The 144179-nt window shown below is 43.0% G+C and overlaps 2 protein-coding genes across 5 annotated transcripts; both read right to left on the bottom strand.

Moving 5' to 3' along the window:
* Positions 1-13635: 13635 nt before the first annotated feature.
* Positions 13636-15817, bottom strand: LOC147608190 (histone H2AX-like). Its single transcript, XM_086789029.1, has 3 exons — positions 15679-15817; positions 14944-15146; positions 13636-14159 (listed from the first exon to the last, which is right to left on the bottom strand). The coding sequence occupies exons 2-3, from the start codon at positions 15130-15132 to the stop codon at positions 13938-13940; spliced, it is 411 nt and encodes a 136-aa protein (XP_086645155.1). The 5' UTR covers positions 15133-15146; positions 15679-15817; the 3' UTR covers positions 13636-13937.
* Positions 15818-36289: 20472 nt separating this feature from the next.
* LOC147608189 (Regulator of chromosome condensation (RCC1) family protein) lies at positions 36290-122521 on the bottom strand. 4 transcript variants are annotated; one of them, XR_015264465.1, is made up of 8 exons: positions 121840-122521; positions 94405-94604; positions 94220-94267; positions 73044-73116; positions 72685-72856; positions 37178-37609; positions 36857-37085; positions 36290-36772 (listed from the first exon to the last, which is right to left on the bottom strand). XR_015264465.1 is itself a non-coding variant. In XM_086789349.1 (8 exons), exons 1-8 carry the CDS (start codon positions 122063-122065, stop codon positions 36736-36738), a joined length of 1380 nt encoding a protein of 459 aa, XP_086645475.1. In that variant the 5' UTR covers positions 122066-122521; the 3' UTR covers positions 36290-36735. The 4 variants fall into 4 exon arrangements, 2 of the variants coding, with proteins under 2 accessions (XP_086645475.1, XP_086645476.1); XR_015264466.1 differs by having other exon boundaries at positions 36862-37085; XM_086789349.1 differs by having other exon boundaries at positions 36857-37048.
* Between the last annotated feature and the right edge of the window lie 21658 nt (positions 122522-144179).

Here is a 144179-nt window from a genome sequence, read left to right as displayed (position 1 = left end):
TGTCACATAATACCTGCAGCCTCCCATCATAGACATGGTCTTCGTAGGACCCCATACATCTGAATGCACAACATCTAGTGCATTTCTGCTCACATTTCTGTTACGTGGAAATACATACTTTGTTTGCTTTCCAAATTGGCATGCTTCACGTATTCTCTGCATACCTTCAACTTTAAATTTTGGCAGCCCTGTCACAATTCTTTTAGTCTACATAGACTTCATTCTCTGCACATTCACATGTCCAATTCTTTTATGCCAAATGTCTGTGTCTGCAACAATTCCCGAACCATTTGCAAACATTGCAGCACTCACTTCAGGCATGTTTACATTCAATGTAAACATTCTGCCCACTCTGTTGCCTTTTGCAACCAACCCGCACTTGTCTTTAAAGTCTTCAACATAACAACCATCAGGACTAAACTAAGCTTGCAAACCCTGCTCAATCATCTGGCCAACTGAAACCATATTCTTTGTTATGTTCAGAACATGAAGCACATCTGCAAGGTACTTCACTTTGCCATCCTGCATAGATAATGGCACATCTCCAACATGTGCAATTGGATGAGCAGTGTTATCCCATGTTTTCACAAAACCTGGTCTTTCAAGGTTCTTCATCTCCTTGAACCACTCCCCATGACTTGTCATGTGGTTTGAAGCACCTGAATCAACATACCATGCATCATCTTTATGTGCTGCTTCAACATTTTCAGACATGGCATTAACGACATGCTGCAAGCCTGCTTCTTATAACAATCTGCCTGCACATGTCCAGGCTTACCACAATAAAAGCATCCACGTGTATCATTATACTGCCTTTGCCAATTTCCACGACCTCTTTGACTCCCCTTGCCTCTGAATTGGCCTCTTCCACCACCTGCATGTTGTTGTTATTGTTGTTGTGAATTTTGGGACTGTTGTTGTTGTTGCTGCTGCTCTGCTGACCATAATTTTGATTACCTGTTCAGCCAACTCCTTGACCGCGTCCACGGCCTCCTCTACCTCGTCCTCTTCCTAAACTTATGTAGAAGGCCTATTGCTCTGAAGAACTGTTTTTGTTTTGTGAAGACTGCTGGTCCTCACCCAAGCTCTTCTCTTTTATAATCAACATAGACAACAAATCTGTGAAATTGGGAATGTTTTCCCAAGTCTGAATAGACGTCTTGAATGCCTTGTATTGTGGCCCGAGACCACGTAGACAGAGACTTCCACCTTATCATCATCATCTACTGAAACACCAATAGATGCAAGGGATTCCTTAATACCCTTTATCTTCAATGCATGGTCATTCACAGACATACTCTTTTTCTCCATAGTATGTTCATTCTTCAACTGTATCTTCCGTGCCTTGGTATTTGTTTCATAGAGTTTCACCAAGGTGTCCCACGCCTCCTTGGGAGACTTGGCATCCTGTATGTGCCCAATCATGGTGTCCTATATGTGCCCAATCATGGTGTCCTGTATGTGCCCAATCATGGTGTCCTGTATACTGATAGAGAGAGACAATACATAACTTTTCTGGCTCCTTGGTTCCAATCCTTGAACTCTTTCACATCTGTAAGAGTCGGATTGATGTCCGGTATCTCCGGTGCCTCTTCATGCTCACCTTCTATATAGTCCCAGTAGCCCTTTCCCATCAGAAAATTTGTCAGCCATCAAGCTTCTTAGCAGTAATATGGTTTATGCCATCATTTGACATCTTGCCAGACACACAAATTTACCAGAAACATCACTCTGGTTTGTCCTGCACAAACTGCTGTATTTTCTGCAGCGGTACTGTAGTACACTCAAATGTCACAACCAGTGACCTCAATGTGCATACATACACCTAATGGCAACTGTTGACCTCCTTGCAGCACACACAGTGTTTGCACAGCCAATCTGTCTTCCTGCAGTTCTTAAAATAGAGTTCTGCAAAGAATCGATGACTTACCTGTAGTGCTCGAAATCTCCTGCTTTCTGAAAAACGGAGGTCCTGACGCGCCCGAAACGCATTTTTGGCCCAAAAAAATGTAGTCCAATAGGACAGTATAGATGCCCTATAACTTTACTCCCGCTAAGAACGCTCCTCAATACTAGAGATCGTTTGCCGATGCCTCTCGTAGAGCTCCCGACAAGGATGTAGTCGCCAACACAAATAGGGAAGAGTAGTTGAAGCTCTTACCCTCGTACCACTTCCTGTGCTTCTCTTGCTTGCAGCTCAGTCCTTAGCATGAACCAAGCTCTGATACCATGAAATGATACAGGGAAGAAGAGAGCTTGAGCTCTTGCAAGCACACACACACTCACCAAACCCTAAAAGAGAACACACAAGGTGAGAGGCTGAAAATCTTCTTCTTCTTCACACAACACTAAGCACTCCATATACAAAGATAAGAGTACACACCATATGAAAGGTACTCAACCAAATACATACTAGGGTTCTCTATAGTGTGAACCCAACTAAAATGAGCTGGCGCTATAACTATGCCAGTCTCTAGAATGGCTGTCACACAGCCTGTCATCCCACTGGTCGCATATCACCCATGATCTCACCAACCATGAGTGGTGTAAGTGTGGGGCCTATCCCCCAGGCGGGTCATCAGTGTTCCACCACCTCACTAGATGAGCTCGATATCTCAACAAAGGGGTAGGGATCTCACAGCTGGTATCAGAGCTTTGTTGAAAGCTAATAAGGAGAAATAAATTCTTATAAAAAAATTTGTAATAAAAACTCAAAAAGAGCATTTACATATTGTAATTTTATTTCGTAAGCTTCATTAAGAAAGAATTTTTAATCAAAGAAATTATTTTATAGATGGAAGTTCCATACTTATTTGGTGTTCCCGACCTTACCCAGTCTCACAAGACATTACTGCGTTTGCCTTTGAGCATCTCATATCTTCCGCTACAACTCGAACGAGCCGAGTCAGCAGACTCGCACGCCATTTTGAGGATCTCTATTTCCCAGACCCAGTGGAGAGACGGCAACACAAGTGGTTTGTAGGGCAGTATGTCCACGCCTCTTGTAGCCAGCGTGATGCTGAGCAGAATCTCTCATTGACCATGATTCTGATAAAGCTGAAAGTGATACATGGCGTTATTTTATATCACTCTACGCCTCGAAATTTCAGACTTTCATGCTAAATCTACAGACTCCTTAGTCGCTTTATTCCTAAGAAGAAGATAGTAGCTCCCTTGGCAGTAAGGGAACGTTTATATTAGGGCATGGCTATAGCCCAGTACCGTCGTCTTATGCGTCTCCCGAGGAGATTTTGATTTTTGGAGCCAAGCTGCTCTATGTACATATTGCAACTTTTATATAAATAAAGAAATGTTTTCTGGAGAAAAAATCCATGTTGTATAAGTGATTGTTTATAGACAAACCGATAAAGAAAAATCTGTTTTACCGAACATATGTCATAGATCTCCAATAAGATCATTTATCTTGTTTAAGAAAATGTTTTCCGAACCTCTTAAGTCTTAGGATCTCGTGGACGATATCAAAATAAAAAATTAATAATATATCATTTTTGGCAGAATCATGAGACGAGAAAACCGTGGCAGTTAGCCAAACCCTCTCTCTAAAGATGAAGAGCTTGACCCCGATGTTCGTAAGGCTCTTCACAGAACTCAGCCAGGACCCTTCAAAGGAGAAGGGGAGAACCTGGGCGAGGCTGTGGAGAAATGGGTCAAAGCTATGGAAGAGTTTTTTGATGTCACAGGCTACAATGAGAGAAGCAAAATGGCTCTTGCCAGGCTAAAAATTGTGGAAACAGCCAGGGTGGCATGGATGAACCATTGTGACACCAACCATCTGGATAAAAATACTCAGTCTAGGAACGACCTTAAAACCTATTTGAGGAAGAGCTTTTGTCCCCCGGGTTTTTAGAAACCAAAATGAATGAATTTTTAGAACTAAAACAGGGGAGCAAAACCATCGAAGAGTATCATTATACTCAAATATTCACCACCTCTAGATGAAGAGAAACTCATGGCCAGGTTCATTTGGGGAATGAACAAACCCTTAGACACATTGGTCAAGAATGCCAAGCTAGTGTCCATGGCAGAAGCTGTTAGGATGGCGAAGGACTTTGCCAAAGCCTTCATCGTGAAAGTCCCGCCAAAGCTAGCTCCATCATCCTTCAAAAGATTTCAGACACCGAGAAGTTCTTCCAACCTTCCGCCTCCAAAGAGACACCAAGGTCCCAATTGGAATGTGGAGACGGGAAGCTTCAGGAATGAAGGAAGACCTTTCCCTCGAAGTACTTTCTCAGGAACTCCAGCTCTCTCAAGAATGCAAAGGGAAGAGCTTCAAAGAAAAAAAAATGCTTCCGATGTTAGGGATTTGGGCACTAGCTCTAGGATTGCCCATCTCCTTCTGTGGGCCAAGGAAGCCAGGGTCCCAGAATTCAAAGACAGACTCCTTCATATCAGTCCAATCAGGGTCCCTCGTGCCAAAATTAGGGTAACTCCAGAAGAGTGCCAGCTCAGCCCCTGTAGCCTCAATGTAAAGTAGTCTCCTAACTCCCTCCCAAAATTGGAACAAGCAACGAGAGAGAGTTCCACCTCAGACTGCAGTAGCCAAAGCTATCACTATAGCTGAAGAAGTGGAGGAAGAGAAAGGACAAATCTATGCAGCAATAGAGCATCAGGGGAATAACCGTCAATTCTCAGTCCTCCAGACTCCAGTTTAGTACCAAGGTAAGCAATTCAGGCTTTTGATTGATTCAGGCGCAATACTCATTCTTTTATTTCCCTAGGATGTCTGCATAAATCAAAAATCAGGGAAACCTATGCAAGTGGAATTGGCCAGTGGAAAGATTCTTTTCACAGACCTTGAGACAGCAGACCATATTCAGTTTAGCCTAGATGGGAACGTAACAGAGTGCCAATTCAGAGTCCTGCCCTTGGAAATCTATGATGGAATCCTTGGAATGGATTGGCTCCAAAAGAATCAGGCTGACATTCATTGTCACAAAGGAACCATCTCTTTTCTTCTTGACCTTCACGGGAATATAGTTCAAGGAATAGGAATTTTCAGATCCCCATTGCTACAATTGGTCAAAGCTTCCAAATTATTAAAAGGGCTCAAAAAGAGGCAAGCTGTGTATGTCGTTAAAATGAATCCAGTAGACATAAAATGCAAGGCTAAAGAACCAGAGTGGTTAAGTGAGTATGCAGATGTGTTCCTGAAGAGCTGACTGAGATGCCTCCATCTCGTGAAGTAGATCATGAGATCGAATTAACCCCCAAAGCTCAGCCAGTGGCTCAGAGTGCATAAAAAATGCCAGTCCTTGAAGCCATAGAACTTAAGGAGCAGTTAAGACAATTGTTAGAGCAGGGATTCGTCAGACCCAGTGTCTCACCTTGGGGTGCGCTCGTTCTCTTTCAAAAGAAGAAAGATGGAACGTTAAGACTCTGTATTGACTACAGAGGACTAAATCAATTAACAATTAAGAATAAGTATCCTATTCCTAGGATTGATGAACTTCTGGATCGGTGAAGCGAGACCCAAATGTTCACAAAGATAGATCTCAAATCCGGGTACTACCAGATATGAATCAAGGAGCAAGACATCCCAAAGACAGCATTCAATACTCGCTATGGGCATTATGAGTTCATAATCATGCCGTTTAGATTGACTAATGCCTCAGTGACATTCAATCGTCTTATGCAAGATATTCTTAGAGAATACTTGGATGATTTTGTTCTTGTCTTCTTTGACGATATCTTAGGACACTCAAAGAATGCTGCAGATCATGAAGATCATGTGCGCAAGATCGTGGAAATCTTAAGGAAACACCAACTCTTTGCAAAAAAGAGCAAGTGTTCTTTCTCTGTTGACCAGGTGGAATACTTGGGATTCATAGTGTCAAAGGATGAGATTTCTCCTGACCCCACAAAGATCCAAGCAGTAGAAGAATGGCCATAACCCAAGACAATAAAGGAAGTCAGAGGATTCCTAGGGTTAACCGGATGGTATAGGATCTTTATACCTAGGTATGCTCAGATAGCATCCCCTTTAACTAACCTTCTCAAGAAGAGTATGCATTTTCAATGGACTGCAATGTGTCAGAGTACACATTTTCAATGGACTGCAATGTGTCAGAGTGCCTTTGACAAGCTGAAGACAACCTTAGTAACCAACCCTATCCTTAAATTGCCAGATTTTACCAAACCCTTTGAGGTAGTTACTAATGCCAAAGGGTTTGCCTTAGCCGGTGCTCTTATGCAAGAAGGTCATGCAGTGGCCTATAAATCCAGAAAACTCAAAACACATGAGAGAAATTATGCCGTCCATGACTTGGAGTTACTCTCATTAGTATATGCTCTAAAGTTGTGGAGACATTATCTTTTGGGACAAAGGTTCACCTTGATGATTGACAGATCATCAAAGTCTGAAGTGGATCTTCACCCAAAGGGATCTCAACATGCGTCAAAGGAGATGGATGTAGACCTTGCAGGAATTTCATTTTGAAATTAAGTATCGACCGGGGAAAGAAAATGTGGCTGCAGATGTACTCAGCAGAAAAGTCTCCTTGCTTACAATTACAGTGGTGTCAAATCTATTGATCAGTGAAGCAAAGAAGAAGATCATGCAAGAAAAATTCTTTACCCCTATTACTACCCTTCTGATGCACGAAAGCAAGACTCCTCAAGAAATGAGTCGAGTTCGTGGAGATACAAATTGGATGAAGGATGCATGTATTATAATAATCGGCTATGTATCCCCAATGATGAGGGAATAAAGGGAAGAATTCTGAGAGAAGCCCATGATAGCCTAATATAGCTGGACATCCAGGGTTTATAAAAACCTATATGTCTGTGAAGAAAAGCTTCTTCTAGCCAGGACTCAAAAAGGATGTACTTGATCATGTGCAAAAATGCTTAATGTTCCAAAGAGTCAAGGCAGAGAGAGTCAAGATGCCACAGAAACTGCAGCCTCTAGACATTCCACAGATGAAGTGGGAATGTATCAGTATGGACTTTGTCACTGGCTTACCTTCAGTACAATCAGGTTACAACTCCATTTTTGTGGTAGTTGACAGGCTAGCCAAAGTTGCCCATCTGATTCCAGTGAAAGAAACATACTCTGCAGTAGATGTTGCGAGAGTTTTCCTTAAAGAGATCTTCAGATTGCATGGCTTACCCAGGAGGATAGTAAGTGACAGAGATCCCAAATTCACATCAAAATTCTGGACTATTCTTCGAAGTAGTAGGAACTTTCCTGGATCTCAGCACAGCCTATCACCCCGAAATAGATGGCCACACTAAAAGAGTGAACCAGGTAATTGAAGATATCCTTCGGTCATGCTATGGCAGGGAACCCAAGAAGTGGTTAAGCCAATTGCATCTGGTCGAATTTGCTTACAATGCTTCTTATCATCAAAGCATTGGGATGAGTCCTTTCAAAGCTTTGTATGGACAAGATTGCCTTACACCGTTGACTTGGTCTGACCCATTGATTAGAGTCAAAATGTCTAGACAAATGCTTGATGACATGGAATAGTAGATGCAATCAATCCGTAAAGATCTAAAGGCAACCCAAGATAGGCAAAAGCAGTATGATGATAAAGAGAGATCAGAGAGAGAGTTTGAAGTATTAGATATGGTCTTCATTCAAGTACGACCAAAAAGAAGTTCCTTATCCTTAGGGAAGTACAAGAAGCTCTCTCCCAGATACTGTGGGCCTTATGCTGTTATAAAGAAAGTGGGTGATCTAGCCTACAAACTTCTTCTACCTCCCCATCTGAAGGTACATGATGTATTCCATGTCAATTTGCTTAAGAAATATGTACCCAGCCTGAGTCACGTGCTTGATGATGAACAATTAATCTCTCCAACACTCAAGGCCAGATGGTACTCCAACCTGAGAAAATCCTTAACGTTTGGGAGAAGATTCTCGGGAGGAGAGTCCTCAGAGAATTCTTAGTAAAGTGAAAGTTCTTCCCTCTAGAAGATGCCACCTGGGAGAAAGAAGAAGAGTTGGCGAAGGATTACCCCCACTTTGTGAGATGAGGACATCTCGCGTTTTTCAGGTGGGAGAGGATGTAAGATTCCTCTTCACCCAGAATAATGAATAAGCCTTTACCTCAATACCATGTAATCATTCCATGTTTCTGAATACAAGAAAATATTATTTTTCCTTGTTTTGCCTAGTGAGATAAAAATTTCTAGAGAGTGGTAATTCACTATTGGGATATTTTTAGACTTATAAATTCTACAAATATCAAAAATATGTTTCCCTAAAACAAAAAATCAAAATAAATTTTCCAAGGTGCAATTGGAATTAATTAAAAATGATTTAAAAGACCTTAGCCTAAGCGTCAAAGATCAAAAGATGTAGGGGGAATGTAAGCAGTGTTGTCCACACCAAAGATCAAAAGATGTAGGGGGAATGTAAGCAGTGTTGTCCACACCAATCACAATATCACTTTGGGACCTGCTTTCTGGAAACCTTGGATTGTGTAAAGATGTTAAGGGTTGGATGGATAGTAAATGCCCTTCTCCCCTTGATACCCTCTCAAGTGGTGACTCCTTAGATTTTGAAGAAGAAATAGCCCTGGATGATAACTATGTGCATGAGGTCCCTCTAAAATCAAGTGGGCGAGTACTACAAGGGCGATAACATGAATGCAATCCTCAAGGTAACAATTAAAGGGAAAATAACAACCACAATATTGGATGGTGGGGTAGGTGTTAGCATTGCTAGCAAGAAATCCCAAAAGTATGTGAACAGGGGCGAGAAATGGTGTATTGACTACAATATGGGCTGGACATGTATGTAGATGTGGCTTTGGAAAGGTAGCTAGATTTAGTAACAATTGTGCCAAGTGTCAGTTTTTGGAGAAACTTGCCATCTTGGAGGCGCCATGGACTGCAGATAGGGATACATGTGTTGACATACATGGAACTACACACACACACACACACGCACACACACACACACACACACACACACACACACACACACACACACACACACACACACACACACACAGAGAGAGGAAGAAGAGCTTAGAGTAAGGATCTTAGAGAAGTGTGAGTAGGTGTGGGCTAGGCTAGAGCAGAGAGAATGAGTGTAAGTCAGAGGATCAGGTGAGGGTTGCAAGAGGCAAGCGCATGATCTCTGGTTGAATCTCTGTTAGAACATGCTCAATTGCAGTTTGTGTATGAAGAAGAAGACAGAGAGAATGAGTGAAAGAGAGAGAGAGAGAGAGAGAGAAATTTGTAGGAGATGGATGTAGAATCCAACAAAAAAATTTGAAATTGTGGAGATGAAGATGAAGACTTGGAGAGCTCTACAAGGAGCTACCTATATAGGTTCCCTCTATTTTTAATGGTTTTTTCTTGTTTGAGCCCAGAGTCTCAGTTGTTGTTGATTACTAGTGAAGTGCTAGTGATAATCAATAGTTAATGTTTTTTATGGAGTTAAGGGTGCAGTACCGACACAAGACTGGAAAGTTATGGACAAGAAATTTTCCCCTACTCTTTTTATGTATTGTGTCGACAAAGTTTGAACTATTGGAGAGTTCAATTGAGGACTTGTTTCTCAAGTCTTTGATTTATGTCCAAGCAACCCATTTGAGTCATAGTCTACATGTCTTAGTGTAGTACCCTTGCTTGCATAGTAAACGAGTTTTTGCATGATTGAGAAACCAATGAAATTGGGTTTGCAAAGGGACATAGAGGAGTTGGCTCTAAATTTTAAATATTTTAATGCATCACATGTATGTTTGTGTTATGTTATGGCGAGTTCACATCAAATAAGTTGGTTTGTGAATTTGAATCATAAGATCCTATTGTGTCGATCATATTCCTTAGGTAATTTATGGTCAAGGATCTTTCACAATGTTATGTGGCTAACCTATTGAGCAAACACAGTTTGTGTTTGTTGTTAGTTAGTAACAGACTTCAATATAAAAAGTTATGTGTCATGTGCTCAATACGAACACATTTCAATGAAGTTTTACTTTTCGGGAAGAAGTTTGTTACTTAAGGAGATATTCGTTTGGTCATTGATTTTTTCTTTGATTTCAAAAGATTATCTAAAGATAAATGTTGCACATATAAGCACTTTAAGGTTGAATTCTTTTAGTGTTTATGTTGTGTACAAGCGCTTAAAGGTTGGAAATAATTGAAGCGTTTGATCTTGATTTAGGTGAGTTGGCTCATAATGGAGCACAATTCACATCTATTATTAGGTAACTTGATTTACAAATTTTAACCTCAATGAATGGTCACGGTGCCTCAAACGTAATCTTTTTAGATTTGTTTAAAAGTATGACTCATCAAAAAGTGCCACTTTGGGTCATGAACAAAAACATATTACCAATGTTGATTCGAGACGGTAAAGATAGTTGATTGTAGATAAAAGCGACCTGTCTATCTATAAATAAAAGTCTAAATCCTTGGAAAAGAGGAAAGACTATAAATTCTCATGGTGGTGACATAATAAAGTGATGTCTGCTTCGGCCACATCGTAAAGATATGAGCACTATGTACTTGCAAAAGAAAGTAATAAGACATACTCATTTGTGAAAAGAAAAGTTGATCATATTAAAGAGAGGCACAATTACGAGTGATTAGGCTCATGGATTCCATAATGGTAGACATGGTATAAGGAACCTTATAATTGTTTCTATATATGCATAAAAGTTATCCAGCAAATAAGTTGCTTGAAAAAGGTTTACCAATAAAAAGAAATGTCTATGTGGACATTGTTTCACTTATTAAAGTGTGAACGAAAAAAGAAGTTATTGCCTAGATCCAAATTCAAGGACGTCCACACTTTTAAAAGGCAGGGTCTAGTGTTAATAGCCGGTTACTCAATGTGCTTGGAAACAACTAGGTGGAATGCCTGGTGATGTGTGCTATGCCAATGTACGAGTAATCAAAAGGAGTTGACCAGGCAAGGTTGAGGTTGCCTCATCCAAAAAAATTTCTTGATTGAGTCGATGGTCGAGAAATAAAAGGAATTGGCCAAGGGAGTAAATGGTTACTTTACTCTTCATTGCTTATGGTATGCAAGGTCGGTCAACTAGTACGTAAGGTACTAAAAGAGGCATTAGAACAATCTTATTTGAAAATTGTGTCTCACGGAAAGGAGGTTATCCGTTGTAAGATTGGGTCTAGTTAAGTGTATACAAGTATGCACTAAAAGAAGGTTGATGGTAACCAGTTAAAGCTTCTGAGTGATCATGAACCTCAAAAAGAAAAAAAGAGCAATGAAAAGTTATTAACTGCATTCAAGACTCTGATCAAGGACATATGCAAAGTTGGTGGACATAATCAAATTGGTTTGTCCGCATGTTTAGTATCAACCAAAATAAAGTATTCATCTTAGAAGAAGGTGTTAAAGCCAGCCTCATTGTTCTAAGGGGAACATAACGTTCAACATCGTGTCAGATCTGTATGGTGTGATGACACTTACATAGATAGTAGGTGTTCTTAAAAGACAAAGGTACTCTCTCGTAGAAAAGGAGTTTAAAGGCACATGAACGAGGGAGTAATATTCCTGTACTAAAGGAAGTGTTTCTTTAATTGAAATACTTATAAAAGAGAACTTATTCCAAGTTAAAGACTGTTAATCCAATTCTCGGATGAACAAGTATGAATAAGTCCTTGTACACTTAACAAGTTAAGGCTTGTCGAATTGACTCATGCTTTTGCCTAGGGTGACTGTCACTCTATTAGGATAATCCTTGAAATGATTGAATCCACACTTCTAACATGTGCCTCCGAGATGGACCAAATGTGTTACATTTCCGTTTGTAGCTCCTAGGAGGCTCTTGGATAAGCTCAATCTTATGGTTTGTTGACTCATGGATAACCAAAACCACATACAAGCCATAACCCTTGCAATAAGAGACTCCTCATTGAAGATATAATTTCATGTGTTTGCATACATCATGTGCTTAGACATGAAGATAAGTCAACATTAAAGAGATATTTCACTTTCCAATTCTCATTTACTTTTATCCTTCAAACTCCTAATATCACAATTTCATGTAAGTGTACAACCACTTGCTGATCATCGTCATTTAAAAAAGAGTATGGCTTTGTTATTGTTGATTTCATGTCATAGTTTAACATACATTTTATGTCTTTTGAGATCTAAGTGACAGTTTACTTCGTATCTACCCATTTCCTTGACCTCAAGCCCCTCGCTATTATTTTAGCATCTTCACTTATGACCTCCATGTATAGTGTCCTTTCAAAAAGCCATCATAGAACATTGTGTGTTACTTTTAGCACTTCAAGGGCAACTAGCCACCATATCTTCTTTGACTAAACTTTATGCTTACCATAGGTCATGGCTTCGTTTATAACAATTAAACCAATCCTATCTATTTTATGGGCTTGCACTATCTCCTACTCAAGGGCAAATTTGATCTTGTCTTCAAGCCATACCATAGGCATGCCACCATGTTCAATTTTAAAGAGATTAGAACATCAATTCCTTTATTTTCAAGCAACCCAAACAAGAAACTAAATGCACCTTACATAAAAGAGACTTTATGCACATTTTAGCTTTGATTCTATCAATGTAAATATTTTTAAATCTTTTGTATTCAAGCCAAAAAAGATGGGTGCCCACACATCTACTTCATGCTCAAAGGTATCATGACAGCAATTCCTTTATATGGGTACCTTAAGAAATAAAAAATAAAGCCTCACCACCAACCTTAGTGACAAAAGCACAAAAGTCACATGGTGTGGAGGCCTCACCAACAACAGAGACCAACTTGCTAACTTTCCTACTGCTTCACAACTACTCCAAGCTTCAATGTCCTTGCCTATCCCACCACAACAGAGTTGCACCTCAACACTTAGTGGGGCAACTTCAAGCTTCAACACCCTTGCCAATCCCCTCCATAATGAGCTTGAATACACATTATGTACATCAACCTACTTCTGAGCCTACTATATACCACAATTCTGCATTGACTCTCATAATAGTGCATCTTATCATTGTGAGCACAAGAGCAATGGTTGCTAGGAGCAATGTTCCGCATGCATTACTATATACCACAATTCTGCATTGACTCTCATAATAGTGCATCTTATCATTGTGAGCACAAGAGCAATGGTTGCTAGGAGCAATGTTCCGCATGCATTGCATCGACAAACTTAGTAAACATAAAGCCACAGTTTATGCTTAGAAAATAACCATTTTACTCCAAATGTGACCGGGCAGTGGAAAATCTGACAACTGTAGAGTTTTTAGTCCAATGATTAATGACAGTTGCAGTTCAATAAATTAATTTGAGTTGCCAGAAAAGGTGTCTCTCCTCTGTTAAAAAAACCAATGCCCCTTTCAATACCACCAGAATTAGCATTATCCTTGCTTCATGCTTCGCAACTTTATAGGTACTCTATTTGCACATGCCCTCATAACTTATTTGCACGATGCCCTTGTGACTTTCTTCCTTGGGTTCACTAGCAGCATACGTAAATTCTTGAGAAGGGTATCCGATGTCATCCCGTACAAAACCTACTGTGTGGGATGCAACATATCACTTCCATACAGAGGCAGTCTGCCTTAACACCTGGTGGGCTCTCTTTATATTGACCAGAGTCTTGTGGGCAGTCATGTTCTAATAGGCGGTGAAGATATAGTGGGCAGTCATAATGTGATTAGATATACAAATATACAGAATTATGCCGTTTGATATATAAACCAGGTAAAAGCTCATCATACAGTAGGATGTCAGTTCTGAAATAAGTAGAGGCCCACAAACAGCAATCCATCATGCATATGTAACGTGTAACATAAACGACTGGTGACAGTGCAGCACAATAATTACTGCTTTACCACAGATTCCCTAAAGCTACAGTTTCATCAGAGTTCAAAAAGCATAGCAAAAGGTTGGTAGTGTAAATACATTCAAAGCTTCACAGAAAACAAAACAGAAGGGGCATAATATTTCCTGTTCCGTCTTGCTAGACTCTGCTCAAAACTCCTGAGAGGCACCTCCCGCTTCTCCCTTGCCCTTTGAGGACTTCTTTGGTAGCAGAGTTGCATGAATGTTTGGCAAAACTCCCCCATTTGCAATGACAACACTACCAAGCAATTTACTAAGCTCTTCATCATTTCTAACTGCAAGCTGTATGTGCCGAGGGATAATCCGGTTCTTCTTGTTATCACGTGCAGCATTCCCAGCAAGCTCCAAAACCTGCAGAATAACATCCCCCACAAGAAGGGCATTACACAGCCTATACTAAAATTCAGACATTTGTTTCAATACCTGAACATAGCTAAAACTCAATCAAGATGAGTCACAACCTCAGAGAACGAGGGGCAACAGGATGCAGAACCCTCTACTAATCAGGGATGAAGGCCCTTGAAACATTACACCTTAGGGTCCCTTATGCACAGCTACCAATGACATGTGAACCATACGAGAGTACTACACAGACGCAAGGAATAAGCACGTAGTTACACTACCACACACAAAGTCCCTTTAACTTGCTGTATGCATTGCACTTTGTCAAAACCATTGCTAAGACGTATACTGGGTATAGAGCACACAACAGAGTAAGAGATGGCAATCATGCAAGATGCAGAAAGATTTGAACAAAAGCATACTTTATAACAACACAAATATACAGCCTGAGTGCAGACTCCAGAAAGGCAAGGGTAGATGAAAGAGAGCAACATGATGGTAGAGGCACAGCAACCAGCCAAGCATGGTGCCCGCATGTCCACCGTGGAGCATGGATCAACAAGCATAGTAAAAGTCTATGGACATAATCTTGTCTGAATGGTCTCTGGACATCTGAATGGTACACATAAAAGACATGTATGCAGCAACCTTACACAGGGCGATATGCAAGAGAAACAACCTATACAAGAGACATGAGACAATTGTAAGAAATACATAAGACAATCACACAATTCCTAGATAGTGCAAACGAAGTATCACAAAGCAATTCAAAAAAGGGGTTCAAGAGAATCACCTCGGCAGCAAGGTACTCCATCACAGCAGCCAGGTAGACAGGCGCTCCTGCTCCAACACGCTCAGCATACTTCCCTTTCTTCAAGAACCTTGCGATCCTTCCAACAGGGAATTGAAGGCCAGCCTTCTGGGACCGGGAGACTGACTTGCTGTTCTTCGGCTTGCCTCTTCCACCTCCACCAGCAGCCATGGTGCAGATAATGCCTTCACACCAACATAACGTGAACACATACCTGTCAATACAGTTGCAAAAACAAAACCCTAACAACGCAAAACAAATCAGCAAAAATCCTGTATTGCCAGGCCACCTTACTCTAGCAAAATCCATGAGAAGCCCTGACCTAGCAGAGCATGGCCATGCCATATCATGTTGTGTTACCTAGCATAGCTTTGCCATATCAAGAAAAAACCAAGAAGAAGGCCATGCCAAAAGAAAATCTATAATGCTAGCAGGTAAATCAGAGCGATACGGCCATGGATCGGAAGCTACCACACAGAATCAAAAGAAAGCGAGGCAAAACATCATGTTCAAAACGCAGAAGCGATCGAGATCCTAAGAGACGCCATGGAAACTGAAGTGCCATAATCAGCCCAGAGAGGTCATGAAAACCATGACCAGAGCAACGAAGATCATGAAAACACACCGAAACCCTAACAAACGCCATGAAAAAAACCCCACACACAACCTATCAAAAAACAGAAGAACAAGGAAACAGCGCAGACTGAGCCATGTTACCTGACTGCAGATGACAGAAACCCTAAGGCGCTTCAGACAACAGTGATATATGCGTCTGTTGTCGACAACAGCATTTTATTGAGGTTCGAGATTGCCGCTTTTTTCCAAGAAGCTTATTTTGTCCAAATCAAACATGTCCGGCCGGCAAGTTCAAACTATCCTAGGTGGTGACACAGTGTGAACATATATATATATATATATATATATATATATATATATATATATATATATATATATATACGAGTAGCCTCACCGGTTGAGCTCATATAGATCGATCATCCACGAATTAGAATGTGAATATTTTTTCCTTCTCATATCGGGCCACGCATCTCCCTACCGTCTTCTCATCAATCTCATAATAACAACCTTACCATCCAGTGCCAATGTCCCGCCAACACTTACACTTTGGGACACGAATGATAGGTACCATAACATCGGTGATCGCAACTTGCCTTACATCACCAAATCGTAAACAAACTATGCAGTGTCTTCACTCTAGTGTAGCAAAACTACTAACTCGGTGGGTTCACCCCAAGACGATAGACTGGACGTAGGCACAAATCCACTCCAATTCAATAAGCAATCCACTCTCTCTCTCTCTCTCTCTCTCTCTCTCTCTCTCTCTCTCTCTCTCTCTCTCTCTCTCTCTCTCTCTCTCTCTCTTTGAACTTGAAAATTTTGTAAATGACCAAAACAATAATTAGAATCATGAATGAACATTATACACAAAAACAATACATATAAAAATATGGTACCCAAAAATGTTTTACATACAAAAGTCACCCTAAGCCATATATTGGTACCTTTCATCCAAGCAAAAAAAAAAAAACTTGCCAAATTACCTCTACATTCATCTCGGAGCCAATTGCAAACTCACTCTCTCTCTCTCTCTCTCTCTCTCTCTCTCTCTCTCTCTCTCTCTCTCTCTCTCTCTCTCTCTCTCTCTCTCTCTCTCTCAACTTGAAAATTTTGTAAATGACCAAAACGATAATTAGAATCATGAATGAACATTATACACAAAAACAATACATATGAAATTGTGGTACCCAAAAATGCTTTACATATAAAAGTCACCATAAGCCATATAGTGGTACCTTTCATCAAAGCAAAAAAAACTTGCCAAATTACCTCTACATTCATCTCGAAGCCAATTGCAAGGCCTCCTTGAACACCACATTCGTAGAAGTACTCATGTCAGTTTCAGATACAATGTTCATTTCGCAACAAAATAATAGGAGCATTTTTCTTCGAAACCAATCAATGAGCAGGATAACCACCACCTAGATTTAAGCTATTAAGATATTATGTTGCATACAAGAAGTTAGCCTCACCAGCTCCAAACACAAAATCTGCACTCAAGTATTCCTTGTTCTTTATAGGCATTGCACTTAGAGCAATGTCATTAACCTCAACATTTCGAGGTGCAAGGATAGCACACTCGTTAAAAAAACTTGCATAGTCTCGAGTTCTCAAAAGCTCCATGGACACCCATTTAATGAGTTGTTGCATAGACCCTATTTGAAGAAGCATTCTAGGAGGGATTGACACAACACCTTCTTCTATTTCGCTATGTACAGTCCCATTACCAATGTCTAGTATCCATCGTGCAAATTCGCACTCTGTCAAGTCACTTGTTGTTAGATCTCCGTAGCGCCGCTACGGGTGCTACCACAGGAGGGGACGGCCTCTAGCTCACACCACCTAGCCGCCCACAGAGGAAGAATGAGGATTGCCCCTCATCTCCCATGCTATATAGTGTGTTGCCGTCCACACTAGCCTAGCCGCCCATGACTCCGCATGGCCGTCCTCTCCCACTGAACCCCGGATGGCTACGTCCTCGGCGCTCCGGCCAAGGCGTTGACGCTAAAGCCCCGTCTGGCCATCCGATATGTCGTAGGTCACAGGCATTACAGCCTACGTGACACTTGTGTTATGAAGAACACACATGTTCTACGTAAGCTTTAACACTTTGGTCTCTCTCCAGATTTTAAAAATTCCCTCCAAAAAGCATAACCTTTCCACCAAAGAGCTTGTCATTAGACATTATGTCTTGTAGCGTTCTATCTAATGCTTCGAAGGCATATCGATGTGTCATCGGTGCCTCATCCCAAATTATCAATCTAGCCAATCTCAAGACTTTTGCAAGTTGATTGTTAACCTTTATATTGCAAGTGCTAGTGGCATTTAGGTCTAATGGTATCTTGAATCGAGAGTGAGTTGTATGCCCATTAGCTAACAGCAAGGTAGCTATACCATATGAAGCACATGTAAGAGCAACATGGCCATCTCCACGTACTCGACAAAGCAAGCAACTGTAGAGGAAGGTCTTTCCAATTCCTCTACGACCATTAAGAAAGAATACATCACCAATATTCCTCTCAATTGCATCAAGAATTTGATTAAAGGCAACTCGCTGACAATTGTTGAGAGTCATTTGCATCTGATTGGCCATTTCTGCTTGTTGCATAGGATCAAACATTATCTCTTCTTGCAACAACCCATCCACAACTCTTGCCCTACCTGATCTATCAATCAAAGGCATTCCTTCAAACTCAGAAAACCTTTACCCACTTGTAACAAAGCCTCATTTCTTGCTATAGCTTGACAGACATTAATAATTTGCATTGTACCTTGTAAATCATGGAATATATCCTCTGAAAGATCTAATGAGAATGTTTCCCACATACGCTTGGGAAATGCATGCTCACAAAAGATCAAAATTTTTACAAATAATTGTTCAATTGTCCAACACTTTGATCAAAAATGCGGCCTCTTGCATAAACCACTCTTTATCACTTTCCAATAGACCTCTAGCTATGCAAGCAGCCTTCAAAGTTAGATAAAGTTTACCGTCAACAATACACAAGTCATCAAAAGACTTACAACGTCGATAAATAGTAAGCAAGATACGTAAAAAAATATTGGTCACCAATGGATGGAGAAACATTATACATTCGGCCAATGGTATTACCTACCTTTCTTATAGTCCACTTCTTTGTGCATTTGTTCCAAACCCAATTGCAAGGGAAGTCACTATACATTAGATTATTTGCATCAACATGAAGCTCATTAGTTACAAACCACTCTATAAGAGTAGTTTTCTTATTGTTATCCTCCTCAACTACATCTCACAAGTCCTCATTATCTCGAAACATCACGTTATTTTACAACGGCAAATGAACTTGCAATCTCTGGATATCTAGCTTCTCCTCATGCAAATCATATTCATAGATTCTCTAGCATGCCTTTGATACTGATACATAACATGCATCCAAGTATTTACAAACTTCAAGATAGTCCCTGGTAGACTTTAGCACGTAAATTTTCTTGGTTATTTTGAATCCATACTAATCTTAACTCCTTAATAGCACTATAAGCATCAACAATGTATTGCTCCAATAGTCTTCCTCGTGCAAAAGGCTTGCAATGGTATCATGTCTAATTTATAATCGATATGCATAATATTACCTCTGAGTGACACATTTATGAGTCCTAGTTGTTGCATGAGTGTGCACATCAACATGTGAAAGTGAAGGATCCCATGGAAAAATGGCACCCTCTTCCCCCCCTAATCGGTGACTGTAATGCTCCTTACATCATAAGCTTGAGGACTTGTAAGACTAGATTCCAACTTCAGCCCCTTGACCTTTCATTGGCTAAACATTGCCTTTTCCTTGTCCAATGCCTCTTCAACTACCCCTGTGTCCCTTGGGCTTCCATTGTGCACCATCTAATTCTCTTTTTACTTTAACTTTAAAACTATTAACCATTGTTTAGGTATTTCCTATTTAAAATCGCCTGAACTTTATTTATATACAACCTTTTACATATAAATAATATTTCATAATCTTACCTTTTAGTGTTACATGTCAATCTCATAACATTTCCTTCCCCTTGAAAGAAAAGTTTTCGTCCTCGAAAACAAACTAGGTAACTTCTTTTTGAGAATGCCAACCTTCTCTTAAAGTTTCATCATACTCAATCTTTTAAGTATCGTCAACTATCTCAAAACCTTCAAGCATAATACTTTGGAGAAAGATTAGAACCTTTCCCCCTTTTAAAAGAAACATAGAGTGACATGCGACGGGGATGGGAACGGGGAGATGCTGCCATCCCCAACATTCCCAAGTCTAAAAATGCCCATTAATATCTTGTTTAAAGATTTCTAACTTTTTATTTTAAATCAAGCTTAAACAAGTCTTTGTTAATCCAATTCTAGGATTAACAAGAGCTACCGCCATTATCCAATTCTAGGATTAACAAGAGCTACCGCCATTATCTTACATCAAGGAGTCATGGTAGATACACCAAAGGGTCATACATTCAAGATATAAAGCAATAGTGTCCAAAGCTACAACTTGGACGGGCACCCGTAATGGTGTGACGACAGAGTATTTATGGCGATTCCCACTTCAAGAGCGTGTGGTAGCAAGTTAAGATGAAGTCCTAAGTTATGTACTTCATGGATATATTATGAGAGTAGTCATTGTAATAGCATTAGGCCTTATGAGCCTAAAGCGCCCGGTCGGCCATAGTTTAAGTGAGTGTGAACACTTATGGCCATGTATATAAGTGAATTTCTCTCATAATACAAGGGACTCTCCCATTATGAAATTGAGTCTTGCTCTTGCTAATCCTCTTGCTAATCTCTCGCCCTATTGCATGCTAGTGAGTGTGTGTGAGTGAAGTGAGGTGAGAGGAGGGACGAGGACCCGTAGTGCAACGTGGCAGTGTGGTGACAATGCTCGAGAAACGCGGTGGAATTGCTTCTCAAAGAGTTGTAGAGCTTGGAGACCTCAAGGTTACGAGCTCGGCCATTGGAAAGATCCTTACGACAGTTACGGTTCACCAGGTAAGCTCTTTTTGGATGTGTTTCAAAGGAGGGTTAGGGTAAGCCATGACATTTTTGGCACCGCTGTCGAGGAGCCATCCCTTGGCTTTTTCCATCGTTTTGTCTCTAATCTACGCATAACCCATTGCCCATCATCTCAATTAATGGTTTTCCATGAAAAGATGTGGATTTGATGGTGATTTGTGTGAGATTTGGTGTAGAATAGCTCTTTTTTTAATTTTTGAAAAGAATGTTTTTTACTTAATTTTTGAAAAGAATGTTTTTTACTTAATTTTTAGATTAATTGTGTTTTTATTGTTGTTTTTATGGTTTTTCATGTTCTTAGGGCTTGCACATAGTTTGTATTAGGCTTAGTTTGCATCCATTGCATCAAACAATGCAAGAAAATGCATTTCTTAGTGAATGTTAGCTCTCTTTAGTTTAAACATAGATCTAAGATCATTAATTTTAGTTTAATTGTGTGTTTTTTGTTAAAATTGTTTGGATTAGAGTGTTAGTAAGCATTAGGAGTAGCTTAATCTTTTAAAAAACTTATTAAAGCCACCAAAAAATCCTTAAATTTGACTAATTTCTCTTAATGGACTAGTTTTTGTCATTAAGGGTGATTAATCTTGATCAAGAGGCTAAAAATTTAGAAAATGTGTTAATTGGGGTGGTCTAAATTGATCATATGAGTAGTCAAAATTGGGGTTTTTGAGTGTTTTGAGAGCATCTAGATGCATTAAAACATCTAATCACATCAATTTTTTGATCAATTGGAGAAATTTGACTCTCTTTGCTTAATTTTGCCTTAAAGAGGAGACTATAATTAAGAGTCTAATTAATCCCCTAAATTAGATTAATTTATATAATTGTTGATGCATAAAGGTTAGCATTCCCTTACTATCCACCAATGATGTGCTCAATTGTGTGAATTAATTAGGGATTAATGGTTAATTAAAGTCCTTGATTAGTGTTGTTTTTTGATGAGATGAGCAGCTGGTATGCTGCTAAAAAAGAAGCTATTGAGGCTAATGTGAGTGAAAGTGTGGTTACACAGAATACAAGTCAACAATCACAGCCTTTGAGTGGACCAGGAGAGTCCTTGTCTAGTGGTTCAGTTGTTGATAGACCATGGAGTGGCAGGCTACGCCATAATACCAGTCCTGCAAATGTGATTAGTACATCACATAAAGGAAAAGAGAAAGTGGTTGAGCCCCTTGGTATGCCTGACATTTCTGTAGGGCATTCTCATGTTGATGGAGAATCTAGTGGCTCAGAGATGAGCCTTGATGAGGAGCTTGTTGGGATACCAGCTATGAGAACACCTGGTGTAAAGAAGGCTATGGAAGCCATGAATGCACAGCTACGAAGATCTGGGAGAGTGAAGAATCCTGTGCAGAGGTTTACCTATAATGGTTTTGTGGCACATCACTATGCATACATGGCAAAAGTTGTACAGGTTGTAGAGCCCACATGCATTGATGAGGCTGTTGGAAATGTGTGTTGGGAGAAAGCTATGGATGAGGAGATGGATGCACTATATGGAAATGAGACTTGGGATTTAGTGCAATTGCCTGAAGGCAAGAAAGCCATTGGATGCAAGTGGGTATACAAAGTAAAACATAACAGTGATGGAAGCATAAGCAGGTACAAGGCTAGATTGGTAGCCAAAGGATATGCGCAGACATATGGCATTGATTATGAGGAAACTTTCAGCCCAGTTGCCAAGATGGCAACAGTGAGAGTTGTGATAGCAGTGGCTGCGTCAAAGAAATGGTCTTTACATCAGATGGATGTAAAGAATGCATTCTTGCATGGGGATTTGCAGGAAGAGGTGTATATGTTGCAGCCACCTAGTTATGAGGATGTGAGATACCCCGAAGGATATGCGCAGACATATGGCATTGATTATGAGGAAACTTTCAGCCCAGTTGCCAAGATAGCAACAGTGAGAGCTGTGATAGCAGTGGCTGCGTCAAAGAAATGGTCTCTACATCAGATGGATGTAAAGAATGCATTCTTGCATGGGGATTTGCAGGAAGAGGTGTATATGTTGCAGCCACCTAGTTATGAGGATGTGAGTCACCCCGAGCATGTTTGCAGGTTGAAGAAAGCCTTGTATGGCTAAAACAAGCACCAAGTGCATGGTCTGACGAGATTTCTGAATATCTTATCACTATTGGCTTTCATGTAGCCAAGGCAGATTTCTCGCTGTATGTGAGACACAGTGATAGAGGGGTTGTGCTTGTTGTCATCTATGTAGATGACTTGATCATTACGGGGGACCATGATGCAGAGATCGTTGATGTAAAGATCTTGCTTAGACAGAAATTTGAGATGAAGGATCTGGGGAGCTTAGATATTTCTTGGCCATTGAGGTGATTAGGTCACCACATGGTATTGGATTACTACAGAGATAGGATGGCTTGGACATGTTGTCCAAGTATGGTATGATAGGATGTAAGCCTATCTCAGTGCCATTGGATCAGAATGGCAAGTTGAGTGCAGATTCAAGAGAGATTTTGGAGGATGCTACTATGTATAGGCGCATAGTAGGAAGCTTGATCTAGATGACGATCACCAAGCCAGATTTGAGCTATGCTGTTGGGTTGGTGAGTCAGTTTATGCAGGTTCCTCGATGCAGGTTCCTCGGAAGCCGCATTTGGATGCATTGAGACGCATAATGAGGTATGTGAGGTCTACTTTGCATTGTGGACTATTTTATGAAACTGGGACAGAGATATATGTGTACATGGGTACACAGATGCTGATTGGGCTAGTAGTATCTCAGATAGAAGATCTACTAGTGGCTTCATGTTTTTTTTTTGGAGTACTGTGACTTGGAGCAGCAAGAAGTAGCCTAGGGTTGCTCTATCCAGGACAGAGGCCGAGTACAGAGGTGCTGCTATGGCAGCATGTGAGGTAGCTTGGTTGAGAAAGCTACTTGCAGATTTGGGTCTATCAATGGGATAGACAAGTTGTCATTTTCTGTGATAACATTAGCAGTATATACAGTTGGACAGGAATCCAATTTTTCATGCTCGCACAAAGCATATAGAGGTCCACTACCATTTCAGGAGAGAGAAGGTCTTGGTAGGAGACATTGACCTTGTTTATGTCAGCACATAGGATCAGGTAGCTAACATCTTCACCAAAGCATTGGGTACAGAGAAGCTCCGCAGATTCAGGGCTTCGCTTGTGTACATGAGATGGAGTTGAGCTCGAGGGGGAGTGTTGAGATATCGAGCTCATCTAGTGAGGCGGTGACACTAATGACCCACCTAGGGGATAGGCCCCACACTTACACCACTGGCATGGTTGGTGAGATCATGGGTGATATGCGACCAGTGGGATGACAGGCTGTGTGACAGCCATTCTAGAGACTGGCATAGTTATAGTGCCAGCTCATTTTAGTTGGGTTCACACTATAGAGAACTCTAGTATGTATTTGGTTGAGTACCTTTCATATGGTCTGTACTCTTATCTTTGTATATGGAGTGTTGAGTGTTGTGTGAAGAAGAAGAAGATTTTCAGCCTCTCACCTTGTGTGTTCTCTTTTAGGGTTTGATGAGTGTGTGTGTGCTTGCAAGAGCTCAAGCTCTCTTCTCCCCTGGTGCGGGGCGGGGATCCACACTCGGGGCCTCGCCCGCCGATGTCCGGGACGAGAGGCTAACCCAAGCAGTTCCTCCGAAACCGAGCCCGAAAAAACTTTTCTCATTTAAATGGTTAAATTCCAATTATAGTGGGAATTCCTCTTTCATCATTTAAATTTATCTATGCAAAAAGATAAATTTAACTAAAATCTTTCTTTAATTTTTAAATAAAATATACATTATTTTAGTATTCCAATTTTTCTCTTACTTCATTGGAATACATGGATTTCTATTGTCATGGAAATTTCTCTTTTGTCATAAAAATGAATTACTAGAAATTTCTCTTTTTTCTAATTAAATATTTAAGCATAAACATTAAAATCAAATTTTTCATGGTTATGATGATAAGAATTATTCAATTAATCTAGGATGATTAATCCTAGAATATGGTAGGAAGTCCTCTTTTCATATTATGTACGAAAATGATTTATGTGTTAATTTTTCAAAAATTTTGCCATAGCTCCACTGCTATTACTGATAAATTTTCAATAATTTTGAAAGCATAAAGTTTTAGTAATACAATATGATAGAATAACTATGATTAGGATCAATATCCAATCATGGACTTGATTCCTAAGTTTTTCATAAATTAAGTAGCATAAATGCATTAAAAAGCCACTTCTTTGGTCTCTAATTTGACAAGCATAGAAATTACTTTAAGATTTGAGAATTGCTTCATGAGAAGCATCATTTGAATATAGAATAGGTCATAAGAATGACCACTCTTTGGGGGAGAGAGATATCCTTTAAAAAAACATTTTAATTTAAGCATAAATGTAAAATTTATAAGATTTATCACTAAAATTCCTTAGAGAGTTCCAATTGCATTAAAGAGCCATTCAATTGAATGCTTCTCAAGCTTGAGAGGGGTTGAGAAGTGAGAAACATTTTGAGATTAAGAAAAAACACCATAAACCATACTTTACCTCTTAATTTGCTTGATTCTTTAGTCAATGGAGAGGCCCGCAACCAATCAATTGGTTTAGTATGTTAATGAAGACTCCAAGGAAGGTTGAAGAGAGAGAGAAGCTCCAATCTCTTCAATTTGTATTAGAGGATAATAGAAAATATGCTTATTTTAGCATCGTTTAGTTCACAAATGAGAATACAAAAGAATGAGGGTCTATTTATAGGTGAGGGAGGCCACTAACTGAGTCCAACTAAGTTCTAGAATTTTCTAGCTTTAGTTTGGCTGAATTTGCACAAGATTTGGACCAGTTTGGCTCCCTTTTTTATTTGGTTTGATCCACAAGAGAGGAGAGATAAAAATATCCTATTATTTTTTAGTTTAAAAATCCTCCACACATGTGAAATAGGTGCCTCCTTGAAGGCTCCGCCTTTCCTTACCAAGGTGTCAAAATGAATGATTACTCCAAAATATCTCATTTTTTTAGTAATATTTTATAATTTTTAACTAATAAATCTTGTACTCAGTCAACTCTTCATCTTATGTGGGCATTTACTCATTTTTGGGTATTTTCTTTTATTCATCAGATTTATCTCATCCCAACACTTGGATTAATCTTATTGGTCCTCCATAGGAACCTTAATTGGACCATAATCCAAAATTTTTAGAAAATCTTGACCCTTTCATTCCTCCACCTTTGAAAACACATGTGCATGTTAAAGGTAACCATTTTGATTTCCAACAGATCTACAAGATGGGGATTTGAGATATTGGCATCCCTTGCCAATGTGTCTTATACTCCTTTAACTCCTGATTGCGTCTATAACTCCATGGTGACCTGTCTTTTCATACGGTGAGTAACCATAAGTATCCTCTTCAAGTCTGGTAACCCATTCCTAGGGTTAACAAGATCTACCACCATTATCTTACACCAAGGAGTCAAGGTAGATACACCAAAAGGTCATACATTCAAGATATGAAGCAATGGTGTCCAAATCTATAACTTGGACGGGCGCTCGTAATGGTCCGATGGAATACTTAAGGCGATTCCCACTTCAAGAGCGTGTGGTAGAAAGTTAGGATGAAGTCCCAAGTGATGTACTTCATGGATATATTATGAGAGTAGTCATTGTAATAGAATTAGGCCTCTTATGAGACTAAAGTGCCAAGCCAGCCATAGAGTGTGAACACTTATGGCCATGTAAATAAGTGAATATCTCTCATAATACAAGGATACTCTCTCATTGTGCAATAAAGTCTTGCTCTTGTTGATCTCTCTCTTTAATACATGGTAGTGAGTGTGCGAGTGATGTGAGGTGAGAAGAGGGACAAGTACACGTAGTGCAATGCGGCGGTGTGACAACGCTCGCGGCAGAAGATGCGGTGGAATTGCTTCTCAAGGAGTTTGTAGAGCTTGGAGACCTTAAGGGTTATGAGCTCAGACATTGGAAAGATCCTCACGACAGTTGCGGGTCACTAAGTACTCTTGTTGGATGTGTTTCAAGGAGGGTTAGGGTGAGCCATTAACAACGTCATCTTTTAGTAAGGTTGGTTTTTCTAGGGGATCATATGGGATCACCTGTGTCATAGCCCTGTACAAAAGACCTAGCCTTTGATGAATAGTTCCCCATGTGATAAAGTCATATTCCCAATATTCTAAGCTATCAAAGATGTCCCAAGGGTGATTTGACATTACCTTGCACCACTATGACATACTTTGTCCATGTGGTATGAGTGTGACTAGGCTCAAGATCTATGAGTTGAGGATCTTGGAACATAGGCAGAGATGTAGGAGTGTTTGGTGTTACCACTTGATTGTGCTCCAATCAATCATCCATGACGATGTAGGAGTTTCTGGTGTTACCTCTGGAGTGTACTCCAATCAATCATCTCCATAACAATGTAGTCATCTTCCTACAACTGCTTTTGGAGATATTCTACAACTTTTTCTACCTTTTGTGGTGAAATTGTCTTAACTCACTAATGTATGTTTATGGATGGTGTTACTTTGTAGTTTATGCTTCCTGTTATAATCAACCCAAAGACACTAGGATTTTCAGTAAGATGGATTTTTTCAAAGGAGATCAACTTACAATCTATTGATCAACTCATAATCAACTCGGTAGAAGCAATGTGCTTGATTAAGAAGCACTTTCCAACATCTACTCTCACTATCCAAATGCACTTATTGGTATACCCAGTAGATGAGGTTGCAATAGGAGGTAATATCCACAATTGATGGATGTTCTTTTTTGAAAGATTTATGAAGATCTTAAAGGATTTTGTAAGACAAAGGGAAAAACCTAAAGGGAGCATGGAAGAAGGTTGGCTAGCTCAAGAATCACTGATATATATCTCAAAGTTTCTTAGTTAAATAGATTCATGTCAACCTCAAATTTGGCGCAACAAAGATGATGACCATATAGTTGGAGACGCACCATAAGTAAACGGGATCACTCATAAGATGGAAAAATACTTACAACATAAAATCAATAAATTTTTTGTCTTGAATTCTCCAAAAATGCAAAGTAGATTGATAGGTATAAAGAGGCACATGTGGAAAGAACAAATTCCAGAAGACTTTTTAGGAGAAGATATAGATATCTTCTATACCTGCCCAAGCTTGCGTGTTTCCCCATAGATATCTCTTAGATGACTAGAGAATTCTCTTAGGCAAGCAAGGAATAACGTTGAAAGGATTAGTGAGCAAGAGATGGAGTTTGCAACAAGAGGATGTGACACGCATCAATGGTGAAAGGATTAGTGAGCAAGAGATGGAGTTTGCAAAGAGGATATGAGTGGCATCATATAAGTAAGTTGAAGCACATACATAACCCTATTTAATTATTTTTCTCATATTATTAATAGTTTTTTTTCTTAAATGTTTGAGTATTATGGTCCCATGGTTGTCACTTTCACGTGGAGCATATACATAATAAGAGAAGAACGACCTTTGATTCTAGAGTAATGGTGGCTAACTTTCTCCAAGTAAGTCGAGTGAGTGCTAGTGATACAAATCTTCTCACTTTTAATCTTGATTATTGTAAAATCATACAAGATATCATAAATGTAAAATTTAGGCAATATTGATATACTTGACATTCAATGATTCAAAGTGGTCTACAGAAGTCCAAATGCAATAATATTGACTCGACAAAGTTTTGGACAAACAGTAATGATACATTTGTAGTACCACAACATTGTGAGCAGGATCTTTGAGTACTTTGCATTACTTCGAGACTTGTGAAAGTCTAGAGCCATCTCTACCTACTAGTTACCCATGGGTTACCCATGGGGCATTCTATTTGTGGCAAGTTTTTATTTGAGTGAGTTTGTGAGCTATTTCTATGTGAGTTTTTTTCCCTATTTTAATCTCCCCCACCAATGGGTTTTCTTCATCAAAGGTAAAGCTTTTATGCAAAGCAAAAAATTCACCCACACCTTACACTATATACATAAGACTAACCATAACACACTGTGCCATCACTGTAGCAACATCCAAAGGATGATGATGTACACACCTTTTTTAATATTTACTCTTATGTATGTATGTATCACACACACACGCACGCGCACATGCACAGACTCTCATATGTGCTAACATAAATATATCTACACCCTTGTTAATATATACATGTGTGTGTGTGTGTGTGTGTGTGTACATGTGTGTACGCGTGTGCGTGTGCGTGTGTGTGTATGTATGTATGTATGTATATATGAATATATATATATATATATATATGTATGTATGTATGTATGTATGTATGTATGTATGTATGTATGTATGTATATATATATATATACACATACATACATACATAAATACATATATATTCTCTCTCTCTCTCTCTCTCTCTCTCTCTCTCTCTCTCTCTCCTTACTTTTAGTTCTACCTTCCCACCCTAATTGGTGTTTCCTCTTAGGGAGGTTTCAATGATAACTTGATAAGCTCTATCAGAATTTGATATATTTTCATGCATCTCCCTAAAACCCCTACATTAAAAACATCGATTCTCATTTGTTGATGTGAATTCAATACTTCAACTAAGATAATTTAAATTTAACTTTATTAATGTAATTTGCATATCCCACTAGCTAAAATATATGTTTTAATTTTCTTTACTCGTTAGCTTAATTAGTTACCAACCAAAAGCCATCGATTAACTATATATAACCCACAGTCTACACCTCCACTCACCCTACCTATTAAGTTGCATGAATACATGAGTTTCTACATAAGCTACATATTAAGGTAGAGCTTCTCCACCTCCTTGTACAAGTGAGGATACATTTTAGGGGCGGGGGTGGGGGGGATAGGAAGGCCCCACCATGGGGTCCACATTTCTTTCATCGATAAGACATTCGACGGTCAGATTGTTGCATCTCTAAGATAAAAATGTGTATGGTGTACTTTGGATTTAAACTTGGCACATTCCTAACTCTAGGTGATTGCTTTCGAAGCAGCAAGAATCCTTGAAAACATTGTATACATAGTCCCAAGGCAGTAGCCTAGTGAATAGAGCTTAGATCTCTTATTCAAGAGGTTATAAGTCTAAATCCTCTTTGGAGACACCCTACTAGTGTGTGCTTATGTGCAGGTGGGCACAATAATCAATGTAAAGTTGATGGTAGCATTGACTACTACAAGGCAAGGCTTATAGGAAAGGTTTTTGATCCTGATAAGGGCATAGATTATGATAAGACCTTTTCCCCCACGTCTTATATGACTACAATCTGGTGTATTATTGCATTGACACCACATCACGGATGTAATATACATATCAAGAATGTATTCTTGAATGGTGATTTGCATGAGGAGGTTTATGTATCTCAACCTTGTGGTTTTGTTCAGAAGGGACCGGAATCTAAAGTATGCAAGTTAAGAAAAGCTTTATATGTCCTTTAGACTACCAAAGCACAGTACGAGAAGATAAATGCATACTTGGTTGCAACTGGTTTTTTTGGCAATAGTAGCCTCTACATAAAGAGAAGTAAGAATTGTTTATTAGTCATCATTCTATACGTTGATGACATGCTGCTCATGGGTCCTAATGAGGAGAATATTTAGCCATCAAGGTTGAGTTACATATGTCAGTTGAGATTGTAGATTTGGTCTCGTTGCATATCTATTTGGGCATACATATTATGCAATGTGCTGATGTTACAATCAAAGCACATATAGAACCCGCTTACACGGTTTGCTACACTAGTAGAGGTAAGTGTAAGGCTTAGTCTCCAAGATGAACCATTTAATGCATCACTTTATCATCATGTTGTTGGGTGCCCTATCTATCAATATGAGGCCAAACATTCAGTTTGGGTCTCCCAATTGACCAGGTTTAGGCACAGTCTCAGAGGTAAGCTTTGGCAGGTTTCCAAGCAAGTATTTCCATACTTACAGGGCACTTAGTCCCTTGGGCTATTCTATGCTAAGGGGGGGTGATATTCAGCTGCATGCTTTCAGTAAATTTGGTTGGGTCGGATGTTATGACACATAAGTGCCACTAGTGGCTTTTGTTTTTATCTTGGTGATATATGTATATTATGGCAAACAAGAAGCAGCAGGCAATGGCCACTTCAAGCTATAAAGCTGCCCTACCTTCATCTTCATTAATAGCCACAGTGCATGGGTCATTGCAAGGAACCCAATGTTTGATGCTCAAACAAAAACCACATTGAGGTGGTGCGTTATCATTATCCTAGGGAGGGGCTCATTTAAGGAGATATTAGTCGAGCTTATGTCTCTACACACGACAATCTCACAAATATGTTCATCAAGGCTCTTTCACGAGAGAAGTTAGAAGCTTTTTGCCAAGCTTTGGGCTAATTGCCATTCGAGATCAGCCACATGACATATGTACATGTTCACATCATCACTATAGGGGGAGATTTGTTCTCTAAGCAGGTGTTATTCATGTGAACTACCAAGGAGGTGTGCAATATTTTTCCATGGACAATTGACAAGGATGGTTTGATAAATGAAAAATGATTGATTAGACAGAAGTTAGTCATTTGTTGTTGCAGGTATCTTTATGAGTCTTTGTGTTGAGGTGGAAATGTTGGCATGGCAAGAACAGAATGTGAACCTTCGCATTGGATGCAAAGTGGTCTCATAATGTTCATAATATGAGCCTTTGTAGCACTAGACACAAAGTGGTCGTGCATTGTTTGGGATCTTGGGTACCTTGGATGAGTTTTGCCTGGATCTTTTCCTTTTATGAAAGGACATGGTATTTAGACATCGTACAATCAAGGAGAGCTGCAATGAATGTGACACACCTCACCTATGGTACGTAGAAGATATGCCCGATGGGTAAGCGTGGTGGTGTAGGTGAACACATGGTAGGTTGTGGACCTAGTTGACAGTAGTAAAAACAATTTGACCAATAGCATTGATGCATATATTTATATGTGGGTATCGAAATCATCAGTCATATGCTTTCCTCTGTGTTGGACTTCATAGAGTGTTTCTCTGTAGGCAAAGTGCTAGCCAAGAGTGTACAATAGGTCACGGGGCTAAACTCAATAATATTCAATGTATCAAAGATCCATTGTATTAATTCTTTCTTATATGTAATACAAACAATAGTTTAGGACTCTTGTGTGTTGTGTGTGATTCTATGTGTGATTCTGCTACAATCTTCTTTCTAAATCTTATGTGATTCCATGTCTCGTCTTGTGTGTGATTCCACTACACTCTTCTTTCTATCTCTTGTGTGTCTTGCGTGTGATTTCGCTACACTCTTCTATCTTTGAAAACTTTAGCACATAGGCACAAGTGTTTTTCATAATGGGGTTGTTTTTCATGCATCAATTGTAGGGTAGGATATGTAATAGGCACAAGTGTTTCACATAGTGGGGTTGTTTTTCATGCATCAATTATAGGGTAGGATATGTAAAACGAGCAAATAACGCACTACCACACCAAAATAAACTTTTGGCATTGGTCGAAGGGGTGGTTAGGGAGGGGGCATATACTATCCCTCCTCTCTTTCATAGCCTGAAAAATAGTGATGGCTTCTACTTATTAACCATCAAGCCATAAATGGAAAAGATTCCTGCATTCACGTGCAAATCCATGAATCCATTAGCGTTGGCTTCTAGAATGTGAAGATCATATTCGTCTACTCCCTCCTAGCCTAATGCACGCTAAATGGAAATACTTCATCAATTTCTGTGAATTCCTTAATTATTATGTATTTAAGTGGTTAAGGGCCTAAAACCCCATGTCTAGCCACATGTTCATAAATTGGCAAGCTCCCTAGGTTCCCTGCTTACCACAATATGTAACACTTTCTTCTCGAAAGAAATGTTTACGTCCTTGTAAACAAAAGTAGGAAACCCCTTCTTCAAGTTGCTTACATTTTTTGAAGTTAACTATGCTTTTTCACTTTAATAGATACTCTAAATACTTAGTATGTCAAGTAGACTTTTTATCCCCAATGTGGAGAAGTTGGTGTTTCTATTAATTTAACTATTAATTTAACAAGGGTTTTCTCACCTTCCCTTTGATTATCTTCATCACCTAGTTTTCTTTGTAGTGACTTACAACATCAAATGTAATGTACATCCATCTAGTAGTTTCAATTCACACACAACTTCACCTAATCTTCTAAAAGTATTGGGAGTGGACCACAAAACCTAGGAGATAGCTTCGCACAACTTTCAATTTTTAGAGTTTCAGATTAATCAGGTAGACGTTCTCTCCCCCCTTAAGTAAATTGTACATTTCTTCAATGAGAATTTACATAACTTCTTACTCCATGTTGAGCTTTCTTTTTGCTTTTTTTAAAGCCATCTTAAACATTTGGGTCATAATCTCAAGAAAGTATTTAGCTTCCTAACCATTTCCTTCTCCAACCGTTCTACTAGATGGACCTTTGAGCTGAAACCCATACATCAACCTAAATGGACTAAAACCCTTACATTAACATAAATGGACTTAAGCCTATACTTGAATGTTTGGCACTATTATAAGAAAATTCCAACTTTGGCAAATTCTCTTCTCAATTAGTTTGCTTCTTCTTCAAGTATGCTCTAAAATATCATGAATGACTTCATTGACCCTCTCACTTTGGTTTGATCATCCATCTGAGGATGCTCGGTCATGTAACTTCATATCCAACCTCTCAAAGGCGGTTCTACAGAAATTTAAAAAAGGCAAAATGCTAAAAGTAGGCAATTTGCTGCATTGATTAGAGATGCGAGGTGGCATATGTGAGGGTTTATTAATTTTATTGTAGGATAGTGAGGAAGGAGGGAACATGATTATGTGTGTTGGTAATAGTTGATAGATTGTCACAAAGATGAATGAAAAGACTTCCAAATTAGGGGAGGATATGTTTAGACCACACCTGGTAAATAGGATTAAGATCCATCCTTTCATACAACTTCCATAGGATTAAGATCCATCCTAAATGCTTTTCCTATCGGATCCCTCTTCATAGCTACTTTCCAAGCCTCAGAATCGAGAGCATCGTGCTCACATCCACCCTTTATGAAGTCTATAATTTCATTATGAAATTGAGCAAAACTTAACTCATTTATTATTGAACATAGAGAGAGCTCTCTTATAAAGTGAAACACCTTCCTAAGATGTTCATGCATTGATGCATAGTAGTATCCTTTTTCTTCTCCTTATTGGAATGTGTTTTTCCTTACCTTAAATATTCTATCAGTTATCTCTTACTTCCTCTTGTTTTACCTTACTTAATCTATAAGAACATATAGGTACACTATTAGGAAATGAATCTATACAATGATCTACTTAGAGATAAACCATCACTTAAGAATATCTATTTAAATCGAAAAATTAACTCAAAGAATGCATAATAATTTTTATTTTTTTCTAAAGAACATAAAAATGTGATAAGATGACAAAGAATTACCTCAATATCCTCACATTCCATCATTCATTCCCAACTCAATCAAATAAATAAGCTAAGAGCTTGAAACATCTCAATTGAAGTTGAGACTCTTTTCCATTACGTTAAAAGCTTCTTTGTGGTAAAGGACCTAAGCAATAAACTCATTCCCCCATGTCCATAGTTTCTTTATAATCTAAAATTTCCATCTCTGTACCATTTGTCATCATATTCCATAACTTCTTGCCATTGCCCTTTACCAAAGGATGTTTTGGGCACTTGGACTTTCTACAAAGAATTAAAGCATAATTCATGAAATTATGTACTATACTATCATCAACCATTATCCTTACATTATGATGTCTTATCTTTCCATGTATTTTTTAAGTCAAGAGGCCAACAAGGGGTTGTCACATAGCCGATGAGAAATACCACAAATGTGTGCATGTGTGCTATCCTCACGGTAAACCTCTACCTCCTTGATCCTCAAAGCACCATTAACTAGTACTTCTTGGACAACCGAGTGCACTTATTTAGATAGATATTGTCAACTTTAGATGTTCATATTTCATTTTAGGGCACTTCCAAGCACAATGTTTTGGATTTGAATATCTATGGCAGAGATCTTCCCATGTGAGGTTCTCTTATGTTCTTTCACACTAGTCTTTAACACTATTCTTGTAAAGAAAGAAAGAGCCACTTCCCAAGTTATTAGAAACTAATATATTTCTCTTTTGAGTATATTGTTTTGAAGAAATTCCTATTAGCAAAATTATCACAACACAAGAGAGCTTAGAAGGGGATGAAGCAACATCAATCATAGGGAGCAAAGAAGCACAGATGAATTTTATGATTGAGCAACTACTGAAAATGAAAATAGAAGTTAATAGGTCTATGTGGGTGGAAGCAAAGCCGGTTCACCAATCTTATGCAACCTGAAAAATAGTATGTGCTGCTGCGTATTAACCATAGTAGTTAGAAAACGCGTTTCCTGTAGGGAAGGAAACGTTTCCTTGTAGGAAACACGTTTTTTTCAAGCAAATTTTCAACTTTTTTTTTGCCCCAAATCTAACGTTGAAATCTATGCAACTCTTTTAATAAAGTTTTTTCTAATTTCCTTGTGCCGCTTTCCCTCATCAAGGCTGATTTATTTAGTATTGTTTATGGGCATTGGGCTATGACTGCGGATTCATCATGATTCATGTGACATGAACACTTCAAACTTATAAGTTTTAACCTATGTAGTGTCATGTATGGGGTTTCTTTTTTGTGTGGCATAGAATGATGGATGATTGGATCATGGATCATGGATAGTGGACCATGGTCTTTGAATCATGATCATTTGACATTGATGATAGATGATTATTTGGTTTTTGTTATTTGTGATTCAAAGACTGTAGGCTTCAAATTGATGTTTCCTTATATTCTATGCATTTAGTGTTATTTATACATATTTTATACAGTATATATTTGAAATTTTGTACATGCAAAAACCTGTAGGTAGGAACCTTGTAGGAAACTTTGGGCTGATTTTACAAAACCCGTTTGAAACTTTTAGGAAACCCGTTTCAAACAACCCCCTAACTACTATGTTATTAACCACCCTGCCATGAACGGAAAAAGGCAGGGTTATCAGGATTTAAATTTCACACCCACAACTGCCAGAGTGCGTCTTCTTTAAGGGTTAAGGGCTCCAATACCCACTTCCTATAGGGAAGGGCTCCAATACTCAAAGAAAAGTATGTACAAGTGAGCCTCAATACATTACACTGCAAGTAATTTGCACGTTTTACCGCTACAACCTTTCCAAAGACGCCGCCTTGCAGAATTTGGTATTTTTTCAACTTTAAAGGTACAATCAGTAGTGGTATTTAAATAAGACCAAGTGGAGTATTCCTGACAACCCTAAACAAGTTTTACTTGGGTAACATAATAATTCATTAGTACATGAATGCTTCCTCCTTACAACAATCATTAATTTTAGGATGTATATTCATGTCCCACATGCCCTATCACATAGACATGTAATCAGGCTCAATTTTTTTCACACTGAACCATTAGCCCCCCACTTCCTTGATGGTTGGGTGACTCGTTCACGGACTTGACAAAAAGGCCAAAGGCCATACAAGGTACAGCATCCTGATCAAATAATTGAAAAACCAATTATGCATGTTGAGAAGGGGCAGATTTGCCTAAATAGATAAAGCATAATCTCTTTTGAGAAGATGTTATCATGTGGCATTTCTCAAGTAAGAACTTAGGTATTAACACCTCCCTTCGTATCATCCATGAATAACTCACTTCAAGAGGTGTCCCTTAGTGACTCCAAACACATGGTAGCACGCATCCAATGTGACAAAATACCCAGCCTTTTAAAAAAAGTCCTTGATTATTTACAAATTCATGTTTGTTCGCATGAAGTAGTCAGTGAGCTGGGCATCTCGATAGAACAATTTCCTGAAAGCTAGCTGCAGTCCAGGCTAAACTAAACCTAAAGATTTTGATAAGAAAAAGTTTTTAAAAAGGCCAAAGGTAATTTGGAGTGATCTCCATAAATTGCAATGTGCAAGTGATAAGAATAGGATAATCTAAATTTTAAAATGTATGTGATTTTGTACTTAAACAATAACTGAGCTATGCAATATCACCTTGCTGTCGCTGTCAAGTGGTCACCTTGCTGTTGCTGTCAAGTGGTCACCTCTTGCACCTTGATGGGTGGGGCTTGGTTGCTCGTGGACAGAAAAATCAAGCCTGTCCATAGCCCACCTGTCTGGGTGGCAAGGGCTGTTGCCTAAAGGGTTAGTCATACTCTTCCCCTGCAATAACAGGATAACCCCTGCAGGTTTCCGCAGCACAATTAGCTACTAGTTTCCATAAAACTTCCAATTACTAAGCAAGAATCATAAGAATGACCACCTACCTTACTTGTTCACAAAAGCGTGCGAGTGCATCCGAGTGATTCCTCACTGCAATCTCTTCAATTTTTGGTGCATTTTCAGGAGTAACTGTATCAGCAAGCTTGAGCTCACAAAGCTCCTTCAAGGAACAAGCCTGTGTCAGTACAGCCGAGTGGCCCCCTCCAGCTGCCAGTCTGCGCACTTCCCCTACGCACCTGTTGTGAACATAGTTTGAGTGCTCGGCCTTTGATGCTGTATAAAACATCTTCCAAGATCAAGGTTTGCATGAAAGCCACCTTTTACTGCCGATGGAAGCCGAACCATTACAGTATAGCGGCACTTACCAATCTATTGGGGAAGGGTGCCATGCATATGGAGACTTTCCAGTGGCTGCCTGACCACAACTATTATAACCCCATCCAAGTACACGTCCATCCTTCATTGCAGCTAGAGTGTGACATTGCCCACATGTAACAAGTTGAACCCCTGTTGGGACAAGGAGCACCGGAATGTGGCGTGCAAATATGCTTACATCGTTTGAATAGCAAGAGAATGCATCGGCCTGTGGACCTAGCCCTAATTGTCCGGCCTGCCCTCCCCCCCACATGTAAAGAGCTCCTGATTCTGATACTGCACACGTATGTACACCACCGCATGCGATATCCGTTATTTTCACACCTTCCAAGCCGACCACTCTTCTTGGGAGTACTTCTTTATGAGGAGATTGAAGCGTGCGGTGTCCAAGCTGTCCCATGTGACCTAGACCCCATGTGTACCTGCAAGGGTGAAGGCGATGCCTTTTTCTTCTACTACACTGTAACTAAGATCTTAAGACTAAGTTATATATCATTAGATCATTAAATCATAAAAACCACCTTCAATAATGGCATTTAACAGAAGACAACCATTATGCATGGTGGCATGTAACAAAAAATACAGAAAATGACAGTTACCTACTAAATAGTAGCTAAGAGATATATAAAGCAAAGTACCTAAATCCAGTAAGTCAAGAATACAGGGAAGGACATGACTATAGGCACAAATGTGGACACTAGGGCACTAAAGAGAGTGAGCGATTAGGTGTGCCACCTAGACATGGGCCTACTGCGGTGTCTTTGGCACCCCGCCTCTATCCATGTGCAGCCCAAATTTGAGTGGTCTATTTTGGTTGTAGTGCCATGCCCTATAAAAGGGTGCCTAATCTTTGTAAATATGTTAACAGATGTCAGAATTACTAGAGCATTGTTTTTTCTTTCGCTTGGAAATTGTGAGCTTTTTAAAACTCGGGTGTTAAGCTTTGGGCTGCTTTGGTTATTAAGGCTTTGAGAGCTGGACGGTGGTAATTCTAGACGTGTACTCTTTCTACGCTTATGCGTATAACTTCCTAAATAACGCTAGACTAGGTCTAAGGACCTTTTATTAAATCATATGTACAACGTGCACCTAGCACTTATTACAATATTTTATGTGCACACTACACCACTACACATTTGTCCTAACATTCCCTCCTTAGTGGTTATGTGCACATGATTAGAAAACCCAGCCCGTATCTACAAGATGGGTTTCATCTTTCTTGCGCTCCTCCGACTTATTAGCAACTTCATCTCTATCAAATCCCCACGGATCTCCTCGTAGAACAATCCTGAAACACGACTCGAACAATCCTGAAACACGACTCGAACAATCCTGCAAAACAAAGCCAAACAACGTGAAAGGGGTGCAAGCCTAACTAACCACCCAACCATACAGTCGTGGGCAAAACCCACAAGTCTTGGCTGTCCCCACCAAGCCACGAGTTGAGCTAACTAGCAAGACGCACCGACCAATCTCTACCCCATGACGTTCCATACCGCCAAGGAGCTACCCTCGCGGGCCTCGAGACTGCTGCCGACCTCAATTGCATGAAGCAAGTGCACGTCTGCACTAGATCCAAGCTCTTGACCGTAGAGCTCTCGCAAAGACTTACGAGACTCTTATGAACAATTGACTAACCTTGGCAACCCTTTTATAAGCTCTTGGCCGGTCACCGGCATCCACACTTGGGCGCCTGCCCATCCATACTTGGGTGCCTGCCCGTCAATCTATCCCTAGCCCAACTCGCCAATCAGCCTGCTTAGCTCCAAGATTCCCCAAGCCTTGAAGCTAGTCTTGTGTGCGTGTTGTACACGGTAGATACACTCTGTGCACATGACAAGAGCTCACTCCTGAGCTCAGTAAAAGCCCAGGGTAGTCAATGTCTCCCATGTAGCGTCCTCCTCAACACGATCCTTCCACTTGATCTTGTATTCCGTGACAAGCGTATTCCGTAATCGTCTTTCACGAAATCCAAGAATCTTTTCTGGTTCTGGTGGCACAAATGTCATATCCTCGACATCTATGATTTCTTGAGGAGTAACTAACTAGTATGTTCCACCCAGTACTTCCTTAAGTCTACTGACATGAAATACGGGATAAACTTTCACATGAGAAGGCATATCCAATTCATATGCAACTAAACCAATTCGGCATATAACCCGAAATGGTCTATAGTATCTAGGGGATAATTTCGGAGATTGATCCGTTCGTAAAGTCTCGGAATCTTTAAGAACTCGCAAATACACCATTGTTCCTTTAGAGAACTCTCTAGATGAACGATGTCTATTAGAATAAAATATGTCTCTGTCTTTAACACTTCTAATAGATTCCTTTGCAGCTTGTAACATTTCTTGCATATCTTGCAAAAAAGTACGCATTGCATCATGTTGAAGTCCTGAAAATCCCATGGTAACAGGTGATCTAGGTTGAAATCCGTACATAAGCATAAAAGGACTAAAACCTATACTCGTATGCTTAGTACTGCTATATGCAAATTCTAACATAGGAAGATAATCTTTCCATGAACCTTGACTTTTGGAAACATATGAACGAAGCATGTCCTCCAAAGCCTAATTCACCCTTTCAGTCTGGCCATCAGATTGAGGATGATCTAAGGAACTCAGATTCAAAGTTGTTTCCAACTTCTCAAAAACAAGCCACCAAAAGGCACTTGTAAACTTAGTCCCTATCACTGACTATGTCCTGCGGTAAACCGTACAGTCTAAACAATTGCTCGATAAACTACCTTGCTAATTGCGTAGCTGTAATAGTTTTTCGAGTAAGCACAGTCTAAACAATTGCTCGATAAACTACCTTGCTAATTGCGTAGCTGTAATAGTTTTTCGAGTAAGCAAAAATCTAGCCATTTTTGTCAAGCGGCCCATCACAATCCAAATAGAATCGTGGCCTTGACGTATTCTTGGCAATCCGGTAATAAAATCCATGAAAATACTTTCCCATTTATTCTCTAGGATTTGCAAAGAATGTAACACCCCAGCTTGTCTAAAGCATTCAGCTTTATTTGCTTGGCAAACCTGACACTTCAGGACATAATCTTCTACATACCCTTTCATCTTTGGCCAATAGAAAGTGTGTTTCACTAAAGCTAAAGTCCTGTGTACCCCAGGGTGTCCAACAGAAGGGGCATCGTGACACTCCTTAAGAATCTTGGACTTAATGTCCGAGACCTGTGGTACACAAATTTTGTCATTACAGAACAGTAAACCGTTCCGAATCATCTACTGGCCTCCCGCAGCCTGAATGGTAGGTTGCTCAGTCACTTAGTCATGGTTGTCAAGTACGATACCGTACGGTTCATAAGATACGATACCTTACGGAAAAATACGGTATGATTTAAAAAAATCTTATCGTACAGTCTTTTAAAAAATTACTTACAAACTTTAGTATTTTCAATTTCAAAGAGAAGACAAGTTGTCACATGACTCAAACCAAAATTCCATTAAAACCAAGTTGAAAACATACATAGATATTAGGCTAAAGCCTAAGTCATACAATGCGAGACGCTCTAGGCGCATGTAGCCGTAGTAGTTAGTACAAAAAGTGGTGCACAAAACAAGGAGGCTAGAGAGTTGGGACTAGAATCTAGATGGAGAAGTGATCACTATCAAAATTAGAGCTCTCGCTAGGATCATCTCCATTAGAAGAGTGCCTATCGGAGCCCTTGCAAAAGTCACCCTCACTAAGGATGTTGCCCTCGTCATCAAACTCGGGCTCTCTAAGCTCCTGTGACAAGGCAATCGAAGCATCCTCACTTGCAAGAGCGGAGGAAGAACTACCGGAACCTCATGGTGTGTTTTAAAAGATTACTTATAAACTTAGGTATTTTCAATTTCGAGATATGGAGTATTTTAAAAAGGAGGGAAGTATCATATTACAAAGGAAAGCTCAAACAGCCATAGACAAGCAAAACAAGACCATTGCTCCCAAAAATAATAATTTTTTTGAAAAAATAAATTTCAAGAAATTTTTTTTTCCTCGGAAAAATCCATACGGTATTACATACAGTATCGTAACGTACGGTATTCCGTACGATATGCTGTCGTACGGAGACAGCTATGCACCGAGTCTCGGTTAATCAGTGAGCTCCCGTCCTACATCCTTTGTCAATATGGACCAAAATAACTATCAGTCTTGCAAAGCCCTCTCAATGATTGAAATAAGTAAGTAGAAATCTCGGTGAATAACAAAGCATTCACCTCTCTGATCCGACTAAGCACATCTGCTACACTATTCATGGACCCCTTTCGATAGCGTATTTCAAAATCAAATCTTGCATTAACTCTGCCCATCTAGCTTTTCGTCCTCTCAAATTATCCGCTTCACACATACTTGATTGACTGATGATCAGTCAATACCAATCATCACTCAATACCACAAACTTGGAGCCATATAAATAATGCCTCCAAACCTTAAGAGCGTAAATGACAGCATAAAGCTCCTTCTCAAGGATTGGCCAACGAGATTGAGTGTCGTCCAACTTTCGACTCTCGAAAGCGCAACAGGTCTACCATCTTGGAATAGAGCAGCCCCAATTGCGCAGTCACTCGCGTCCGTCTCAAGAACATAAGGCCGACTAGGACCCTAATGTTCAGGTTTGTGTGTGTGAGTGTGAGTCCAACACCAACAATTGGTGTCAAAGCTGAGGCAGCTGCATCTAAATTTCCGTCGAGAACAAATAGTTTGTCCGTCGCCTGCGACATTCCGTCAACGCAGTCCGTCCGTCGCCTGCGAAATTCCGTCGACAGAACCAATCCGTCTGTCGGTAGTTTTCGTCTAACAACTAGTTCCGTCCGACTCTGCTCCGCCAGGCTTGGCCGCCACAGCCGCCCAAAACCGGCGGCACTAGTGCAGGCAAGACCACCGTCGCCCCTCAACGCCTTCTGGCCGGCGCAGTCCGTCGGCGACCATAGTCCAACACCGGCATCACTACTGCATAAAAACGCCAACGCCGCCGGCTTGACTGCAACCTCCGCCTCCGTCGTCACTGTGCCTCCCACGCCGACGGCTTGACTGCAGCCTACGCCTCCGTCTTCGTTATCTGCTGCTGCTTCTCACCCTGCGCCCCCGCGCCGGCGGCTTGACTGCAGCCTACACCTCCTTCGCCTGTTTGCGGGTAGTGCCCGTACCTGCTCTTCTTGACGTCCGTGTATTGGCTGACTGACGCCTGCGTCCCTTCCGTACTGTCCACGTCTGTACCATCTGGGTACTGTCTTGGCCTACAGGTACTTTTTATCCAGATTTTTATCCACATAAAAAAAAATTTGCAGCCATTTCAAGACAGGTCAGTTTCAAAAAATTCTAGGGGTTTGCCAAAAAATTCCCTTTTCCAGAAAAAATGCAGGTGGTGCCATTCATACTGTTTGGGTTGGAATTTGGGGGTTTTCCAAATTGAGGTCAAAATCAACAAATTGAGTCTCTTTCAGTTTGCAGAAATTTGGGGCTTTTGTGAAAATTGGCCAATTAACTGCACATTGAAGCGAGTGGAGTGCATAAAAATTGGGGCTTTTCAGATTGGAGCATGTAATTGGGCATTACAACTGTGATTTGTCGCATATGTATACACATTGTGTGTAATTGGACAATTTGGTGCAAGTTTACACTTGCTTCAGTTTGTAGACAATCATTTGCACAGGACATTTAGTTTCCTGGCAGTGCACATTGGTGCTTGGTTTGCTTGCAGGTATATTTTATTGACATGGCTCAAAATGCTACAAATGTATTTGGCAGGAGGACAAGTTGGATGGATCTAACTACTCCCTCTGGAGTTTCATGATCCATAATTTGCTGGTAGCCAAAGGACTTTGGGACATCGTGTGTGGTGATGACACACGCCCACTTACCATACAGCCAGCCACGCCTCAAAGGGGAGGTGCTCAAAGAGCTCCTGAAGTAGAACCTGCTCCCACACAAGAGCAGAAGAGATGGGACTCTAGGGATGCACAGGCCATGTCATTGATAGCCCTTTCAGTGAAAAGGACTATTATTCCGCACATTCGTTCTTGCAAGACATCGAAGCTTGCATGGGACACATTGGAAGCAATGTATTAGGTATGCAACGAGGCAAGAGTTGCCTACTTGAAGAGGCAATTGGATCTTCTTTCTATGGATGAGGGTGACTCCATGGCAGATCATCTCACCAAAGTGAAAGATTTGCAGGAACAATTGCTCAACATTGATGAGGTTATCCCAGACAGACAGCTGGTCACCAACACTCTTCATTCTTTACCACCTTCCTACTTGGGCTTTCACACCTCTCTCAACCTCTCTATGAGAAGAGGTGGGTCTACTCTTGCAAGAAGAGCAAACAAGAGCAAACTTATCCAACAACCGTGGTGGAGACAAGGCATTTACAGCCAAGGATAAGGGTAAAGCAAAGAGCTTTAAGCATGGGGGACAACAGTCTAGCAAGGCTGGTCATGGACAGCCCTCTTCTGGTGGTGAAAAGTCTGACAAAGGGGATGCAAACAAGCCCAAAAAGAAGGGCAAATGTCACTACTGCCATAAGCCTGGACACTACATCAGTGAATGTAGGAAGCGGATTGCAAAAGAGAAAAGGAAAGAAGCAGGCAATGCAGTAGCAGACTCTTCTGATGACAAAGCACAGCAATCAACCAATGCAATTCAGGAAGAGTACACTTTTTTGGTCACATGCACTAGTGGCACACCAAGTGCTTCAGACAATGATATGTCTTGCATTGCATCTGACAGACAGGATGTATCATGGTATTTTGATAGTGGTGCTTCGAGCCACATCACTTCATGCAAAGATGTATTTCAGCACTTGGTTTATGCTTCAAATGGCCGCACTGTATCATGTGCAGATCATACCACATATCCAGTAAAGGGAATTGGCAATGTCATACTTATTGCAGCCAATGGTGCCAATATATGTATGAAAAATGTATTTGTATGTTCCGGGGATAAAGAAAAATCTGCTCTCCATCTCAACCATAAACGACCAAGGTTTAAAGGTTGAATTTGAAGATGGAAAGTGTTTGGTAAAAGACCCATCAAAGGGTTATGAAATAGTCACTTCTGGAACACGATACAAAGGCTTGTATAAGCTGGACAGCTATGACAAGCGTACTTATGATGCAAATACAGTGGTTGCCCACACTCATGCTATGCATGATGCAGAGCTATGGCATGCTCGTTTTGGGCATGTAAATTTTTGGACTTTGATGCTTTTGCAGAAGCATCATATGGTTGATAATATGCCGCCTCTTGAGTCTCCACCAAGACATGTATATGAGGGGTGTATTTTGGAAAAGATGCAACGAAAACCATTCCCCAAAGATGGAGCTGTTAGAGCTAAAAGTAAATTACAGCTCATACATAGTGATGTATGTGGTCCAATGCGGGGGGGGCATCTTTACTTCATCACATTCATTGATGACTACTCCAGGTTTGCTTGGGTTTACCCTTTGAAAGCGAAAGCAGAGGTGTTTACATGCTTTTGACACTTTGTAGCAATGGCTGAAAATATGTGGATGTAAAGTCCAAACACTCCGCTCAGATAGAGGTGGAGAATACATGTCAAATGCATTCAAGGATTATATGCTTCAAAAGGGCATCAAACACCAATGTACTGTGCCTTATACACCGCAACAGAATGGTGTAGCTGAAAGGAAAAATAGATCTCTCATGGAGATGGCAAGATGCACGGTGAAAGCACAAAAGTTGCCTCACAATTTTTGGATGGAATCTCTAATGTGTGCAACTCATGTGTTGAACAGGTGTCCAACAAAAGCTTTGAAAACCATAACACCATTTGAGGCTTGGTATAGCCAAAAGCCAACAGTGGATTATATGCGTACATTTGGGTGTTTGGCATATGCACATGTGCCAGAACAACTCCGAACAAAGCTAGATGACAAAGCAATGAAATGCATTTTTGTGGGCTACAGCAATGAGAGCAAAGGATACCATCTTTATAATCCAACAACATTTTTGTCAGTAGAGATATGGTATTTGCTGAAAATTCAGAACAGCCCATGTACAGCTTGTATAAAAGTAATGATACAGGCATACATGACATGTTTGATGGACTATTACCCATTGCAATTAGGGGGGATTCAGATCAGCCAGCCCCTACACAAGAAAATCCTCATGTAGAACATGTGGAACAGCCAACCATTCAGTCCCCCTTCTATGGAAGAAGTGGAAGATCTTGTCAAGGAAGAGCAAACAGCCATATACACAGCCAAGTCAGTGCCAAGATGGTTGCTGAAAACTTAGCAAGAAAGCAAACTTGTAGCTCCACTCACAGGTAGAGCAAGGGCTAGTTCCAGCCATGCATTGAATATACATCATGGGGAGTCTGCACTAGCCATGGGTGGTCTCTTTGATTCAGAAGAGCCTTCTTCTTATGAAGAAGCACATGAGAATGAGCATTGGGTGCAAGCTATGCAAGCTGAAATCTCTTCTATCATGAAGAACAATACTTGGGATCTTGTAGAATTGCCTAAAGGCAAGCATGTCATTGGAACAAAGTGGGTGTACAAAGTCAAAAGGAAGTCTGATGGTACTATTGACAGGTACAAAGCAAGACTTGTGGCTAAAGGCTACTCCCAGAAAAAGGGAATAGATTATGAGGAGACTTTTGCTCCTACTTCGAGAATGACCCCAATAAGATCAGTGATTGCATTGGCTGCACATAAAGGATGGAAAGTGCATCAATTGGACATCAAAACTGCATTCTTAAATGGGGATTTACAGGAGGAAGCATATGTAAATCAGCCCATTGGTTTTGTAGTTCCTGGTGAGGAACATAAAGTATGTAGGTTACACAAAGCATTGTATGGGTTAAAGCAAGCTCCAAGAGCTTGGTATGATAAAATACATGCTCATCTAGCCAGCCAAGGTTATGTGAATAGTCTAGCTGAAAGCACATTGTATGTGAAGAAAACCGGTGCCGATATTCTCATAGTCATCTTGTATGTAGATGACATGCTCATTACAAGTACTAGCAAAGCACAAATTTCAGATTTCAAAGCTGATTTTGATATGTCAAATTTGGGGCCTTTACTCTACTATCTCGGCATACAGTTTATGCATATAGATGATTGCATTGTTATGCAGCAAACTAAGTACATAAAAAGTTTGCTAAAAAGGTTTCACATGGATGAATGTAAGCCCATTTCTACTCCAATAGAACCAGGTGTACGGCTTACTATGCATGATATTGAGGCCGGCATTTACAGCCAGGCAGTGGGATGTCTCATTTACTTGTGTAACACGAGGCCAGACATATCTTTTGGGGTGTCTTTGTTGAGCAAATTCATGCACAGGCTAGGCACAAAGCATTGGCAAGCAGTCAAATGCATTTTTCGTTATCTTCAGGGTACCCTGGATCTTGGTTTGTTCTATCCCAGGGGGGGCAGCTTGCAGCTTTATGCATACAGTGATTCAGATTGGGCTGGTGATTATGATACCAGGCAATCCACTAGTGGGATTTGTTTTTTTCTTGGTAGTTTATGCATATCTTGGTTGAGTAAAAAGCAACCCACTGTTGCCACATCTACTTGTCAGGCTGAGTATAGGACAGTCTTCACAGCTATAGTAGATTGTGTATGGTTGAGGAGATTATTGGCTGATCTTCGTGATATTTACCGCGGAACGGGAACGTTCCGGGAACGTCGGATGCTAGAACGGGAGCGGGAACGGGAACGGGAACGGGAGCGGATCGGGAACGTCGCGAAACGCCACGTCATATGACATGTCAGCATATGACACAAAACAATGTAACTTTTTGTATACGGATAGCCAAATATGCTTCATAATGTTTGCTCCCCCAAGACATGAACATACATTTCTGCAAGCAAAACTTTTTATAAAAAAAATCGGAACGTTTCGGGACGTTCCGAGAACGTGCCTTCGCCCAGAACGGCGTTTCGACGTTCCAGGAAGGCGGAACGACGTTCCGTGGTAACTATGGTGTCAACAAACACTCACCACCATTCTCACTGATAGCCAGAGTGCTACGGCCGTGGCATGAAATCCAGTATTTCATGCACGTACCAAGCACATTGAGATTCATTATCACTATGTCAGAGAGAGGTTACATGCAAGGGAGATCAGTTTGTCTTACTGCCCTACACAGGATAATGTTGCAAATCTATTCACAAAGCCTTTACCTCGAGAAAAGTTTGAAGCTTTCCGCAAAGCTTTGGGCTTACTCTCATACAGAGTGATCTGCTACCTTGTACAGGTTCACACTTCCACTACAGAGGGGGGATTTGTAGGCATATGCTCACTTATGGTAGTGCTATGTGTGAACAAGGCTTAACCAAGGGCACTTTTTTCCATGTGGTTTTTTCCCTTGGATATCAAGTGTGAAAGGACACTCTACATATAATATTTTGTACTTCTATATTATATGGATGTGACACACATGCAAGGGTTGACTTGCATTTTGTGGCTACCACACTTTTGGCTCTCTCTCTCTGTCTCTCTCTCTCTCTCTCTCTCTCTCTCTCATTTCTGTGTGAGCTGCTCCATCCTGCACCTAACCCTAACGTGCAAGTTTGTGTGTGCGAGTGTGTGAGTCAAACACCAACAAAAGTGGCTGGAGCATTCAACCCAAAAGGTAATACGAGAAACTCGTAATGGCCATACCTAGTCCGAAAGACAGTTCTTTCGACGTGCCTTTCATGAATACTATCTGGTGATAGCCAGTACGTAAATCTATCTTTGTGAAATACTTCGCTCCGACTAACCGGTCAATTAGGTCATCTGATCTAGGGAGAGGATAGCGGTTCTTGATTGTCACTTTGTTCAGTCTCTTATAATCTACACACATTCGCCAAGGTTGTCCTTCTTTCTCCCAAGTAACACAAGCGCATCCCAAGGTGATTTACTTGGACGGATCTCGCCCATCCTTAAATAAGCTGCGAGTTGTTTGGCTAACTCATCTTCCTCAGCCTGGTTCGTCCTGTGAGGCGGAATGCTACCAGGTTGAGCACCAGGAATGAGATCAATAAGATGATCCATTGCCCTTTTGGGGGGGGGGGGGGTAAACCCGATGGCAGCTCCTTAGGAAATACATCTTGAAACGAGTCAAGTAACTTCTTTAATTCTTTGCTTTCAAACACACTTAATTCATTAACATCCATAGTAGATATGAGAAATGAAGAAAGTGGAATCAAGACACAATGAAAAGCAATATACAAAGTTATATTTCCAAAATCAATGGTATTTACAAGAGATCCCTGAGAGGGATATCATGTATACAATCACCTAAGATACAATACTAGGTGTTCCTATGTTCAAAAGACAAAGTATGACTAGACCAATCTATCTAGACCTGAAGGGTCTTAAACCACTCAATCCTAATAGCAAGTCTACATGCTCTAAGTACATAACATAGCACTCCATAATATCTTCGTAGTACTAAATCCGCATCAGTAGTTTCTCCATCTTTCGATCCCACACTTGCCGATCCGCATGTAGGCATACCTCGTAGGTATGATCGCTAGGCGTTGTGTCGACACCCATCTTTTACACAAGTTTGTAATTAACAAAGTTGTGTGAGCTTCCGGGGTCCAGAAGAATGTGGATTCTATGGCCATTCACTTCTCCATAAACTCAGAGAAGATCGTGCAAGCCAAAAACTTTAGAGTTGAAAAGACAATCAAAACATGAACTAGGACGAGAAAGTCAATTGACTGAAATACCTGTCAAAGACAACTAGTTGGCTGCCTTCGTCTTGGGCCCTATGTTGGTCTTAGTATCCTTCTTCTTCGGGCACTCGTTACGCATGTGTCCTTTTTCTTCGCAGATGAAATAGCGTCTCTCCTCCTTGAGCTTCAAAGCCTTGAGAAGACAATTTTTCTTTGTTGGTGTCGAAGTAGAATTCTTCGAAGGTTGGTCCGAAGACTTTCCTTCTGTCATGCTAGCCATCGACATGGAGAACTTTCTTTTGTGCTTGTTCCCCTATTCGGTTACGGGTTTGGTTTTGAAAGAGACCATCGTATCATCATAAATACGAGCAGAATGAATGGCCTTGTCCAAAGTTTTGCACTTGTTACTTTTTACCTATATACGGTTCGAGTCGGATAACCCTGCTACAAAGAAACCCAAAAGAGTAGTAGAATCCATCTTCGTCGCTTTCATCTGCGAGTCTCTAAATTCATGGAGGTAGACCTCATAAGTGAGATTCTGCAAGGTCATGGTCAAACTGGCAAACTGAGCAACTATATCATAGTCATCCTCCTTCCTGAGGAATTCTTTCTCTGCAAGGTCATGGTCAAACTGGCAAACTGAGCAACTATATCGTAGTCATCCTCCTTCCTAAGGAATTCTTTCTTCAAGACTTCTTCGAACTGTGCCCAAGTTGTTGCTTTAGGTTTGAGTTCTTTCCACTAGAGCAAAGCTTTGCCCAAGAGGAAACCTACTCCTAATTGAATCTTTTTGTCATCACCATATGGATGAAACTGGAAGTGGACCTGCCACTTATGTAGCCACGTGTCCACAATCTCCTTGGTACCTTACTTTTGCTCACCACCAAACTGCTTCAGAGTAATGTTGGGGCCTAAAGCAAACGCCAAGGTATCCATGCTCGAGAAAGTAGACACGGTAGTGGTCAATAAAGAGATGGAATTTTGCAAAGCCTGCATCTGCGAAATGACTTGTGCCTAACGCTCCATGAAAGAAGCCTCGAAAGTAACTTTAAACTCCTGAAAATCAGATTTAGTTACAAAATCTTCGAAAAGTTAACAATCGACGGCCTCAATAGCCGGCAAGTCTTTAGGTTCGAGAACGGGTTCCATCTCCAATTCTTGGGTCGACATCTTGAAGAAGGAAAGTGAAAAAAAATCTTGGCTGGAAGCAAGAAATAGTGCTAGAGAGCTCGAGAAGATGTGTGGCTAAAAGCCCACTCTAGGGGTATTTTATAAGCCCCCCAAAAGCACTTTGTTTTTAGTATGGCTTTTGTGTTTTTTTTTTTCAAAAAAAACCATGCTAGCTTTTGTAAAAGCCACATATAAGGCTTGTAAAAGCCACACAGGAAAAAAAACACATAAACCACACGTAAAGCTACCTGTTTTTTTTTAAATAAAAAAATCCTCACGGGGTGGCTTTTGTAAAAGCACATATAACCCATGAAAAGCCACACGTTTTTTTTTAACACGCTGTCTTCGATTTGTTTTTTAAACCCCACGCTGCAGGTTCTAAAAAAAAAACGAAAAGCAACGTGCACTTTTAAAAAAACGAGGGCTTAAAAGAACGCTGAAAAGCGGTTGCCGACACTTGCGAATAACAACGAAGGAAAAAAAAACGTCACCCGGTTGTTCGTTGTGCATCCGACTGCTTGTCTGCAAATCGCCGGTAATCTTTCCGCCACTCGATAGGCCTAGCTGCGTGTCCTCATGCACAACCGACCTGCTCTCAATCACTCTCTTTTGCTTGCCGGTTCACACAGCCGACAGGCCGTGTCTTGCTGATTCACAGCAGTCACTTGCTTCTTTCCTTGCCAATAAACAACTCTCTTCATATGCAGTTCAAGTCGACCCTTTGCAAGACCAAAACCCAACACGGGTTTCAACGATGCAAACATAATACAATACGCTGAATTCTAAAAAAACAGCAATCATCTCGAACTCACTTGCACGCTCTTCGAGGCATGCTCTGATACCATTGTCAAATCTCCACGGATCTCCTTGTAGAGCAATCCTAAAACACAACTCGGAACCTGCAAAACAAAGCCAAACAACGTGAAAGGGGTGCAGGCCTAACTCACCACCCAACCATGACAGCCGTAGGCAAAACCCACAAGTCTTGGCTGTCCCCACTGAGCCACGAGCTGAGCTAACTAGCAGGATGCACCGACCAATCTCTACCCCATGACATCCCATACCGCCAAGGAGCTACCCTCGCAGGCCTCGAGACTGCTGCGGCCTCGGCTACATGAAGCAAGTGCACGTCTGCACTAGATCCAAGCTCTTGACCGTAGAGCTCTCGCAAAGACTCGCGAGACTCTATGAACAACTAACCAACCTTGTCCACACTTGGGCGCCCGCCCGTCCATACTTGGGTGCCCGCCTGTCAGTCTATCCCTAGCCCAGCTCACCAATCAACCTGCTTAGCGCCAAGCTTCCCCAAGCCTCGAAGCTAGTCTTGTGTGCATGTTGCACACATTAGATACACTCTGTGGACATGACAATCTCCAACTTCTTTCTTCTCGTTGCCCAGCCACTTCCGACACTCGTTGATATAGTGTCCCGGCTTGTGGCAGTAGTGACATTTCCCTTTCTTCTTTTTGGATGTGCCACCTTGCGAGTTGGAATCCACTTTGCCTATAGAGAGAAAAGCATGTTCTTCCCCTCTTTTGAGCTTGTTCTTCCTTGTTGGCTCCTCTTGAAGAAGTCACCCAACTAACTCATCAAAAGCTAAAGGGCTAGTTCCACCTCTCATAGATAGATTTATGGATGCGTGAAAACTAAGGTAGAAGTCTAGCAGGGAGTTGTAGGTAGTGATTACAAGCTGCCAGTCGTTAATGATTTCATCAATGTTAAGGAGCTGTTATTTGACATCTTTCACCTTTGTCAGGTGATCTGCCATTGAATCTCCCTCATTCATCTTGAGGACATCCAACTCCCACTTCAAGAAAAGGACTATGGCTTCATTACGGGTTCGGTACATGGTTTCAAGGACCTCCCATGCGGCTTCGGATGTCCCGCATGACGGATGTCAAGTGTGATGGATCTTTTTACAGAAAGAGCAATCATTGACATGGCTTGGGCATCACGAGAATCCCACCTTTGTTGGTCTGGACTAGCTGCATGTGGACCAGCTACTGAACCACTTGAGCAATAGCCCTTGCGCTTGTGGAAGGTTCTGCCAAAGAAGGACGAGGTTCATCACTGTTATGTACCTAACACTAACCCTAGAGGTTAGGGACTAATCCAGAAGGGTTAGGAGAGCCCTGGGATTAGGGAAAGCAAGGTTGGGTGGGTTGCTACAGTTCAATATTAATAAATCCAAGGTTATTGGATATTTATGACTTGACTGTTATTTATAACAGCAATAAACACTACATAAGTGAGTCTTGGGGTTATTATTGATTTAGTGTCGTCTAGACCTGCACCAAGAGGTTTGCTCCTGCCATGGATGTGCCGGGTCATGGGTAGTCTTCCCAAGGGCCCCCGTGGGCAAGCTCTGGTGGTATGGGATGCCAGGGCTGACTGGCATGGACCTGTGGGAGTGGAACCTTAGCCCCTCGCTCAGGGGTGGTTCGCAGTTGCGAACCTAGGTGAGCTTGCCTGCACCCCTTCTATTTGGTTTGTACTAATCTTGTTTGGCTTGTGTATTAGGGTTGGTCTATGGGAGGATCTCACACTTGGTATCAGAGTCATCCTAATCGCGGAGGCAAAAGCAAAGCAAGGTTTGCGTGTCTTTGGCATCGGGAAATTGAGTCATGAAGCCTAGGTATTCTTCTTGATGTTGTTTTTATGGTTTAAGCGTTGGTGCTTTTATGGTCTTGTCACGTGCTTCTAAGGGTGAGAGGGAGGCGTGAGGAGAAGGTGTATGCATGCTGATTTTCTGGATATGCAGAGCATGGGCATAAAACCCTCTGGAGGTGATCTCTCTCGACCAAACCCACTTATGTATACTATGCTTTCTCTAGACTATGTAGGCCGGATGTACTGTATGTGCAGCCTATGCCTACAATTGCATACAGCAGGTGTGGGCACGGCCAACAGCATGAGTGTGGGAGCCTTCATAGTCGGGTACAGCAGAAGCGCAGGGCTGTGTGGCTAGTGTGGCTGCATGTGATGTGCAGGTGAGTACCCTCACATCAGTCCCGCCCATATCTGCTTTATCATGCTGCAGATCTCAGGGTTCTGTATGAGGCTGTCTGGAATCCTAGTCCTCGCATGCCTGTCCTGCATCCAGGGGTCCTCTAAGGACAGAATAACTGGAGCATTATCAGAAAACGTGGTACCCGCCAAGATGTCGATCATGCCCCCGCAGCTGCAAGCCCACTCATCCACATAGAACCTGTCAAGTCGAGAGAGGCTGGGGCCAGTGCTCCTCCTATAGGACCACGAGAAGCACAGGCTCTCGGGGCTGCGCCCAAACTCTGGTAGATGCCAAGGGTCCTGTCCCCTGATTGCCAGGAGCAACTCCTCCCATGATGAGTACCCTGCGCCTGCGCCTGTAGCTGTGCCTCCTCCAAGTTTGTTCTCTGCTGACTCGATCGTGTTAAATCTCCACCCATGCACCAAAAGTCAGCCCGAGGAAGGGCCTGACAGAATGTGCTCCAGAAGATGGCTCTACCTGCAGCGGCGTTCGGGGCATAAACATTGAGGAAACCCACGCAATCCCCTCCAATCGTAATGGTAACCCACTGTGCTCGCCCAGAGACCATGACACCTGAGCCGTCACTGCTAGCAAGAGCTACTCACTGACAAAAATACAAACTCTTCCATGTGTCCCCGAGGGGTCAAAAGAGGGAGACCAAAAGGTGTGTCTCCTGCCTAGTAAAATCTTCCCGCAGCAGCTGGTACGCCCCTCGGAAGGATGGTGCTCTTGGAGGAAAAGAATGTTGATGGGTCCCGACTCCCCCAATTGTAGCTCTGTGAAGCTCTCCTCTGAGGACGCCTCACCTCCAAAAGCACCGAGGCCCCCCTAAACTCTGAATGTTCCATGAGGCTATCGGCATATCAATCTCTGTGGGAGGAGGAACTATCGGAATTGCCCTCCACTCAAAGAGTCTTGGGCGTGGGTTTTGATGGGGAATAATCACAATCAATCCTGAGGCAAAGGCGTGCCAAGTGGGCGCGGATCCTGTCCTCCATGTGTCGCCACTCTATTCGAGCGCGAGAGTAGGCATACTCTGAACTCCATCAATCACAATGGAGGTATCTGTAAGAGGGGGGAGGGGTACAATATGAAGGAAGACAAAGAGGAGCACCTCCAGGCTAGAGGACACCACCTCCCCGTCTTGATCTCTATGGCTTGAGCCTCCCAGCTCCATCAGGGGCCAGAGGTGGGTAAGCACGTCGGTCATGGGTAGATCATTAAGATGGTGTGAGAGTGAAACCGGCCTCTGATAGAAACCAGAGTGCGGTAGGAGCAATCACCCGTCCACTTGTAGTCTAGATGAGAAACAAAACACAGATTGGGGCTAGAGTGCCCAAATCTGAAAACACAGCGACACCTGTTGGCCCCAAAGCTTGGCGCCCCTTGCGGTATTTCTTTATTCAATTAAAATAATATGTAGGGCTGAGTACAACACAAAAACCAGCCAAGAGTTTACACCTGTAAGTCCAATCTGACTGCCCACAAATCCTTCTCAGCACAGAGGATCTATACACACAGATCTGTGTCTTCAAGCAACACACTGTGCCTCCCTCTGATCAGCCAAGTTCACAAAGCAGGCCAGCCATGGGCATACATCTGGCATAACTCATAAGCATGATACATCTTCTCAGCTCAACATACATGTGCTGTTCAATCCCTGTCTTAATCTCTTGTCAATCTGCTATACTCCTCCTCTCACAAGGAGCCAGATAACACATACCTGTAGCAGACATCAAGCTATAGAAAGAGAGATGGATGAACAGAGTCAAGGCTTACCAAGTTCAGCTCGTGAAACAACTCTGGAGGAAGCAACAGCACCAATCTGTGCCTGCAGGCACTTGAACCCACAATCCTGCTTCACACATGTGCTTGCACTTGCCTGTATCTTCCTCCTGATGCTCACTCCTATGCTGTCCTTGAAAGTACAGATCTGAAAATCAGCACTGTACTTGATTGTACCGCCTTGGGATGCGTGCCAGGCGTTGTACTTGCAAAAACAGCCTGCTGTCCACTTCTGTACCAGCCTGAATCAGAGTACACAGGCCTGTCCAGCACCTGTCTACACCACCTGCAGCACTTGTACCTTCTGTACCAGGCTGCCCGTACACTGTACGGCAGCCGTACCAGGTGTACCTGCTGAAAAACCAACTGTGCAGCCTGCACAGGCCTTCTGCGCAGCCCAACAGTAGCTGTCCTGTGCGCCGCCAGCAGCAGAGGAGAAAGAGAGAAAGAGAGAGTGTCCAGCACTGGCCGTACAGTGCTGTACGGCTGGTTCCTTCAGAAAAACAGCAGCACCCTGCAGCAAACAGCCGCCTTCTCCTCCTCTTCAGCTTTCCCACGATGGAACTCAAACGCATGAAGGAAGGCTCCACTTTTACTACACGACTCCCCAAAAAGGGAGGAAAGAGAGTGAAGAGAGAGAAAACCTCCTTCCCAAGTTAATCCCTAGGGCCCAACTTAATAAGTTCCCTAGGGCCACTAAGGCCTAGGGGCAACTTTTATAAACATTAAAAGTTAATGTTTTAATGTTCCCCCTTCACACCTAGGGTTGTCCACACATCTTTAAACACTGTCCGGGCACCCCCCATGTGAATCATAAAATATTCTGACCCTGCAACCACCATGCCCACACTTGTCCTGCTCCATTTTCACAGGGCCATGACATACCCCCCTCTTGAAAGATGGCAAGCGTCCTCGATTGCATTCTGGTGATGCATCAAAATATCCAAAGTGAAATATACAATATGGCAAGATCAGCGTCCCAATCTCTCTGAGCCATACACATGTATCATCATTCACTGCAATCCAATGGCATAGTAATAGTCCAAGTTGTATACCACTGTGAACCATACATATCCAGAAAAATCTCCATGTGACTAGTACACATATATCATAGAAGTCCCATAAACAGATGTACTGTCAGCCTCAGTACCTTCGGGTGGGATAAAATCTGCACCAAGCGACCTCTAGATGTCATCTGAGCCTGTCTGTATCAAGGGAGTGGAGGTGCTACCCCCCTCTTGAGCATCAGGTAATGCTCCAGACCCATGCTCTGCTGAACCTGAATGAGCCACAATAAGAGTCGGCTCTAACTCAAAGGCATCGAGATAAAGCTGCAAAACCTGAGGTGAATCTGTTAAGTCACCTTCCTCCATCCACTTCGCATCCATCGGTGAATAGTTCGTGAACTTCACAAGATAGCGACGGGAAACTTTACCTCGTACCTTCCTTTCTTTATGTGCCAGTATCTGCTCTGGAATCAGAACCTCATCAAGTTCCTCAACTTCCGGCTGAGCCTCATCTGATACATCCTCAGGCACATCCCCACGGAAAGGTCTAAGAAGACTCACGTGAAAAGCATTGTGAATCCTCCAGTGATCTGGTAACTTCAAACGATAGGTTACCTCACCAATCTTTTCCAAAACCTGAAAAGGCCCATAATATCGCATGCTCAACTTAGGGAATAAGCGCTCTTTACCCTTCATCTTCTTGAGTCTAGCCTTTTCAAAGCGCAAAAGAACCCAATCACCCAATGCAAACTGTAAATCACGTCTGTGATGACGGTCTGCGGCTTTCTTTTGCTTCTGCTGAGTTTTCTGGAGGGCCAACTTAACTCTCCGATAAGCTTCATCCAAGCTCTCCACATACTGATCAGCCTCAAAGATCTTATCCTTTGTATGCAAAATGGGTGGTACCTTCTTCCCTCCTTCTACAATCTCAAAAGGCGCCTTGCCTGTCGAGCTATGTACAGTGTTGTTATATGCAAACTCCACCAAAGGAAGATACTTTTCCCATTGTTGCTTGTGCTCTGACACATAACACTTGAGAAGATCCAACACTGTAGAGTTAGCCTCTTCTGACTGACCATCTGTCTGTGGATGAAATGACGATGAAAACTTGAGAGTTGTACCCATGTTGTCAAACAACCCTCTCCAAAACAAACTCGTCATCCGTGGATCACGGTCACTAATGATAGACGTAGGCAAGCCATGATACTTGAAGATGTTCGCCATGAACAACTTCACCATATGATCCACTTTAATTGTCTTCCGCACGGGAATGAAATGAGCCTGCTTACTGAACCTGCATATGATAGTCCAGATGCCATCATTTCCCGTTTGTGTCCGTGGAAGATCAAATACAAAATCCATGGCAATGCTCTCCCAAGGTCTATCCGGAATAGGTAAAGGCTGTAATAACCCTGGTGTCTTCTGACGGTCAAACTTTACCTTCTGACATACGATGCATTGCCTCACAAAGGCATCAACATCTCTTCTCAAGGTTGGCCAATAAAAGAAAGTCTCCACTGCTTTGACCGTGGCGTCAATACCTCTATGACCTGCATACGGTGGAGCATGACTTTCAATTATAACCTTGAGTCGCAATGGCCTGGTAACACACAGTCTGCCATGCATCAATAAAAACCCATCTCTGAGAGTGTAATGCTCATGCCGCTGACCCTCAGACATCTGATCATACAACCTTTCAAAGTCCTCATCATGGGCATACTGCTCTTTCATTTCATCAAGCTCATGATGATAAGCAAGTGAAACTGCAGAAACCTGTGGCTTGCGTGACAAAGCATCTGCCACTACATTCTTTTTGCCTTCCACATGCACAATCTGGAAGTGAAACATTGACAAAAAGTTTGCCCAACGCATATGCTTCTCTGAAAGCTTAGTCTGCGTGAGAAAATAACGCAAGGTCTGATGATCTGTCTGCACAGTGAAATCAGCCCCAAGCAAGTAGTGTTTCCAAGTAGAAAGAGCGTGAATTACAGCCAACATCTCTTTCTCATACACCTGTAAATGCTTCTCGGCATCTTGCAAAACTCTACTCTCATAGGCTATCACATGTCCCTCTTGCATGAGAACTGCACCAATGCTACTTCCACATGCATCACACTGGACAACAAAAGCCTTTCGGAGGTCCGGTAACACCAATACTGGGTCCGAAGTAAGCTTTTCTTTGAGCTTTTTGAATGCTGTAATTTCCCGATCAGCCCACCTAAACGGAGTTGCTTTCTTCGTCAAGGCATGAAGAGGCGAAGCAATTTCAGCAAAGTGCCGTATGTAACGCCTGTAATAGGAACACAATCCTAGAAAGCTGCGTACATCATGCACGGTCCTCAAAGCTGGCCAATTAAGTATTGCTTCCACCTTTGCTGGATCCATACGGACTCCATGACCAGACACAATATGCCCCAAGAAATGTATCTCCTGCAAAAAGAACTCACTCTTCTTGCCATTAACAACCAACCTATGGTTTCTGAGTTCTGTCCATCATTCTGTTAAATGTGGCAGGCGCATTCGTTAAACCAAAGGGCATAACCAAGAACTCATACCACCCAAACGTGGTTCAGAATGCTGTCTTATGCACATCCTCGGGTCTAATGCGCATCTGATGATACCCGCTTTTCAAGTCAATGCGACTAAAAACTGTGGAGCCCTGTAAGCGGTCCAAGATGTTATCGATCCTCGGTATGGGGAATCGATTCTTGATGGTATTCTTGTTCAGCGCCCTGTAATCAATACACATGCGCCAAGAACCATCCTTCTTCTGCACTAAGAGCACAGGTGAGCAAAAGGGTGATGAGCTAGGCTGAATCAACCCTTTATTCAATAGCTCCTGCACACCTGACTCATAATCTCTTCCTGTTGGGCTGCACTAACACGATACGGCGGTCTATTCGGTGGAGTACTACCAGGAATCAGATCTATGGCATGATCTTCTGGCCTCTCAGGAGGTAATTCTCCTGGCAATGACTCGGAAAAACAGTCTTGAAACTCACTTAAGAAATCAGCCCTGTCCTTATCTAACATTGACAAATTAGACTTAGACTCATCATCCTGTGCATCCTTTACATAAATCAAGTACGCGGAAAGATGCTTTTTCATTACTGATGAAATCGCCGAAGCGGATACAATAGGAACAGATTCCCCTTTGAGTTTTACATCCAATACATGCTCTTTCCCTCTATGAGTGAGAGTAATTTTCCTATTGTAAGTATCCACCACCGCATGTACCCTGTGGCACCATGGCATCCCCAACAAAACATCACAGCCATCCAAAGGCATGATGAAGAACTCCTCGCTGTCCACATAACCCTGCAAATGAAGCCGAAGCTTCCCAATGATAGGAGTAACGGGTTCTGCATACCCTGGACAAGCCATATTAGCCTCATGTAACGGCCCCATCTCCTCTGCGCGAATCCCCAATCGGCCAGCCAAATCTGGTGAAATGAAGTTGGCTCTAGCACCTGTGTCAAAGAAGATCAAAGCATTCTGATCTCTCACTTTGCCCCATGCCCTGCACAACTCTGTAGCTTCACCACTTAGCTGCTCCCCCACAAGATCAGGAACTAAGCCTGCAGAAGGCTTTGGTTTCTTTGGCTTGGGCTCTCCTTTATTGTCAGGGTCCTTCTTGGACGTTCTCTTGGGACAATTGAATGACATATGTCCCTCTTCAGTACAGTAAAAACACTTTTGAGCATCTCTCAAAGCCTGTCTTTCCTCAGAAGTCCTTTTGGGCATTGGCAGCTTCTTATACTTTGTCTCTGAAGACCCTTTAGCATCACGAGAAGCATGCCCAAATTTTTCAGCTTTCTTGCTCAATTTTTTACTGCCTTTAAACCCAGATGAACCACCTGTGAGTAACGCATTAGCTGTCATAGCATTTTCAATCATCTGTGACATGTTCGTTACTCTCGTCTTTATACAGTAATCTCGTACCTCCTTGGGCAGCCCACAACAATACTTCTCAACCTGCTCAGATAATGGCACGGCACGATAAGAAGTCACTGGGAGTAGAGCTTCCCAAAACTTCTTGTTATAATCCTCCAAACTATCACACTTTGAAGCATCCAGCTTGTGCCATGCTGTCATAACATCCACCTCGAATGTAGATGTGAGCCAAACGGAAGAGAAAACCTGTTTGAATTGGACCCATGTAGTGGGTGCTATGCCCTGCAAAAGAAGAGTAGACCACCACTGCAAAGCATTGCCCTTGAGAAAAGTGGCAGCTTTCCTCACCTTAGAGGACTCTGTATAATTCCCACCAGAAAAAGCAGCATCAAACTGCTGTAAAAAGGTAAGTGCCTTCAATTTATCCTTGGCCCCACTGAAAGTGTCAAACTTCACTGCAGCTCCCCCTTCCTTGTAATCCTTCGCCTTTCCCATAGGCGTTAGATTATCATATGGAAGTGGTTTCGTGAGATTGCTGCCCCCAACATTCATACCCATCATTGGGTCAACATTTCCCATTCCAACACCAGGCATACCATACATCCCAGCCATGTTTCCAAACATTCCATGCTGCATACCTGGCTGCATGCCACCAAACATATTGCCTTGCATCCCAGGTTGCATGCCTGTAAACACATTTCCTTGCATACCGGACTGCATACCACCATACATATTCCCTTGCATGCCAGGCTGAAAATTGGCTCCAAAAGGCCCATACATACCCATGCCTCCCTGAGGATAACCCCCAGTCATGGATTGGAACACCGAGCCACCACCAAAGTACCCTGGATGCATGTTCTGCTGAGGAATAGGTGGCTGTCCATAGAAGGAACTCTGTGGGTTTGCACCAAAAGCATGCTGCATGTTCGGAAACTGGGCAGGAGATGGATCCTGTGGAGTGGTACCACTATGACCATGAGAAAGATTCTTCGAACGAACCTTCTTCTTCTTTTTCTGGGGCTCTGTGCGGGGCTCTGTGCGAGATCTCATAAATTCAGCAAATCTCTCGCTCTGTGTGAGCTGCATAAAAGTATCCATAACACCAGCCAAGCGATCTTTGAACCGAGCATCATCATCCTCTTTACCATGCACATCTTCTGGCTGTGTTACATCCTCATAAGGCTCAACATCTGCAGCCTGTTCTCCTGCAAAAATATCCTCAGATACATCTCTTTCAGGAGAAGACTCTTGCTCTTCTTCTTCTTGATAGAAGTACTCTTCCTCTGTATCAGACATGATTGCTGAATTTTCAGCGATGGCTTTCTCCAAAGCAACCACGAGCTCACCCCCTTCAGAAAGTTGATGATTGGTCCCGGGGACGGAACCTTGAAACCGGCCTCTGATAGAAACCAGAGTGCGGTAGGAGCAATCACCCGTCCACTTGTAGTCTAGATGAGAAACAAAACACAGATTGGGGCTAGAGTGCCCAAATCTGAAAACACAACGACACCTGTTGGCCCCAAAGCTTGGCGCCCCTTGCGGTATTTCTTTATTCAATTAAAATAATATGTAGGGCTGAGTACAACACAAAAACCAGCCAAGAGTTTACACCTGTAAGTCCAATCTGACTGCCCACAAATCCTTCTCAGCACAGAGGATCTATACACACAGATCTGTGTCTTCAAGCAACACACTGTGCCTCCCTCTGATCAGCCAAGTTCACAAAGCAGGCCAGCCATGGGCATACATCTGGCATAACTCATAAGCATGATACATCTTCTCAGCTCAACATACATGTGCTGTTCAATCCCTGTCTTAATCTCTTGTCAATCTGCTATACTCCTCCTCTCACAAGGAGCCAGATAACACATACCTGTAGCAGACATCAAGCTATAGAAAGAGAGATGGATGAACAGAGTCAAGGCTTACCAAGTTCAGCTCGTGAAACAACTCTGGAGGAAGCAACAGCACCAATCTGTGCCTGCAGGCACTTGAACCCACAATCCTGCTTCACACATGTGCTTGCACTTGCCTGTATCTTCCTCCTGATGCTCACTCCTATGCTGTCCTTGAAAGTACAGATCTGAAAATCAGCACTGTACTTGATTGTACCGCCTTGGGATGCGTGCCAGGCGTTGTACTTGCAAAAACAGCCTGCTGTCCACTTCTGTACCAGCATGAATCAGAGTACACAGGCCTGTCCAGCACCTGTCTACACCACCTGCAGCACTTGTACCTTCTGTACCAGGCTGCCCGTACACTGTACGGCAGCCGTACCAGGTGTACCTGCTGAAAAACCAACTGTGCAGCCTGCACAGGCCTTCTGCGCAGCCCAACAGTAGCTGTCCTGTGCGCCGCCAGCAGCAGAGGAGAAAGAGAGAAAGAGAGAGTGTCCAGCACTGGCCGTACAGTGCTGTACGGCTGGTTCCTTCAGAAAAACAGCAGCACCCTGCAGCAAACAGCCGCCTTCTCCTCCTCTTCAGCTTTCCCACGATGGAACTCAAACGCATGAAGGAAGGCTCCACTTTTACTACACGACTCCCCAAAAAGGGAGGAAAGAGAGTGAAGAGAGAGAAAACCTCCTTCCCAAGTTAATCCCTAGGGCCCAACTTAATAAGTTCCCTAGGGCCACTAAGGCCTAGGGGCAACTTTTATAAACATTAAAAGTTAATGTTTTAATGTTCCCCCTTCACACCTAGGGTTGTCCACACATCTTTAAACACTGTCCGGGCACCCCCCATGTGAATCATAAAATATTCTGACCCTGCAACCACCATGCCCACACTTGTCCTGCTCCATTTTCACAGGGCCATGACAGAGAGCTCTACTACCTGCCCCTTGGATGGTGGCAGCCACTGACTCTGAATCCCCCTCCATCCTCGGGCTACACTAAAGGGAAAGGAGAAGATCATCGTGCCACTCTCAGGCATAGACGGTCTAGAATGATGAAACACCACACAGATCCGAATGGGAGCCACTATCTCCTCAAAAATATCAGTTCCTTCCACCGGAATACATCGGAAGAAACTGTAATCCACAGGCAGCACCAAGATCCTGGGGGCCCACTAAGGGACTCTGGCGAGAAAGCGCGGTGATGGTCATCTCTACTGGCTCCGAGAACAGACGAATCAAGTGGCAAATGGAGCTCGCCGGTTGCCTCCGCTCTGGGTCAAGCGTTGTAGAAGGGCCGCGGGAGTGCTCTGGAGAGGCGGAGGGAGGGAGGCTCAAAGGAAAAGGACAGAGCAGGGGGGACTGCTGAGGGAAGAATCGGAGGCGAGGATGGAGGCTGAGGCGGCGGCGGAGGGGGGTGGGGTGGGGAGGCGAAGAAGAGGGAGATGGGAGTGGTTGGGAAGGCCTGAGTACTCCACTCGCTGAATGATGGGGACTCCCCGAAGGCAAGGAATGGATATGGCATGAGGCACTGTCTCCAGCAAGGCAATACAGATGCGAAGGGATGGAATCCCGGCTGCCCGTGCGAGGGACGAAGCGGCAGTTTGGGGGGGGGGGGGGGGGTGTCCATCACTCTCCCAATGGCTCCACCGATCACCGGGAGAAGAGGAAGGTACTCCTTCCTGAGGCTTGGGAAGCAGGCTGTACGGGAAAGCCTAAAACACCAACCAGTGGGTCGGCTGCGAGGTCAAAGCCATGCTGCCATTGTGCAAAGAAGGCCTGGGCCGTACACAATGCAATGGGGCTTAGCTGCATGACTCAATCTGACGCCACTAGCGAATCGAACTCGACCTAGTAGTAGCCACGCCTTAGAGGATGAATGTTTGTGATCTTTGCACGCCCACCAAGGAGGCTAGCCAAGAGAAGATCTCTAAATTGTCCGTGCACAAGGAGGCTACCGACAATCTTGCATACTAGAGTGGAGGCCTGTAAGGATGCAACAGTCGTAGCGAGGAGTTGAAGGTCCGCTTCAGAGAAAGATCAGCTAGTTACGGCGACCTCAGTCGAGAATGACGGAGCGAGTCCTCCTGAGGATGAAGACCAGAAGAGGCCGAGACTTGCCGAATGAAAAATGCCCAAGAACTGAAGAAGCTGCCAGATGAAGACGAAAGGGATGAAGAAGCCAGAGGAAGACAGGGAAAGCAGTGAGGCTACAGAGGAAAGCGAGGAAGGGGGAGGGGGCGAATCGAAAAGCGACGGGGCAGAGGGGGCATTGAGGGGGGTGGGCACAAGTGGAACAAACAACGGGGGAAGAGGGGGGGCGGTGTGGGGGGTGGGCGCTAGCGGACCATGGGAGCGCAAGTGGGACAAAGGGGGGGAGAGGGGGCTGCAGGCCAACAATGGGGGCAAGGGTGCGTAGGAGTGATTGGGCGACGGGGAGGGGGGGCGGGGGCCGCGAAGATGACAAGAAAAAGGGAAAGGAGCGCACTGTCAAATCCCCACGGATCCCCTCGTGATCGATCTTGGTTCGAAACTCGAATCCTGCAAACAAACGAACAAACAAACAAGCAAGGGGGTGCAGGCCTGACTCACCTCCCAACCATGACAGCCGTGGGCGAGCCCACAGTCTTGGTTGTCCCCACCGAGCCACGAGCTGAGCTAACTAGGTTGACGTACCGACCAATCTCCTCCTCGCGACGTCCCATACCGCCACGAAGCTGCCCTCGCGGGCCTCGAGACTGCTGTCGGCCTCGGCTGCACAAAGCAGGTGCACGTCTGCACTAGATCCAGGCTCCAAGACCATAGAGCTCTCACAAACTCGCGAGACTCTCTATATTACAATAACTAACCTTGGCCACCCTTTTATATGCTCTTGGCCGGTCATCGGGCGTCCACACTTGGCCGCCCGCCCGTCCATACTTGGGTGCCCGCCCGTTAGTATATCCCTAACTCAGCTCGTCAATCAGCCTGCCTAGTTCCAAGCTTCCCCAAGCCTCGAAACTAGTCTTGCATGCGTATAGCACACGGTAGATACACACTGTGCACATGGCATACTCCCCTTCCTCTAAGAGCTCACTCCTAAGCTCACTAAAAAGCCAGGGTAATCTCTCTGAAGAGAAGTCAATGTCGACCATGTAGCGTCCTCCTCAACACGATCCTTCTACTTGATCTTGTATTCCGTGATAAGCGTACTTCGCAATCTTCGTTCACGAAATCCAAGAATCTTTTCAGGTTCGTGCGGAACAAATGTCATGTCCTGGACATCTATAATTTCTTGAGGAGTAACTAACTGATCTGCTCCACCCAGTACTTCCTTAAGTCTACTGACATGAAATACAGGATGAACTTTCACATGAGAAGGCAAATCCAATTCATATGCAACTGAACCAATCCGTCGTGAAACACGAAATGGTCCACAGTATCTAGGGGATAATTTCGGTGATCTACCTGTCCGTAAAGTCTCCGAATCTTTCGGAACTCGCAAATACACCATCGTTCCTTCAGAGAACTCTCTAGGTGAACGATGTCTATTAGAATAAAACCTGTCTCGGTCTTGAGCACTTCTAATAGATTCCTTTGCAACTTGTAACATTTCTTGCATATCTTGCAAAAAATTACGTGCTGCATCATGCTGAAGTCCTGAGAATCCTACTGTAACAGGTGATCTTGGTTGAAAACCGTACATAAGCATGAAAGGACTAAACCCTGTACTCGTATGCTTAGTACTGTTATATGCAAATTCTAACATAGGAAGATAATCCTCCCATGAACTCTGTCTTTTGGATATATATGCTCGAAGCATATCTTCCAAAATCTGATTCACTCTTTCAGTCTGGCCATCAGATTGAGGATGATCTGAGGAACTCAAATTCAAAGTTGTTTCCAACTTCTCAAAAACAAGTTTCCAAAAATCACTCGTAAACTTAGAGTCCCTATCACTGACTATGTCCTGCGGTAACCCGTACAGTCTAAACAATTGCTCGATAAACTGCCGAGCTAATTGCGTAGCTGTAATAGTCTTCCGGGTCGGTAAAAATCTAGCCATTTTTGTCAAGCGATCTACCACAATCCAAATAGAATCATGGCCTTGATGTGTTCTTGGCAATCCGGTAATAAAATCCATGGAAATACTTTCCCATTTATTACCTGGGATTTGCAAAGGATGCAACAACCCAGCCTGTCTAAAGCATTCAACTTTATTTGCCTGACAAATCTGACACTTGAGAACATAATCTTCTACATACCCTTTAATCTTCGGCCAGTAAAAAGTGTGTTTCACTAATGATAGCGTTCTATGTACCCCAGGGTGTCCAGCAGAAGGGGCGTCGCACTCCCTCAGAATCTTGGACCTAATGTCCGGGATCTGTGGTACACAAATTTTGTCATTACGGAATAGCAAACCATTCCGAATCATCCACTGGCCTCCTGCAGCCTGAATGGTAGACTGCTCAGTCACCGAGTCTTGGTCAATCAATGAGCTCCCGTCCTGGATCTTCTACCAAAATGGACCAAAATAACTATCAGTCCTGCAAAGCCCTCTCAATGATTGATTGAAATAAGTCAGTAGAAATCTCGGTGAACGACAAAGTATTCACCTCTCTAATCCGACTAAGCGCATCTGCAATATTATTCATGGACCCTTTCCGATAACGGATCTCAAAATCAAAATCTTGCATTAACTCTGCCCACCGAGCTTTCCTGCCTCTCAAATCATCCGCATCACACACATACTTGATTGACTGATGATCAGTCAATACCACAAACTTGGAGCCATATAAATAATGTCTCCAAACCTTGAGAGCATGAATTACAGCATAAAGCTCCTTCTCAAGGGTTGGCCAACGAGATTGAGTGTCGTCTAGCTTTTTACTTTCAAAAGCAACCGGTCTACCATCTTGAAATAAAGCAGCCCCGATAGCATAGTCACTGGCATCAGTTTCAAGAACATAAGGCCGACTAGGATCAGGTAATGCTACGATAGGTGCTTCCTTGACTTTATCTTTCAAAATTCTGAAGGCCATATCCAAATCGTTATTCCAAGTGATAGGCTGATTGGACTTACGTCCACGACCTTTCAATAAGTCGGTCATCGGTAGTGTGAGCTGAGAGTACTCCCGTACAGATTTCCGAAGAAAAAAACCAAAACCGAGAAAAGAACGAAGTTGTTTCACTGTTCGTGGTATAGGCCAGTCCAAAACCTTCTGAACTCGATCATAGTCAATGCTCAATCCATCTCTAGTGATCTTGTGTCCCAAGTAAATGATGTCGGTCATAAAGAACTCACATTTACTTAACTTAGCATATAGTCTTAAAATAGATAAGACAATCGTGAGGTGTCTGACATGATCCTCAAGAGTACGGCTATATATCAAAATATCATCTAGGAACACCACCACAAATTTTCCCAAATGTTCACGAAAAAGATCATTCATCATTTGCTGGAAAGTAGCGGGAGCATTGGTTAACCCAAAAGGTAATACGAGAAACTCGTAATGGCCATACCTAGTTCGAAAGGCGGTTCTTTCAACATGCCTTTCATGAATACGTATCTGGTGATAGCCAGTACGTAAATCTATCTTCGTGAAATATTTCGCTCCTGCTAACCGGTCAATTAGGTCATCTGATCTAGGGAGAGGATAACGATTCTTAATGGTCAACTTGTTCAATCTCTTGTAATCTATACACATTCTCCAAGTATTGTCCTTCTTTCTCCTAAGCAACACAAGTGCACCCCAAGGTGATTTACTTGGACGGATCTGGCCCATCCTCAAATAATCTTCCAGTTGTTTAGCCAACTCATCTTCCTCGGCTTGGCTCATCCTATAAGGTGGAATACTGACAGGATGAGCACCAGGGATCAAGTCAATACGATGATCTACTGCCCGTTCAGGTGGTAAACCCGATGGCAGTTCCTTAGGAAATACATCTTGAAACGAATCAAGTATCTTCTGTAATTCTTTGCTTTCAAACACACTTAATTCATTCACATCCATGGAAGGGATGAGAAAAGAAGAAAGTGGAATCAATATACAATGGAAAGCGGTATACAAAGAAGAATCCATTATATTTCCAAAATCAATTGTATTTACAAGAGGTCCCTGAGAGGGATGAATACAATCACCTAAAATACTATACTTGGTGTCCCTATGCTGAAAAGAAAAAATATGACTAGACCAATCTATCTGGACGTCAAGAGTCTTAAACCACTCAATCCCTAATAACAAGTCTACATTTTCCAGATGCATAACATAGCATTCCAGAGTATCTTTGTAGTCCTGAATCTGGATTGGACGTCAAGAGTCTTAAACCACTCAATCCCTAATAACAAGTCTACATTTTCCAGATGCATAACATAGCATTCCAGAGTATCTTTGTAGTCCTGAATCTGGATTGGAAGCATCTCCACCTTGCGATCCCAAACTTGTCTGCCCGCAGGTAGACGTACCTCATAGGTATGGTCGCTGAGTGTCGTATCAAGACTCAATTTCTGCACAAGTTTGTAGTTAACAAAGTTATGCGAACTGCCAGGGTCTAATAGAATGTGAATTTTATGGCCATTCACTTCTCCATAAACTCGGAGAAGATCATGCATGCCAAAAATTGAACAGACAATCAGAACAAGTACTAGGGCGAGAAAGTTCAGTAATTGACTTACCTGTCAAAGACAACTGGTTAGCTGCCTTTGGCTTGGGTCCTGCGTTTGACTTGGTACCCTTTTGCTTCGGGCACTCATTACGCATGTGTCCTTTTTCTTCACAGATAAAACAACGTCCTTCCTTCTTGAGCTTCAAAGCCCGAAGTTGTCGTTTCTTCTTCGCTGGTGTCGAACTGGAATTCTTCGAAGGTTGGTCTGAAGACTTGCCTTCAGTTGTGTTAGCCATAGATGCGGAGAACTTTCTTTTATGCTTGTTCCCCTGCTCGGTAACGGGTTTCGACTTGGAAGAGACCATCGTATCATCATAGATACGAGCTGAATAAATGGCCTCGTCCAAAGTTTTACATTTGTTATTTTTAACCTGTAATCGGTACGAGTCGGGTAAACCAGCTACGAAAAACCCCAACAGAGTAGTGGGATCCATCTTTGTAGCTTTCATCTGCAAGTCACGAAACTTCTGGAGGTAGACCTCATAAGTGAGGTGCTGCGAGGTCATGGTCAAAGCTGAAAACCGGGCAACATCATAATCATCCTCTTTCTTGAGGAATTCTTTCTTGAAAATGTCTTCAAATTGTGCCCAAGTCGTTGGCTTAGGGTTCAGTTCCTTCCACCAAAGCAAAGCTTTGCCGGACAGGAAACCTGCTGCTAACTGTATCTTCTTTCCATCATCATATGAATGAAACTGAAAGTGAACTTGCCACTTGTGTAGCCACGTGTCCACGATCTCCTTGGTTCGCTGCTTTTGCTCGCCCCCGAACGGTTCCGGAGTAATGTTGGGGCCTAAAGCTGAAGCCAAGGTATCCATATCCGAGAAAGTAGAGAGGGTAGTGGTCAAGAGAGCGATGGAGTTCTGCAAAGCTTGCATCTGGGCTGCGATTTGTGTCTGACGTTCCGTCGAAGAAGCTTCGAGAGCTACTTTGAACTCTTGGAAATCTGTTTTTGACACAAAATCGTCAAAAAGATCGGCATCGGTTCCTTCCGTAGCCGGCAAGCCTTCGCGTTCCACGAGGGGCTCCAACTCTGATTCTTGGGTCGACATCGTGAAGAGGGTACGTGGAGAGAAAATTCGATCTTTGCACAATGAAAGTGCAAGCGAACTTGAGAGCTTGAGAGCTTGAAAACTTGAGAACTTGAGAGATGTGTGGCAAGAAGCCCACTTGAGGGGGTTTATAAAGGTTTCCCAAAAGCCAAAAATCTCGAAAAGCTAGGCTTAGCTTTTGCTTTAGCTTTTGTGTTTTTTTTCTTGAATATATATATATATATATATATATATTCTATTGTCTTAAAAAATAAAAACCTTGGAAACCTTAGAGAGGAGAGGACTTTTAAACCTTTAAAAAAATTTAAACTCCCCTAAAAAAACAAAAAACGAAAGCACTAAAAACGAATGCTTTCCTTGCGTGTTGTTTTTTCCGCTTCCCTCCTGGATTAGTGCCGTCGGCGAGCTGCTGATGTCATCCGTCGCCGTCGCCAACTGCTGCCCCGACGCCTGTGCGACCTGCGCCAGCCTCGCGTAGGCCTTGCCATGAGGCCACGTGGGCCTGGGTTGGCTGCTACGCAGCTTGGCCTGGCGGGCTACGCTGCCTGGCCAGCCTCGGGTGGCTGCGCAAGCCGCCTGGCTGCCTACAGGCCTAGCCCGCCTGCAACGTAGCTGCTCGACTGGCACGTCAACAACTCGGCCAGCAACCCACTCGCCAGCACTTCTTTCGCTCTCTCTCTCATGCGTTCAACGAAAGCAACGTGCTTTTTCTCTCTTTTTTTTCAGTTTTCTCTCCCTGCAGTTCATGCGTATGCACAACAATTCACCTCTTCCTTGCAAAGCAAAAAGACCCTATTACACTACCATCTCCCATCAACATGGGGTTCTTTGATGAAGAAAAAAACACATACCAAATCTGAAAACTGCAGTATGCACAGAAAAAACAGCAAGTTTTTTAATACATATCATTCTTCGACCTCTTCTTCTCTACCTACCGACTTGCTCGTTCACGAGGTATGCTCTGATACCACTGTCAAATCCCCACGGATCCCCTCGTGATCGATCTTGGTTCGAAACTCGAATCCTGCAAACAAACGAACAAACAAACAAGCAAGGGGGTGCAGGCCTGACTCACCTCCCAACCATGACAGCCGTGGGCGAGCCCACAGTCTTGGCTGTCCCCATCGAGCCACGAGCTGAGCTAACTAGGTTGACGTACCGACCAATCTCCTCCTCGCGACGTCCCATACCGCCACGAAGCTGCCCTCGCGGGCCTCGAGACTGCTGTCGGCCTCGGCTGCACAAAGCAGGTGCACGTCTACACTAGATCCAGGCTCCAAGACCATAGAGCTCTCACAAACTCGCGAGACTCTCTATATTACAATAACTAACCTTGGCCACCCTTTTATAGGCTCTTGGCCGGTCATCGGGCATCCACACTTGGCCGCTCGCCCGTCCATACTTGGGCGCCCGCCCGTTAGTATATCCCTAACTCAGCTCGTCAATCAGCCTGCCCAGTTCCAAGCTTCCCCAAGCCTCGAAACTAGTCTTGCATGCGTATAGCACACGATAGATACACACTGTGCACATGACACGCAAGCAACGCAGATCACCGGGAGGGGGCTGGTAGTTCCAAGCTCAACTGTAAAACCGCTCTTCCCTCTTCTTCTGCGCATTCGGAAGAAGCTTTTATATTAGAGCTCTGTGAGGCTCTCCTTAGCTGGTCGAGTGGTGGTGGCAAACGAGGTCCTTCTTGTCACCATGTGGTACATTACTTCTTCTTGGGCCTTCTCCCGAGCATGCATTGGTCAGGTACAACGGTTGATCTAGAACTTCTTGTGGGTCGGCAGTGATGGGAGGCTTGCCCGGGCGAAGGTGGCCTGGACAGTGATCATTCAGCCACGATGCAGAGGGGGCCTAGGCATCATTGACCCCACCATGCAGAGGGGGCCTAGGCATCATTGACCCCACCATTCAGAGCCGCGCCTTGCTGGGCAAGCTGATTGTTAGAAGACTCCTTCCCGGTGGGGAGCCTTGGAAGGACTTCCTCTTGGCCCGGATTTCAGCCCGTACCCCGAGCCTGGGGAGCCCCTGGCCGCATAGCACTAGACGGATCTTCACCAAGATGCAGGCCCGTGGATTTACCCCAACTTTTGAGGACAGATTTGTAGCCAGCTTTGGGATCGCCTGAGGCCAGCCCTTAGGTAGTTAACTCCGGTAGCTTCATAGGAGCGTCTTCGGCAACCCCTGATCTAGAATCCTGAACCGTTTACCCAGTGGCCATATGTTGGGGGGCCAACCTCATGTATCATGGAGAGCATTGAGCATAGGACCTGCTACGTCCCTTGGAGATTGACTTGCACATAGGCATTTGCCCTTGGAGGCTCAGGAGAGAGGATTGGCAGGGATCTGGGGTAGGGACAGACTCAGCCTCTACTTTGACTCTGCTATTCCCCAGGAGTGGTTGACACCTATCCCAGACCCGACCCCCCCACAGTGGCTAGGCGTGTTTACTAGGCATGATATTCTCTTGGCAGTCCATGGCATGGATGAGGAATGCGGTTTGCTCACTTTTTCTATTTGTCCCCATGGCAAATTAGAGAGATCATAGCCCCCTTTGGAGGATTTCAGTGGCTGCACATTACAGAGGGTAAGGGTGATCGGATTTTAGGCATATGAGTGGCACATAGACCCCCCGCCGACCAAGGTGGCCATGGAGAGACTCTCGCGGTAATGGATTTGGGAGAGCCGGCCCCTCACGCACCCAAAAACTCTATATGCTAGGATCTCCAGCATATAGAGTTTCTGGGTGTGTCTATATTTTCTTACCTTGCTATGTCCTATCCGCTGGGGATAGTTGCCTACGGGAGACAAAGTTCACACAAGACTTTGACAAGGAAATCAGAAGGGTAAATTGGATGGGGTTGCTAGGATTGGGAGGGTGAATCTCTCGCATAGTTTTTGTGCTGACTCGTGTGATTCCTTGAGAGGGCTATGTCAGGGTGATGGGCATTTCGTTCGGTATGGCACTAGGTCCAGGCGAGGAGCTCCATTGATTTACACCAAGACTGAAGGATCATTCCACCTGTTAGAATGGAAGGTAGTCAGTACTATTTTTGGGACCGGTTGTTGCTTTGAAAATTTTTGGACAATTCGGGCAATTGTGTAAATAAGTGGCATAAGTAAGGCGTGGACACACATTTGGGTTGAATGAATCCTCTAACCACCTTAGAGGGGCAAGCTAGAGCCCCTTATTGATTGCTTTAAATGGAAAAGTAACAAAAAGATAGCAAGGAGTGGTTCAACACTAATAAAATGGAAATTCAAAGTTTTACCCCGACAAAAAGTCTATTGTAAAAGACAACATATAGAGCACTCAACTTACAAATTATGCATAGCCATGTCTCGATGCATTATGGTATGTTCCATTCACAATGAAATAACAATCCTGAGAATACAACTTACACATCCCCAGTGATGGAAACTGCAGCTGTATGATAATCTCCACATGCAATCTGACCAACTCGAACGTCTTCCGGTGCTTCATCTAGAAACTTTACAAACTTGTTAACCAAACGAGCTTCTTGGCGACCTTCACAGCTGAACCCTCTACCTAGTTGGCCATATTCATTGTAGCCTAGACAAAGGAAGGGAAAAATCAAATATTCAAGCATGTGTCAATACAACTGTGCAATATTAACAAAAACCTTTATCACATGGCAAAGCACTCTTGCTTTTCCGGATAAATTTCAAAACCGTGACAAAGAGACATCCAGACTACGTGATAAAGCTAACTACAGAAGATTGAAGCATTGGTGCTATACCCCAACTTTGCATTGTGCCTAACTCTGAAAGTGCTGCAACATGTGATGCACCACAAGCAACCTGGGTCACAGCCTGCCAAAAAAACGAAAAAGTTTATTTTTTCTCTTAAGATAATTAAAGCCACAATGACATGAAAAGTCAACTGCTCATCATACACCTAAGACAGATAATTACATTGCTTAGACAGTACTGCTTCAAATTTTGTGCAAGTTCAATTACTAGAATCTATGACAAACCCTAGACCTTTCTTTGGAGAAGACAAAATAATGCATGAACTGTGTTGATTGATCATCATTAGTCTTGGTAATTCTCGATGACGGGAAAAGTGTGCAAAGGCCTGAAAATTTCTTTTCGAAAAGTCAGCTTACCTTGATTATGCTGCCCAGTTACACATCTCAAGTCCTCACCAGCTCCTGGCCTTGTATAGGTGCTCTGTGCCCATGGTAGGGTGCTGTCTCACACATGGCGCCTGTTTTGCTGGCTGAAAGTGGTAAAGCTATCCTCTAGGTTTCAAGGATAAGCTCTACATGTGCTGTAGAAAATGTCTTTCTGGCATCAATTTCTTATGTAGGACACTACTTGTTTTGGTAGGCAGCTCTATATCACAAAATGTGGGACTTCTCACATAACTCGATGGATGGATAATCTCCAAGGCAACTGCTTAAGGGTTTCTTGGCTTACATATTGCAGGCACCTATACTTATGGCAGTGCTGGTGTGTGAACAGGAGTTAAGCCAGGGGCACTTTTTATCATGTAGTTTTTCCCTCCTGGCCATCTTGTGTGAAAGGACACCTTATCTAGGGTTTTATTGTACTTGCATATTATTATTGATGTGACCCACGTGCAGGTTTGTTAGAGGCGTCAGAGGCATTTGGGATGAGGAGGGTATGGTACGTGCCTCCAAAGACTTTTTTTAAAAGAGACGTTAGAGGTGTTTGTTATATATATATATATATATATATATATATATATATATATATATATATATAGAGAGAGAGAGAGAGAGAGAGAGAGAGGGTGTCACTTGGGTGTGTGAGGGGGAGAGAGAGAGAGAGTGTGAGAGAGAGTGAGAGAGTGTGTGTGAGAGGGGCTGCCCTGCGCAAGGTTTAAGCCTTAAGGAAGGGAAAGAGAGTGTGTATGAGAAAGGGAAAGACTCGAGAGAGAAAGAAAGAAAGAAAGAAAGATTTTATTAACGTCTTCCAAAAGACCGAACTCGGCCTATGAGACAAATCGGAGTACATGTATGGGGTATCCTCTGTCATCCCAACAAAATGAAAAAGTACTGAATAAAAAAGCTGAATCTGGATGTGTAGGGGATGGAGCTCTATTACTAGGAGAATGCAAAGCTATATGCATGGAGTATACAATCATGATATGCAACCTAGCTAGCTCCATCCTGTACCATACTGGGGGTATAAAATGGTATACATCAGTGAAGGGGGTGTCCACAGCTCCCTGAAGAACATGCCTGGGTGTGCTCTGAAGCGAGCCAGTCGCTCCTCACCCTCTCTGTGAAACTGAGCTCTGATCTCTGTCATCTCTCTCTGGTATAGGCGTGGTGTCCGAAAGCCAGGTGTCCTCTGTCTCCTGCGGGCTCTAAGTGTCTCTGCTCTCTGGAGAGTAATTCCCTGCCGTGTAGGGGCTGGGAGGGGTATGGATCTCTGAAAAAATGTAGTAATCTGTGTCTGTCGCCCCCCCTCTGGAGCTGTCTGAGCCTGTAATAATGTCTCTCTGTGGCGCTGTATGTCTAGAATGTATCTCCCCAGTATGCGCTGGTCAGTTGCCTCAAAGATCTGGCGTAGGGAATGTGGCTCTCTGAATAAAATGGGATATCTCTCTCTGATGGCTGTATATGCTCTGCATCTGCATACATAATGCTCCTCACTCTCCACCTCCTCTCTGCACAATCTGCATACCCTCTCCTCTCGGGGGATCCGTGCTGCTCTGCCAGTCTCAATCTCCAATCGGTGTGATGAAACTCTGAGCTGACCAATAGCCACTCGGGAGCCGTGTGGTAAAAAGCCCTCCATGTATCTAGGCCTCTCTATAAATCCATCATCAGTGATACTCATGAAGTGATCTCTGTAGTATAGCATCTTCGGTGGAAGAGGCTGTGTAGGCGATATCCATGTCTCTCGTGTATAGAGCTGCCATAGATCCTGTCTCAATACTCTGTTCCTCTCACTATGAGAGAGACGGATATGTGGTGCATCCCTGTCATACTGGAATGGTGGTAGATGATCCATGTCTAGGCCATGCTGTGAGAACCAATGTGTGACCTGTGCATACCATGATCCTCTGTCTCCTGCCTCAGCCAACTGTCTAGATGCCTGAAAAGCTCTGTATGATAATCTGTCCTGTGGCATCTCTCTGAATCTCTCTAGCAGGCATATAGTCTGAAATATGGCCTCTACCATCATAGGAGGCGCAACAAACTCTGCTCAGATAATGTCATGAGGTACTGACGGTTTGCTGCGTATCATGCGTGCCATCATGAGGGCCTGTGGTCTCTCTATCTGTGTCCACCAATGGGTAGCAAGGCCTGGCGCCCATACTGCTGCTCCATACATCAATGCCGGTGTGACTAATGTGTCAAATAGCCACCCCTTCGTCCGGGGCTCCTGAAAATGCGCCTGGTGGCACTGTCTCTCTAGCATAGCCAATGCTGCATATCCCCGTGTCAATCTAGCTCTGGCTGCTGAACCCATGGTAAAGCGTGTGGCTGCTGCAGAGAAGGTAACCCCTAGGTACACGTATGATGTCACCACCTCCACCTGGCATCCTGCGAGAGTGAATGTCAGCTGACTCCTGCCCTGTCTCGATGTATGAAAGACCATAACCTTGGTTTTCCCAAGGTTCACAGTAAGACCCCTCTGTGTGCAAAAATCATGGAGTGCATGTAGATGCTGTTGTAGACCACCGGGGGACTCAGACACTAATACAATATCATCAGCATAGAGCATAATATGTACTGAGGTACCTGCTAAATCAACTCCATCTCCGCCTCCCCGTGTAATGAAGTCAGCCACCTCATCAATGTATAACCCAAATAGCGTGGGGGAAAGTGGGCATCCTTGCTTCACACCAATGGTGCTAGCAATAGTCTCGGACATACCTCCTGGACATCTGACTCGCCCAAAAACCTGCTCATATAATGCATAGATGCCCCATGTCATATCTGCTGGTATGCCAAGAGACTGCAGGCGCTGAAAGAGCCTCTCTCGTGGTGCTGTGTCAAATGCCTTGCGGAAATCCACAAAGCAGCAATAGAGCTTTCTCTTCCTCACTCTGGCCTGATCAATCATACATCTCAAAGTGAATACATGGTCAGTGGTAGAGAAAGCTCTCCTGAAGCCTGCCTGCCCTGATGAGCGTAAACCTACTCGCTCAGCATATAAGCTAAGCTCCTGCTCCAGCACTGCACCATAGAGTTTGGCCAGCACGTGGCCAACCATAACCGTCCTGTAGTTGCTCGGATCGAGCATATTCCCTGTTTTGTGAATCGGCACAATGGTGTGCATCGTCCACTCCGTAGGCAAACCCTCTGCTAGTGCCCTGTTAAACAGGTGTGCAAGAAAAGGAGCTAAAGAATCTACTGCATATATGAGATGCTCACCCTGCAGGCCCATATGGTCGGCGGCCCGTCCATGCTGTAGGCGGCGGATAGCTTCCTGTACCATCGAGTGGGTAAAGAAGCTAGCTGTGGTAGGTCGAGGCTCCTGTGGCTGAGGTATAGGTGGCTGCTGTGGGGCATGGTATAGACCCTCTGCATATGTGTGCCATGTCTGTGGGTCTGCAATAGGTGTCGGGGTCCGGGGCTCTCTGAAGTGCCGCCATGAGACAGGGCTATCTCTACTCATGAAGAAATGAAAGATCTCTAGCTCCTGTATCTCTGCGAAGGCCCGCCTTTTGCGGCGAGTAAGTCTCCTCATCTCTCTCCTCGACTCCTCCTCTGTGATGGCTCACAAGGCTCTCTGTATGCGGAGTCGTGAGTATAGGGCTCTGCACTCGTCATCATACCATCTGTTCTGGGGCATAGTCCCAGGTCTCGCAGGCTCTCCTGAGTGTACACGATGTGGGAAGCTCTGTAATGCAGCCGTGTGTAGGAGTGATGCGAGCTGGGCTGTAATGGTATCCATAGATGCCAGGGGATCCATGAGTAGGAGCCCATCCTCTACTCTGCCAGCGTATATGTCTGCCATGTCATGTGTGAAGTAGATGGTAGTGTGTGGCGTCGGTATGTGGGGGGCTGGTGATACTGGTGATCCGGCTAGTGAAAATGCCAAGTATGTATGATCTGCCCCAATAGGACGAGGTGGAATGGAGAATGAGGTGACAAGCTGTGATGCCTCCAAAGACCCCATAATGTAGTCTACCACCGTGCCTCCGGTCCGTGTATGACCCCCATGTGGGAAGCATGTCAGCCCTCCTGATCCCGGCCACTGTAGCATCCCGTCATAAATAACGAGACGATGCCTGGCTCCCAACTCTAGTAAGTGGTCCCCATAATGTCCTCTGTCTGGTCCAGTGTCCTCTGATGCCCGACTAGTGGGTGCGAGTCTTGAGAGCTTAGAGGGGCCCTTATAGCTCCCATGTAGAGACTCAAACGGACGAAAATGGGCAGAAACGGGCAAATCCCAAACGGTCAGAAATAGGCAGAATGCAAAAATGGTAAAAAGAAATCAACTATGCCTAGACGCCTCGAACGCCCCGGAAGACTCGTATGTCTCGAACACCTCCAACGGTTAGAGGCGCGCCTCGTAACTATGCCTACGTGCAAGGAAGTGTTGCACTCTCACTCCTCACTATTGTCTCTGTGCTCCATTCTCTGTGTGTGTAACCCTAGACCTGCACTTCCTTTGCTACTAGAGCTCTCAGCTCCTGCCTCCTGTGCTTAGTGCTGCCGGCACAGACCCTGTCCCCCTCACGAGAGCCACCCTGCTCACGAGAGCTACTTATGTGCGTTGTGCTCGTCTTCCTCTCCATGCCTCCTACTTGCGCTGCCATCCATGGGCAGCACTAGTGCCTGGAGCTCCATAGCCCGTCTCGCTTACCCAGCCACCCCCCATTTTCAACGTGCTCCGGAGGTTTTTCCCTAGCAAGTCTTTTCCAGACTTTTTCGTGGCCTCCTCTTCAACAGGACCGTCTTCCTCTATGCCAAGCCCGCCTCGTCGTCCATGCTCCTGGCCTGCTGCAGACCTTCACAGGAGTATACATATCAGCTTTTTTTAGCTTGCAGGTTTTGTGCATACAGGGATTTTGGGAGTGTCAAAATTTTGGGGCTTTTCTGAAATTCATACGATTCAGGACAAATTGGGGTCCCGCTCTCTACAAGAATTGTACGACATACACTGTTAGCCCTAGGGCTACCAGCCGCAGGCCTCGGCCGTCGCGCCGCCCACCCCACTCAGCAAGCTGAGTCACAATAAGTAACCGCATGGCTTAAGGGTCTCCGAGATAATGCATCTGCTTCCTTGTTGGCTTTGACATTCATCGGCCACAACATGGCTTGCTTGGTTCAAGCCTGCTCCAATGCAATCTCATCATGTTCAACCACAAAAAAAGGTCTAGAATATCCAACATTGGTCCTTTGCCAGCATAAAGTCTCAATGCTTCAAAAGGATTCTGTTTCAGCTTTGGTCCACAAAGATGCCATGGCTTTATTTATCGAAACATGCAATGGGCTAAGCACCATTGCAAACCATTTGTCGAACTTCCTGGCATGATGTCAATCTAATGATCTTCGATCTCTCTGGCTTCTTTGCCTTCCTTTCCTTTACCTGTCCTGAGGAAACTGCATCTGAAAGAGTAGGCCTAGGAGTAGCTTCCTTGTCTCCTCCATGATAAATAGAGCGGGTAGCTCTAGATCCTTCTGCAATGGTGACTTGAAAATAGGCTTTAGCAACTTCAACTCCTTCGACTTCAGTGGCTCAATCCTTGATGAAATCTGCAAACATTTGAGGTCTCTAAGAGGTCGTCTGAAAACTGCTGAGAGTCATGGTACTCTTTTGATGTCATGGCCGCAGTTCCCATCAAAAAGTCCTGAATCGGCCTTATAGTTGTTCCCTTCATTAGGCCCTTGGTCTCCCTCTGCTCTCAACATGGCTCTGTCACCCCAAGAAAGTTTCTTCAAGAGAAATCTTGCTCTGATACCACTGTAAGCCCAGCGGAGCGTGCAGTGACAAACTCAACCATGTGTCCAAGAGATAAAAATATAAAGAGAGAGAGGAGAGAGAGAAAAGGGAATGGGGATCTTGCACAGCACACCACATTGAGCCGGAAACAGGCCCCGCCCCCTTTCAGGAATTTATTCAGGAACAATCCATGGGCACGCTGGCCAGGATCAATACAATCAATGAATACAAAACAAACAAATATGCCAATGTAGGATATCCAAGTCGATGTCGATGTCGACATACAAGATCTCTGATGTTGAGCACACCACGAGATGACCCACAAGTATCTCTCACCGGGCTAGTACCAAATCCAAATATCCAAATCTAAATCCAATGAATCCAAAGGAGCTGAATTATACATGCCTCAAGCGCAGTGGTTTAGCAGCCTTGCTCATAGATGGAAATGCCCGAGCTCCATCGGTACCTAGGCTCGACGTACGGAGGTCGTATGGTTGGCAACGCCGTCTTTGCGCGTCAATGTTTTTCTCTGGAGACTCCTGCATCTTAAGCTCCCTACGAGAGACGGACTCTCTAGCTGGGCCCCAATCTCACCGATGTGCCCGTTCTATCACACCCATAACGAGCATTCCACATCTTCTGGGCATGCCCAACAGCCCAAGTTCTATGGAGAGGAACAAAGAAGTGGCTGGACAGCAGGGGCACACAGCATCAATTTACTTGGAAGCACACACTACTGGGGGATGTCAAAAGGCTTAACCCGGCATTAGCCAGTATCTAGCCTTGGATCAGATACGTAGTGTTGCAACAGATCTGGCTCGCCCAAAACCAAATTGTCTTTCGACGGTGCCCTCATATGCAGCGCCCTGAATGGAAGGAATAGGTGTTTGTAGCTGAATTTAAAATTCTCACTGCCCCCTTTAAGTCGGAGCTCCTGGACTCTACCAAGCGGTTACTCATTAGCTCTTAGCCTATTGATCACAGGTGACATTTTCCCTCTTTTTTTGTAACTAATCGATATTAATAATAAAATTACCTTCTCTCTCCAAAAAAAAAATCAGTACAAATTGGGGCCAAAATTGTATGCAAAATTTGGCCCTTTAGTGTTTGGAAGATGTATTGGGGTTATATTGCAAAGATTGACAAAGTAGCACACACATTGTGTGTTTCAGGACACTTCGGTGAGTACAATGCAAGCAACCTCGTGGTTGTGGTTGCATCTTTGCAAAAGATTTGGGCACGAGCATTCTGTTTCCTAGCAGTGCACATTAGTGCTTTTTGGGTTGCTTGCAGGTATTAAATTGTGGATTTTGACAACATGGCTCAAAATGCTACACATGTATTTGGAATGCTATCCCAAGCGGATAAGCTAGATGGGGACAAACTACTCCCTGTGGAGTTTCATGATTCGGAATCTGTTGGTTAGCCAAAGGGCTTCGGGATATTGTGTGTGGTGATGACACACACCCACTTTCCTTGCAGCCAGCAACGCCTCAAAGGGGAGCTGCTCAAAGAGCTCTAGGAGCTGAGGTAGAGCATACTGCTCAGTTGATGAAAATATAAACTCTACACAATGGGGACAGAATGGGCTGAACCCCCCCCCACCCCCCAGGTATTTTTATTATGGAGGAGTATTTCTGCTGTGCAAGTTTTGGGGGCTTCACCCAATCATTGGGACTCTTGCCAATAGGGCCATCAATACAGACGCCTAAGTAATCCATGATAAATCCAATATACATGTATAGATACCAAAATACCCACAAATCCACGCATACTCCCAGTCGGTACATATACAAGAACAAAACAACAAGTGAAACCTTCAAATCAGCCGGTACATCTTCACTTCCAAGTGGTACTATACATACGAAAGGCCTAGTAAAGATGGTACGTAGTATAACCAGCAGGTACAAGTGATACAGAGGCATAACTAGCAGCTAAAATGGTTGGAACGGCATGTACAGTGGCTGGTACAGCAAGTACAATTCTCAAAACAGCAGCTGTATCTACTGTACCAGATTCTGTACCTGGTGTTTTGAGAACTGTACCTGCTGTTTTGAGGGCTGTACTTGCTGTATGGGCTGTTTTGAGAACTGTACCTGCTGTTACTGTACCGAATTCTGTACCCCTCCAATCAGCCCATACAGCAGGTACATGGGTTGGTACAACAATTAGGGCAACAGGTACAAGGACGGTACAGCCATCAAACCCCTTTGCGCCATAATCTCCACACAACTTGATCTCTCACACCTTGGGCAAAACCAGAACTTAAGAGCTCCCCCCTTGACCAGAGAACTCTAAGTAACCCCAAATGATGGTAAGAGAATACGGGATTAACGAGAATGTGTAAAGAACACCGGGATTTGAACTGAAGTTAGATGCTACTAACGAAATATACCAAGAACAAGATGTGTATTTGAATGAGCTAAACTCCAGGAAGTGAACAAGTGATGTTCCAAGATCCCTCTAACACTCCCACTTCACTGACTTTCCCCTTAATACACAACACGCAAGTCTTTGATTTTTCCAAAAATGATGTATGTAAGTCACAGAAACCTCAGATCAATTACCTCTATGAACACGATGTTGATACAAATCATGGTCACAAAAAACCCGTTTCTAACTTTTGAAACCTCAAAACCTCAAAAACACTTGAAACCTTTGCAATACAGCAGTTTTGCCCAAATTATAGGTTTCGTTTTCTTTTAAATTCTTTCGATTTTTTTGCTTTTCTTCCGCATCACCTTGCAAGTTCTCTCCTCCTCTGTCTTAAAAAACCTTAAAACCTCAAGGTTTTTTTCATCATCATACTATGTTTTTTGGTGGCTTTTATATGTTTTTTTAATACTTATAATTAATAAAAATACTGATTTTCAAAACAAAACCCCAAAAACCTCGAAACGTTTCTTGTGACTATGATATGACTGTAGTTGACTAGTTTATTGAGCTGCCCCTTCCAAAAATCATAAGGATACCGGAGTGGTTGGACGACGAACACTTTGTGGCTGTGTATAGGCAGCAGAGGACCACCATGCTGGAGTGGCAGACACAATGAAGCCATTGGATGGCTAAAAGGTGAGCAAGTAGCTGTGATGGGCGAGCAAGTGCAAAGGCGATTCAAAAACAGAGCTGTCAAGAACAAGCAATGCCCGGCCTGCAGCTTTGCCTCCTGGAAACAGCCAGCTAGTTGAGGTGGCCGGTTGGCACGGCCCGTGGTTGAAACAAGCGGCGCCGCTCACTATGGTGGAGGTTGGAGGAACTGGCAATGCAGCCCTATTGGACTGAGCCTCTGCAATTGTGCCGCCCAGGCTCGCGGGCAAACGGTAGTACTGGCGGCAAGCGGCTCTGAACGAGCGTGGTGGGAACAATGCGCAAAGGATGGAAAAGTGTGCTGATGGGGGGCTTATGGGCTCTAATACCATTGTTGGGGAGAGGCCGGTATCGCGCAGATGGAGGCAGGGTGCATCGGCAAAAGGGAGAGGCAGGCAAGGGGGAGGCTCCAACTCGCTAGTCTACTGAGGACAACTGTATACATTGCAAATCCAAGCTTTTCCTTTCCTTTGTTATTTTTCAAAAAAATGGGTTTCCTCATATTTAGTGAACTATCAGTTCTTGATGCAAAGCTCAAATGGGCCATCAAAGATAAGTTTCCTCTCTACTATTCAAAGAAACTTTAAAAGCTTTGTGAGTGTGGTTAGGCTCATTATTTCAACCTCATACATGTTGGATTAGGTCACCTATGAGAGACAAAATTTGGAGGTACATAATGAAAGAAGCACACATACAAGTCAACCACACAAACCCACGACTATACCTTGATAAGATAAAAAGTGCAACTTACATAAAAGTGCAATTTACATAAAAGTAAGAGCCTATGTGTGTATAGCCCTAACTAGCACCAAGATTAAAAGATATCGTGATGTGGCATTTGATCCAATAGTCATGTTATAAACTGCAAACCATGTGACACTTATTGCTAAGAGAAATGCCATCAAACTAATAATAATGCCTAATACAAATATCCAGTAAAGTATATGTCACGATCTCCTCTATAATGTAAGTGTGGATGTACGAAGTTACTTTCACAAATTGTATCAAGCTTAAAGCTTGCAAAAACCCAAACTTATCTCTAGAAAGCCCCTTTGTAAGATGTTTGCCACGTTGTCCCGAGTCGAACGGTAGACAACCTTGATCTAGCCTACATGAAGTCTCTCTCTCTCTCTCTCTCTCTCTCTCTCTCTCTCCTATTTTCTTGGATGATGATCTCACGAGGATGCAGCTTGAGCATAGGAGAACTTGCATGCCACGAGTCTTACACGCGAGGAGAGAAGGCAAGAAGGCCTTCTATCGAGATGGTCGGGTCATCATTGATGGCCGGCCCATGGATTAGCGGTTTGGGGCCTATGGGACACAGACCAGGCCACTGACAGAGATACACATAGCAGTATGGAACTGTAATGGTTCACTATGGGTGCAGCCTGGACGACTGGAGCATGTTATGGTGGGGAGAGACATCATACTTCTGACAGAGACACATCAGAGCCCAGAGAGAGGGCTACCTCGAGTAGAGGGATTCCAGTGGGAGTCAGCATACAGGAGGACCACACGCCAGGGTACCTCGAGAGGGTCGGGGGGAGTAGCAGTCCTATTCAGACGAGAGCTACAGGGGAGACTGAGAGTGGTAGCACAGGATCCAGAGGCCAGATACATGTGGATCAGCTTACAGCTCTCACAGGACAGGGTTATATACATAGCTCTATGTTACTTTTCTCCATTAGGATCATCCTATGTCATTACAGAGGACATGCCACAGGAGGAGGAGATAGGAGCCTCGCCATACACTTGTCTGTCAGAGGAGATTATGCATTATTCTACACTAGGGGAAGTATTTCTTACGGGCGACTTCAATGCCCACACACAGAGCAGACAGTGTGAGGTGTATGACTATGATGACATGGAGATCCTCCACCCTGTGGATCCAGAGGAGATAGGGGCTAGTCGGGCATCAGAGGACACTGGACCAGACAGAGGACATTATGGGGACCACTTACTAGAGTTGGGAGCCAGGCATCGTCTCGTTATTTATAACGGGATGCTACAGTGGCCGGGATCAGGAGGGCTGACATGCTTCCCACATGGGGGTCATACACGGACCGGAGGCACGGTGGTAGACTACATTATGGGGTCTTTGGAGGCATCACAGCTTGTCACCTCATTCTCCATTCCACCTCGTCCTATTGGGGCAGATCATACATACTTGGCATTTTCACTAGCCGGATCACCAGTATCACCAGCCCCCCACATACCGACGCCACACACTACCATCTACTTCACACATGACATGGCAGACATATACGCTGGCAGAGTAGAGGATGGGCTCCTACTCATGGATCCCCTGGCATCTATGGATACCATTACAGCCCAGCTCGCATCACTCCTACACACGGCTGCATTACAGAGCTTCCCACATCGTGTACACTCAGGAGAGCCTGCGAGACCTGGGACTATGCCCCAGAACAGATGGTATGATGACGAGTGCAGAGCCCTATACTCACGACTCCGCATACAGAGAGCCTTGGGAGCCATCACAGAGCAGGAGTCGAGGAGAGAGATGAGGAGACTTACTCGCCGCAAAAGGCGGGCCTTCGCAGAGATACAGGAGCTAGAGATCTTTCATTTCTTCATGAGTAGAGATAGCCCTGTCTCATGGCGGCACTTCAGAGAGCCCCGGACCCCGACACCTATTGCAGACCCACAGACATGGCACACATATGCAGAGGGTCTATACCATGCCCCACAGCAGCCACCTATACCTCAGCCACAGGAGCCTCGACCTACCACAGCTAGCTTCTTTACCCACTCGATGGTACAAGAAGCTATCCGCCGCCTACAGCATGGACGGGCTGCCGACCATATGGGCCTGCAGGGTGAGCATCTCATATATGCAGTAGATTCTTTAGCTCCTTTTCTTGCACACCTGTTTAACAGGGCACTAGCAGAGGGTTTGCCTGCGGAGTGGACGATGCACACCATCGTGCCGATTCACAAAACAAGGGATATGCTCGATCCGAGCAACTACAGGACGGTTATGGTTGGCCATGTGCTGGCCAAACTCTATGGCGCAGTGCTGGAGCAGGAGCTTAGCTTATATGCTGAGCGAGCAGGTTTACGCTCATCAGGGCAGGCAGGCTTCAGGAGAGCCTTCTCTACCACTGACCATGTATTCACTTTGAGATGTATGATTGATCAGGCCAGAGTGAGGAAGAGAAAGCTCTATTGCTGCTTTGTGGATTTCCGCAAGGCATTTGACACAGTACCACGAGAGAGGCTCTTTCAGCGCCTGCAGTCTCTTGGCATACCAGCAGATATGACATGGGGCATCTATGCATTATATGAGCAGGTTTTTGGGCGAGTCAGATGTCCAGGAGGTATGTCCGAGACTATTGCTAGCACCATTGGTGTGAAGCAAGGATGCCCACTTTCCCCCACGCTATTTGGGTTATACATTGATGAGGTGGCTGACTTCATTACACGGGGAGGCGGAGATGGAGTTGATTTAGCAGGTACCTCAGTACATATTATGCTCTATGCTGATGATATTGTATTAGTGTCTGAGTCCCCCGGTGGTCTACAGCAGCATCTACATGCACTCCATGATTTCTGCACACAGAGGGGTCTTACTGTGAACCTTGGGAAAACCAAGGTTATGGTCTTTCATACATCGAGACAGGGCAGGAGTCAGCTGACATTCACTCTCGCAGGATGCCAGGTGGAGGTGGTGACATCATACGTGTACCTAGGGGTTACCTTCTCTGCAGCAGCCACACGCTTTACCATGGGTTCAGCAGCCAGAGCTAGATTGACACGGGGATATGCAGCATTGGCTATGCTAGAGAGACAGTGCCACCAGGCGCATTTTCAGGAGCCCCGGACGAAGGGGTGGCTATTTGACACATTAGTCACACCGGCATTGATGTATGGAGCAGCAGTATGGGCGCCAGGCCTTGCTACACATTGGTGGACACAGATAGAGAGACCACAGGCCCTCATGATGGCACGCATGATACGCAGCAAACCGTCAGTACCTCATGACATTATCCGAGCAGAGTTTGCTGCGCCTCCTATGATGGTAGAGGCCATATTTCAGACTATATGCCTGCTAGACAGATTCAGAGAGATGCCACAGGACAGATTATCATACAGAGCTTTTCAGGCATCTAGACAGTTGGCTGAGGCAGGAGACAGAGGATCATGGTATGCACAGGTCACACATTGGTTCTCACAGCATGGCCTAGACATGGATCATCTACCACCATTCCAGTATGACAGGGATGCACCACATATCCGTCTCTCTCATAGTGAGAGGAACAGAGTATTGAGACAGGATCTATGGCAGCTCTATACACGAGAGACATGGATATCGCCTACACAGCCTCTTCCACCGAAGATGCTATACTACAGAGATCACTTCATGAGTATCACTGATGATGGATTTATAGAGAGGCCTAGATACATGGAGGGCTTTTTACCACACGGCTCCCGAGTGGCTATTGGTCAGCTCAGAGTTTCATCACACCGATTGGAGATTGAGACTGGCAGAGCAGCACGGATCCCCCGAGAGGAGAGGGTATGCAGATTGTGCAGAGAGGAGGTGGAGAGTGAGGAGCATTATATATGCAGATGCAGAGCATATACAGCCATCAGAGAGAGATATCCCATTTTATTCAGAGAGCCACATTCCCTACGCCAGATCTTTGAGGCAGCAGACCAGCGCATACTGGGGAGATACATTCTAGACATACAGCGCCACAGAGAGACATTATTACAGGCTCAGACAGCCCGAGAGGGGGGGCGACAGACACAGATTACTACATTTTTTCAAAGATCCATACCCCTCCCAGCCCCTACACGGCAGGGAATTACTCTCCAGAGAGCAGAGACACTTAGAGCCCGCAGGAGACAGAGGACACCTGGCTTTCGGACACCACGCCTATACCAGAGAGAGATGACAGAGATCAGAGCTCAGTTTCATAGAGAGGGTGAGGAGCGACTGGCTCGCTTCAGAGCACACCCAGGCATGTTCTTCAGAGAGCTGTGGACACCCCCTTCACTGATGTATACCATTTTATACCCCCAGTATGGTACAGGATGGAGCTAGCTAGGTTGCATATCATGATTGTATACTCCATGCATATAGCTTTGCATTCTCCTAGTAATAGAGCTCCATCCCCTACACACCCAGATTCAGCTTTTTTATTCAGTACTTTTTCATTTTGTTGGGATGACAGAGGATACCCCATACATGTACTCCGATTTGTCTCATAGGCCGAGTTCGGTCTTTTGGAAGACGTTAATAAAATCTTTCTTTCTTTCTTTCTTTCTCTCTCTCTCGCATGATGATAATGAACCTCAATGTGCTTTGTAAGTGTGTGAAAATTTGGATTTTTAAAAGTGCCAATAGCACTCTGACTATCTATGAGAGTAGGAGTTGCACCATTGTGCATTTTCCATGTCTGCCAACAACCTCCTCAGCCATATGCACTCTACCATGGCCCTGAAGATTCCTTTGTACTCAGCTTCACATGAAGAAGTCGCCACAATGAGCTGTTTCTTGCTAAGCCAAGATCAATGAGCTGCTGAACAAAAACAAATTTCAACTGTGGATTGTCGCATATCATAGTCACCAGTCCAATCTGAATCACTATAGTCATACAAGTGAATGTCACCTCTTCTAGAATAAACAATCCAGGTGAATATGTGCCTTGGAGGAACCTGAAGATCCTCTTCATGGCTTTCCAATGTGAAGTGCATGGAATGTATATAAACTTGCTTAGCACGTAACAAGGTAGGATCAAAACGTACGTACGGATCCAATCCGTACCGTACGAGGATCCGTACGTACGGATCGATCCGTACATTTTTTTTTGGGGGGAGGGGTTTCGCCTGCGATAAACGTTTCGCCATTTTGTTGTGTTTTGTTCTAAACTTTGTGCCTTCTGTGCGGCGTGCCTGCGTCTTGCGTCTGGACTCTGGAGGCCGTACGACCTCAACCTTCCATATGTATTTTTACCAATGGTACGTATTTTTACGTTCCTTAAAATTTTTTTCCGTACCAAACAACGTACAGTACGTACGGATCCGTACAGTACATAACGTTTGGTATCACCTTGGCACGTAAAGATACGTCTTGTCTAGCGTTGCATAGATAAATCACCCATCCAACAGCCTGACTCTAGAGAGTGGCATCCACATAATCTCCGGCATCAAAGCTATTGAGCTTGATGCCTATCTCAACAAGAGTTGTAATTGGCTTGCAGTTTGCCATATCAAACCGCTTCAAAATCCCATTGATATGCTTTGTCTCGGACATTACTATGACATCCTCTTTCTGCATAAACTCTATGCCCAAATAATAATGCAAGAGAGCAAGATCTGACATCTCAAAAGCAGTCCCCAATTGCTACTCAAATTTTCTCTGCATTAATAAAATACCCTGCCAAGATCATGTCATCTACATAAAGCAATATGATAACCAAAATTGTTTTTCCTTCCAATGTAGGGAGTGCTCTTAGTTGGACTATTCTAAAGCCCCAAGCTGCTCACATATGCATGTATCTTCCAATACCAAGCTCTACAAACCATAAAGATCCTGTATTGATACACACTTGGTTTTTGTGTCTTACAACCTCATATCCAGGTGGTTGCTGCACATAAACTTCTTCTTGAAGATCGCCATTTAGAAATGCAGACTTTATGACTAACTAATGCATACACCATCCATGATGGACTACTAAAGCACATACCATTCTGACAATTGTCATCTTTGACATGGAAGAAAAAGTCTCATCATCGTCAATTCCCTTCTCTTCGTATCCTTTAGCCTTGCCAATGGATACCAAGAGATCCCATGTTTGGTTTTTCAAAATAGAGGCATATTCCTCTTGCACTGCATTTTCCCAATATAAAATACCTTTGGCTTACTCGTAAGTACACGACGCTTCTATTAGCGGTCATCTCCTGTCTGTATATTACACCAAGGCCTCTGTTGTTGTGGGTGTGCCCACCCGTTTTTGGTGTTTCCCCATTTTTCCTCACTCTCCATGTATTTTTTTCCCATTTTTTTGAGGTGTGGAGGGCTGTCGGCTGATTTTGTTGCTAGCCGACTTGTTGATTCTGCTACCCGACTCCTTTTGGTGACCAGGTCAACTGCTGCCACTTGGCCGACCAGGTGTTTTCTGGTCGTGTGCACACTTAGTGCTGGTCGTGAGCAGTGGCTGTTGCTGTCGGCCTGTTTTAGACTAGCTAACCAACAGCCTAGGGCCATATAAAATGGCCCCTTGCCCCCCCACACTCTCAGTTGAGTATTGGACCGGATCTATTGTATATAGTGCAGAGTTCATACAGCTTCACTCTATCTCTTCTGCGTTTGCTCTTCCTCACACAGTTGAGCGTTTTTCTTGTTGGTGGTTGCGTTTGCTCATCTTCATGTTGGTGTCTTGCTACGTTGTGCTCTCAGCAGTTTGTCTCATATCTGCTGCATATTCCGACATGGTATCAGAGCCCCAAGTGGCTTGAAGGTTGGAGACATTGGAGAGCTTGCGGGATTGTTTCTTGAAGACCTTGGAGCTTGCGGGAGATTTGAAGAGCTTGCGGGACTGCTGGTTTTTTGGTGCTGATTGGAGATCTCTTGGGCTATTCGGGACTTGGAGATTGGGTAGAAGGCGGCCATCACCGTTGGACAGCCACCTTGCATATTAGTTGCAGCCTCTTCTTCATTTTGTCCCACCCTCCCTCCCTTCACAAGACCAAAGTAACCCTCCCGAGATGGCAGACTTGCTTGAGATGACTGAGAAGCCACGTGAAGATCCCTACTCTCCCCACGTTCCTGGTGGATCTACAGTTGGACGAGACCAACTATGGCATCTGGAAGGTTATGGAGTCTATATTGGAGTCTTATGACTTGGCTGATTTCTTAGGCCTCCAATACCAGCCACGAAGAGAAAAGCACCCAGAAAAAAATGCTGAAGAAGAAGGCCCTAAACTCCCAAAAAACACTGTTGTAAACACAGCAACCAGCCACCTCACCTGCTCCAAAATCCACCAGGAAAAAATGGAGATGCAAAAGCCGAGTGTTGGACCGCAACTGGGAGCCACCAAAGAAGAGCGATTTGCAGAAAACACAGATGGAGGAGAGATGACAGTAGCAAGGCATCACAGAAATGCAAGGAGGGGGGCCGGATCAGCAGGAAACCTGGGCAATGATACCATGATAAAATTGCACAATGTAGAAGCAAAACATAGGAGAGAGAGAGAGAGAGAGAGAGGCATTAGACAATGAACATCTTTATTATGTAGCAAGAGGCTTTACAATAGCAATACTAGCCAGCAGATGGTGTAGAACAATGTGCCTGTGGATTGGAATGGGGAGGCCTTTATATAAGGAGGAGTGTCTCAATGTAGCTGGTAGACTTCCCTCAAGGAGTTGGCCGATAGCAGCCCACGACCTGGAAATTCCCACGACTAGCATAAATGAGAAAATACATGAGATAAATGTCCAACCTAATACAAGGCCAAGATCCCACTCAACACATAAGATGCACAAATTCTAACATAAGGTACAGAGAGATGGAAGTTGTTTTTCATTAAAAACAGCATCTCTACTAGTGAAGATTTTGTGCTATAACCTGTAACCCGTGCTTTCATAGCTATACCCCACAAAAATACATTTAACAACTTTGTTATAAAGCTTGGTCCTCATCTCTCAGGCACACGTGCATATGCCATGCAACCAAATATGGCATATAGTCCACATTTGGACTCCTATCATACCAAGCTTCAACCCAAGTAATGCTCTCCAAAGCTTTTGTGTTACATGTGCTGAACTCAGCACTGCTTCAACCCAAAACTTGCGTGGCAACCCTTGCGAGGCCGAATATTTGCCTTTACCTTTGCCTTAGTCTTTAGCCACAAAAGCCTGTTCTAAACCACCATGAGAGGCTAACAGCTCCTCTTGAAGCAAGAATCCCACCAACTCATTAAAGGTGATAGGAGTTGCATCTCCTATTGAGAGAGGTCATTGAATTCATATAGGAGGGTGTAAGGAAGTTCAAAGTGGTAGACACCATCTATCTATCCTCCATGACCTCATCAATACCAAGTAGTTGCCCCCTAAAATTCTTGATCTTTGTAACATGATCTGTCATGGAATCACCTTTATCCATGGACATATATCTAGCTGTCTCTTCAAATACATAACTCTAGCTTAATTCCATACTTGTTACATCTTGGCTAGAGTCTCCCAAGCATTTCTTGATGTCCTACAAGACCTAATAAAATTGTCCGGTTGACAGACAAGGCAATCATAGACATCGCCTCTATATCTCTAGTATCCCACCACCTTTGCTCTACGGTTGGCTAAAGCACAACACATGCTACAGTTGCATCTCTATGAGGAGTGGTTGGTTGTATAGGCACAAACCTTGCATCAACACATAAGCCTATGTCCCAAAGGCCATTGGCTACCAAAATGTTGCGAAGCATGAAACTCCACAAGGAGAAGTTGGATCCATCCCAATTGTCCTTGAGGGAAAGAGAACACAAAATTTCTACATCTCTTACTACCATGATATTCAAGCTACCGAGACAAACACTAACTTCAAGTATCTCAAGACTGTGTCAAACATACACTCTCACAGAGAGTATACACTCAGCACTTTGTAACTGAGTATCTACAAATAGATGTATAAAAGCAAAGGAACCGGACTAGAAATATTACAAGAACAGTTGAATCTCCAAAAGATGCTTTCCTCAAATTGCAAATAGTTGATGCACAGGTTTGTTCGCTCACATGACCAGGAACTAAAACTGGAACTCGTTCACCAATGGGAACAGGACAAAATCTTTGCCATGAACAGAACTCCGAAGTGCAACCGGCCTTCAATACCACTAATGGGCGGTAAACAAAAACTTCACCACACACAAGCACTTTAAACAACTAATACTTGGAGAGAGAGAGAGAGAGAGAGAGAGAGAGAGAGAGAGAATAGAGAGAGAATGTAGACAGGAAGAGCTAGATTGCTCCTACACAAGAGTAGTGGTGGCCCCAAACCGCTCTGGCACCCCGGCAGATATTTCTTTACTCTTCACTAAGTTGGGTTACAACTTCACCAGCCTCGCTCCAATTATCCTCAGATAGGACTGCTCCCGCACACGCACTAGCACCCAAGGCCCGCAAGTGAAGGCTTCTTTGGCCTCCTCTCAAACCCACGCTGTGGTTATGACTAGAGCCCTCCCCCATACCTCATTTATATAGTGCTTTTAAAAAGCAATTTTAAAAAGTAACTTGATTTTAAAAAGCAACTTTATTGACTTTTTATGCGAAAAGTCATCCTCCTAAAAATCTCTCAAACCACTTTGAATTTGAAGATGTTGTAGGAGACAAATTTTTTGCTCCTCTACATGAGCTCTTCGCGATGACGGGACCAAATTCTTATTCTGACATTCTTGAAAATTAGGGTTAGGGTTTCCGAATTTGAAGTTTCTATAAGAGACAAAGTTGCTCCTCTCAACGAGCTCTTCACGATGACGTGAACAGATCTTCATTCTGACAATCTTGAAAATTAGGGTTAGGGTTTCCGCCGAGACAAAACATACACTACGGTGACATACCCCCCTCTTGAAAGAATGCAATCATCCTCGATAGTGCAACCGAAACATCCAAGTTCTGCCAACTTCCAATAGAACACCACAAAGAAAGATAAACACAAAACAAGTGTCATCAAAAACCAAGCATCCACTCCATGCAATATACATGTCTCCGGGTGATGTCCCAACTACTCCAAAGATGGCCATCTCGTAGGACCCATAAATAGCAGTATTATTACAAACATATACATGCAAGATGCTTCACATGTACAAATATTTCCATACACAAAGTGGTACGACTATATGGTAAAGATCACCATCCCAATCTTTTTCCAACCATACCCAAGTCAAAAGATATCATAAACCATGAGACTAGCACACATATCATATAAGTCCCGCAAGTAGATGTACTGTCAACCCTCAGTACCTTGGGTGAACCATAAAGAGATCACCGCGTGACTCCTAGATGTCGTCTAAGTGCGTCTGTGACAAAGGAGTGGAGGAACCCCCCTCTTGAGCATCAGGTAATGCTCCAGACCAACACTCTACTGCTGAACCTATGTGAGCACTTTCCATGGTAGGCCCCAAACCAAAAGCATAAATGCTCGTTGTAGGCTGTACAGGTCGTATACTAGTTGTCCAGGTCAGCAACAGAAAATGAGCAGCAACTAGTGGCAGGTAGGAGCTGGCTGCTCAGTAGGCTGTAGTGCTGCACACGTGGAGAAAGTCGACTTAGCAGCAGCAAACCCTAAAACATCAGCAAACATAAATTTTGAATTTTATGCTGCAAACCCTAAAATGCCAGAAGTGACTGCATAAGCCTGCAAGATGTGAACCTGCTCTAAATGTTGGATTAGGTCACCTGTGAGACAGATGTGCAGGTACAAAATGAAAGAAGCACACGTACAGGTCATCCATACAAAGCCACAATTATATCTTGATAAGATATAAAAAGTAAGGGCCTATATGTATATAACCCTAACTAGCACCAAGATTTCAGCCACAGCCTTTTGTACGTTCATTCTCATATCAATAAAGCATATACTTCACAAGGAAGGCGAACGGAGAAGGACCTAGCACCAGGTTGTGTATGTGTGTGTGGATGATTTCCGTTGTCTAGGTGATAAAACTCCAATTAAATTTTGTTAACTAAATTGCTTTCGCAAGCAAAGACACATGATATAAGCATGTCTCTGTAATCATCAACATGTAAGGACCACCTTGACAAAAACCATGTAAATTTGTACAATTATGCACCGAGCAACATATCAATTTGCATTGCTTCTCCAAATTGTAGAACTCAGAAAAAAGACTCAGCCATGACAAGCAGTCTTGCATAAAGAATGTTCATACATCAGGATAGCAACTTCGTGAAAGAACAGCTTACTATTTAACATACCAGTGTTGGAGCAAATGCTCCCCAAAAGATTTGAGGATAATTTGATTCCTGCATCGGGAAAAAGAACACGGTAAGAACCTTTCAGAAGATCTCTACACCTACATGCCACAAGTCTTGTTTGAAATAAAAACATTTTCAAACACAATAACCTTTAGATCTAAAAGCACAATAAATCGATAGAATACCTGATTCTGACCCCACACCCAGAGCTTGGTAGCTGGAGAGTCTCCATCTTTAGACAGCTTACGTGGACTACTAATTGCAGCGGTGCAATTTGCACCACATGCCACAGACTTTACAAACTCATTCCCTAAAGCTTCGACTCTCTTTGGTTCCGGACAGTCATCTTCACTGCCATCACCAAGCTGTCCAAATTCATTCGAACCTGCATTTCAAGGAAAAGAGCACATTATTCATACAATCAATGAGTCAGATAACTTGATTGAGAAGATTGGAGAGTTCACCCGTATCAAGCTGCAGCTTGAGGAGTACGGGAGCACCATCAACAATCCCATCCATAAACTACTTGGTAAATTGCCTGCTTCCTTTGATTCTTTCAGGGATAATATTTATTTCCGTGATCCTCTCCCCCCTTTTGAGGAAGTCGTGAGTTATCTCCACGACAAGTGCATGCTTCGTGAAAAAGGCAAGTCGAAGTCTACTTTTGTTGCCTCTGACAAGGGCAAAGGCAAAGGCGAAAAAGGGAACTCCAACAACAACAAAAACAAACGCAAAGGCAAGGGTAAACAGGATTCTAAGGAATCCAAGGACAAAAGCAATGAATGTGATTACTGTGGTAGGTAAGGTCATACTGAAGATCGCTACTTTGCTCGTTGTGATGATTCTCGGGTAGCCAAAGCCAAGTATAAAGCCCAGGATGCTTCTAAAGCATCTGACAAGGACAACACCAAAGATAAAGGCAAAGTTTCAAAGGAGGGATCTGCCAAAGTTGCATACATGGCAGTCACAGATTCATCCACTTCTTCACAGGATTCACTCCTTGTGATCGCAGATATGACTTCTCCTGAAGAGGTTAGCTGGTGATAGTGGTGCTTCTATAGTGGTGCTTCTACCCATATGACCAATCACACCCATATCTTGGAGGACTACCAAACTCTCTTCAGTTCGCATCGACGACAACTCCTCACTTCCTATCACCGATGTGGGTAATGTTTCTTTGGGTTCCTCTACCACCTTACATGATGTTCTACATGTACCACGGATTTCCAAAAATCTATTTTCAATATACAAAGCTTCTCAGAAGGGACTTGGTGTGTACTTTGATGATGAGGTCATCGAAGTAATCGACAGGAAGACTCTCTCGATTGTTGCCAATGGAGTCCATGATGGGGGTCTCTACAAGGTCACCAATTTTTCTTCCCAGATCCCTCACACTGATTCACATATTCATCAGCTTTTCACCCCCTTGATGGCTTTGGTTTCTGAGGCAGATACTTCTCTGTGGCATTCTCGCTTCAGTCATGTAGCCATTGTTGCGTTACAGAAGTTCCATTCTAAGCAGGTTGTCAGTGGACTACCTTAGCTCGGGTCTCGCTCGGGTCTCTCTCACACATCTGCTCATCCTGCATGATCATTGGAAGGTTCAAATGCGGATCTGGTTCATCCACAAGGGTTTGTGGGATATTGTTCAAGGCACTGAGAGGAAGCCCAAGCGTCCTCAGAACTTTAGGAGGTGAAGTCCTGGTGGACTCACGATCAAGAGGATGAATTCGTTGCAGAATTACAAGACTGGGGGAATCGGGATTCGAAGGCACATTCATGGCTTGTGCAGACCGTCATAGAGGTGGTCTCACTGGCCGTACAAACTCACTAGTGCTCATCAGGTATGGTCTAAATTGGAGGATCTCTTTGCTCGAGATTCGTCGATGAGGGTAGTTACCTTGCAAGGGCAACTCTACGGTTGTTATTCCCTAAAGGCAATTCCATGCAGTCGTTTCTCATGAAGGCCAAGGTTATCCATGACCAATTACTGGCTATGGGTGCTGCTTTGTCCTCTGCTCAACTGGCTGCACTTATCCTCACCAAGCTTCCGCTGGACTATGATGTGATTTCTCGATCTTTGCAGTACCAGGTCACATCCACTTGGATTTTGATGATCTTAGCTCCCTACTATTGGAGGAAGAGTCCGTCTTCGTCTCACAAGGTAAGTTAGTTGAAGGTGTCAGTACAGTTCTGACCAAGCACTTTCCTCAGTTCAAAAGAAAGTTCGGAGTTGCTGCTTCTCTTGCGGGAAAAGAGAACATATGTCCAAGGATTGTTTGTCCAAGAAGAACGACAAGACCAAGGACAAGCCTTCATCTCAGAGAAAGAGCAAAGACATGACACATGACAGTGATACAAATTCTAGTACCACTTCTAGGGCTCCCAGGGTGCTTCCGGCTCAAGAGGACCCAAATGGTGTACTTCTCTAGTATACATGCAATTTCCCCTATGTGCTTCCAGCCAGAGGAGGCTTGTGGGCGGGAGAGGGGACTGATTGCAGCTCCACTTTCTGGTGCATGGGAACTGTGATTCGGAGTTCCAAGCATTAGACATCTGGCAGGACATGGTTATCTTTTGTGTAGCAGAGATTATGAATTGGATCTGTTCCGAGTTCATTGTTCGAGGCTTTTGGGATGTGATGTGTTTTCTATCCACTATTGGGGATTATGGGCGTGGTGTGTCCAACAGCTCATCATTTATTCTTGGAGTTCACTGTACACTTGTGTGGGAATTCGTAGCCAAGCAAAGTTCTTTGCTGTTCATGGTGGCATTTTTGTTTCGAGGAAACAAGTTGTCAAGTTGGCGGGTGCTCTCTCCGAGGTGATTCCAATATTCGCGGTGCTGGAGGGTCCATGGTTGCATCTTCATCAACTTATCTTCTTCAGACTCTTGCACACACTGAGCTGCAGAGGGGGTGTTAGAATTATGCATCTCAGTGTATTTGGGTTGCACCTATTTATTGGGCATTTATGTATTTTCTCCTTGATTTATGAGTCGTGGACAGTCAGCCTGTCCCTAGAGGCAGTCGGCCAATTCACATAGGCACTATATAAAGAGGCCTCGCATTTCTCACTTGATTATCCATTCCTTGCACAAGTTCAACATTCTCTTGCTGGCTATTGCCATTGTAAAGCTTCAAACTATTATAAAAGGTGATCTTGAGACTTGTTCACAAGCTCTCTCTACTCTCTCTCTAGTTTTGTTTATGCTTCTGCCTGTGCATTCTCCTACAGTTTTCTGGCTCGCAAGTCAAATGCTTTTGCCAGTTTCAGGACTTGGATCACGATGGTGGAAAATCAGTCTGGGGGTAGAGTTTCATTCCTCCGGACTAATAATGGTAGCGAGTTTGTACCATTTGATGACTTCCTTGCTTCGAAGGGCATTCACCGATACACTACAATTCCTTACACTCCTCAGCAGAATGGAGTTGTGGAACGAAAGAACTGGACCGTCAAAGAGATGGCTCGTGCTTTGTTGCATCATGCAAGTCTCCCTCCTGCTTTCTGGGGTGGAGCTATAGCTACCTCAATTTATCTCATTAACCGCTCTCTCACAAAAGCGACAAGGGGATGACTCCAAAGGAGGCTTTTACAGGACACAAGCCTTCTGTTTCTCATCTTCGTGTTTTCAGTTATGTAGCTCAGTACTTTCATAGTTTATTTCATGTTCATTTTTGTCCTTTTTTTTTCTGGACATCCAGAAGACATTGAGCGTTGTACATTGATTTGTCTCATAGGTCGAGTTTGGCCTCTAGTAGACATTAATACAGATCTACATAGCATGCTTGTACTACCCCTTCAGCATATAGAGATGCATCTTGCCTTAGCACTCCATCCACATCCCCACCCCCCCTTATATTGTTTGTATATGGGCTCCACCCATCCATGATGATTCACAGTTGTATCCAAACACACGCACACTTTTTCTTTTCTTTCTTTTCTTCCGATGACCGGAAGAACACAGTTGTATTATTTCTTTTTGTGTCATAGGCCGACTTTGGCCTCTCGTAGACGTTAATATCTCTCTCTCTCTCTCTCTCTCCCTCCATCGCACATGTTCGCCATCTCCTCTGTTCGCCTGCCTTCACCCATGTTCGCCTGCATTCGCCCCCTCTCTCTGTGCAGCCCCTCTCTCTCTCTCTTGCTTACCCTGCCCGTCTCAACCACCCTTCCTCACACCTGTGCGCTAGTCCCTTCGCCTCGCTAATCCCACCAACCCTTCCTCAGGCCCCCAAGGCAGCAACATAACTAACTAACTAACTCTCTCTCTCTCTCTCTCTCCCCGTCACCTGCTCTTCGCTGTTCCGCCTGCGCCCCCTGCTCTCGGCCTGCGCCCCCTGCTCTCTCTCTCTCTCTCTCCCCGTCACCTGCTCTTCGCTGTTCCGCCTGCGCCCCCTGCTCTCGGCCTGCGCCCCCTGCTCTCTCTCTCTCTCTCTCTCCCCGTCACCTGCTGCTGCCCCTGCCCTCCTGCCCCCCCCGCTCTCTCTCTCCCTCTCTCTCTCCCCGTCACTTCCTCTCTCTCTCTTCCCGCCACAGACCCAGCCCCCCCCCTCTCCGCTCTCTCTCTCTCTCTCTCTCTCCCCGTCACTTCCTCTCTCTCTCTCTCTCTCCCGTCGCCGCTGCAGCAGGGCCTGCCCCTCTCGTCGCCGCTGTAGTAGCAGCCCCCTCCTCTGCTCCTCTGCTCGCCCTTACCCTCTCTTGAGTAGGGTTTAAATTCAGTACCCCCCTGAGGGGGAGGGGGGGGGCTCCCTGTGGGCTATTTTCAGCACCCCCGTGATACAACATGGCCCCTAAACTGAAGTCATTTGCAACCATGGCCTCGAACCCACCCCCCCTTCCACCCCTTATCAAACCTCAATCCCCATGGGAGATCTTCATCATGGGAGAACTGAAGAAATTGCAGCAGGAGGTCTCCACCCTCAAAACTGAGCTGACACACAAGGAAACAAAGATTGCCAGTCAAGAAACAAGGATTGCTGGCCTCGAAGCTCAATTGCAGGACATCAAGAACAAGCAGGAGATTCAGGAAGCAGCCCAAGAAGCAACCCAAAAAATACAGGAAACACAACAAGAAAGCACAAAACCTCAGGTAAAATCAGAGAACTTTGTCAGTGAAGTACTGTCAGTCCTGAAAGAAAATGAAAGGGTCAAAAGCCTGGAAACTTTGTTCGAATTGGGGGCTTGCCAGAAGATTGGTCAGTAGGTACCAACACAGATGAACAGCTAGAGGGATACATCTTGGATGTAGATATCATAAAGGAACGACTCACTAAAGTGGTACCTTTTATAGACCTTGGTGACCCAACTGACATTCAAATTAAAGGGAAACAGGCTAGGGTTCGATACTATGATATGATTGATAAGATCAAGGTAATGAAGCAGACTAAATCATTGCAAGGTACCTCGGTGTGGATTTCTGATGAGTTGACCCCACTACAACTAAAGAATAGAGCGGGGGAACTGGCCAAAGTCAGAGAAGCAAGGAAACAAGGGAAGTGGGCGGTCTATAGAGGAGGAAAAGCTATCATCAAAGATTTTAAAGGTCCACCCTCCTTTTGAAGGACATGAACTTGATACTTATACATATCTAATCACATTAAGCACATGGTGATTTTACCATTGTAACATGTAACTCTCATGAGTCATGAGAGCTTTGAAGTTAGTTTCTTTTTGATCCCACATGCACTTTTCTTTAACCGATACCCCGAAGTGGATTGTAACCAAAGATGTATTCTGATCTGTCCTATAGGTCAGCTTTGGCCTCGACAGGACGTTAATATATCTTTCTTTCTTTCTTTCTTTCTCTCTCTCTCTCTCCCCCCCCCTACTCCCTGCCTGTGGGAAGCGCTGCAGAGTAATCTCGAGGAATGGCTCCGAGTCTCCAAGAGAAGCTCGAGGCCCTCGAGACGGCAATGAAGGCACTAATCAAGGAGAACAAGAAGATATCCAATTCCAACCTCAATGAGGTGGAGAACAAATTACACCGGCACATCATGGCCCTCGAAGCATGGGTCACGGACCTTGAACAAGAGAACACGGCACTCAAGGAGGAGGTGAGTGCATTGAAAGTTGAACTGGTAGCCATCAAAAACACCGAGAAGGAAGAAGGGGAGATCAATGACAACTCTCTCACGGCCATCAAAGAAGAGATATCCAAGGAGATCACAAAGGACATGGAGAGAAAACTCGAAGCCAAGCAGTCAGGATGGGTTGAAGTGGTGAAGAAGAACATCCGTAGTAAAGAAGTGAGGGAGGAGACTCAAAGGGAAGAACACCAAATCATTCACACCACCATTGAGAAGGAGAAGATGAGGCATGCCCACCGCCGCAACATTCGAGTCACAGGTATAGCCGAGACACCCGTCTCCACTCCCGAGAAAGATGAACAGCTTCTATGCATGAAGCTCGGCTACAGGGAAGAGGACCCTCTCCCCTTCACCAAAGCATGGAGAGCCGGGAAAGACTCAACACGCAAGCGAGCCCTCATCCTACAGTTTGCAGGAGAGACGGAGAGGGTCACCTTCGTGAGGAAGAGGGTGATTCTACGAGGACTACACGGAGATCCCATCTATTTGGATGACGACCTTACAAGGATGCAGATGGAACACAGGATAACATGCATGCCGAGAGTCCTATTGGCCCGGAAAGAGAGCAAGAGAGCATTCTATCGCGATGGCCGTGTCATCATTGATGGCAAGGCCACCGATTAGCGCCAAGCGGCCTATGGGACATCGGCTATGGAGGATCCAGATTCACAGATACACATATCAGTTTGGAACTACAATGGAGCACTTTGGACACATACTGGGAGGATGGAGGAGGTCATGAGGGATGGGACATCATACTACTTACAAAGACGCACCAGAGCCCAGAGAGGGGGCTACCCAAAGTAGAGGGCTATCAGTGGGAGTTTACATACAGGGGGACCACACGGCAGAGCACATCAAGAGGATCTGGAGGTATAGCGATACTCTTCAAGCGAGAGCTACAGGAGCGCCTACAGGTGGTAGCACATGACCAGGAGGCTAGATACATGTGGATTAGACTGCAGCTCTCAGCAGACAGGGTGTTATACATTGCTCTATGCTGCTTCTCTCCTAGAGGATCGAGATATGCCATGACAGCAGAGGAGGAGAGTAGAAGGGAGGAGGACACAGGGCCATTGGGAGAGTCACCATATGCAGCCCTTTTAGATGAGATCATACACTACTCCAAACTGGGGGAAGTCCTCCTTATGGGGGAATTCAATGCACAAACACAGAGCCGATAGTGCTACATTTATGATTTCGAGCACCCCGAGGTGATGCACACACTAGAGGTGGAGGACACGTGAGCTTGCAGGGTGTCACAGGACATGGGGCCGGATAACACCAGATATGGTCACCACTTACTTGAGCTGGGAGCGCGACACCATCTCGTTATTTATAATGGGATGAGACAGTGGCAGGACTCAAGAGCACTGACATGCTTTCCACGATCAGGGGGGTAGCACAGTGGACTACATCATCGGGTCCATGGAGACCACACAGGCAGTCACATCTTTCACCATCCCCCCCTGTCCTACTGGTGCGGATCACACGTACCTCTTACTATCACTGGCGAGCTCCACACAAGCGCCCCCACAGCCCACACAGGCATCGCATACAACTTTCTACTTCACCCATGACTTGGCAGACATATATGAGCATCATGTATATGACGGGCTATTCCAGATGGATCCCTTGTCACCTCTAGACACACTCACCACCCAACTGTCATCTCTACTACATACGGCCGCCACCCGCAGCTTCCCCCATCATACACACTGCACACACAGATAGATCTGGGAGCATGCCGCAAAATCGGTGGTATAATGATGAGTGTAGAGGGCTATATAGACACCTCCGTGCCCAGAGAGCACTGCGGACCATTACACAGAGACAGGCGAGCCGACAGATGAGGACCCTCACACGCCGTAAGAGGCGTGCATATGAGGAGGCACAGTACTGGGATATATACCACCTATTCATGAGCAGAGATGCAGCCACTGCATGGCGCAGGATGAGAGAGCCTCGCCCTTGTACCCCGATTGACGATCCACACACACGGCACACATAAATCTTAGTGAAGGGTGCTTGGCACCATATTGCTAGCTTGTAGCTGGGCTACTTGTGGGCAAATATAGTTTTTGTAAGTTGTTTTCATGTTCAATCATTTTGGAAGAAACAGTGGTGTATGGCTGGGCCAAGCCACCCGTTTTACGTACTTGTAAAATTATTACTCCCTTAAAGGCAATACATATCCTTCAAGGGGGGGGGGGGAGGGGACCAGCCCATCTTCTAGTCCCTAGTGCAGTATCATTTCTTTTCAGTACTTTCACATTGTATAATCAATTGTTATGGCTATGTATGTGGAATATGGCAGTGATCAAAGGATGATAAATCTTGTGATTTCAGTACTTAATTCTATATAACCACGCCCCTGTTTGTGACATCAATCCCTCCTCTCTCTACACTGGCCGTACAGGGTACAGATGCCGTACAGCAACCGCTGTCAGAAAATCTCTCTCCCCCTCTCTCCCTCTCTCTCTCTCTCTCTCTCTCTCAAATGCAGAGCTAGAGATCCCAGCCACAGATCACCAGCTTCTTCAGGCCTATTAGCGAGCCACATCCCCCTCCCCATGTATCATCTACCTCTCAACGAGGGCTCACACTATAGAGAGCCTCGGAGATCAAAGCTGCTAAGAGACCGCGACTACCCAGACACACACCACCGCTACTTCATTAGGCCCAGTCTGCCCAAATCCAAGCACGATACCGTAGAGCTATGGACGAGAGAGTCCAAAGGCTACACCAGGGCACAACACATGTGAGTGTCCTCCTCGCCCCATGCCCCATGTATGATGTACTATACCCCACTATCCCCACTGGGTGGAATTAGTCGTATACCACCTATCATGATTGTACATCTATAGCATGCTAGACAGTGAGCTGCATATGACTAAGATTAGCTTTCATTTCTGTTTTTCTTTCCATGATACTCAGGATGTAACTATTCCCTAATTTCTCAAGATTCATACTGTAAATTCTCTATTATCCATGGACATGGGTGTTGGACACTACATGTAGCCATGGAATGTTTATGGTAAAGCTTCCCATGTACGTGTATGCTAGCTGTATCTATGAGATCCTGGCTGCATAGAAGCATGTTAAGCATTTGATGGATCTTGGAGAACCAAATGCAATACATAATGCCATGGATATTTGATGGATCTTGGAGAGCCCAATACCATAGCACTTGTAAATATCAAGTACATATAAATAGATGGGGTTTCTTTAAAAAAATGTGTTTAAATGCATACATTTGTGTGCATGGCTTATTTTTATTTGCGTGTATTGTTTTGTTTGCCTGAACAATGCTTGTATTTTATTGCATGAGAAGCTCATGGATCTCGGGACGCCTGGATCGCACCCATGGGTTAGTATGTTGCATAACCTGTCTTCAATTAACTTGTATTGATGGATTTGTACAAGAATAATTGACATTTTGAAGGCAGCCCACTCTTATGCGGGTTTTCTATCTCTATGCATGCATGCATGACAGTCTAGCTAAGTATTGTTGATAAACTTCTTCTCAATGATGAGAAACCTCCATGCATGCGACATGCATGGCCAGAAACCCCCATGCATGCGACATGCTAGCTTTTTCAGCTACATGCATGCATCATGCAATGCTTTATCTTTTCATGCATCTAAAAGTGTGCCATGCAAGCTTACTTTTCTTAAAAGTAAAGCATGCAAGTTCACTTTTCTCCAAAAGAGTCATGCAAGCTAGTTAACTCAAAAGAAAGTAAACTTTTCCTCCTCTTTTAGCTACACAAGTTGCTACTTTGCTAATAGCCATTCTTTGATCCAAAAGTCTTGCACAAACCTCTCCCTACCACATCTTGTCATGAGCAATACCCTCCACTCCTTCTCTTCATCTAGGCGCCTCCTTCTAGGCTGAATAGAACTCTATAAATTCAGATTTCCAGAATCATTCAAGAGTACTTGTTGGCCTTTGTTTATTGCTATATCTAATACAATTATTGTAGAGTATTTTTCCAACCATACCATAGTGTTTATACCTCTCCAAAACACTTAGAAGCTGGCTGAATTCTGATTTTCAGAATTGAAAGTCTCTATTCAAGATAGAAGAAGAAAAAGAAGACAATTTCTAAAGATTGAAGCTGTGGAAGAATTCAAGTTAGAATAAGAAAAAGAAGACAAATTCTAAAGATTGAAGCTGTGGAAGAATCATATTGTCTCCGGTTGCTACAAGTTCCATGCGGGAGAACCCTTGGGAAGTGCTGGGCATTTTCCAAAGGCTGATTTTCAACCACTACATGGTTGATCTCATTGAAGTTAAGCTACATTTGCAGAAATCGGGATTGTTGGGCAATCTTAGTGAAGGGTGCTAGGCACCATATTACTAACTTGTAGCTGGGCTACTTGTAGGCAAGTTTAGTGTTTGTAAGTTGTTTTCATATTCAATCATTTTGGAAGAAACGGTGGTGTATGGCTGGGCCAATCCACCCGTTTTATGTACTTGTAAAATTCTTACTCCCTTAAAGGCAATACATATCCTTCAAGGGAGGGGGGACCAACCCATCTTCTGGTCCCTAGTGCAGAATCATTTCTTTTCAGTACTTCCACATTGTATAATCAAATGTTATGGCTATGTATGTGGGATATGGTTGTAATCAAAGGATGAGAAATCTTGTGATTTCAGTATTAAATTCTGTATAACCACACCCTCGTTTGTGACAATGGTATCAAAGCTTCGGCTCTCTTACTTTGCATAAATCCTTTTATGATACTCGATAAGACCGTGGAGGAGTTATTATCCGTGAGGGAAGGTTGGGATTCTAAGGTAGCCCTCGTCTTATTGTCACACTCCGAAAGGAGGTACCAACGGTTTTGGTGACAGTGAGCGTGTTGGAAAGATCTTGTGGCCCTCCTGTCCGTGTAGGGGCACTGTTGTACCCTTGCGGTCTATTCCGTATCATATTTAGACGCAAGTAGAGACTGGTCTTCGGTATACAGAATTGAAGGCAAGCAAAGCATTGTTTTGGACAGCTTTTACAGTATTTTTTGAGTTGTGTTCCCTTGCTCTGCTGAGGGAAGGGCAACCCCAACAGCCATCATGAGCACTTAGTTCTCCACATCATAGTGAGGTTGTGTTGCAACAATTACAGTCCGAAGTGGCTGAATTGAAGTCTATTTTGGCCATCCCACAAATTCAGCATACTCTTGAGTCTCTGAAGAAAAGGCATAGAGAGCCAACACTTCATGTCTCTCGAGAAGCCTCTTCAAGATCCCATACCCGCTCTCACTCTCATGCCCATAACCGTTCTCCTTCACCTAGCCACAGTTCTTCTCCTCGTTAAAAGCCATTCTCGCCATCACAAAAGCCATGCTAAACGCAAAGTCCGTTCTCCTTCTCCCACTGGAAAGCCCTTAAAGAGATTGAAGACTTTCAAGGCTGGGGATAAAGATGTTAAGTTTGAATCTTATAATGGTAAACGGGATATTACTAAAGCTCTTTCTTTTATTAGACAGTTTGAGGTTACATTTGTGAATGGCAATTTTATTAAGAAGTCTAAACTTCGTCATGTGGGCATGTATTTGAAGGATACGACTAGCAATTGGTGGCTGGCCAAGATTCTTGAGAACAAGGATCCAAAGTCTTGGGAAGACTTTAAAATTCAATTTTATGAGCAGTTTCTTCCACCTAACTTTGAGAAAGATGTAAAGAAAGAGTGGGATTGGTTGTCACAAAAAGAGCATGAAAGTGTGTCTGCATATGTAGATAAGTTTTGGGCTGTTTTGCTTAAAGTAACCCTCTTTATGAAGATTGCTAATGATAAGAAGATGCGGAAGTTTGAAAGTGGTCTCCAACCTATTATTAGGATGAGCCTAAAACTCTATCCTAATAGTACTTTACAACACATGATGGAGTCGGCAATTATTGCCGAAAGTTTGCATTCAAAAGGCACCCCCAGAAAGCAAGAGTTTAGCTCGTAGAAAGCTAAACAAAGGGCAAATCAAGAGCTGTCCAAGGGTGGACAGCAAAAGAGGCATCACGCTACTCACAAGGATCAACACCTGTTACGGTGCAAAGCCAAGTCCTAGAAACCTGTTGAAGACCACGCAAGGCCTTCTGAAACCTATCAACCACCCCCTCTGAATCCGGAACCACAAAGCCTGGAGTATGCACCTCCTTCTGCAAGTAATCAACTGCCACCTGCCTGGCTTTCCGAGAGGTCCCCGTGGAAAGAACATCCTCATCTACATGAGTTTCTTTGTCCCGAATACTGCGAGACATTATAGCATAAGTTACCTGTTCAGTTTCCTCTGACTGACGCACACAAGAACCACCAACATCAATACTGGAAAGTTCCTGCCAACTGCTGCCATCAACTCGCAAGCTATCCACCATCTGGTCCCGGAAAGCCTGCACTTGCAGCGTATCCACACTTAAGTGGCCATTACCAGACTGCCACTCATCACATACCTGAGGACCTGGGAGAGAGAGTGCTGAAAGCTTGTAAACTCCATTCTCCACTCCGCCTTCCCAAACCACCTGGCCTGTTGCTTTGTCTCGGAGAGCAACAAAATGCTCATCAAACTCCACCCGTACGCCAGTCTTGCAAACCTAATGCACTGACAATAGATGAAAACCAAGTGACAGAACATACAACACATGGGAGGAATGCTTCCCCCCTCTGCCATTGGGAACTATCTCCAACCTGCCCTCACTATGAACTGGGATAGTGGATGTATCGCCAGTAAGAATGTGACCAGAATACTTGCAGAGATCCTGTAAATCTGAACGGGAAGGAGTCATGTGCCTGGAAGCACCACTGTCTAGAATCCACTCCCGAGTATCCGTTGCGGAGAATCCTCCAACCTCCTCCCTGCCTGAAGAAAATGAAACATCGGTGTCCATCACCTCCAGGTGCACAAAAGCCGGAGTCTTCATGATTGCTACTGAGGAATCTTCACCCTTCTCGGTCTTCCGCTTGGGACACTACCTCCAATAGTGGCCTTTCTCGCCACAATCATTACAGGTCCTCTCTGCCTTTAGTTTCTCGCGGTCAGCGACGACGGACTTCTTCTCAGAAGACTTCTCCGATGAAGCCTTCCCTTTGCCCGTGTTACGACCTTTCAACCATTGGTCAATTAAGGCCTCCGAACCTCCACCCTGAGGAGGGTTCGTGAATCGTTCCTCCTGGTCCAAGACCATGGGCACAAGCTCCTCCCACATGATGGTGCTGAGCCTGCCACTGGTAATCAAAGACGAGTACAATGCTGAGTACTGACAGGGCAAATGCGACAACAACGTTATGGCCATGTCCTCTAACGATATCTCCTTCCCAGCCTGAAGAACTTCTTGCTAAAGAGCCTGCAGCTTGTTAATATGCTCCCGCATCGTCAACGACTTTGCAGGGCTCATAACCCGCATCTGTACTTCCAAGGAAATCCTCTTCATGGGCGATACCCTGTTGTAAAGAGAAGCCAAATGCTGCCATATACCTTTGGCCAGCGTCATATGCTTTACATGATTGATTACCTGCGGTATGTAGTTGAGGAAGATAAACGAACGGACCCTGGCGTTGACACGATCCCACATCTGTGCCTGTGCCTCCTAGTCCTTTCGGATCGACGGTACCTCCCCTTCCTCTACTTCCGGCCGTGGAACCCCAACAACGATGAAATCAGCGAGGTCGTAAGACTCGAGAACAGATTCCATCATAACCTTCCATATGCCGTAGTTATTCCCGTCTAACTGACGGTCCACCGGGAACGTGGGGAGTGTAGGGATCTTCACATGCCTCTCGGCCATCTCTAACAGATCTGCCATTGCGGAGGGTGAACTTTAATCATGTGAATGGGGAGGGTGGGTGGGAACAAAACCTGAAGACGAAGCTGCACTTTCTGCTCCCTGCTTCGCCACGTCCCGAACGACCCACAAGGGTCCCCAAACAGCACTAAAAAACACGAACAGTCCTGATCCTCCGGCGGGGGGGGGGGGGGGGGTGAACTTAGTCTTCTGAAGGGAGGGTGGGTGGGAAACACAATGAAGATGAGGCTTGAACTGCTTACTCCTCGCTTCTCCACGTCCCGCACGGTCCACCGATGCTTTCGATCAGCACCAATCACGAACACTCCCGAATCTCCAAGTCTCCCGGATCTTCAAGGGCTTCAACAATCCCGCAAGCTCTCCACGTCTCCAGGATCTTCAAGCAGCCTTGTGCTCTGATACCATGTCGGAATGCACAGCGGAATATGAGACACGCAACTGAGAGCAAACACGTGCAGGACTCCACGCTGAACAAAGGCCCACGTAGAAGACAAGCGCCAGCCTGCAACAAACTGAACTGGGAGCAGGAGGAGAAAAACGAAGACAAGAGTGTGGCTAGGTATGAACTCTGTATATACACAGGAATCCCGAATCAGTGATACAATGGCATGGGTTGTGGGGGTCCATTTTATATGGACCCCAGGTAGCAGTCGGCCTGCTCCAGAGGTAGCCGACAATGGACAAATCTCCACAACCGGCCCTCATAGACCAGTCGGCCAGTTCAGAAATGAAGACGTGTACAGTCGGCCAGAGGAGATGCGCCTGCCAGCCCATGACTGCCCCCAAAGCCATGGAAAAATGGGAAAAGTATGGGGAAAAATACGGAGAGTGGGGAAAAATGAGAACACCTAATAAGGGCAGACACACCCACAAAAGAGGCCCTGGTGTATATGTATAGACAGGAGATGACTTCTAACAATATTGCCATTAAAAAGCAAATAAAGAAGTCTATTTGTTTGTACTTGGTTTTTGTCAAAGAGCAAATTAGGTCTAAAGATAAAAGCATGTCACATCTAGATAAGTCTAGGGCAGATTTTTTATATCATTATAAAGATTGTTTTGCAGATGCTTTGCCTAGGCAACTTCCCCCGTAGCGTCCAGAGGATCATCACATTGATTTGATTCCTGGGAGCTCACCTCCAAATCAGCCCCCTTATAGGGTGAGTGCAAGCCAACAAGAAGAAATCATGACACAAGTCAATGATCTTCTTGAGAAGGATTTGGTACAACCCAGCTCATCACCTTATTGTTCACCCATTTTGCTAGTACAAAAGAAAGATGGTTCATATAGAATGTACATTGACTACAGGGCCTTGAATAAGATAACCATCAAGAATCGGTTTCCAATACCGAGAATTGAAACTCCAAGGGACATCTGTTTTCAGCCGCATTGATTTGAAAAGTGGTTACCACCAAATAAGAGTAGCTCCTCAAGATGTACATAAGACAGCCTTCAGGACTACATTTGGATTGTATGAGTATTTAGTGATGCCTTTAAATCTAACTAATGCTCCTGCTACTTTTAATCGCATGATGGATCGTATTTTCAAAAATCACAGAATGTTTACAAGAGTTTTCTTCGATGATGTGCTAGTTTTTTCCAAATCCGAGGAGGAACACAAGCACCATTTGGCTATTGTTTTTTAAGAGCTCCCCAAGCATAGACTTTATATCAATCCCAAAAAGAGTGAATTTTTCTTGGCTAAAATTCATTATCTTGGCCGAAATTCATTATCTTCCATATTGTTTCCAAGGACGGTGTACACATGGAACCTGCCAAGATTCAAGCTATTGTTGATTGGCCTAACTTGACTTCTGTGCATGAAGTCAGAAGTTTTATGTTCATATTATCGGGTTCATTAAGCATTTTGCTCTTTTGGCTGGTCCATTGCATGATCTTACAAAGAAGAAGATTGCTTTTATTTGGGGTATTAGACAAAAGATAGCTTTCTAGAAGCTAAAAGATGCCATTAGTCGACGACTAGTTCTTATTGTGCCAGATTTAAGCCTTTTGTTGTGGAATGTGATGCAAGTGGTGATTGCATAGGAGCAGTGTTAAATCAAGAAGGCCATGCTGTGGCTTTTAAAAGTCAAAGATTGCAAGATGCAAAGACGCATAGTACCATCTATGAGAAAGAATTAATGGTTGTGATTCATGCTTTAACCATATGGAAGCACTATCTCTTAGGTGCTGAATTTATGGTCAAAACAGATCAACAGAGTCTCCAGCACTTTCTCACACAGAGAAAACTCTCAGAGAAGCAGATGCGATGGGCTAATTTTCTTTCCATGTTTCATTTTCAGATTCTTCACACTTCTAGAAAGAATAATTCAGTAGCTGATGCATTATCTCGTAGGCCCAAGGTGAATGCTATCACCACTGTCTATCATGAGGACCTTTCATCTATGCCTCAAATGTATAGTACTGATGAAGATTTCAAAGAGATATGGGCTGATTTACAGGCTGCAAAATCAATCCATCCTTTCTCCGTCAAGGATGATTATTTGTATCACCATCAAGCCATTTGTGTAGTCAAGCAGCTTCGTCAAAAGGTCATGGATGAAGCACATGCACCTCCCTATGCACGTCATAGAGGTATTTTGCCCACTACTCAAGCTTTGGAAAGATATTTCTATTGGCCTTCTATGCGGGCTGATATAGAAAAATATGTTCGTGTGGGGGTGGTATGCCAGAAAGTTACGTATGGCAGGCATAAGTTGCTTGGTTTACTTCAGCCTCTGCCTATTCCTTAAGCACCTTGGGATAGCATAGCAATGGATTTTATCACAAATCTTCCTCGATCTGCTTATGGTAATAATGCTATTTGGACTATTATTGATCGCTTTAATAAGCAAGCTCATTTATTTCCGTAAAAAAGACTATCAATGTCACGTGCATCCCGCACTTGGATGCCACGTAGACATTTCTGTACAGAAGGTGCAGGACCTGGGATGGTGAACTGGTCCCATGTGAGCCCAGTCCGGGACGAGTCAGCCAGGGATCCATCTCAGTCGTCCAAGGTCAGGTGTGCAATTCCTGCACATGAAGCAGTGCCAGTCCGCGCTGTGAGTCTCCCTCTGGAATGATGTCAGATGTTCTGTGTATCTGGTTTGCAACTGGATGCCAGACCTCTGTAGGCATGTAGGTTTGCATGTAGAGATGGGGCCAGCCCATAGGGCTACCCCAGTGCGAAGAGTTGCACCCTTAGTGTGGGCATGGGGGAGGTGTAGAACCACCCCCAAGGGGCCAGGAGGGTCCAAGCTGTGCCCACCAGCCATGGCATGGGCTGGAAGGGCTGTCGGCCAGCTTTAATGCTGCTGGACAGGCAGCCGACAGGGTTAGAAACCCTACCCAGCAGCTTTAATGCTGCTGGACAGGCAGCCGACACGGTTAGAAACCCTACCCATCAGGTCGGCCAGGTGTAGGGGGCAGTCCCACACCCATGCGTAGAGTGCCCAGCAGCCTGGTGCTGTCCCAGAAGGCATGCGCAGAATGGCCAGCATTTTATATAGTGTGAAAGCATTTTATTGAATAAGACCTAGTCGTGGAGCTTTATGAAGCTGGCCGACTGGATGAAAGGAGGAGTATAAATACTCCAGCCAAGAATCAATGAGATCATCTCATAATTCACCAAGTGCATCAAGCAAACAAGGGCCAGGACAGCCAAGAGGTTGCTAACGCAAAGGGGTGAAGGACTGAAGGTCAAGGGCAGGTTTTCCAGCCAAGAAAAGGTCAACTTTCTGTATTTGTTTTCAGATTTACATCATTCTAATAAAGCAAATACACCATCCGTGGTGGGGGCCCTACAGAGGGTAATTGGGACCCAATACTGTGTCCTCTCCATCTCCCCCTTCTCTCTCTATTTTCTGCACATCTCCTTTCAGTTTGTGCGTTAATTCCGTCGCGAAAAGAGTGCTGATTTCTGAGTTTTGAAGTACCGATCCTTCTCCGAAGCTTCCGCATATTACAGTGGTATCAGAGCCTACTTCAAGGACAAAGATTCAGCAAAGAAAACCAGAAAATTTTTTCGCTCGTGTGGTTGGTTTTTAGACGCCGGTGGACTACCCCTTTCGGAGTGACTCCTGTCCCTCGAAGGACGGTCGGTTTTTAGCCTCCGAAAGCCTCCGGAAGTCTCCCACACAGATAGTGGATGGTCAGATTGCGTTCCGGAAAGGAATTGCATTTTCCCGCTATGGCGAGTTTCGGCGACGAGAGAGAACCAGAACCATGGGACCAGAGTGCACCAGGTAGCCCAACTAGGGCACCCGGCTTGAGTGTCACAGACATGTTCCAGCAGATGATGCGAGCAATCGCACACCAGACAGCCAAGTTGGATGAGCAGAAGGCGCGGATCTTGGCTCTGGAGGAGCGTTCTCGCTCTCCAGCATCGCGTTTTCCATCTCCTCCTCCCTCACCTTCCGTATCCCAGATACCAGATCCTCACCCTCTCGCTGAGTCACAGCCGCAACCAAGCTCCTTGCTTGAGATGCAGATGCGTGCATTGGAGATTCGACGAGAAGACGACGCCATGCGACGCGTGGAACACAAGCGTTACCTCAGAGCTTTGGACGCCAGATTGACATCGGCGGCGCCCTCGAATCATTTTCCCGAGAAAATGAATTTCAGTAAGTATAATGGTAAACTCGATCCCACAACACTTTATTCATGGTTGCATCAATTTGAAGCTTACTTTGCCGCAGTTAGGAAAACAGATACTGACAAAGTGATCTTAGCTAGTTGGTACTTGGAAGGTGAGGCCATTCCTTGGTGGACTCAGTGGGCTCATGCCCACACCAGAGCAGGTATGGCAGCTTATGTGTGGGACGAGTTCGTCCGTGACCTTAAGCAGCGGTTTCTACCGCCCCACTACCTTGAGCGACTCGAAGACGAGTTCAGGGGAGCGCGTCAGAACGCGCAACCACTCCTTCAGTTTGCCAATAAAATTTCGACCTTGTGTCTGCAATTAGGCTTATCTGATACGGACAAGAAAGGGCAGTTTTTGTATGGCCTGGACACGCAAATCCAATGGGAGGTGCGTATGTTTAGGCCAGCCACCTTTGAGGACGCACTCTCGCTTGCGCAGAGTGCAGAAATGAAACACAATGGTAGCAAGCCCAAGACTTCCCAGCCGGCTTCTCCCAAGGCTAACGCCTCGGGGGGCAAAAGCCAGAACCAGACGGGGTCTTCCCCAGGACAGAGCCCGGGAGCCTCTGGCTCCAAGAACTCGAACAATGCGTCTAAGCTTACTCCAGACCAGAAATCGGAGGCAGGCAAGACAGGTGGCAAGTTGAGTGCTGAGGAGCTTCCTCAGTACAGGAAGGAGGGTAGATGTTTCTTTTGTCACACAAAAGGACATACTTCTCGGGATTGTCCGAAGAAGCCTCCAAAGGCCGCCGCCGCCGCCGCCTCCACAGCTTCCGTGGTGAGCACAGCTCCCACACAGACCCCAACGGCTACCCCTAGTTCTTCAACCCCCGGTGCTTCAGTTGGAGCAATTATTAGACGGGAGCTCGAAGATAAGCAGAAGGGCGCCCATGACCAGGAGTATGAGCGCAACGAATTGCTCAAGTCCTTTGGCTACATAGGTGGCCAGAGAGTTGTTGTCTTGTTTGACAGCAGCAGCACGGAGGATGTGATCACGGAACAGGCCGCTAGGCGTGCCCGTTTCGAGCTGACTCCGGTGGACAAACAAGTTGAGGGTTTTAGCACAGGAATGACAACGAGCGTCAAGTATGAAGCTCTAGGTGCTAAGTTAGTGATTCAGGGCATAGAGTTTGTGCGTGACTTTATGGTTGCCCCTCTTGTAGGAGCAGACATAATTTTGGGTATTCAGTGGTTTCACAAGTTTCTTCCTGATGTCAAGTGGGACAAGCACACGTTCCAAATCGATCGAAATGTGTCAAACACCCCGGTGACCATTAAGTGTGAGCCAGGTATTCCAAACTTTCCGCTCATAAGCCACTTGCAGGCTAAGCGAGCAGTCAGGAAAGGCGCACAGTGTGCGATGATTTACATCCAGACAGCCCAGACGGTGGCCAGTGCTTCCGAGAAGTACTCGGTTCTCCATGAAAAGTTCCAGAAGATTTTTCTTCGGGACAGTCTCCCTCCCCAGCTTCCCCCGTCCAGACCGGAGGATCACAAGATTGACCTCCTCCCAGGCTCGGAACCCCCGAGCAAGTTTCCATATCGCCTTTCTAAGGCAATGGAATCGGAGTTGGACCGCCAACTCCAAGAATTGTTGCAAGCTGGCTTCATCCGCCCCAGCGTGTCGCCTTTTGCAGCACCGATCTTGTTTGTCAAGAAGAAAGATGGGTCTTCTCGGTTGTGTGTCGATTATCGTGCACTCAACAAGCTGACTATCAAGAGCAGATTCCCGATGCCTCGAATTGACTATATTCTCAAGAGGCTGAATGGAGCTAAGGTGTTCTCCAAATTGGATTTAAAGAGTGGGTACCACCAGGTACGGATTGTGGAGGGGGACATCCCCAAGACAGCCTTCCGTACAGAACGGGCCCACTATGAATTTGTGGTCATGCCATTTGGTTTGATGAACGCCCCAGCTACATTTAACCGCATGATGATGCGTATTTTCCGGGAGTTGATTGGAGAGTGTGTGTTCATATTTCTGGACGACATACTCATATTTTCAGCTACAGTTGAGCAGCATGACATTGATGTGGAGAAAGTCCTTAAGTTGCTGGAAAGCAACGAGCTCTATGTCAATGAAAAGAAGTCAGAATTTTATCTGTTCCAGGTACATTACTTGGGATATATAATTAGTGCTGAAGGCATTCAACTTGATCCGGCTAAAGTGGCCGAGATTGTTAACTGGGAAGTACCTCAGACCGCTTATGACATTAGATCATTTGTGGATATATGCCAGGCATATTCCACCCACATTGACAAGTTTTCTGATCTCTCGGCAGATCTCACCGATCTGCTAAAGGGAGTGAAAACCAGACGGCAAAAGATTCGAATGACTCCACGAGCGTTGGAGGCATTCCAGAACCTCAAGGTGGCTTTGTCAAAAGCGCCTTGTTTAGCCCTTGCTTCGTGGGACGAACCATTTCAAGTGATCACCGATGCGAGTAACATCGCAATTGGAGGTGTATTGCAACAGAATGGTCATCCAGTAGCTTACATGTCTCGTAAGTTACTGCCCACCGAGAAGAACTACTCAGTCTATGATCGTGAACTCCTAGCAGTTATACAGACCTTGAAACATTGGAAACATTTCCTGTATGGCCGTGACTTCGAGGTTCGCACTGACCATCAGGCATTGCGCTGGATTCAGACGATGCCAAGTGCACAGTGGAGTGATCGACAACACCGCTGGAGTCAGATATTCCAGCAGTTCGGTGGTATGATTGAGTACCTTCTAGGAAAGACCAACCCAGTGACCGATGCTTTGAGCAAGAAGAGACAAGTATCTGCGATTCAGACCACTAGACTTGACCTTGTTGGTACAGGACTAGAAGACATGAAGCACACGTACGCGGATTCCGAGGAATTCGGTACACAGTGGGAACAGGCATTGGATGCCACAAGACCATGCCATTTTCTGATACGCGATGGTTGGCTTTTCTACAAAGGCCGACTATGTGTCATGAAATCATTCCGGGCAGCTCTTCTCCATGATGCCCACGACGCCATTACAGGTGGTCATAGGCCCTAGGGGCATGAATTCGACTCTGGAGAAATTAGAACGGCAATACTATTGGCCAAAGATGAGGCGTGATGTGTTTACCTATGTACAACGCTGTGACATTTGTCAAAAGGTGAAAGCTCCTCGTGGAAAGAAGATAGGGTTGTTACAACCTTTGCCAATTCCTGAGGGTCCTTTCCTGGACATTTCGATAGACTTTGTCACAAATCTGCCTCCCAGTCCGAGTAAGCGTAATACACAGTGTTTAACTATTGTTGATAGGTTCAGCAAATTTGTTATGCTTATTCCTTGCAGGGCCAATGTGACCGCCGAGGATGTTGCCCAGCTATTCATTCGGCATTGGTACCCGATTGGCGGGATTCCTAGGACCATAGTGTCAGACCGAGATGCCAAGTTTACCAGTCATTTTTGGAGGGCATTGTTTGATAATTTTGGTACTTGCACAAGTTCACGCAACCACACAACGCTCTCAAGCAAAGCACAAGAAAGCTGCCGATCGGCATCGACGTCATATGGACATCAAAGAGTAGGATTGGGTTCTTCTCAAGTTTGAAAAGGCGCGTCTCCGCAAGAGGCCACGACAAGAAGGCGAGGCTCTCAAACTTGCCAACAAGTATTATGGTCCATTTTAAGTTATTAAAAAGATTAATGATGTGGCTTTTCGGTTGGCTTTGCCCACTCATTGGAAGACACATAATGCTTTCCACATCAGCCTGTTGAAACCATATATTGAAACTCCACCTTCTCAACCAATTACAGAAGATCCACCAAAATCCTGATCTCCTCAACAACTACTTAATAGCTTTTCAATTGCGGACAACTGTTTAGAAGCCGGGGGAAATGTAACTATTCCCTAATTTCTCGCGATTCATACTGTAAATTCTATATTATCCATGGACATGGGTGTTGGACACTACATGTAGCCATGGAATGTTTATGGTTAAGCTTCCCATGTATGTGTATGCTAGTTGTATCTACAAGATCCTGGCTGCATAGAAGCATGTTAAGCATTTGATGGATCTTGGAGAACCAAATGCAATGCATAATGCCATGGATATTTGATGGATCTTGGAGAGCCCAATACCATAGCCCTTGTAAATATCAAGTACATATAAATAGATGGGGTTTCTTCCAAAATATGTGTTTAAATGCATACATTTGTGTGCATGGCTTATTTTTATTTGCGTGTATTGTTTTGTTTGCCTGGACAATGCTTGTATTTTATAGCATGAGAAGCTCATGGATCTCGGGATGCCTGGATTGCACCCATGGGTTAGTATGTTGCATAACCTGTCGTCAATTAACTTGTATTGATGGATTTGTACAGGAATAATTGGCATTTTGAAGGCAATCCACTCTTATGCGGATTTTATATCTCCATGCATGCATGCATGACAGTCTAGCTAAGTATGGTTGATAAACTTCTTCTCCATGATGAGAAACCTTCACGCATGTGACATGCATGGTCAAAAACCCTCATGCATGCGACATGCCATGCATGGTTAGAAACCCACATACATGCGACATGCATGGCCAAAAATCCTCATGCATGCGACATGCATGGCCAGAAACCCCCATGTATGCGATATGCAAGCTTTTCCAACTACATGCATGCATCATGCAATGCTTTATCTTTTCATGCATCTAAAAGTGTGCCATGCAAGCTTACTTTTCTTAAAAGTAAAGCATGCAAGCTCACTTTTCTCCAAAAGAGTCATGCAAGCTAGTTAACTCAAAAGAAAGTAAACTTTTCCTCCTCTTTTAGCTACACGAGTTGCTACTTTGCTAATAGCCATTCTTTGATCCAAAAGTCTTGCACAAACCTCTCCCTACCACATCTTTTCATGAGCAATGACCTCCACTCCTCCTCTTCATCTAGGCGCCTCCTTCTAGGCTGAATAGAATTCCGATTTCCAGCCTCATTCAAGAGTACTTCTTGGCCTTTGTTTATTGCTCTATCTAATACAATTATTGTATAGTTTTTTTCCAACCATACCATAGTGTTTATACCTCTCCAAAACACTTAGAATCTGGCTGAATTCTGATTTTCAGAATTGAAAGTCTCTATTCAAGTTAGAAGAAGAAAAAGAAGACAAATTCTAAAGATTGAAGCTGTGGAAGAATCATCTTGTCTCCAGTTGCTACAAGTTCCATGCGGGAGAACCCTTGGGAAGTGCTAGGCATTTTCCAAAGGCTGATTTTCAACCACTAGATGGTTGATCTCATTGAAGTTAAGCTACATTTGCAGAAATCAGGATTGCTGGGCAATCTTAGTGAAGGGTGCTGGGCACCATATTGCTAACTTGTAGCTGGGCTACTTGTAGGCAAGTATAGTGTTTGTAAGTTGTTTTCATATTCAATCATTTTGGAAGAGACGGTGGTGTATGGCTGGGCCAATCCACCCGTTTTATGTACTTGTAAAATTCTTACTCCCTTAAGACAATACATATCCTTCAAGGGGGAGGGGACCAGCCCATCTTCTGATCCCTAGTGCAATATCATTTCTTTTCAGTACTTCCACATTGTATAATCAATTGTTATGGCTATGTATGTGGGAGATGGCAGTGATCAAAGGATGATAAATCTTGTGATTTCAGTATTAAATTTTGTATAACCACACCCCCGTTTGTGACACAGGACAGGGACTTGTTGAATACAGATTTGTCTCATAGGCCAATCTGGCCTTCCGTAGACGTTAATATACCTTCTCTCTCTCTCTCTCTCTCTCTCTCTCTCTCTCTCTCTCTCTCTCTCTCTCTCTCTCTCTCTCTCTCTCTCTCTCTCTCTCTCTACAATTGGCACAGGAGCTGTACCGTGGCTGTAAAGATTCACGCGCGTGAAATCCCAAGGCTGGTTTGAGGCCTATTTTTGGACTGTTTTGGGGATTCTTCGTCAGCTTTTGGTGTTGAGTTGCTGGCTAAAGTATTTTAAAGGAAAAATCTGGTGTTATTCACACCCGCATCTTGGTTATTTTGTAAAAAAAGCTTCTATCTCAATAAAGCAATACCTAGGAGGGGCCAGCCATTCCGGCTCCGGCTCATTGTGGTGTTTATTCATAGTCCTTGTGGTTTCTTGCTATGTGTGTGCTCTGTTTGAAGATTTGAAGAGTTTTGTCTTTCTGTTCCGAGTCTCCGCTATTTGTGACAGTACACATCCCTAGCCTAACCATAGGCCTGCGAGGAGGTAAAATACTTCTCTCCTCGTGTTCAATTCACGTCCACGTGAATGCATAAGGAGACAAGCCTGTGTAAGCGAATCCCCATATCCAAACATGCATCAATAGCATCTACTCAAGTCTACTGCCTCTTACCTAGGCCTATGTAATACTCCTCTTGTAGACCCAACTAGGCTGGACAGCAACAGAAGAAACCCAAAACACACCACCGGGAACCTCCTACTAGAAGGGGAGGTGATCTTGGAGGGAGGAGCTGATGTGCCACTTGTCTGGAAAAATACCCTTCAAGAACCTTCCAAAAAATTGATGCCTATAGAAAAGGTTGTGTTAGCTAGCTGCTACATAGAAGGGGAAGCCATCTCTTGGTGGACACATTGGGTCGAGGCAAATTCCAACTTTGGGGTTGCTGCCTATGAATGGAACCAGTTTGTCACAAACCTCAAGAAGCGGTTTCTAATGCCTCACTATCTTGAGCGGCTCGAGGATGAGTATGTGGGATTGTGCCAGAATGCATAGCCAATCGTCTAGTTTGCCAATCAAGTCACTCACTTGGCTTTACAGTTGCAAAAATCATACCAGGACAAGAGAGGTCAATTCTTCTACGGTTTAGACACACAAATCCAATGGGATGTGCATATGTTTGAGCCACAGACTTTTGACTGAGCACTTTTGCTTGCTCAAAGTGCCAAGATAAAATATAACAATGGAAAATCGAAGACCTTCCAACCCAGAGAAGCCAAGGCAGCAGCTGCCAATGGTGAGTGCCAGAACCAAAACCAGACAAAGACCCAATCAAGGTCTTCATTCATGTTAGTAATAGACGTTAGGTTAGGTCTACTGCCTATTACTAACATGAATGCACCATGCTTTCATTCACGCATTAATCTACAATTTAATCTATATTTTTGCATTAATCTCCATTAAGCAAAGCACTCATGTTACACACAGAGTTTGAGGTAGGGCACCCACAGTTGGCTACCCACCAAATTAATGCAAGTGTGAATGCGATCAATGCAAAAATGTGAATTATTGCAACAAACACACATAGGCCTTCATTTGGCAATCTATAAAAAGAACCCCTCCGCCCATCGATACCAAGCAGGCTCACAGCAAATCAGACATTGAACTTGGGGCTGATATTGGAGGACTCTACAATTAGGTGGTGAGTCGCTAGCCACAATTTATCGCGGTCATGCGATGCGTATGATGTTGGTTCTATCTAACCTCGTTAGGGTTTTGGTTCTAGGTCACTTGATCCTTGGGCTTCATCTATGGAGACCTTACAATCAAGTTCTCATCATCACCTATCATTGTAAATATTCATTCATGTTAGTAATAGACATTAGATTCTGGCTATTGCTAACATGAATGCAACATGCTTTCATTCACAAATCATGTTATCACCAATCATTGTAAATATTCATTCGTGTTAGTAATAGACATTAGATTAGGTCTAATGCCTATTACTAACATGAATGCACCATGCTTTCATTCACGCTTCTGCATAGGGAGATTTGCGTTAATCTACAATTCAATCTATATTTTTGCGTTAAACTCCATTAAGCAAAGCACTCGTGTTACACACTGAGTTTGAGGTAGGGCACCCAAAGTTGGCTACCCACCAAACTAATGCAAGTGTGAATGCAATCAATGTAGAAATGTGAACTATTGCAACACACATAGGCCTTCATTTGGCGATCTATAAAAAGAACCCCTCCACCCATCGATACCAAGCAAGCTCACAGCAAATCAGACATTGGACTAGGGGGTGATATTGGAGGACTCTACAATTAGGTGGTGAGTCGCTAGCCACAATTTATGGCGGTCATGCGATGCGTACGATGTTGGATCTATCTAATCTTGTTAGGGTTTCGGTTCTAGGTCGGTTGATCCTTGGGCTTCATCTATGGAGACCTTACAATCAAGTTCTCATCATCACCAATCATTGTAAATATTCATTCATGTTAGTAATAGACATTAGATTCTGCCTATTGCTAACATGAATGCATCATGCTTTCATTCACAAATCATGTTATCACCAATCATGGTAAATATTCATTCGTGTTAGTAAGACATTAGATTAGATCTCCTGCTAACATGAATGCACCATGCTTTCATTCACGCTTCTGCATAGGGAGATTTGTGTTAATCTACAGTTCCATCTATATTTTTGCGTTAATCTCCATTAAGCAAAGCACTCGTGTTACACACTGAGTTTGAGGTAGGACACCCACAGTTGGCTACCCACCAAACTAATGCAAGTGTGACTGCGATCAATGCAAAAATGTGAACTATTGCAACAAACACACGTAGGCCTTCATTTGGCGATCTATAAAAAGAACCCCTCCGCCCATTCTAAGCATCTTCTACAGATTTTGGAGCAGCCAGCCAACCAGAGCACCACATTCAGAGTGGACAATAACAATTAATGCAGATCAGGTCAGGGCTTCCTACTTCAGCAGATTTCAGCATATGCTGTAGGATTTCTTGCTCTAGTGGCAGCCATGCTCTTCAAGCAAGCAGCATTAGCGGCCTGAGGTCTGTCAGCATGGGTTTTGGGCAGCCAGGTTGGCTGGCCGACCAGCCAGTTCAGCCATTGCCAATCAGGCATCCCGTAAGGCCCCTAAAAGAGCCCCCCCACCACCCCACCCCACCCCACCCTTACTTCTCCATCGTTTCCTGCAAACAGTTCAGCCCTCAACACTCAGCCGCTTCTGCTCTTCCATCCCAGTATCATGCATGCAATGGAAGCTCGCGCTGATGTTTTCTAGATGCTCATATGCATTATCTATATGCATATTACCTGCTTATATATCCGAATGTGGCATTACTATAGCATGCATTCAATAATTTTGCCGCGATGCAATCAAGATAGAACATAGGAAGGCTTACCCCATGTGTACAGAAAACCATTTGATGCTACTGCCGCAGTGTGCTGAAGACCACATGCGATTTCGAGCATGCGGAGGTTGCCGACGTCCTCAAAGAGATGGGGAGCCACACGTTTGGGCACTCGAAGACACCTACGCACGTGCAGGGCCGCTGTCTGCCCGCTATGATTGTAACCCCAGACATAGAGGGCGCTGAGGACAGGGGCACGAGGACCTTGGGGTGCCATTCCGGGTAAAGAAAGTTCGCACTGTGCCGAAGTGAAGCTCCAAAAGAAACCCTAATCCTGTTGCAAACCCTGGGTCCCCTTCTGCAAAAGAAACCCGAATCCTGGTGAAACCCTGGATCCCGTATCTGCTGCAGAATAAGGAAACCCTGATCTTGTGGTTAGTGGGAAGTGTTCTCTCTGGGTGTAGATTCAAGATCTGACAGGAAACCCTAATTCGCCTCCTGTTTGAATTAAGGCCTCTGAAAGCAAACCGTAGAGCCCCTTTCTGCTGCTGTATCGGTGATCTGCAGAAAACTCGAAAGGCGCTCAAGAGACACTGTTCTGATTGCTTTGAAAATGCGGTAGATGCTTATGGTTGGATTGCCATGGAATCTGCGCTGTGTGTATGAATGGGCACCCCTGCGCGAACGGGTGCCCCGTGTCTGGAACCCTAATTGTCGTTGATTCTGGTATTTTGGGCCCGCGCTTTGTATGAATATATATATATATATATATATTCTGTTGTGCCCTAAAATTTACAGGATTCTAAAATGCATTAGAATTAGCAGATTTTTTAGAATTGAAAAAACAATTTTACGAGTAGTATCACTTTACATTTTAATTTATTAATTATATATTTTATATTATTATCTATATTTATATTTATGTATTATATTATATTATATATATTAAATTATTATATTTATCACATATTATTATATATTTATTATACATATATGTCTTTAATTTTTTTATTTATGCTCTTTTATATATATATATATATAAAATATCCTTACTACCCCTTGGGTTGCCTCCTCTTCTCTCTTTCTCAGTGCCAAATCAGGGGCTTTACACATCTGACAGCTCTAGAACCGATATTTTGGCCTACAATCGAGTGGGCGGGGGGATGTTTGCCTCTCCCACCACTTTGAGCGAGAAGAATCTCGGGGATTCACTTTAAGAATATGTGAAAGAATGAATTTCTTTATTTCTTTTTTGAGATAAATTTACAAAAATATATTTAGACAGGGGTATTATTAAAAGGATTTTGAAAAAAGTTGTAAGTTTAAAAAGAAAAAGGGTTCATTTTATTTTTACCAAATTCATAGATAAGGGATTTTATATATAGGGCTTGAATACACAGCTTGAATACACACAATGTATACAATTTTTAGATAAGGAATTTTATGTTGGGCTTGCCACAACTATATGAGCTGGTGCTATAACTACGCTATAACACTAGTACTCCAAAGTAGTTGTCACATAGGCTGTCATCCACTGGGCAGCATATTAACCATAAGCTCACCAACCACATTACACTCCAAGTAAGCTCCTAAACCTATGGAGCTTCTCTGTGCCCAATGCCTTCATGAAGATGTCAGCCACATGATCCTTTATGTTGACATATACCAAATCTACATCACCTACTATAACCTTCTCCCTCACAAAGTGATAATGCACCTCGTTCTAGCATGGTATATTGGGTTACTGGCCAACTGTATGCTACTCATGCTGTCATAATAAACAACAATTACCCTATCCACGGGCTCACCCATATCACCAAGTAGCTTCTGAAACCAAGCTACCTCACACGCTGCCATAGCAGCGCCCCTGTACTCTGCCTCTATACTCGACAAGGCAACTATCGGCTACTTCTTATTGCTCCAACTCACAGCAGCACTCTCAAACGAGAACATAAAACCACTGGCAGATCTCCCATTTGTAACACTACCAGTCCAATCAGCATCTGTGTACCCATGTAGCTGTATCTCTCTACTAGCCTCATAGAAAATTCCATTTGTAACACTACCAGTCCAATCAGCATCTGTGTACCCATGTAGCTGTATCTCTCTACTAGCCTCATAGAAAATTCCATAATCAGCTGTGGACATTATATACTTGAGAATCCGTCTAGCCGATTGTGGCTTCCTAGGGCCTACATAAACTGACTCACAAGTCCAATAGCATAACTCAAGTCTAGCCTAGTAATGATCATGTAAATCAAGCTACCCACTATACGCCGATCGTCCCAAAAGCTCACCTGTATCTACATAAAACTTTATGTTCTGCTCCAATGGCAATGAAATAGGCTTACAACCTGTCATACCATACTTGGACAACATATCCAAGCCATAGCCATGAGGTGATCTCACCACCTCTATGCCCAAGAAATATCGCAGCTCACCCAAATCCTTCATCTCAAACTTCTGCTTCAAAAGCCTTCTGACATCATGTATGTCAGCATCACTATCACCAGTGATAATCTCAAGGCATCCACATAGATAACTAAAGTGTGATCCCTCTCTGTCTTTTTCACATACAGTGAAAATCTGCATTAGATATCTGAAATCCAATAGTTTAACCATGCTCTGGGTGCCTGCTTCAAGCCATACAAGGCTTTACATAATCTGCATATAAAATTTGGGTGTGCATCACTCTCATAAACTAGTGGTTGTATCATGTATACTTCTTCTTGCAAGAAGGCATTCTTTACATGCATCTGATGTAAAGACCAACCCTTTGTTGCAGCCATAATAATGACAACTCTCACGGTTGCCATTCTTGCAACCGTGCTAAATGTCTCCTCATCGTCATAGTTAATGCCATAAGTCTGCACATAGCCCTTGGCAACCAATCTTGCCTTATACCTACTCATCACTAAACCATCAGCGTTATGCTTAACTTTATACACCCACTTATATCCAACTACCTTCTTTTCCTTAAGTAAAGGCAGTAACTCTCATGTTGCATTTGCATCCAATGTTGCCATCTCCTCATTCATGGCATCTTCCCATTTCTTATTTCCAAGTGCCTACTCAAAACAACTAGGCTCCAACTCCTATATTGCTTTAACCATGTAAGCATAATGATAGACTATATATTCGTCGTCATATCTCAACCTGTCAGGGTACCTAACCCTCGTAGACCTATGTACACCTAGATCACTGCTAAGTGTCCTCAAAACAGCCCTGGTTCTCCTTACACCATGAGTAACCACATACAAAATGCCAAGATCCTCATCAAGGCTCTACTCAGAGCCACTAGAATCACCATCCACATATGAGTGACCTGCTGATGACAGATCAAGTACAAAAGGTTGATCTACCTTTTCCTTCCCTTTGCATGATACATGTGTACCTACATATGTCCTCAACCTGTCTGACCATGGACTAACATTGGATCTAATGCTGCTAGAGGACTCTCTAGGTCCACTAAGCACCTGTGATTGTTGCTCTATGTGTGTTTTGCATCATCAGCACTTCTTACATATGCATCTTATGTTGCCTTCACCGCTGGTGAATACCAGCTACTAATCTCGTCAAAGATAACATCTCTGCTTATTCGCATCTCACGAGTGGTAGGGTTATAACATATATAACCTTTATGCTCCATAGTACAACCAATAAAGATGCATTTCTCTGCCTTTGGATCCAACTTTGTTCTTACTTCATCAGGAATATGCACATATACAATACACCTAAACACTTTCAAGTGAGACACATCCAATCTTATACTTGCAAACTTCTGTTTAGGCATCATACGATGAATAGCTACAGTGGGTGTCCTATTCATAATGTACATAGTTATTGCTACTGCTTCTACCCAAAATAATGTGGCATATTCTTTTCAGCCAAACCATCAAGGCACGTGCCACTTCTGCAATGTCCCTATTTTTTCTTTCTCCAACACCTTTCTATCAAAGTGTACCTACATGTAAACTCTTTCTTGATTCCCTGCTTTCTCATGAAATTGTTGAACTCATTGGAAATATATTATCCCCCACCATCTTATCTCATGAATTTTATTTACATAACCAAGTCTTTAAATCTCTAAAAGTGAGCAAACACCTCACTTCACGAAGTAAACCCATACTTTCCTAGCATGGTGTCATCAATGAATGTAACATAATATCTACGACCTACAATTGTTGCAATCTTAGTCGGTCCCCATACATCTTAATGTATAACATCTAATGGCCTGGCACTTACATGCTTTTCATGCAAGGAAAGCATGTTTGGCTTGCTTACGAAGCTGGCATGCTTCACATCCTTTATGCATACCATCAATCTTAAATTTTGTCAAACCTGCAACAATATTTTAGGTCTCCATAGACTTTAGTTATTGTATATTCACATGACTAATACGGTGCCATATGTCAATATCTGCAATGACACATGTTCCATGCGCAAACATGTATGCCTTTACCTCATGCATGTTCACATCTAAAGTAATCATCCTACCATTTCTATTACCCTTTGCAACCAAGTGACATTGATTTTTGACGTCTTCCACAAAACATCCTTGAGCATTAAACCTCACTTGCAAACCCTGCTCAAACATCTGTCTAACATAAACCAGGTTCTTTGTAGTAAAATTTGGAATATGAAGTACATCTGCCAAGTACTTCCTTTTACCATCCTGCATAGACAATGGCACTTTACCAACATGTGCAATATCACCTGTTTCTACATAACCTTGTTTTTTCATTTTCGACAAGTCTCTAAACCACTCTCACCAAGACTGGTCATGTGGTTAGAGGCACCAGAATCCACATACCATATATCTTGAGATCTTAACATATCTCCTGTTGGAACTAATCATGTGCTCCATCACAAACCGCTACTCACTTCTGTCATCACCACCCTGTTTACTATATGATGCATAATTGCCTTGCTAAAACTTTCCACTTTTAATATCAAATTTTTTTTATAGCAACCTTTGCCATGTGTCCTGGTTTGCCACAATACTAGCACTCTATGCTTTTTGCACTCTAATTTCTTTGCCAATCACCTCTGCCTCTTTGGTTCCCCGTGCCTCTGGCGAATCTTGGACTGACGTTGTTCTGAATTCTGGTTTCCTCGTCGGCCACCACCTTGGCCTTGACCACGACCTCTACCTTTGCCTCTATCTAAATTAGAATAAAAGGCTTGTCTCATGATGTGTTCTTGCTTTGTGAAGAAGAGTCCTCACTTAGAGACTTTTCTTCTATGATCAACATAGACACCAAGTCCCGAAAGTTAGAAAAATTGTCTCTGACTACAATGGAGGTCTTGAATGGCTTGTACTCTTTGCCAAGCGTATTCAAATAGACACACACCAAATCATCATCTTCCATCGATGCATTGATAGACCCAAGGGATTCAACAATGCCCTTGATCTTTAAAGCATACTCATTGATAGACATGCTTTTCTTTTCCACAGTATGCAGCTCTTATTTTAGTTGTAGTTTCCTTACCTTTGTATTGGTTTGGAACATTTGCACACCAAGTTTTACCATGCAACTGGTGGAGTGTTGGCATGTATGTGTCCTATCATTGTGTATGTAACATTAATCAAAAGCCAATACATGACTTTCCTTGCATCATGATTCCAACCCTTGAATACCTTTATATCTGCTAGAGTGGCATTTTAGCATATATAAAGGCATCGTGATTCCAGCCCTTGAATGCCTTTATATCTGCTAGAGTGACATTCTCTTCAAACAACTCTAGAGGCTCCTCATTGTCTCCTTCAACATAGTCCCAAAATCCTTTACCCACCATAAGGAAATTAGTCGTTCTGAACTTCTAGGCATGGAAGTTGTTCTTGTCTAGCTTCTCATTGACAATCTGATCGAGTCCGGCAGACATTTTTTCCTGCAATAATAAAAAACTTGCAAACATATAATTTCTGTATGCAACCTGTAACACAACACTATCTTATGTGATGACTGTTGCACAGTAGCGATACTTCAGCACAACTTGTATGTCACCAAATCTAGCCAGAGTACATGTACATACACTCAATATCAATAATACATGTGCAAACAGTGTCTCCACTCCCGAAATGCACTGTTGTATTGCAATGACCAGATTTGACCACAAGACCACTCTCCACCCGAACTTCTTGAAACTGTTGAAAATACATTATAGTGATGAAACGGAGACCGAAACTCGATTCTAGTCGCAAAACTTTAGTACAACAAGCCTGCGAAGATAGTCCCTCAATCGAAGATGTGTAGCTCCTAGAGCTACCGAGGGGGTGTTATACCTAAACCAAGGAGGGGAAGAGATGACGATGCTCTTACCCGTGTACTGCTTTCTTGCTTGCTTGTTCTTGCCTCCTTAGCTCTCACACGAACAAGAGCTCTGATACCATAAAGAGAATGCAGGGGAGAGGGAGAGCTTGAGTTTCTTGCAAGAAAACACACAGAGGGAGATGGATGGCTGAATTTTCTTCTATTTTATTATCTTCTCTAGAACCATATAACTAAAAGATAAGAGTACATACATAAAGGGAAAGTACTCTACAATGGTCGGTCCATAGTGTGAATCCGACTATATGAGATGGTGCTATAACTATGCCATAACTCTAGTACTCCAAAGTGGCTGTCACACAGCTTGTCATCCACCACTAGCGGCATATCAACCATAATCTCACCAACCATGCCAGTGGCATAAGTGAAGAAGCTATCACCTAGACGGGACATAAATGTTTGTCGTAGCACTAGTTGAGCTCGATATCTCGTGGTTTGATGAGCCTACCTCTACCTTGATGAGATCGACACGAAAAGAATATTTGGAAACTCATGTCCATTAAAACCCTCTCGTGGTTCCCCTTAACCAAACCACCTTAGCAATTAAAAATCACCTTAAGCACCATAAATCCCCTTGGTGAGGCTAGCCCCAAATAAGTAGGTACCATAAATCCAAAGAAGGACACTAATACGATGCTAGATCAACAAGGATGATCTATAAATTCTATGAAGGTAAAATCAAAATATTCCAAAATCCCCAAGGCTTCTTCACCCCCAAGGACTCAATGGGTTTGGAGAGTAAATCCACAAGTGAAGCCTCTCTAGCATAAACAACCACTACTAAGCCTATCTCTTCAAAGAGTTAACACCTCATAAACCTACATGTGTGCCACTCGAGCATAACCATAATCTCACACTAAACCATAAGTATCTCTAGTATATCAACCACAAAGATAATCCACAAACTACTCAAGCTTCTTCACTCCAAAAAGGTGAAGCACCACAATAACATTATACCATCTAAGGTGTAGCCTAACCCCTCAAGCACAACTTTCAAGCTAGGAAACTAGGGATCTAAACTATAAAAGTCAAAAGATCTTGCTACCCTTGGCTCAAGAGTTTCATCCTAGTTCAACAAAAAATGGCAATTTATCACTCATTGAGAATTAATGGTTTGACACTCCAACCTTGTGTATATGTAGTATATAGCTCCAAAAAACCAAGTGTAATATTGAAGAGTTTTCTTAAATTCAAAACAATTATATAGAAAGTATACTGGGAGTTTTCTTAAATTTAAAAACTAAAAGAAGGAAAATTCTATTTTTTAATAAAACAAATCTATGTAGATGAGTATTCTAAATTTCAAAGAAAGTAGATAGACCAAACAAATGTCAAAGAAAGCAAGCGAGAAGAAAGAATCTATTAGGGTTTCTTTTTTAATGTTAAAGAAAGCAATTTACATTAAATGATGGAGGCCAATGAAAGCAATTGCAGAGGAGAAGGAAAGTAAATGTCAAAGAAGTAGAAGAGATGGACCAAGTCTAAAATTTAAAAATGTCAAAGTTTGCAACAGTGTAAGAGAAAGAACTAAAGAAAGTAGAGAGTTGGTGTAAACGTGGGCTTACATTTCAATCACTCAATGTCTTAAGCCTATATAACTACATTTGCTTGCTAAAATTTTGGTTTACCTATACTTCAACATGTTCTAACTTGTAAAAATCAACTCTTTTTAACATGTGGTTTTTGCTCACACTGATCTCACCATCATCATGGCCTCATAATCAAGTAACCCACCTTTAAAAATAGTGAACACGAAGAAGAGAACCATCATGGCCTCAGCACATCGAGTACTCGACCTTTAGACTATAGTGAATGTAAAGAAGACAAACCCAAGCCTAAATTGAGATAAAAGAACTATGTTTACCGTATAGTCTTCCCTCCCTAATTGCACCATCATGATGGCCTCAACATCAAGCACCCCACCTTAAAAACAGTGAACACAAAGAAAAGAACCCAAAAACTCTTTGAACACAAACATTGAAGCCAATCTCATTCTCATATAAGAGTTTTATCTTGGAGTAGAGATGGTCAACAAAGTGAATGCTACTATTATGTGATTACATTTGACTCTTGACCACACTAAATGGCATTCATATATGACTCTTGTACCACATAACGAAATACTATGAGAAAATGATATAAGAAGCTTCATGCTCCCAAGAATGTTCCCTACTTAAATCAACATAGGTTTAGAGAGCTTACCATGGGGTCGTGGCATCCTTCGTGTCTTTAAATACATCTTATTAAACACGAAGACCGCAAATAATGGTAATGTCATTGTGGATAATGGCAATAAGAGATCACCTTCACAAAGGCATATTTATAAGTAGTTTTGGATTTGGTAGTTTTCCAACAAATGTACAACTCAAGTGTAAAGCTCATAGAGAAGCTATAGGAAATATATATATCTCAAGTGTCAAAAACTCATAGAGAAGCTCTAGGGAATATGTGACACAAAGTGAATCAACAACTTTAGAGTATTACTCATAACAATCGCAACCAAGGAGTAAGAGTAACAAGCCCATGCATTGACAATGTTGACAACATAGAAATTTCTATAGCATCATGATTGCATCTCCCTTAACATGCTTTACAAGCTACAACCCCTGTTCAGATGCTCCTACAAGCTACCTAAGGGCTAGGAAGTCAATTGGGCTGTGGCCACAAGATTATTATCAAAACCATTAAAAGAAGGTAAACTATATTTCATTATTGCTAAGATACTTTGCCACATTGTAGGATTACCTCCTCTAAATTCTCATTGGCAATGACTCGCGACACATGCAACACATTGCCTGTTGTGGGAGGTTGACATGAATACATAAATATGATTTCAATTAAAAAAATATTGGAGAATAAATAGAACAAACAAGATACTCAATACTCAATACTCAATATTGGGTCCAATCTGCTCCCACATAAGAGTGAGCCCACACTTCCTCTTGGTGTACTTAAATATATTTCATGAGTAGGCTTTGGGACTCAAAAATAGTATACTTTTATAAAAATGTCGACTTCCTCAAGAATAGTATTCTTCAAAAGTGGCTTGCTTCAAAAAAATAGCTTTCTTCAGCGTGCAAGGCGTCTTTTGAAAATAGGTGTGAGCTTTGAACCTTATTAAAGTGCACATGTCTTGAAAAATAAAATATACACTAGGGAGCTTTCACATGTCCCAATTAACATAAATGAATAACATCCAAATAAATATGAATACGAATAACGTCTAAATAAATTAATAGCGCTTGTCATCACAAAATTAAATATTATTTGTCGATATTCAAAATTTATCGTCTCATAGTATATTTCTTAATCGTCACCAACTCGCCTCCATTATCCCATCCAATGATCTTCACTTGCATCAAGTAGCCATTCAATTAATAAATTAATTGATTAAAATAAACAACCATATAAAATTTCATATCAACAAGATGATGCAACCAATACTTTTCACGCATGTACGGATTCACCCACGTATGCATAAAGTAAGCTATAATCGCCCGAGTTTAGAAAGGCGTCCCAACCTAAACCTGTCTAGGAGGAGAATTCATAACACGCATATACAGATTCACTCGCGTACGCTACGATCACCCGGGTTTAAAAAGGCTTCTGAATCTAAATCCGTCTAGGAGAATTCATCAACAAAGACGATGTAACCAATACTTTCCACACGTGCGGATTCACCCCCGCGATGCATAAAGTAAGCTACGATCACTCGGGTTTAGAAAGGCGTCCCAATCTAAATCCATCTAGGAGAATTCATAACACAAAAACCTCAGAATATAAATGTTCTATGATTTCTTTTTAAGAATCCATAATTACATAACATGGGAATATATAAAAATGTAATCATTCGCAAAAAAACCCCATCCCCCATCCCGTAGGAACTCCCAATAAACCACTAACCTCTTCATTCACTAACTAGCTTTTCTTATTCCTTTCGGAGGAACAAAGACCATTGAACGTCACTCAACATTAAAGCCATCGAGGACAAAGCTTGTCCATTCTCCCCACACAAAGATTTTCAACGTGATCATCTCACAAGGACGCGATCGCCATCAAGAAGGGGGGGGGATGTTAACCCAATTCTAGGGTTAACATGATCTACCACCATTATCTTACATCAAGGAGTCACGATAGATACACCAAAGGGTCATACATTCAAGATATGAAGCAATAGTGTCCAAAGTGACAGCTTGGACGGGCGCCCATAATGGTGTGACGGAGTATTTATGGTAGTGATTCCCGCTTCAAGAGTGTGTGGCAGTAAGTTAGGATGAAGTCCTAAGTGATGTATTTCATGGATATATTATGAGAATAGTAATTGTAATAGAATTAGGCCTCTTATGAGCCTAAAGTGCACGACCAGCCACACAGTTTAAGTGAGTGTGAACACTTATGGCCATGTATATATGTGAATATCTCTTATAATACAACATACTCTTCCATTATGCAATTGAGTCTTGCTCTTGCTAATCCTCTTGCTAATCTCTCTCCCTAATGCATGCTAGTGAGTGTGTGTGAGTGAAGTGAGGTGAGAGGAGGGACGAGTACCCATGGTGTAACGCTACAGTGTGACAACGCTTACCGGAGGCGCAGTGGAATTGCTTCTCAAGGAGTTGTAGAGCTTGGAGACCTTAAGGGTTATGAGCTCGATCATTGGAAAGATCTTCACGATAGTTGCGGTTTACCAGGTAATCTCTTATTGGATGTGTTTCAAGGAGGGTTAGGGTGAGCCATAACATGCTATCTGAGTGGATGCACCTTACCTCACCCTTCCACTAGGCCAACGGGGACTCGACCAATGTGATCTCGCCTTGACCAGGGGTATGTTACTCCGGACATAGTAGTGGAGGGGGCTAGTTGGGCGGGAAGATTCAGACTATATCCGAATGCCCCCTCCACCCTCTCATAGAGCTCGGCAATTTTCCTCTTTGTGGAACATTATGGCTCACCCTAACCCTCCTTGAAACACATCCAATAAGAGATTACCTAGTGAACCGCAACTGTTGTGAGGATCTTTCCAATGGCCGAGCTCGTAACCCTTGAGGTCTCCAAGCTCTACAACTCCTTGAGAAGAAATTCCACCGCGCCTCCCGCAAAAGCATTGTCACACCACCGCGTTGCACTATGGGTACTCATCCCTCCTCTCACCTCACTTCACTCACACACACTCACTAGCATGCATTAGGGAGAGAGATTAGCAAGAGCCAGACTTAATTGCATGATGGGATAGTATGTTGTATTATGAGAGATTCACTTATATACATGGTGATAAGTGTTCACACATCACTTAAACTATGGCCGACCAGGCACTTTAGGCTCATAAGAGGCCTAATGCTATTACAATGACTACTCTCATAATATATCCATGAAGTACATCACTTAGGACTTCATCCTAACTTGCTACCACATGCTCTTAAAACAGGAATCGTCATAAATACTCTATCACACCATTACGGGCGCCCGTCCCAATTGTAGCTTTGGACACTATTGCTTCATATCTTGAATGTATAACCCTTTGGTGTATCTATCGTGACTCCTTGATGTAAGATAATGGCGGTAGATCTTGTTAACCCTAGAATTGGGTTAACATCCCCCCCTTCCAATGGCGGTTACGTCCTCGTGATCACGTCGAAGACCTTGTGTGGGGAGAATGGACAAGCTTTGTCGATGGCTTTTATGTTGACTGACGTTCAATGGTCTTTGTTCCTATAGAAGGAATAAGAAAAGCTAGTTAGTGAATGAAGAGGTTAGTGGTTTATTCTTGGGAATTCCTAACGGTGTGGGGGGTGGGTTTTTTTTGCAAATGATTGCATTTTATATTTGTGTGAGCCTTTTTTTTTGCTCACTTTGTTTTTGGCAATCATAAGCAAGGTTACATGTGATTTTTGTTAGTGGGAATACTAAAAGATGTTAATATTGGGAGAGAAGAGAGGGGAGGATCCGGAGGAATGTAGACTTAATCATCAGAACGAGATGGTGATTATCAGTTCCTCATTTGATTCATTGAAGACATTCATCAATTAAAGAAATTGGCCTTTGATGATGTCTCTTTGTATGGCAGGATTCTTGTCAAGTATTGTTGTGTAGGACCTATTCTTGCTTTCTTCTGCCCATGTGCTTTTTATGTTTTTATGTATATTTAAGTGGTCTTATAAAGAAGATATATATGAAGTATAAGAATTGAATCATATAGACTCTTACTGAACTGCTCTATGTTGTTGTTAGAGGATTGAAAGAATTACGTTGACTTGCGAGGCTAATATAGATATCTTCACTAAGGATTAGCGTAGTTTGAGAGGTTTGTAATTTGAAGGAAAAATCTAGGTGATGGGTTGTACCATTGACCAGGCTTTCGCCCACTATGGTCCACCCATCCAAAGATGTACTTGGAAGTTGTCGATGGTGAGGCTTTGATGCAAATGTTCTCCAGTGCATGAGTATGGATATGTACTCATGCAATTGTAGATGAAGTGGGACACTTTTTAGTATCATGGTCAAAGGTTTTACAATATATGTAGTAGAGAAAAACAGGTGCCTTGTATGCACAATGGGGATTGGGATGGTCATATAGTGATTGCACTCAACACAAGGTATTTCATTCCTCACTTGTAGAGGCATTAAGGATGCTTGGTTTTGAAGGAGCTCATCTTCTCTTAGAGATGTCGATTGAAAGCTTTGAAGCAAGGTTGCATATAATTCAGGGAATGACAATTCCAAGACTGATCATTCTTTAGCCGTTGCTTCACTTGGTTTAGATGAGGAACATCTCATAGCATGATCATCTTCCAGCATGTTATCATCTAAAGATACTGCTTCTTTACAACATTGATCGAATGTTTTCGGATTGGATATAATGATCAAGCTGTGTAAGTTGTTATTCTTTAAGCCCATCATGAAACATCTCTTCAATTGAATATCGTTTAATTTTTTCCATGACTCACAACGTGAGTCCAAGAGTTTTATCCGTAGGATAAAGTCCCTAATGGATTCATTTGGTTTACGCTCAATTGAATAGAGTTCTTTTGGAAAAGCCGTGGATGAAGGATGTTTTCACGGTTCTGAAGTTGGTCTTGATTGCCAACATCAATGTGATGAACCATGGACTAGCCTTTCCCTCTAAGCATAGGTACAACGCATGTACCTTGGTGGGACAATTGGGATTTCCAAAGGCTTCACATCTCTATTCAAACATTTGAATGAATTGAACAGGGTCTGTTGTTCTGTCGTATTTGCCCATAATTTTGAAAATCTGTATGGCCATATTTCTGTATGAGTCACTGAGGCCGTATGTGAGTGCTCTTGTTGGGAGAGACTCACTTAGTCCTTGGGCTACCCCCCTTTATAGAGTAGTCAGTATGTCTAAGGTGTGGGCATCCAGGAATGGGTTGATACCTATAGGATTTGTGGGAATGTTAGGTAAGGGACTAAAGCCCGGTGGGATCGGAGTGACAAGTGGTGTAAAACCCGATGACACGTTTGTTATGGGCATGGGCAAATTGCCTAAATGCTCCTTAATGAGCAAGTACACTTTTTTTTTTGCTTTTTATATTCTCTCACAGCTCGTTATAGCCTCAAGAGGCTTGGCGTACTCTTCGTTGGGTGAAACAGGTGTCCATTCGCTCTAATTAGCTTAGGCGCTGTGTATGTGAATGACCTCTTAGAGACAATTTTTCAGAAAAAGTGCATGCTAGTAGCTTCCTAGATGAAAGAGGAGGTCCTAAAACCTATTTTCTATCATTGTCTTAAGACGAAAAAAAAATTAAATTTTTTTCTATTTTGCAACACGTTTTTAAGGGTGTTCCAAAAAGAATTTTGAAAAACTCTGTATGAGAGAGTTGTAGTATTTTTGGAGTACTACAACTTTGTTTCCCTGAGTTGTCTATGATTTTATCGTTTAGACCCTCAAAAAGTAGCTCGAATATGATTCGTCGTCGTTTTCGCACTGTTTTTACGATTTTTCGTGGTTTTTTGGATTGTTTTTTTGCCTTGATTCTGAGTCAATTTTTAAGGCTACTAGTGGGAGGCCAAAACAATTGATTTTGACTTCGAACGGTTGGTCCAAAGTTGAAGAGCTCCATGTCAGCTTTTCGATGAGCCCTAGAGTGCCTTCATCGGATATACGGTCTAGGAGATACGTGCCTCCAAACAAGGGTGTTTTCCAGAGTTTTTTTTTTGGGGGGGGGCCAACGGACCCCCTTTCACGTCGTGAACTAGCAAGGTGCAGTTCATGGCGTGAAGCGAACTTCACGAAAAAGTTAAATTCGATTTTTTTTTGGTTGCCACGTTAACGAAGGGTCTCATGCGGTGAACCGGACTTTACGAAAAAGTTAAATTTGAATTATTATTTTTTTGCTACGTGAACGAAGGGTCTCACGTCGTGAACCGAACTTCACAAAAAAGTTATATTTAGTTTTTTTTTTCGCGTGAACGAAGGGTCTCATGCCATGAACCCTTAGCATTTGACACCATGAACTGGACTTCACACGAAAAAGTTAAATTCGATTTTTTTTTCTCGCGTGTGAACGAAGGGTCTCATGCCGCGAACCCTTAACGTTTCACGTCGTGAACTGGACTTCACAAAAAAGTTACATTATTTTTTTTTCGCATGAACGAAGGGTCTCACGCTGTGAACCCTTGGCGTTTCATGCCGTAGACCGGACTCCATGAAAAGATTAAATTCATTTTTTTTTTGCGCAAACTCCTAGGGCGTGAAACCTTAGACCGTGAAGTTGCAGAAATGGTTCACGGCATGAACCATTTTTCGAAAAAAAAATTAGCCTAGTGGAAAATACAAATTTCCTTTTTTTGGGGGGAATTTTTTTTTGAATTTAAAATTAAGAAGATATGGGCATTTTCCCAAAAAGGTAAGTGGGAATAAAAAAGGTCAACCTTTTTATGACACCCCTTACACCCTTCATAAATAACCCCCAAAATGGACAATTTGACAACTCATGAGCATCCTCATTGAATTTTTTATTTTTTATTTTTTAGATCGATGGACCCCCTTTCACGTCATGAACTAGAAGGGTGCAGTTCACAGTGTGAAGCGTACTTTACAAAAAAGTTAAATTCATATATTTTTTTAGTGTTGCGTGAATGAAGGGTCTCATGCCGTGAACCTTAGTGTTTCACCCCGTGAACGTCGGCCTTCACCAAAAAGTTAAATTTGATTAAAAAAAATTGGTCGCGTGAATGGAAGGTCTCATGCTGTGAACCCTTAGCATTTCATGCCGTGAAGCGGACTTCACGAAAAAGTTAAATTCGATTTTTTTCGCGTGAGACGAAGGGTCTCACGTCATGAACCCTTAGCGTTTCACGCCATGAACTGGACTTCACGAAAAAATTAAATTCGATTATTTTTTTCCTCCCTCTACGAGATAGAACTAGGTCTTACCTATTAGTCATATCTTTGCATCTTTACATGGTCGAGGCATCGACGAGTAGGAAATTTTTTTCTCTTGTTAGATCTAGTAGACTATCTTAAGGTTTCCCCTATTTAGGATGGGGGGGGACCTTACAGAAGAGATGTGCATTGTGTGCTAAAATGTAGCGAGTTGAAGGCATTCAGCCACCATAAGTTGTAGAAGTTCAGGTAGCTGTCATGGATTTTACGAATTTGGATTTGTCATTGGGAATTTTACTAATTATTCTGGCAAAAAGAAAGCCAAAATATATTAGTCGTGGAAGAAATTTGAAGTGATATTACCGAGAACATGTAAGTTTTTCGAGAACATGTCCGGTTTGTCGAAAGTGGTATTGTTGAGATGATGTGCGACTATATATTGAAAGTTTCTCAAAAAGAAAGAATTCTCCATAAGCATTCAAAATTGTGCTCTTCTAAACCCTTATGTTCAATTGTGAAGAAGCAAGATATATATATATATATATATATAAAACCTTTAGCTTTCTTAGCATAAAGCAAGGTTTTAAATTTAGCTAAACTATACACACACACACACACACACACACACACACACACACACACACACACACACACACACACACACACAACCTTAACTTACCTTAGCATTAAGCAAAGAGGGTTGGAGGAAAAGAAATGGGCGACAGCGCACAAGAGAGAGAGAGAGAGAGAGAGAGAGAGAGAGAGAGAGAGAGAGAGAGAGAGAGAGAGAGAGAGAGAGAGAGAGAAGGCTTCATCGGCCAGCGCTAGAAGGAGAGAGAGAGAGAGAGAAGGAAAAGCTAATAAAAAGAAAAAGAAAAAGAATTTAAAACGTTTAAGTTCTTTAATAGTAAAGCTTGGAAAAAGAAAAGAACCCTTAAGCGACTGATTTGTGCAGCGCACAAGTGATTTAACAAAGTAATTTAGTATATATTTCTTTGTAGTGTGCCATTGAGAGGAAGGGGAAGATGAATTGAAGTAGAAAGAGATGTTGAGGGTGGTTCCGGGGCCTCCAAGATGAGGGAAATTCAAATGTGGTGTCTGATCGGAAAGAGGGATTGAAAACAAAAAAACCACTTTTGGATTTGAAATCATTTTTGGAAGTGGTTTTCCACCTTTGATGGACCATTGGGTAATAGAATTGTGGGTTTTTGTTACCCATTGGATAGAATTTAAGCTTTTGTGAAAAACCTTAGGCTTTTGTATGCTTTGAATGAAAGTTTTTATCTTGGGCCAAGCTTTTCCACCTCTTTATCCACTAGCTCTTCACGGCTTTAATCAATTGTAATCAAATGGCTCTGATACCATTGTTGTGGGAGGTTGACATGAACCCATAAAAATGATTGCAATAAATAAAATATTAAAAAATAAATAGAACAAACAAGATACTCAATACTCGATATTGGGTCCAATCTTCCCCCACACAAGAGTGGGCCCAGGCTTCCTCTTGGTGTACTTAAATATATTTCATGAGTAGCCTTTGGGGCTCAAAATAGTATACTTTTACAAAAATGTTGACTTCCTCAAGAATAGTATTATTCAAAAGTGGCTTGTTCAAAAATAGCTTTCTTGAGCGTGTAAGCTAGGCTTCTTTTAAAAATAGGTGTGAGTCTTGAACCTTATAAAAGTGCACGTCTTGAAAAATAAAATATGCACTAGGGAGCTTTCACATCAATAAATATGAATAGCGTCCAAATAAATTATTGGCGCTTTTTGGTCACAAAATCAAATATTATTTGTCGATATTCAAAATTTATCATCTCAGTGTATATTTCCTAATCGTCACCAACTCGCCTCCATTATCTCGTCCAATGATCTGCACTTGCATCAACTAGCCAATCAATTAATAAATTAATTGATTAAAATAAATATCTATATAAATTTTCATATCAACAAGACGATGCAACTAATACTTTCCACGCATGCCGATTCACCCACGTACGCATAAAGTAAGCTACGATCGCTCGAGTTTAGAAAGGCATCCCAATCTAAACCCTCTAGGAGAATTCATAACACAAAAACCTGGGAATATAAATATTTCATGAATTCTTTTTAAGAATCCATAATAACACAACATGGGAATATATAAAATATTCCATGAATTCATCCTCAATAACATTGCCAAAGCCCTGTAAAGGTATACCTCACCCAACTCCCCTTTGTGAAATCATATTAGTGCTTCCATAAGGGCCTTCATTGAAGCAAAATAAAGTAATTGAACCAAGCAAAGCCTCACCACAAATAGCCAATCTTGCTACTAGTGGTTCTCGCGACCGCCATGGTGACATCCACCATTATTTTCCATAGTTTTAGAGTTTTCTCTAGAGACACACGTGGCTACTACCATTCCACACATTGACCCCAACCTCAACACTCTTACCTCAACCTCATCACTCTTGCAAACACCCTTGCCCTTGAAATTGTAGGCATCATCAACTTTTAAAGATAGTATCATGACCTTCGTGAAAGCCCTTGCCTTTTGCACCTTGGGTCCCTTCACATCCCAAGAGGCCTGTGATCTTTACCATGCCTTACAACCAAATAAAATGTTGACCACTCAAACCAGTTGGCTTGAGCTAGATATGATGGTTGTCATGACATCCAAGGATATGATCCAATGCCAATATAACTAGATGTTTACCAAGGAATCCTAACTTGCCATGGAGATGTAGAAAACCAAGAATCTAATTGACAACCTTCTCAAAGTGGAGATAGGGACCCACCCTTGAGGCTAGCTATGTCTTAGCTCTGTCTCTTCAAGTAGCTAATGAATAGAAGACCATCTCAAGGAAGTTGAGGAAAAAGCCACAAAGTTTAAGTGATTCCATGAAGAGTCAAAATGCACATCACCTCTTACAATAATCCAAAGAAGAAACACTTGTTAGATATCCAGGCATACCTCAACTCCAAAGAACAAGACTTCATGCATGCTCTCAAAGCTAAAGAAGAGGACATCACCTCTTAACAATCCAAAGAAGATTCCATGAAGAGTCAAAATGAACATCACCTCTTACAACAATTCAAAGAAGAAACCCTTGTTATGAAGGCATACCTTAACTTTGAAATCCAAGATTTCATGCACTCTCTCATGTTGGAATGGAGATAAAGGTATCAACACACATATAAATGTAACAAGTAAGGATAGATATAGAGAAGCACAACACTCAAAGTAGATTAATGAGTATGAGTGATTTGACATGATAAGGGGCTGGTCAAGACCTCGGTCGACCTTGCTACGCGAGATGTCCTCCATTGACTCTCCGTCAGCAGTTACAACTTTAACAGTTAGGTCTTCATGACCTTAATCCACAAGACGGTCAAAATGCTTCCCCAGCATTCTTGACATAAAACAGTCATTTACAAACAGTCACAAAATACAGTTTCTAAATCGAACTCTCGTCTTTCCACATTATCCCTCCTTAGTCCACATTACTTATTCCACATTCCATTCAATGTGTACTCATTCTCATCCATTTCCTCATATCGACGACACATTAATTTACATACACATTCACATTCACATCCATACATCCACACTACATGCATACATCCATTTTCACATCCTCTCATTTATACATCCACATCCCATATCCACATTCATACATACACATCCATATCCACATCCATACATCCACATCCACATCTATACATCCACATTCACATCCATACATCCATATCCATATCCACATCCATACATCCACATCCACATTCACATTCATACATCCACATCCACATTCCCATTCACATCTATACATCCACATCTACATCCACATACATACAACCATATTACATCCATTCTCATCCTAACACATCCTATATACATCTTAACACATCCTAACTCATCTTAACACATTCTATCACATCTCATACACCTCGTATCATATCTTATCACATCTCATACACATCCTATCACATCATTTCACATCTCATACACCTCTTATCACATCCTATCACTTCCCATACGCATCTTATCACATCTTATCACATCTCATACACCTCTTATCACATCTTATCACATTTCATATCTTTTTATAGAATACAAGAGAATTCTTATATTTGATATAAGATTTCTCTACACATTTATTTATGCATAAATTTCATTTAAGGAGACTAACACCTTCGAAATAAAAATCAATCTTTTATGCATCTTCTTATGCATAAATTCAATTTGGTAGGAATTACACTTTTAGAATAAAAGAATTTCTCTTATGCATCTAAGTTATGCATAAAATCCATTTATGATGAAAATCACACTTTTAGTGTAAAAGAATATCTTTTATGCATACCTCTATGCATGAAATCCAAATATGATAAAAGTCACACTTTTATAATAAAATAATCAACTTTTATGCATACATCTATGCATGAAATCCAAATATGATAAAAGTCACACTTTTATAATAAAATAATCAACTTTTATGCATACCTCTATACATGAAATCCAAATATGATAAAAGTAACACTTTTATAATAAAATAATCAACTTTTATGCATACCTCTATGCATGAAATCCAAATATGATAAAAGTAACACTTTTATAATAAAATAATCAACTCTTATGCACACTTCTATGCATGAAATTCAATTGTGATAAAAGTAACACTTTTATAATAAAATAATCAACTTTTATGCATACCTCTATGCATGAAATCCAATTATGATAAAAGTAACACTTTTATAATAAAATAATCAACTCTTATGCACACTTCTATGCATGAAATTCAATTGTGATAAAAGTAACACTTTTATAATAAAATAATCAACTTTTATGCATACCTCTATGCATGAAATCCAATTATGATAAAAGTAACACTTTTATAATAAAATAATCAACTCTTATGCACACTTCTATGCATGAAATTCAATTGTGATAAAAGTAACACTTTTATAATAAAATAATCAACTTTTATGTATACCTCTATGCATGAAATCTAATTATGATACAAGTAACACTTTTATAATAAAATAATCAACTCTTATGCATACTTCTATGCATGAAATTCAATTGTGCTAAAAGTAACACTTTTACATTAAAATAATAATCTTTTATGCATACCTCTATGCATGAAATCTAATTATGATAAAAGTAACTCTTTTATGTTAAAATAATAATCTATTATGCATACCTCTATGCATGAAAATCAATTATGCATAATATAAAAATTAATTTCTCTATGATTACAATGAATATCTTCAATTAATCTAGGATGATAATTCTTAGAATATGGTAGGAAGTCCTCTTTTTATGCTTTGAATGAAATTATTTTATGCGTAATTTTTATAAAAATTTTGCCATATCTCCGCTACTATGACTGATAAATCTCAATTTTTCTAAGGGATAAAGCTTATCATTAAGGAAATAATTAGAATGGTCTCTAATTGGATCATCAATCCATAATGGATTGAATCATCAATATACATAAACTAAAAGTATAGAAAAAAGCCATTAATTTGGCCTCAAGCATAGATTAATCTTGGATTAAGGAAAAGCTTTATGAAAAGCTTCATTTGGATTGAGAATGGGTCATGAGTATGACCATTTCTCTTGAGTGAGAGAGAGAAATTACATAAAAACCATTAGAATTAAGCACAAATGGAAATTTATGTAATTCTTAACTATCATTAATCAATTAACTTCAATAGCATTCATCAAATTATGTAACTCTTCACTACCATTCATCAATTAACTTCAATAGCATTCAAAAACCATTCCAATTAAGCTTCTCAAGCTTAAGAGGGGTTGAGAAGAGAGAAACATTGAGAAATTATAGAAAATGACCAAAATTCACTAATTACCTTACAAATTTCTTGATTCTTTGTTCACGGTAGAGGCCCCCAACCAATCAATTGGTTAAGTATGTTGATGGAGCCACCAATGGAGATTGAAGAAAGAGGGAAGCTCCAAAAACTAGTGAATTATTAATGAATTCACAGTTCTTGGCTTAGGTGGAGTAGAGTAACGATGCATAAACACTATATATTTTTCAACAAGGGGGAGGCTTCTATTTATAGGAAAAATTAAGCTCCTAACCAAACAAACTGATTCTAGAATTTTCTAAATCAGTTTGGTCAATATTTGACCATTTTTAGGTCAGTTAAGCTAACTTTTTGGAACTAGACTTGAATGAGGAGAGAGGAGAGATGAAATATCTCAAATTTTATGAGTTTAAAACTCATTCAAGCATGTGAAATATGCATCTCCTTTAAAGAACTCCCCTTCCTTACATATGTGTCAAAATGGAATTATTATACCCAAAATATCTCATATTTTTAATATTGCTCATAGTTTTTTACTAATAAACCTTGTACATTTTCAACTCTTCTCATTTTTGGATACCCAAAATATCTCATATTTTTGATATTACTCATAGTTTCTTACTACTAAACCTTGTACATAGTCAACTCTTCATCTTATGTGAGCATTTACTCATTTTTGGGTATCTTCTTTTACAATTTGGATTTATCTCCTCCCTACACATGGATTGATGCTATTGGCCCATAGGAACCTTAATTGGTCCATAATCCAAAAATTTCTAAAAATCTAGACCCTTAGGCTAAGGTCCTTTATACCCATTTCCAATTAATTCCAATTGCACATTGGAAAGTTCTTTTTGAATTTCTGTTTCAGGGGAACTTATTTTAATAAGATGAGATAA

Source organism: Cibotium barometz, chromosome 53, assembly GCF_041138505.1.
Source record: "Cibotium barometz isolate CiBa-2024 chromosome 53, ASM4113850v1, whole genome shotgun sequence".
Taxonomy (NCBI): domain Eukaryota; kingdom Viridiplantae; phylum Streptophyta; class Polypodiopsida; order Cyatheales; family Cibotiaceae; genus Cibotium; species Cibotium barometz.
The sequence above is the reverse complement of the archived record's forward strand: the minus strand, read 5'-3'. Positions and strand labels throughout refer to the sequence as shown.

Excerpts from the sequence above, each read along its gene's own strand:
- LOC147608190 (XM_086789029.1), bottom strand. The coding sequence starts at position 15,132 with ATGGCTGCTGGTGGAGGTGGAAGAGGCAAGCCGAAGAACAGCAAGTCA. Across the intron at positions 14,160-14,943 it reads TGGAGTACCTTGCTGCCGAG|GTTTTGGAGCTTGCTGGGAA; the intron begins GTGATTCTCTTG and ends GTTATTCTGCAG.
- LOC147608189 (XM_086789349.1), bottom strand. The coding sequence starts at position 122,065 with ATGGCACCCCAAGGTCCTCGTGCCCCTGTCCTCAGCGCCCTCTATGTC. Across the intron at positions 94,268-94,404 it reads GGGTGTGGGGTCAGAATCAG|GAATCAAATTATCCTCAAAT; the intron begins GTATTCTATCGA and ends TTCCCGATGCAG. Across the intron at positions 37,049-37,177 it reads CACCCTTCCCCAATAGATTG|GTGCGTAGGGGAAGTGCGCA; the intron begins GTAAGTGCCGCT and ends TGTTCACAACAG.